General features: G+C 49.5%; 2 protein-coding genes across 2 annotated transcripts; both read right to left on the bottom strand.

Moving 5' to 3' along the window:
* Nucleotides 1-8,629: 8,629 nt before the first annotated feature.
* Nucleotides 8,630-52,755, bottom strand: EIF4B (eukaryotic translation initiation factor 4B). Its single transcript, XM_038752132.1, has 15 exons — nucleotides 52,647-52,755; nucleotides 26,184-26,327; nucleotides 23,633-23,841; nucleotides 23,431-23,547; nucleotides 20,021-20,075; nucleotides 18,731-18,862; nucleotides 14,652-14,771; nucleotides 14,374-14,553; nucleotides 14,042-14,270; nucleotides 11,211-11,302; nucleotides 10,858-11,083; nucleotides 10,706-10,767; nucleotides 9,692-9,800; nucleotides 9,123-9,186; nucleotides 8,630-9,009 (listed from the first exon to the last, which is right to left on the bottom strand). Exons 1-15 carry the CDS (start codon nucleotides 52,657-52,659, stop codon nucleotides 8,935-8,937), a joined length of 1,827 nt encoding a protein of 608 aa, XP_038608060.1. The 5' UTR covers nucleotides 52,660-52,755; the 3' UTR covers nucleotides 8,630-8,934.
* Nucleotides 52,756-73,313: 20,558 nt separating this feature from the next.
* Nucleotides 73,314-101,810, bottom strand: KRT18 (keratin 18). The gene is made up of 7 exons (XM_038752128.1): nucleotides 101,370-101,810; nucleotides 93,203-93,285; nucleotides 90,772-90,928; nucleotides 88,038-88,202; nucleotides 84,522-84,647; nucleotides 81,931-82,154; nucleotides 73,314-73,493 (listed from the first exon to the last, which is right to left on the bottom strand). The coding sequence occupies exons 1-7, from the start codon at nucleotides 101,775-101,777 to the stop codon at nucleotides 73,361-73,363; spliced, it is 1,296 nt and encodes a 431-aa protein (XP_038608056.1). The 5' UTR covers nucleotides 101,778-101,810; the 3' UTR covers nucleotides 73,314-73,360.
* Nucleotides 101,811-104,095: the final 2,285 nt, after the last annotated feature.

The raw sequence follows: 104,095 nt of genomic DNA, 5'->3' as shown, positions 1-104,095 counted from the left end.
TCTTTCCACTGAGCCACGCTGCTTCTCTGATCAGGTTGTCCCACGTGGGGCTCACTGTCTTCATCCCCATTTTACAGATGGGGTAACTGAGGCACAGAGAAGAATAATTATTATGGTACTTGTTTAGGGCTTACTTGGGGAAGCAGCGTGGCTCAGCGGAAAGAGCCCGGGCTTTGGAGTCGGAGGTCATGGGTTCGAATCCGAGTTCCGTCTCCCCCGTTCTCGACTGTGCGGCCGTTCTTGGGTGGGGAACCATCTCTAGCTGTTGCCAACTTGGACTTCCCAAGCGCTTAGTCCAGTGCTCTGCACACAGTAAGCGCTCAATCAATGCGATTGAACGAATGAATACAATTGAATGATTTATTGGGTAGGGAGGGTCTCTGTTGCTGATTTGTCCTTTCCCCAGCGCTTAGCCCAGTGCTGCGCGCACAGTGAGCGCTCCATCAATCAATCAATCAATCGTATTTATTGAGCGCTTACTATGCGCACAGCACTGTACTAAGCGCTTGGGAAGTACAAATTGGCAACATCTAGAGACAGTCCCTACCCAACAGTGGGCTCACAGTCTAAAAGGGGGAGACAGAGAACAAAACCAAACATACTGACAAAATAAAATAAATAGGATAGATATGTACAAGTAAAATAAATAAATGAATAAATAGAGTAATAAATACGTACAAACATATATCCATATATACAGGTGCTGTGGGGAAGGGAAGGAGGTAAGATGGGATTGAATGAATGAATACAATTGAATGATTTATTGGGTAGGGATGGTCTCTGTTGCTGATTTGTACCTTCCCCAGCGCTTAGCCCAGTGCTGTGCGCACAGTGAGCGCTCCATCAATGGGATTGAATGAATGAATGCAGCTGAATGAATGAGTTGTTGGGTAGGAATTTTCTCTCAGTTGCCGAATTTTTTTTTATATGGCATTTATTAAGCGCTTACTATGTGCCAAGCACTGTTCTAAGCGCTGGGGAGGTTACAAGGTGATCAGGTGGTCCCATTGGGGGGGGGGGGGGTCACAGTCTTTATCCCCATTTTACAGATGAGGGAACTGAGGCCCAGAGGAATTGTCCTCTCCCCAGAGCTTAGCCCAGTGCTGTGCGCACAGTGAGCGCTCCATCAGTGGGACTGAATGAATGAATACAGCTGAACGAATGAATGAGTTGTTGGGTCGGAATTCCCCCTCTCCGTTGGCGAACTGCCCTCTCCCCAGCGCTTAGCCCAGTGCTGCGCGCACAGTGAGCGCTCCATCAGCGGGACTGAAGGCAGGAATGAATGAATGAATGAAGAGTGGAGTCGGATGAATGAATGAGTGTCCCCCCTTTCCCCCCCCCCCACCCCCCGTCGTTCGGAGGGGGAAACTTTTCCCGGTCCGGTCCGGTCCGGTCCGGCCCGGCCGCCGCCCCCCCGTGTCCCCTCCCCCGTGTCCCCCGTGTCCCCTCCGTCCCCTCCCCCCCGCCCCAGGACGTTGTGACGCAGCTGTCCCCGCCGTCCCCGCCGTCCGCCTCCTCCCGGCCGCCCTCCGGGCCCTCCCTCCCCCCGGTGTCCCCGCCCCCCCCCCCCCCGCACCTCGGGCAGCGCCCCGGTCCCGCTGGGGGTCCGCGGGGGGCGGTGGCGGTGGCGGCGGCGGCGGCGGCGGCAGCAGCAGCAGCAGGCCGGGGGTCCCCCGGCGCCCCCATCATCCGCCCCCATCCCCAGCAGGCCGCCCCCGCCCCCGCCCCCGCCCCCGAGGGGGGTTATTTGGGGGGGCTCGGAGGGGGATCCCGGAGGGGGATCCCGGGGGGCCCGGGGCTCCTCCCGCTTCCCGCTCCGCGCTCCCTCCAGACCCAAATCCCGCCCCTTCCCGCTCTCCGCACTCCTTCTCTCCCTCCTCCTCCTCCTTCTTCCCTCCCTCCCTCCTTCCCCCTCCTCCTCCCCTTTCCCTTCCCTCTCCCCTCTTCCCCTCCTCCTCCCCTTTCCCTTCCTCCTCCTCTCTCCCCTTCCCTTTCCCCTCCTCCTCCTTCTCCCCTTTCCCCCTTCTCCTCCTTCTCCCCTTCCCCCTTCCCCCTCCTCCTTCTCCCCTTTCCCCCTTCCCCCTCCTCCTTCTCCCCTTTCCCCCTTCCCCCTCCTCCCCTCTCCCCTTCCTCCTCCTCCCCTCTCCCCCTTTCTCCTCTCCCCTCTTTCCCTTCCTCCTCCTCCTTTTCCTCCTCCTCTCCCCCTTCCCTCTCCCCCGTGGGACCACCTGATCACCTTGTAACCTCCCCAGCTCTTAGAACAGTGCTTTACACACAGTAAACGCTTAATAAATGCCATCATCATCATTCCCTCTTCCCCCTCCCTTTTCCCTTCCTCCTCCTCCCTCTTTCCCCTCCTCCTTCTCCTCCCCCTTACCGTTCCTCCTCCTCCTCCTCCCCCTCCCCTCTCCCCTTTCCCTTCCTCCTCCTCTCCCCTCCCCTTCTCCTCCCCCCTTCCCTCCTCCTCCTCCCCTCCTCTTCTACTCCCTTTCCCTTCCTCCTCCTCTCCCCTTCTCCTCCTCCTCCCCTCCTCTTCTACTCCCTTTCCCTTCCTCCTCCTCCTCCCCTTCTCCCCTTCCCCTCTCCTCCTCCTCCTCCTCCTCCTCTCCCTTCCTCCTCCTCTCCCCCTTCCCTCTCCCTCCCCTTCTCCCCTTCCTCCTCCTCTCCCCTTCCCTCTTCCCTCTTCCCCCTCCTCCCCCTCCCCATTCCTCCTTCTCTCCCCTCTTTCCCTCCCTCCCTCCTCCCCTTCCCCTTTCCTTCCCCCTCCTCTCCCATTCATTCATTCAATCGTATTTATTGAGCGCTTACCGTGTGCAGAGCCCTGGACTAAGCCCTTCCTCCCCGCCTTCCTTTCCCACCTCAGGCCCCCACGACCCCCCCCCACCACGCACACATCTGGAACACACACAAGCACAGACACACACACACACACACACACACGGATATCCTGGCACACCCACCCAGGAACACTCTGGCAAACACACACACACACACACACGCACACGGAGTCAGGCCGGCTGACACACAAAACACACACCCTCCAGGGCACACACAGACACACGAGGGATCCACCCAATACAGAGGCCTACTGTGAAGTGCGGGTGTGTACACACACACACACACACACACACACACACAGAGTCTTCCTGACACACCCAGATACCCTGGCAAACATACCCAGGAACACTTTGGCAAACACACACACAGGCCCAGAGCCAGGCTCACTGACACACAGAACATACATTCATTCATTCATTCATTCATTCAATCGTATTTATTGAGCGCTCACTGTGTGCAGAGCACTGGACTAAGCGCTTGGGAAGGACAAGTTGGCAACATACAGAGACGGTCCCCACCCAACAGTGGGCTCACAGTCTAGAAATACATCAAGAGCACACGCAGACCCATACAAGTGATACCGACACTGTGAAGTGCGTGCATACACCCGCCTCCCGCCCACCCACCCATACACACAAACACACACACAAACACACACACATCTATCAGAGAAGCAGCGTGGCTCAGTGGAAAGAGCCCGGGCTTGGGAGTCAGAGGTCGCGGGTTCAAATCCCAGCTCTGCCACATGTCTGCTGGGTGACCTTGGGCAAGTCACTTCACTTCTTTGAGCCTCAGTTCCCTCATCTGGAAAATGGGGCTGAAGACTGTGAGCCCCGCGTGGGACAACCTGATCACCTTGTATCCCCCCCCCAGCGCTTAGAACAGTGCTTAGTGCAAAATAATAACGGTATTTGTTAAGCACCTACTACGTGTCAAGCACTGTTCCAAGTGCTGAGGTAGATACAAGGGGATCAGGTTGTCCCACGGGGGGGGCTCACAGTCTTCAACCCCATTTTACAGATGAAGTAACTGAGGCTCAGAGAAGTGAAAGTGACTCGCCCAAAGTCACACAGCTGACAAGGGGCGGAGCCTGGATTAGAACCCATGACCTCCGACTCCCAAACTTGTGTTCTTTCCACTGAGCCACGTTGCTTCCCATAGCAAGCGCTTAGCAAATACCGTCATCATTATTATTATCCAGTGTTTAGAACAATGCTTGGCACATAGTAAGCGCTTAACAAATACCATCATCATTATTATTATCCAGCGCTTGAGCCCACTGTTGGGTAGGGACCGTCTCTATATGTTGCCAACTTGTACTTCCCAAGCGCTTACTACAGTGCTCTGCACACGGTAAGCGCTCAATAAATACGATTGAATGGATGAATGAATGAACAGTGCTTGGCACATAGTAAGCAGCATGGCTCAGTGGAAAGAGCCCGGGCTTTGGAGTCAGAGGTCGTGGGTTCTAATCCCGGCTCCGCCACTTGTCAGCTGTGTGACTTTGGGCAAGTCACTTCACTTCCCTGTGCCTCAGTTCCCTCATCCGTAAAATGGATGGTAAGCAGCGTGGCTCAGTGGAAAGAGCCCGGGCTTTGGAGTCAGAGGTCATGGGTTCCAATCCCGGCTCTACCACTTGTCAACTGTGTGACTTTGGGCAAGTCACTTCACTTCTCTGGGCCTCAGTGACCTCATCTGTCAAATGGGGATTAAGACTGTAAGCCCCCCGTGGAACAACCTAATCACCTTGTAAACTCCCCAGGGCTTAGAACAGTGCTTTGCACATAGTAAGTGCTTAGTAAATGCCGTTATTAAGCGCTTAACAAATACCATCATCATCATCATCATTATTATTATCCACCCCGGGAATACAAGTGACCCAAAGGGGGGTGGGGGGGCCTGGAAGATTGGGGTACCTGCAGGGAGACTGTGAGCTCATGGTGGGCATCTGTAGGATGCGCTCTCCCAAGCGCTTAGTACAGTGCTCTGCACACAGTAAGCGCTCAATAAATACGATTAATAATAAGAAGCAGCGTGGTTCAGTGGAAAGAGCACGGGCTTTGGAGTCAGAGGTCATGGGTTCAAATCCCCACTCCACCAATTGTCAGCTGCGTGACTTTGGGCAAGTCACTTCACTTCTCTGGGCCTCAGTTACATCATCTGTAAAACGGGGATTAATAATAATAATAATGACATTTATTAAGCGCTTATGTGCAAAGCACTGTTCGAAGCGCCTCATCTGGAAACGCCTCAGTCACCTCATCTGGAAAATGGGGATGAAGATCGGGAGCCCCCCCCATGGGACAACCTGATCACCTGGTAACCTCCCCAGTGCTTAGAACAGTGCTTGGCACATAGTAAGCGCTTAATAAATACCATCATTATCCATCCCCCCCATCTCCCTCTCCATCCCCCCATCTTACCTCCTTCTCTTCCCCAAAGCACCTGTATATATGTATGTTTGCACATATTTATTACTCTATTTATTTATTTTACTTGTACATATCTATTCTATTTATTTTATTTTCTTAGTATGTTTGGTTTTGTTCTCTGTCTCCCCCTTTTAGACTGTGAGCCCACTGTTTGGTAAGGACTGTCTCTATATGTTGACAACTTGGACTTCCCAAGCGCTTAGTACAGTGCTCTGCACACAGTAAGCGCTCAATAAATACAATTGATTGATTATAATTACAAGTTAATCAGGGTGGACACAGTCCCTGTTTGACACAGGACTCAGTCTTAATCCCCCTTACATGTTTTTTGTTTTGTTGCCCGTCTCCCCCTTCTAGACTGTGAGCCCGCTGTCGGGTAGGGACGGTCTCTACATGTTGCCGACTTGGACTTCCCAAGCGCTTAGTCCAGTGCTCTGCACACAGTAAGCGCTCAATAAATACGATTGAATGAATGAATGAATGGAGGCCCAGAGAAATAAAGTGACTTGCCCAAGGTCACGCAGCAGACAAGGACTAGAACCCAGGTCCTTTTGAATCCCAGGTCCGCGCTCTAACCATTAGACCACGCTGCTTCTCTAGCTCCTCCTCGCCCCCCGGAATTAATTCGCATTCCTCTTTAAAGACAATTATGGCTTCCTCCCGCCCCCATCCCCAATCTGAGTTCTCTGCCATCCCCGTTCCCACTTCCTCCACGGAGCCTCCGACATCCCCTTCCCTAAAGCAGGAATGTGAGGGAAGAAGAAATAGGGCTGCGGGGAGACCCATTTCCAGGACTTTCTTTTTACTATAATATGATACCATACACCATAATATTAATCAATATATCATATCAATATCATAATATTATCATAATAATTATAATTAATATCGCTAATAATATAGTTAATAATATAATCGACCAATTAATATAATCAATATCACTATAATTAATTAATAGCATAATCAATATTACCATGATTAATTAATAGTAATATAATCAATATTATATTAATATTATATTAATTAATATTATAATATTATATATTGCGTCATGAATAATGATGGCATTTATTAAGCGCTTACTATGTGCAAAGCATCGTTCTAAGCGTTGGGGAGGTTACAAGGTGATCAGGTTGTCCCACATGGGGCTCACAGTCTTCATCCCCATTTTCCAGATGAGGTCACCGAGGCCCAGAGAAGTGAAGTGACTTGCCCAAAGTCACCCAGCTGACAACTGGTGGAGCCGGCATTTGAACCCATGACCTCTGACTCCAAAGCCCGGGCTCTTTCCACTGAGCCACGCTGCTTCTCGTGTTTTTACTGTTGTTGTTATTATTATGGTATTTGTTAAGGGCTACGTCTCAGGCACCGTAAGCGCCGGGGAGGTTACAAGGTGATCAAGTGGTCCCACGGGGGGCTCACAGTCTTAATCCCCATTTTATAGATGAGGTAACTGAGGCAGAGAAGTGAAACAAACAAACCGGGTTGGACACAGTCCCTCTCCCACACGGCGCTCACCGTCTCCACTCCGTTTTCCAGGTGAGGGAACTGAGGCCCAGAGAAGTGAAGTGGCTAGCCCAAGGCCACCAGGCAAAGTGGTGGGGTAGAATTAGAACCAGCTCCCTCGGACCCCCAGGCCCGGGCTTTATCTGCAACCGTGAGCCTGTTGGGTGATTTCAGCCGGGTCGTAATCTCCCTGGACCTCACTTTCCCCCACAGTATAATGGGGATAAGCCTTGGGCTTCTTGCTGGCCTCCCCCTTCCCTTCCACCCACGGTTCCCCCAGCCCTGAAGGACGTTGAGGTCATCTAATCCAGCCCCCTGCCTCCTATCCATCAATCAGAAAGGTGGCCACCCCCCTCTCTGAGGGGTTACAGACAGCGATTCCACCCCTTGGTTCGGTCAAGGGGTCCCCAATCAGCCGGTAAATCCTCCTCAAATCCCTCTTGCTGCAGTCCAATCCCGACCAGCCTGGTTCTCCGCCTCTCTGCAGGCGTGGAGAACAGGGGTCAGCCCCCTCTGCCAAGCAGCGTGGCTCAGTGGAAAGGGCTTTGGAGTCAGAAGTCATGGGTTCAAGCCCCGGCTCCGCCGATTGTCAGCTGTGTGACTTTGGGCGAGTCACTTCACTCCTCTGTGCCTCAGTTATAATAATGATGGCATTTATTAAGCGCTTACTATGTGCAAAGCACCGGGGAAGTTACAAGGTGATCAGGTTGTCCCACGGGGGCTCACAGTCTTCATCCCCATTTTACAGATGAGGGAACTGAGGCACAGAGAAGCGACTTGCCCGAAGTCACACAGCTGACAGTTGGTGGAGCCGGGATTTGAACCCATGACCTCTGACTCCAAAGCCCACGCTCTTTTCCACTGAGCCACGCCGCTTCCCCATCTATAAAATGGGGATGAAGACTGTGAGCCCCCCGTGGGACCACCTGATCACCTTGTAACCTCCCCGGCGCTTAGAACGGTGCTTTGCACATAGTAAGTGCTTAATAAATGCCATCATTATTATTATTATTATTATCAGCCTGGGAGACCCAAGGTCTGAGTTCTAATTCCAGCCCTGCCCCTTGCCAGCTAGGAGATTTGCCCAAGGCCACGCCGTTTCTGAGCCCGGGCTCATTTGTATAATGGAGATTAAAATATCCGTTCTTCCCACTTAACTCCCTGCGGAACGGGCCCGTGTCACACCCGATTATCACCTCGCCCCCGGCACTTAAATACCGCAATTATTATTCTCTTCCCACCCACCTCCTCCTGCTAGTTCAGCCAAGGTCGCCCGGCTCGGGAGGGGCCTCGGTTTCCTGCGCCGGGTTTTCGGGCGTTACAGGAGGCGCAAAGGCCGCTTGCGTCCTTGCCCTTCTCCGTCCGGAGGAGGTGGAAGGGAGAACCGGGAAACCCAGAGGGAGCAGGCACTTAAAAGGCAAAAATTTTATTTGTGGGGGGGAAAAAATCTCACCATAAACCAGCTCCCAGTGCTCTAAGACATTGCCAAGGACCGTGGCGGGTACAAGTTTTACCAGCTTCGGGGCCGGAGGGAAGCGGGCCCGAGCTGCCGCGTTCCCTGGTCCCCACGTCCGGACGGCTCCGTGGTGACCCCTCTTTCATCCGATTCACTCGATCGGATCAGGTGCGTGTGCGCTCGTGAGGGAGGGACCCCCTCGCTCCCCGCTAGGATCTTCGGGTCCCCCGTGTCCTCGAGAGGTCACGCGGGGCCGGCCTCCGGGCAGGGAGGGGGCCGGCCGGTGAAAAGGCCGAAATCCACCGGCACAAGCCACGGGGAGGGGGGCCGGAGGGGCAGGAAAACCCGCCGCCCCCCGAGACGTCGCCGCCCCCCGAAAGAACCCGACGCCGTCAGCCTCGCCCTCAGGGTGGTGGCTTTATTCAGATTTACCGTTCACGACTCACGTGGGCCGGGGGAGCCGGCCTCCCCCTCTCGCTGGCCGGCGGACCCTGTCCGGCGAGTTCGAGACCTTAAGGGCCGCGGCGGCATGCAACGGGATTTCAAAGGTTTCCTTGAGAAAGAAAGTGGAGAGAGGCTGCCAGGAGACGCTGAGTTTTATTTGCCTTGTCTGGGTGGGTGGGAGCCGCCCGGTGATCCTGGGGAGGGCGGACCGGGAGACGGTGGCGGGGGGGGGGGTCCGCCGTCCGGCCGGCCGCCCCTTTACTCGGCCGCCTCCTCCCCTTCGTCCTCACCGTCCACGGACAGGGCAGCGTATTTGCTGGCCGAGCTGAACTTCTGCAAGAGACGGGGGACGGGTGGGTGGCCGCGGGTGGGCCTCGGTTTTCCCGGTCGGGACGGCCCGTCCCCCTCCGCGTCGCCCAACTCCGGGGGAACCCCGGGATACTCACAGAGGCAGGGTTTCCCTCGGCTTTCTTGGGCTCAGACGCGGGCCTTGAGTCCTTGCCATCTTTCCTGTAACAACGATAATCACGGTTCTCGTTCATCAGTCGTATTTATTGAGCGCTTGCTGTGTGCAGAGCACTGGACTAAGCACTTGGGAAGTACAATCAATCAATCAATCATATTGATTGAGCGCTTACTGTGTGCAGAGCACTGTACTAAGCGCTTGGGAAGTACAAATTGGCATCACATAGAGACAGTCCCTACCCAACAGTGGGTTCACAGTCTAGAAGACACTAAGCACTCACTATGTGCCACTAAGGGGCCGGGGTGGATATAAATTAATCAGGTCGGACCCGGTCCGGGGTCCCACGCTCTTAACCCTCACTTCGCAGATCGGGGAACCGAGGCCCGGAAAAGTGAAGAGACCCGTCCGAGATCACCCAGCGGACAAGTGGCGGGGCCGGGATTAGAACCCGGGTCCTTCCGAGTCGCAGGCCCGCGGCCCCGCTTTCGTGTCGCTATAGATGCCAGGCGGCCCCCGTCGCCCACCCGCCCGGCCCAGAGGGGCACCTACCTGTCGGGATCTTTCCAATGGTCTTTGTTGGGGCCGTCTCCGGGGCCCCGGCCCCCGCTCTGGCCCTTAGCGGTGTTCTTGTCGCTGGCCCCGTCCACCTTGTTCTCATCTGCTGAGGGGGGAGGCCGCGAAGTGGTTGGGGGTGGCCAACCTTAGGTTCACCCTCCCCGGCCCCCCAACCCGCCTGCCGGGATCTAGAAGCCCAGGAGAGCCGAATGGGAATGGGCACCCCGGCCGCCCCCACATCGGGCACTGATACTTCCTGCCCACCGGAAGCCCTCAGTTTCCCCTGCCTGTAGTAATAATAATAACGATGGCATTTATTAAGCGCTTACTATGTGCAAAGCACTGCTCTAAGCGCTGGGGAGGTTACCGGGCGATCAGGCTGTCCCACGCGGGGCTCACAGTCTTCACCCCCATTTTACAGATGAGGGATGTGAAGTGACTTGCCCAAAGTCACCCAGCTGACGATGGGCGGGGCAGGGACTTGAACCCGTGACCTCTGACCCCAAAGCCCGGGCTCTTTCCACTGAGCCCCGCTGCTTCTCCGTATGGGTGGCAGGCTCCAACCCGTGACCCCTTTCTTCGGGAGAGTGGGCCCGCGCCCTCTCCTCCCAAGGCCGAGGGCAGCTCATGGCAGCATGAAGCAGCACGGCCCAGTGGACAGAGCCCGGGCTTTGGAGTCAGAGGTCGTGGGTTCGAATCCCGGCTCCGCCACATGTCTGCTGCGTGACCTTTGGCGAGTCACTTCACTTCTTGGAGTCTCAGTTCCCTCGTCTGTAAAACGGGGGTGATGACTGTGAGCCCCACGCGGGGGACAACCTGATCACCTTGTATCTCCCAGTGCTTTGAACAGTGCCTTGCGCATAGTAAGCGCTTAACAAATGCCATTATTATTATTATTATAATTATTAACTGTTACTCCGGGAAGACCCCCGCCCCGCCCCACCTGAAGTCCTCCTCTCCCTCAGAGGAGGGCCTGGTCTGGGCCCCCCCACCCAACCTCCTACCTACCTTTCCTGGGGGCCGTGGCAGGGGCCTCCTCGGCCGGCGGGGAAGGGGCGGCTTTGCTGCCACTGTGAGAGACGGAGACGGGCCGGTCAGACGAGGCGGCGACGGCTTCAGGAGCGGGGCCGTCCCTCCCCGCCCCCCGACCCCGGACTCACCCGGCCGGCGACGGCGGCTCCGAGTCCGAGCTCTGGGAGCGGGCGGCGGGCGGCGGGTTGGAGGACCGCTTGGCCCAGGCGTTCTCCTTGGGCAGGGGGGCCGGCACCACCTTGAGCGGCGGCGGCTGCTCCGCCCTGGGGGTCTTGGAGGTGGGAGACGGGGAGTCGTCATCCTTGCCGAAAGCCTCGTTGTCCAGGGATTTCTCGCTTTCCCTCCGCCGCGTGGCTACGGGGGGCGGAGCGGGGCTGTGAGGGCCTGGAGAGAGAGGCCGTCTGGACTCCCCGCTCCACCCTCGGATCCCGGCCCCCGCGGCCCCTCTCCGGCCACCCCCCCGGCCCCGGCCCGCACTCACTCCTGCCCGACGGGGCCGTGCTGCCGGTCTGCGAGGATTCGCTTCCCGTCCGTGACCGTTCCTGGTTCTCTTCACTCCGCCAGCTAGGATGTCTGCGGGCGGGAGAGAGCCACGCTACCACCCAGGTCAGCGGGGGCACGTCCTCCACAGTCCTCACCCTTCCTCGGGCAGCGGCCGGCCTGGCCGGGGATGCCCACTTCACCCCACCACCCCCAGGACACGGGCGTGCGTCTCAATGTGGTGTGGGAAGAGAAAGGTACAAGGACGCGAGACCTAGAAAAGGTCCCCAAAGGCCCCCAGCCTGCCTAAGCCCCCCATGGGCAGTGGCTTCTCTCCCAACTCCTTCCTAATAATAATAGTAATAATAATAATTATTATTATTATTAAGCACTTAGTACAGTGCTCTGCATACAGTAAGCGCTCAATAAATACGATTGATTGATTAATAATGTACAACGACACAAGACCTTGAAAGGATCCCCAAAGACCCCCGGCTTGCCTAAGCCCCCCATGGGCAGTGGCTTCTCTCCCAACTCCTTCCTAATAATAATAGTAATAATAATGTACAATGAGGCGAGACCTTGAAAGGGTCCCCAAAGACCCCCGGCTTGCCTAAGGTCCCCATGGGCAGTGGCTTCTCTCCCAACTCCTTCCTAATAATAATAATAATAATGATGATAATAATAATAATAATAATGTACAACGACACGAGACCTTGAAAGGGTCCCCAAAGACCCCCAGCTTCCTAAGCTCCCCCATGGGCAGTGGCTTCTCTCCCAACTCCCTCCTAATAACAATAATAATAATAATAATAATAATAATAATAATAATAATAATAATAATGATGTACAACGACACGAGACCTTGAAAGGGTCCCCAAAGACCCCCCAGCTTGCCTAAGCCCCCCATGGGCAGTGGCTTCTCTCCCAACTCCTTCCTAATAATAATAATAATAACAATAATAATAATAATAACAATAATGTGTAATGACGCAAGACCTTGAAAGGGTCCCCAAAGACCCCCGGCTTGCCTAAGCTCCCCATGGGCAGTGGCTTCTCTCCCAACTCCTTCCTAATAATAATAACAATAATAGTAATAGAAGCAGTGTGGCTCAGTGGAAAGAGCACGGGCTTGGGAGTCAGAGGTCGTGAGTTCTAATCCAGGCTTTGCCACTTATCGGCTGTGTGACCTTGGGCAAGCAACTTCTCTGTGCCTCAGCTCCCTCATCTGTAAAATGAGTTCTTCTAGACGGTGAGCCCACTGTTGGGTAGGGACCGTCTCTATACGTTGCCAACTTGCACTTCCCAAGCACTCAGTACAGTGCTCTGCACACAGTAAGCGCTCAATAAATACGACAATGAATGAATGAATAAAATGGGGATTAAAACGGTGAGCCCCAGGTGGGACAACCTGATCACCTTGTATCCTCCCCAGCGCTTAGAACAGTGCTTTGCACATAGTAAGTGCTTAATAAATGCCATCATTATTATTATTATATGAACAAATCGGATTAGATAGTCTCTGTCCCACGTGGGGCTCACCATCCCAATCCGTACTTTCCAGACGCTGTACTAAGTGCTGGTGGGGGGGATACAAACAAATCGGATTAGATAGTCTCTGTCCCACATGGGGCTCACCATCCCAATCCGTATTTTCCAGATGCTGTACTAAGCGCTGGGGGGGATACAAACAAATTGGATTAGATAGTCTGTCCTACGTGGGGTTCACCATCCCAATCCCTATTTTCCAGACGCTGTACTAAGCGCTGGGGGGGGATACAAACAAAATCGGATTAGATAGTCTCTGTCCCACGTGGGGCTCACCATCCCAATCCCTATTTTCCAGACGCTGTACTAAGCGCTGGGGGGATACAAACAAATCGGATTAGATAGTCTCTGTCCCACGTGGGGCTCACCATCCCAATCCGTATTTTCCAGATGCTGTACTAAGTGCTGGGGGGGGGGGGGGGGGATACAAACAAATCGAATTAGATAGTCTCTGTCCCACGTGGGGTTCACCATCCCAATCCCTATTTTCCAGACGCTGTACTAAGCGCTGGGGGGGTACAAACAAATTGGATTAGATAGTCTCTGTCCCACGTGGGGCTCACCATCCCAATCTGTATTTTCTAGATGCTGTACTAAGCGCTGGGTGGGATACAAACAAATCGGATTAGATAGTCTGTCCCACGTGGGGTTCACCATCCCAATCCGTATTTTCCAGACGCTGTACTAAGCACTGGGGGATACAAACAAATTGGATTAGATAGTCTCTGTCCCTCGTGGGGCTCACCATCCCAATCCGTATTTTTCCAGACGCTGTACTAAGCGCTGGGGGGGGGATACAAACAAATTGGATTAGATAGTCTCTGTCCCATATGGGGCTCACCATCCCAATCCGTATGTTCCAGACGCTGTACTAAGCGCTGAGGGGGCTACAAACAAATCGGATTAGATAGTCTCTGTCCCACCTGGGGCTCACCATCTCAATCCATATTTTCCAGACGCTGTACTAAGCGCTGGGGTGGGGGGGATACAAACAAACCGGATGGGGCTCACCATCCCAATCCGTACGTTCCAGACGCTGTACTAAGCGCTGGGGTGGATACAAACAAATCGGATTAGATAGTCTCTGTCCCACGAGGGGCTCCCCATCCCAGACGCTATTTTCCAGACGAGGGAACCGAGGCCTGGAGAAGTGAAGCGAGCGGCCCGAGGTCACGCGGCAGGCCTTCTGTCGCCCAGGCCCGTGTCCCGCCCACTACACGCTTCCGGGACTGCAGACCCTCCCGCGGGGAGGGGTGGCCGGGACCGCCCCGCGCCCCCGCTGACCTCTCCCGGGGCCGCCTCTCCAGCTTGGGCTCGTCCAGCTGGCGCTGCAGCTTCTCCTGCTCTTTCTGCAGCCTCTCCTCCACCTCGCGCTCGCGGGCGGCCGTGTCCACCGGCTTGGCGCCCCCGAAGATGGAGGCCGCGCGGCTGGACTGCGAGGTGCTGGCCGAGGGGTCCTCGTCCTTGGGGGCGCTCCGGGGCTTCAGGTTCAGCTTGGGCCGCTGCATGGGGCCTGGGGAGGGTGGGGGGGCCGCCCGCCCGGCGCCGTCAGGGCCTCCGCCCCTCCCGGGGGCGTCCCCCCCAGCCCCCCGGCCCCGGCCCCCGCCCGCCCCCACCTCGGTCGTCGCGCCGGAAGTCGTCGCGGGAGGAGGAGTAGTCGTCGCGGGGGCCCCAGGCCCGCTCATCCCGCCGCTCGTAGCGGTCCTCGTAACGGTCTCCGCCCCCCCGGTAGTCGTCGTCCCGCCGGTACCCGCTGCCGAACGCCCTCCGGCCGCTGCCCATCCGGGAATCGAACCCTGCGGGGGAAGGGGGCGGGGAGCCCGAGCGTGGGTCCCCTCGCGTCCGGCCAGGCTGGCCGGGTCGGGCCCCCCCCGCCATCCCCAACCGGCCGTACCTCTGTCGTAGTCGCGCCCGCCCCGGTCATCGTAGCGGTCCCGGCCCCCGTAGCGGTCCATGTCGCGGCGCGGCCCGTCCCGGTACCGGTCCGAGTCGTAGCGGTCTCGATCGCGGTACTCTGCCGGGGAGCCGGACGGAAGGCGGGGCTCAGGGCGCCGTCGCTCCCCTTCGCCCAAGCCTCCCGGCCCGGCCCGGGGGAGGGCCGTGACCCGTGTAATCCCCCCCTCGACGTGCCCATCCCACAAAGGACGCCCCATCACGCGCTACGCAAACTTGGGGGGCCCCGCGGACACAGGTCCTCCTTCTGCTGAACCCAGGGAGAAATCCCCGCTGTCCGGTTTGCGTAGAGCTGGTCAGCTTGCCCAACCCCCTACTCCCCCTTTTAGACTGTGAGCCCGCTGTTGGGTAGGGACCGTCTCTATATGTTGCCAACTTGTACTTCCCAAGCGCTTAGTACAGTGCTCTGCACACAGTAAGCGCTCAATAAACACGATTGATGATGATGATGATGATGAACCCAGCTCCGGGTTGACCAAGGCAACCCAGGCCAGCCTGAAGGTGGTGGGAGCGAGGGCTCCCCCACAATATAATAATAATAATAATGGTATTTGTTAAGCGCTTACTATGTGCCAAGCACTGTTCTAAGTGCTGGGGAGGTTACAAGGTGATCAGGTACTATGTGCCAAGCAGCTCCTCCACAATATAATAATAATAATAATGGTATTTGTTAAGCACTTACTATGTGCCAAGCACTGTTCTAAGCGCTGGGGAGGTTACAAGGTGATCAGGTACTACGTGCCAAGCAGCTCCTCCACAATATAATAATAATAATAATGGCATTTGTTAAGCGCTTACTACGTGCCAAGCACTGTTCTAAGCGCTGGGGAGGTTACAAGGTGATGAGGTACTACATGCCAAACAGCTCCTCCACAATATAATAATAATAATAATGATGGTATTTGTTAAGCGCTTACTATGTGCCAAGCACTGTTCTAAGCGCTGGGGAGGTTACAAGGTGATCAGGTACTATGTGCCAAGCAGCTCCTCCACAATATAATAATAATAATGGTATTTGTTAAGCGCTTACTATGTGCCAAGCACTGTTCTAAGCGCTGGGGAGGTTACAAGGTGATCAGGTACTATGTGCCAAGCAGCTCCTCCACAATATAATAATAATAATAATGGTATTTGTTAAGCACTTACTATGTGCCAAGCACTGTTCTAAGCGCTGGGGAGGTTACAAGGTGATCAGGTACTACGTGCCAAGCAGCTCCTCCACAATATAATAATAATAATAATGGCATTTGTTAAGCGCTTACTACGTGCCAAGCACTGTTCTAAGCGCTGGGGAGGTTACAAGGTGATGAGGTACTACATGCCAAACAGCTCCTCCACAATATAATAATAATAATAATGATGGTATTTGTTAAGCGCTTACTATGTGCCAAGCACTGTTCTAAGCGCTGGGGAGGTTACAAGGTGATCAGGTACTATGTGCCAAGCAGCTCCTCCACAATATAATAATAATAATGGTATTTGTTAAGCGCTTACTATGTGCCAAGCACTGTTCTAAGCGCTGGGGAGGTTACAAGGTGATCAGGTACTACGTGCCAAGCAGCTCCTCCACAATATAATAATAATAATGGTATTTGTTAAGCGCTTACTATGTGCCAAGCACTGTTCTAAGCGCTGGGGAGGTTACAAGATGATCAGGTACTACGTGCCAAGCAGCTCCTCCACAATATAATAATAATAATAATGGTATTTGTTAAGCGCTTACTATGTGCCAAGCACCGTTCTAAGCACTGGGGAGGTTACAAGGTGATCAGGTACTATGTGCCAAGCAGCTCCTCCACAATATAATAATAATGGTATTTGTTAAGCGCTTACTATGTGCCAAGCACTGTTCTAAGCGCTGGGGAGGTTACAAGGTGATCAGGTACTATGTGCCAAGCAGCTCCTCCACAATATAATAATAATAATAATAATAATGGTATTTGTTAAGCGCTTACTATGTGCCAAGCACCGTTCTAAGCGCTGGGGAGGTTACAAGGTGATCAGGTACTACGTGCCAAGCAGCTCCTCCACAATATAATAATAATAATAATATTAATGGCATTTGTTAAGCGCTTACTATGTGCCAAGCACTGTTCTAAGCGCTGGGGAGGTTACAAGGTGATCAGGTACTACGTGCCAAGCAGCTCCTCCACAATATAATAATAATAATGGTATTTGTTAAGCGCTTACTATGTGCCAAGCACTGTTCTAAGCGCTGGGGAGGTTACAAGGTGATCAGGTACTACGTGCCAAGCAGCTCCTCCACAATATAATAATAATAATAATGGTATTTGTTAAGCGCTTACTATGTGCCAAGCACCGTTCTAAGCGCTGGGGAGGTTACAAGGTGATCAGGTACTACGTGCCAAGCAGCTCCTCCACAATATAATAATAATAATGGTATTTGTTAAGCGCTTACTATGTGCCAAGCACTGTTCTAAGCGCTGGGGAGGTTACAAGGTGATCAGGTACTACGTGCCAAGCAGCTCCTCCACAATATAATAATAATAATGGTATTTGTTAAGCGCTTACTATGTGCCAAGCACTGTTCTAAGCGCTGGGGAGGTTACAAGGTGATCAGGTACTACGTGCCAAGCAGCTCCTCCACAATATAATAATAATAATAATAATGGTATTTATTAAGCGCTTACTATGTGCCAAGCACCGTTCTAAGCGCTGGGGAGGTTACAAGGTGATCAGGTACTACGTGCCAAGCAGCTCCTCCACAATATAATAATAATAATGGTATTTGTTAAGCGCTTACTATGTGCCAAGCACCGTTCTAAGCGCTGGGGAGGTTACAAGGTGATCAGGTACTACGTGCCAAGCAGCTCCTCCACAATATAATAATAATAATGGTATTTGTTAAGCGCTTACTATGTGCCAAGCACTGTTCTAAGCGCTGGGGAGGTTACAAGGTGATCAGGTACTACGTGCCAAGCAGCTCCTCCACAATATAATAATAATAATAATAATGGTATTTGTTAAGCGCTTACTATGTGCCAAGCACCGTTCTAAGCGCTGGGGAGGTTACAAGGTGATCAGGTACTATGTGCCTAGCAGCTCCTCCACAATATAATAATAATAATAATGGTATTAGTTAAGCGCTTACTACGTGCCAAGCACTGTTCTAAGCGCTGGGGAGGTTACAAGGTGATCAGGTACTATGTGCCAAGCAGCTCCTCCACGATATAATAATAATAATGATAATGGTATTTGTTAAGTGCTTACTATGTGCAAAGCACTGTTCTAAGCGCTGGGGAGGTTACAAGGTGATCAGGTACTACGTGCCAAGCAGCTCCTCCACAATATAATAATAATAATAATAATAATAATGGTATTTGTTAAGCACTTACTATGTGCCAAGCACTGTTCTAAGCGCCGGGGAGGTTACTAGGTGATCAGGTTGTCCCACGGGGGGCTCACAGTCAATCCCCATTTTACAGACGAGTCACTGAGGCCCAGAGAAGTGAAGTGACTTGCCCAAAGTCACACAACTGACAGTTGGTGGAGCCGGGATTTGAACCCACGACCTCTGACTCCCAAGCCCGGGCTCTTTCCACTGAGCCACGCTGCTATAATATTATATATGTGCCAAGCCCCGTTCTAAGCACTAAGGTAGACACAAGTTGATAACCGAGGCCCAGAGAAGTGAAGTGATTTGCCCGAGGGCACACAGCGGACACGTGGCCAGCCGGGATCGGAACCCAGATAATAATAATAATAATGGCATTTGTTAAGCGCTTACTATGTGCAGAGAACAGTTCTAAGCACTGGGGGGATACAAGGTGATCAAGTTGTCCCACGTGGGGCTCACAGTCTTAATCCCCATTTTACAGATAAGGGAACTGAGGCTCAGAGAAGTTAAGTGACTTGCCCAAGGTCACACAGCAGACATGTGGCAGAGCTGGAATTCGAACCCATGACCTCTGACTCCAAAGCCCGTGCTCTTTCCGATGAGCCACGCTGCTTCATAAGATCCCCCTGAGTCTCGGGCCCGTGATTCCGGGGCGCACTCACTGTCCCCGAAGCTATCATCCCGGCGCGGGGGGTAGTCGTCGAAGCTGTCGGTGGCCGGCCGCGCCCTCCAGTCCGTGTCGGTTTTGTCCGAGTCCCGGTTGCGGTCTCTGCCGAAACAGCGGTCGTCCCTGTCTGGGGAGAAGGAGACCCGGTGCTGGGATGTGCAACTTGGACTTCCCAAGCGCTTAGCACAGTGCTCCGCACACAGTAAGCACTCAATAAATACAACTCAATGAATGGGATCCGGCCCTGCCTTCGGGGGCCACCCAATGACCCTCCCTTCAAAGCCTTATCCAATGCCCTTCTCCTCCAGGAAGCCTTCCCTGACTATCCCCCCCGCCGGCCAACCTTCCTCTTCTCCTGCTCCCTTTGGCGTGGCCTTGATAATAATAATGATGGTATTTATTAAGCGCTTACTACGTGCCAAGCGCTGTTCTAAGCGCTGGGGCAGATCCAAGGTCGTCAGGTTGTCCCACGTGGGGCTTACAGTCCCCACATTTTCCAGATGAGGGAACTGAGGCCCAGAGGAGCCGTCACATGGCAGAGTCGGGACTCATTCAATCGTATTTATTGAGCGCTTACTGTGTGCAGAGCACTGTACTAGGCGCTTGGGAAGGACAAGTCGGCAACGTATAGAGACGGTCCCTACCCAACAGCTCTAGACTGTGAGCCCGTTGTTGGGTAGGGACCGTCTCCACACGCTGCCGACTTGCCCTTCCCAAGCGCCTAGTACGGTGCTCTGCACACAGTAAGCGCTCAATAAGTACGCTTGAATGAATGAATGGGATTAGAACCCACGCCCACTGCTGGGTAGGGACTGTCTCTATGTGTTGCCAACTTATACTTCCCAAGCGCTTAGTACAGTGCTCTGCACACAGTAAGCGCTCAATAAATACGATTGATGATGATGATGATGATGACCTCTGCCTCCCAAGCCCGGGCTCTTTCCACTGAGCCTCACTACTTTCCCTTATTCATCCCCCTTCCCGGCCCCACAGCGGTTATCAATCAATCAATCAATCGTATTTCTTGAGCGCTCACTGTGTGCAGAGCACTGTACTAAGCGCTTGGGAAGTACAAGTTGGCAACATATAGAGACAGTGGGCTCACAGTCTCTGGTTATGTCCATAGCTGTAACACTTATTTATATTAACGTCCGTCTCCCCCTCTAGACTGTCAGCTCATGGCGGGCAAGGAAGGTATCTACTGTACTCTCCCATGCGCTTAGTACAGCGCTCTGCCCACAGTAAGCGCTCAATAAATATGCCCAAATGAATGGAGTCGCCTTACCTTTGTCCTGAGCTTGGTCGGCCACGTCCACACGTATCCGCCTGTTTCCTAGGGACTGAGAGCAGCGCCCCGCGTCAGTGAGCCCCTCTATCAGAGAGTCCCCGAGACCCCCGCCCAGTCCTGCCGCCCTCTCATTTTTTTTTTTAATGGTATTTGTTAAGCACCTACTATGTGCAAAGCACTGTTCTAAGTACTGGGGAGGAGGGGGATACAAGGTAATCAGGTTGTCCCCCGTGGGGCTCACAGTTTCAACCCCCATTTTACAGATGAGGGAACAGGCACAGAGAAGTGACCTGCCCAAAGTCACACAGCCAATAAGCAGCGGAGCCAGAATTCGAACTCATGACCTCGGACTCCCAAGCATTTGGTAAGCACTTACTATGTGCAAAGCACTGTTCTAAGTGCTGGGGACGAGGGGATACAAGGCAGTCAGGTTGTCCCCCGTGGGGCTCACAGCCTCAATCCCCATTTTACAGATGAGGGAACAGGCACAGAGAAGTGACTTGCCCGAAGTCACACAGCCGGTAAGGGGCGGAGCCAGAATTCGAACTCATGACCTCTGACTCCCAAGCATTTAAGCACTTACTACGTGCAAAGCACTGTTCTAAGTGCTGGGGACGAGGGGATACAAGGCAATCAGGTTGTCCCCTGTGGGGCTCACAGCCTCAATCCCCATTTTACAGATGAGGGAACAGGCACCGAGAAGTGACCTGCCCAAAGTCACACAGCCGATAAGGGGCGGAGCCAGAATTCGAACTCATGACCTCGGACTCCCAGGAATTTGTTAAGCACTTACTACCTGCAAAGCACTGTTCTAAGTGCTGGGGCGAGGGGGATACAAGGTGATCAGGTTGTCCCCCATGGGGCTCACAGTCGCGTGGCTCAGTGGAAAGAGCCCAGGCTTTGGAGTCTGAGGTCATGGGTTCGACTCCCGGCTCCGCCACATGTCTGCTGTGTGACCTTGGGCAAGTCACTTAACTTCTCGGAGCCTCAGTTCCCTCATCTGTAAAATGGGAATGATGACTGTGAGCCCCACTTGGCACAACCTGATCACCTTGTATCCCCCCCCAGCGCTTAGAACAGTGCTTTGCACAAAGTAAGCGCTTAACAAATGCTATTATTATTATTAATCCCCATTTTACAGATGAGGTAACAGGCACAGAGAAGTGACTTGCCCAAAGTCACACAGCCGATAAGGGGCGGAGGCAGAATTCGAACTCATGACTTCTGACTCCCAAGCATTTAAGCACTTACTACGTGCAAAGCACTGTTCTAAGTGCTGGGGACGAGGGGATACAAGGCAATCAGGTTGTCCCCCGTGGGGCTCACAGCCTCAATCCCCATTTTACAGATGAGGGAACAGGCACAGAGAAGTGACTTGCCCAAAGTCACACAGCCGATAAGGGGCGGAGCCAGAATTCGAACTCATGACCTCGGACTCCCAGGAATTTGTTAAGCACTTACTATGTGCAAAGCACTGTTCTAAGTGCTGGGGCGAGGGGGATACGAGGTGATCAGGTTGTCCCCCGTGGGGCTCACAGTTGCGTGGCTCAGTGGAAAGAGCCCAGGCTTTGGAGTCCGAGGTCATGGGTTCGACTCCCGGCTCCGCCACATGTCTGCTGTGTGACCTTGGGAAAGTCACTTAACTTCTCGGAGCCGCAGTTCCCTCATCTGTAAAATGGGAATGATGACTGTGAGCCCCACGTGGCACAACCTGATCACCTTGTATCCCCCCCCAGCGCTTAGAACAGTGCTTTGCACATAGTAAGCGCTTAACAAATGCTATTATTATTATTATTATTATTATTATTATTAATCCCCATTTTACAGATGAGGTAACAAGCACAGAGAAGTGACTTGCCCAAAGTCACACTGCCGATAAGGGGCGGAGGCAGAATTCGAACTCATGACTTCTGACTCCCAAGTATTTAAGCACTTACTAGGTGCAAAGCACTGTTCTAAGTGCTGGGGACGAGGGGATAAAAGGCAATCAGGTTGTCCCCCGTGGGGCTCACAGTCTCAATCCCCATTTTACAGATGAGGGAACAGGCACAGAGAAGTGACTTGCCCAAAGTCACACAGCCGATAAGGGGCGGAGCCAGAATTCGAACTCATGGCCTCTGACTCCCAAGCATTTGTTAAGCACTTACTACGTGCAAAGCACTGTTCTAAGTGCTGGGGGTGGGGATACGAGGTAATTAGGTTGTCCCCCGTGGGGCTCACAGTCTCAATCCCCATTTTACATATGAGGTAACAAGCACAGAGAAGTGACTTGCCCAAAGTCACACAGCCGATAAGGGGCGGAGCCAGAATTTGAACTCATGCCCTCTGACTCCCAAGCCGATTAAAATAATAATGATGGCATTTATTAAGCGCTTACTATGTGCAAAGCACCGTTCTAGGCGCTGGGGAGGTTACAAGGTGATCAGGTTGTCCCCCGGGGGGGGGGCTCACAATTGTCATCCCCATTTTCATTCATTCATTCATTCAATCGTATTTATTGAGCGCTTACTGTGTGCAGAGCACTGTACTAAGCACTTGGGGAGTACAAGTCGGCAACATCCAGAGACGGTCCCTACCCAACAGTGGGCTCACAGTCTAGAATCAATCAATCAATCGTATTTATTGAGCGCTTACTGTGTGCAGAGCACTGTACTAAGCGCTTGGGAAGTCTAAGTTGGCAACATATAGAGACAGTCCCTACCCAACAGCGGGCTCACAGTCTAGAATCAATCAATCGTATTTACTGAGCGCTTACTGTGTGCAGAGCACTGTACTAAGCGCTTGGGAAGTACAAGTGGGCAACATATAGAGATGGCACCTACCCAACAGTGAGCTCACAGTCTAGAATCAATCAATCGTATTTACTGAGCGCTTACTGTGTGCAGAGCACTGTACTAAGCTCTTGGGAAGTACAAGTCGGCAACATATAGAGACAGTCCCTACCCAACAGCGGGCTCACAGTCTAGAATCAATCAATCGTATTTACTGAGTGCTTACTGTGTGCAGAGCACTGTACTAAGCGCTTGGGAAGTACAAGTGGGCAACATATAGAGACGGTCCATACCCAACAGTGGGCTCACAGTCTAGAATCAATCAATCAGTATTTATTGAGCGCTTACTATGTGCAGATCACTGTACTAAGCGCTTGGGATGTACAAGTTGGCAACATCTAGAGACGGTCCCTACCCAACAGCGGGCTCACAGTCAGGGAAGGGGGGACGAGGGACCCGAGGCCCAGAGAAGTGACTCGCCCAAAGTCACCCAGCTGACGAGGGGCGGAGCCGGGATCGGAACCCGCGACCTCCGCCTCCAAAGCCCCGGCTCTTTCCACCGAGCCACGCTGCTTCTCGGAAGGGCGGCCCCCCCCGCCCCCCCGCCCCGCCCCGCCGACCGCCCCGAGCACGCACCTCTTCATTGAGGTTCAGGGCGCTGAGCAGAGAGTCCAGGTCCTCGAACTCGGCGTAGCCAAAACCTTTCAACCGCTCCGGGTTGCTGGGCTCCCGCGGCAGGCGCACCGCACTGATCTGTTGGGGGGACACGGAGCCCGTCACCCCCCCGGCCGAGGGGACGGGGAGGGCGGGCGGACGGGCCCGGGCCCGGGGCACTCACGTTCAGGCCCCGGAAGAAATCCTTGATGGACTCCTCGGTCACGTCGTACGGCAGGTTGCCCAGGAAGGCGGTGTAGGGCGGCGAGCGGGGCAGGCGGCTCCGGTCGATGTTGGGCTCGCGGGCGGCCCGCGGGGCCGTGGGCAGGATGGACCGGTCGATCGGGGCCACCCGGTACATGTCGTCCTCGTTGCTGTGCCAGGTGGTGGAGACTGCGGGAAGGGGGGGCCAGTCGGATTCATTCAATAGCAAGCGCTCAATAAATACGATTGATGATGATGATGATGATCGTACTTATTGGGCGCTTACGGCGCGCGGGCCACCGGACTAGGCGCTTGGCAAGTCCAGGTCGGCGACGTCGGTACCCGACGGCGGGCTCACAGGCTGGCATCAATCAATCGTATTTATTTACTGAGCGCTTAAGGTGTGCAGAGCACTGGACTAAGCGCTTGGGAAGTCCAAGTTGGCAACATCTAGAGACGGTCCCCACCCGACAAGGGGACTCACTAGAAAGGGGAGGGGGGGCGGACGACAGAACGAACCGTGTGGACGGGTGGCAGGTCGCCAGAATAAATGATATATAAAATAAATAAATAGAAAATTTCAATAAATAAATCACAAATAAATCATAGATATTTATAAATAAATAAATAGAAAGAAAGCTGGACGCACGTCATGAACGAAATAAATAGAAGAGTAAATATGGACAAGTAAAATCGATACGGTAATACATTTGTACAAACGGGGGCTGTGGGGAGGGGAAGGAGGAGAGGAAAAAGGGGGCTCAGTCTGGGAAGGCCTCCTGGAGGAGGTCCCCAGTGCCCGCTCCTTGCCCAACCAAGAAGGGACAATAATGATGATAATAATAATAATGATGGCATTTATTAAGCGCTTACTATGTGCAAAGCCCTGTTCTAAGCACTGGGGAGGTTACAAGGTGATCAGGATGTCCCACCGGGGGCTCGCAGTCTTCATCCCCATTTTACAGATGAGGTCACCGAGGCACAGAGAAGTGAAGCGACTAGCCCCAAGTCACGCAGCTGACAATTGGCGGGGCCGGGATTTGAACTCATGACCTCTGACTCCAAAGCCCGGGCTCTTTCCACTGAGCCACGCGGTTTCTCTAATAAAAACTGTAAGTACTTAACGAGCACCACCACGTGCCAGGCACTACACTATACTACACGGGCTTTGGAGTCAGAGGTCGTGGGTTCAAATCCCGGCTCCGCCACGTGTCAGCTGGGTGACTTTGGGCAAGTCGCTTCACTTCTCTGGGCCTCAGTTCCCTCCTCTGTAAAATGGGGATGAAGACTTTTGACCTTGTAACCTTCCCAGCGCTTAGAACAGTGCTCTGCACATAGTAAGCACTTAATAATCAATCAATCGCATTTATTGAGCGCTTACTGTGTGCACAGCACTGGACTAAGCACTTGGGACGTCCATGCCGGCAACACATAGAGACGGTCCCTACCCAACAGCGGGCTCACAGTCTAGAAGGGGGAGGCGGAGAACAAAACCAAACACACTAACAAAATAAAATAAATAGAATAGATATGTACAAGTAAAATAAATAGAGTAATAAACACGTACAAACATATATAAATATATACAGTTGCTGTGGGGAAGGGAAGGAGGTAAGATGGGGGGATGGAGAGGGGGACGAGGGGGAGAGGAAGGAAGGGGCTCAGTCTGGGAAGGCCTTATTCTTTTTATTTTATTTTGTTAATATGTTTTATTTTGTTCTCTGTCTCCCCCTTCTAGACTGTGAGCCCGCTGTTGGGTAGGGACCGTCTCTACATGTTGCCGACTTGGACTTCCCAAGCGCTTAGTCCAGTGCTCTGCACACAGTAAGCGCTCAATAAACACGACTGAATGAATGAGGTGAGCTATATGCCCTCATTATTATTACTATTATTATAGAAAGAAACAAGAAGGAAGGAAGGTGGTTATCTGGGAGAGCTTCCGTTGACCCGCTCCCTGCCTCCGAAACGCTCGACCCCTGGCTGAGGCGGTTTCTCCGGACCCCAAGGAACGTCGGTTTCAGCAAGGGAGCGGTTTCATAATAATAATAATAATGATGGCATTTATTAAGCGCTTACTATGTGCAAAGCACTGTTCTAAGCGCTGGGGAGGTGACAAGGTGATCAGGTTGTCCCACAAGGGGCTCCCAGTCTTAATCCCCGTTTTACAGATGAGGGAACTGAGGCCCAGAGAAGTTAAGCGACTTTGCCCAAAGTCACCCAGCTGACAGTTAGCGGAGTCGGGATGTGAACCCGTGACCTCTGACCCCAAAGTCCGGGCTCTTTCCACTGAGCCACGCTGCTTCTCTATTTCGCCATCCAAAAGGCCCCGCCAGCCCTCCCCGAGGGGGCCGATCTCCCCCTTCTAGACTGTAAGCCCACTGTTGGGTAGGGACTGTCTCTCTATGTTGCCAGCTTGGACTTCCCAAGCGCTTAGTCCAGTGCTCTGCACACGGTAAGCGCTCAATAAATACGATTGATTGAGGGCGAGGGGTGGAGGAGGGAGAGGAGGAGGAAGAGGGGAGAGACCTTACCATCTCCTTCCAGGTCATCCGTCTCATCAGCCCAGCTGACGGGCTTGGGGACGAAGGTGGGCCCGCCGCCGCCGCCGCTGCCGCCATCTTCGGCGAGGAAGTCCGTCAGGGTGAGGGTCTTCCCCTTCTTGTTCTTCTTCTTAGCTGCCAACACGGGGACACAAAGAGACGCTCAGCAGGCCTCGCCCGCACGACTGGGCCCCCGCCACAGGGAGGGAAACCAAGGCAGCCCGGCCCCGGGCTCCCATTACCCACCCCGGTGCTCAGGACGGTGCCTGGCGCGTGCTTAACGATTACCGTCATCGTTATTCGTTCCAGACTGGGAGCCCACTGCTGAGTAGGGGCCGTCTCTCTATGTTGCCAACTTGGACTTCCCAAGCGCTTAGTACAGTGCTCTGCACACAGGAAGCGCTCAATGAAGACGACTGAATGAATTATTAATTCCGTGGGCGGGAGAGGAATAGGTGGAAACGGAGCCCACCCACACCTACTAGAGGAGGCCTAAACACAGCCCCCTTGGGCCCATCTCGGGGTGGGAGTGCGTGTTAACGGAACATTAATCACTCCTCAATCAGCACAGGCCATTAATGGCACATCAATCAATCAATCAATCGTATTTATGGAGGTACATCCAACCTGGAAACGCGGTGGATTAAAGGGAAGGCCATCCCACCCGTGGGAAGGGGACGACTCTCCCGGGGACCGGCACCATGCCCTTCCCATCCCGCTCTGTGCCCTCCCGACAGGAGAGGCTAAGCGCTTGCATTCATTCGTTCATTCAATCGTATTTATTGAGCGCTTACTGTGTGCAGAGCACTGGGCTAAGCGCTTGGGAAGTCCAAGTTGGCAACATATAGAGACGGTCCCTACCCAACGGTGGGCTCACAGTCTAGAAGGGGGAGTGGGAGATCTCATATAACCTTAGGGAGGGCTCGTCGCCGTGGCTGAGGGCATTCATTCATTCAATCGTATTTACTGAGTGCTTACTGTGTGCAGAGCACTGGACTAAGCGCTTGGGAAGTCCAAGCTGGCAACATATAGAGACGGTCCCTACCCAACAAAGGGCTCACAGTCTAGAAGGGGGAGGGGGAGATCTCATATAACCTCAGGGTGGGCTCGTCCTGGCTGAGGGTATTCATTCATTCACTCATTCAATCGTATTTATTGAGTGCTTACTGTGTGCAGAGCACTGGACTAAGCGCTTAGAAAGTCCAAGCTGGCAACATATAGAGACGGTCCCTACCCAACAGCGGGCTCACAGTCTAGAAGGGGGAGCGGGAGATCTCATATAACCTCAAGGAGGGCTCGTCGCCATGGCTGAGGGGATTCATTCATTCATTCATTCAATCGTATTTATTGAGCGCTTACTGTGTGCAGAGCACTGGACTAAGCGCTTGGGAAGTCCAAGCTGGCACCATATAGAGACGGTCCCTACCCAACAATGGGCTCCCGGTCTAGAAGGGGGAGTGGGAGATCTCATATAACCTCAAGGAGGGCTCATAGCCGTGGCTGAGGGTATTCATTCATTCAATCGTATTTATTGAGCGCTGACTGTGTGCAGAGCACTGGGCTAAGCGCTTGGGAAGCCCAAGCTGGTAACATATAGAGACGGTCCCTACCCAACAGCGGGCTCACAGTCGACTCCGCTCTCTCATTCACCCCTCACATCCAAGCCGTCACCAAAACCTGCCGGTCTCAGCTCCGCAACATTGCCAAGATCCGCCCTTTCCTCTCCATCCAAACCGCTACCCTGCTCATTCAAGCTCTCATCCTATCCCGTCTGGACTACTGCACTAGCCTTCTCTCTGATCTCCCATCCTCGTGTCTCTCTCCACTTCAATCCATACTTCATGCTGCTGCCCGGATTATCTTTGTCCAGAAACGCTCTGAACATATCACTCCCCTCCTCAAAAACCTCCAGTGGCTACCGATCAATCTGCGCATCAGGCAGAAACTCCTCACCCTGGGCTTCAAGGCTGTCCATCACCTCGCCCCCTCCTACCTCACCTCCCTTCTCTCCTTCTACTGCCCAGCCCGCACCCTCCGCTCCTCCACCACTGATCTCCTCACTGTACCTCGCTCTCGCCTGTCCCGCCATCGATCCCCTGCCCACGTCATCCCCCGGGCCTGGAATGCCCTCCCTCTGCCCATCCGCCAAGCTAGCTCTCTTCCTCCCTTCAAGGCCCTGCTGAGAGCTCACCTCCTCCAGGAGGCCTTCCCAGACTGAGCCCCTTCTTTCCTCTCCCCCTCGTCCCCCTTTCCATCCCCCCGTCTTACCTCCTTCCCTTCCCCACAGCACCTGTATATATGTATATATGGTTGTACATATTTATTACTCTATTTATTTATTTTACTTGTACATTTCTATCCTACTTATTTTATTTTGTTGGTATGTTTGGTTCTGTTCTCTGTCTCCCCCTTTTAGACTGTGAGCCCACTGTTGGGTAGGGACTGTCTCTATGTGATGCCAATTTGTACTTCCCAAGCGCTTGGTACAGTGCTCTGCACATAGTAAGCGCTCAATAAATACGATTGATTGATTGATTGATTGATTGATTGATAGAAGGGGGAGCGGGAGATCTCATATAACCTCAGGGTGGGCTCGTCGCCGTGGCTGAGGGTATTCATTCATTCACTCATTCAATCGTATTTATTGTGCGCTTACTGTGTGCAGAGCACTGGGCTAAGCGCTTGGGAAGTCCAAGCTGGTAACATGTAGAGACGGTCCCTACCCAACAGCGGGCTCACAGTCTAGAAGGGGGAGCGGGAGATCTCATATAACCTCAGGGAGGGCTCGTCGCCGTGGCTGAGGGTATTCATTCATTCACTCATTCAATTGTATTTATTGAGCGCTTACTGTGTGCAGAGCACTGGACTAAGCGCTTAGAAAGTCCAAGCTGGCAACATATAGAGACGGTCCCTACCCAACAGCGGGCTCACAGTCTAGAAGGGGGAGTGGGAGATCTCATCATCATCATCATCAATCGTATTTATTGAGCGCTTACTGTGTGCAGAGCACTGTACTAAGCGCTTGGGAAGTCCAAGCTGGCAACATATAGAGACGGTCCCTACCCAACAACGGGCTCACAATCTAGAAGGGGGACCGGGAGATCTCATATAACCTCAAGGAGGGCCCGTGCCGTGGCTGAGGGTATTCATTCTTTCACTCATTCAATCGTATTTACTGAGCGCTTACTGTGTGCAGAGCACTGGACTAAGCGCTTGGGAAGTCCAAGCTGGCAACAGACAGAGACGGTCCCTACCCAACAGGGGGCTCACAGTCTAGAAGGGGGAGACAGACAACAAAACAAAACAAATTAACAAAATAAATAAAGTAGAATAAATATGTACAAGTAAAATAGAGTAATAAATACGTACAAACATATATACAGGTGCTGTGGGGAAGGGAAGGAGGTAAGGCTGGGGGGGGGGGAGGGGGGGAGGGGGGGAACCTGTACTTCCCAAGCGCTTAGTCCAGTGCTCTGCACACAGTAAGCGCTCAATAAATACGACTGAATGAATGAATGCTTCCTGCCCGCGGACAACTGGCTAGTTGCCGGCTGGCGTTGGGCCGGGCCGCCCTCCCGGACCTCTGGGCATCCGGAAGGGCAGGCGGCGGGACTTTGGCCGGCCGAAGGGTCTGGCTCCCGGCGGCGAGGCTCGAAGTCCGACGGGCCGAGGCTAAATCTAAAGGGAGGACCGTGTCCGGTGGGAGAGGGGAGGTAGGAGACCACCCCTCTCCCTCAAGTACCGACTTTTGACATTTACACCCTCGAGTTTTGCCGACTTGTACTTCCCAAGCGCTTAGTACAGCGCTCTGCACACAGTCAGCGCTCAATAAATACGATTGATTGATGATTATTTACTACAGCGTGGCTCAGTGGAAAGAGCCCGGGCTTTGGAGTCAGAGGTCACAGGTTCACATCCCGGCTCTGCCAATTGTCAGCTGCGTGGCTTTGGGCAAGTCACTTCACTTCTCCGGGCCTCAGTTACCTCATCTGTAAAACGGGCATTAATAATAATAATAATAATGACATTTATTAAGCGCTTCCTATGTGCAAAGCACTGTTCGAAGCGCTGGGGAGGTTACAAGGTGATCAGGTTGTCCCACGGGGGGCTCCCAGTCTTAACCCCCATATTACAGACGAGGGAATGGAGGCCCAGAGAAGTGAAGTGACTTGCCCCAAGTCACACAGCAGACAGTTGGCAGAGTCGGGATTGGAACCCGTGACCTTTCCAATTTCCAATTTCTCCGTCAATTAGCTGTGTGACTGTGGGCACGTCACTTCACTTCTCTCTGCCTCAGTTACCTCATCTGTAAAATGGGGATTAAGACTGTAAGTGGGACAGCCTGATCACCCTGTAAACTCCCCAGCACTTAGAACAGTGCTTTGCACATAGTAAGCGCTTAAGAGCCCGGGCTCTTTCCACTAAGCCACGAAGCTCTTCTATGCAGGATTAAGACTGTGAGCCCTATGTGGGACAACCCAATTACCCTGTATCCCCCCAGTGCTTAGAACAAGGCTTTGCACATAGTAAGCACTTAACAAGTACCATCGTTATTATTATTATTACTACTCTATTTTACTTGTACATATTTATTTTATTCTGTTAATATGTTTTGTTGTCTGTGTCCCCCTTCTAGACTGCGAGCCCGCTGTTGGGGAGGGACCGTCTCTATATGTTGCCAACTTCCCAAGCGCTTAGTCCAGTGCTCTGCACACAGTAAGCGCTCAATAAATACGACTGAATGAATGACTGAATGAATGAGTGGCTACTCTCTGGAAGCCAGAGGTGGGCTACCATGTTGGCTGTCTTCTTGGGGGGGACCCTGGCTCGTGGCCCCGGGGACCTTAGGTCCCCAGTGGGTCCCACAGGACACCCAACACATAAAATACCCGGCTCTCATCATCAATCGTATTTATTGAGCGCTTACTATGTGCAGAGCACTGTACTAAGCACTTGGGAGGTACAAATTGGCAACATATAGAGACAGTCCCTACCCAACAGTGGGCTCACAGTCTAAAAGAGAGCTCTCGGAGAGAACCGGGCTTGTGGCTGCCTCTGGGGAGTCCTCCGGCCTCCGAGGGTTGGAAGCACGAACGGAAGGGGATGGGGAGAGGTGTAGCCGCCCCGGGAATCAGATCGATCCGTTCCAAAGGGCGGCCCTGGGTAATAATCATCATAATAATAATGCTGGTATTTGTTAAGCGCTTACTCTGTGCCAAGCACTGTTCTAAGCGCCGGGGTAGATACCAGGTAATCAGGTTGTCCCACGTGGGGCTCACCGTCTTCATCCCCATTTTCCAGATGAGGGAACTGAGGCCCGGAGAAGTGAAGCGACTGGCCCAAAGTCCCCCAGCTGACAAGTGGCGGAGCCGGGATTTGAACCCACGACCTCTGACTCCAAAGCCCGGGCTCTTTCCAATGAGCCGCGCCGCTGATTAGCGACTTGGAGGAGCAACCGGCCAGGGAAGTGACATCGACCCGGCTCGGGAACCCCCCCCGCTGCCCCAACGACCGGGAGCCCAGAGTGGGACAGGGACTGTGCCCAATCTGATTAAAGTGGATTAATTCAATCGTATTTATTCATTAATTCATTCAATCATCTTTATTGAGCGCTTACTGTGTGCAGAGCACTGTACTAAGTGCTTGGATAGTACAAGTTGGCAACATATGGAGACGGTCCCTACCCAACAGCGGGCTCACAGTCTAGAAAGGGGGGAGACAGAACAAAAAACAAAACATATTAACAAAATAAAATAAATAGAATAAACATGTACAAGTAAAATAAAGAGTAATAAATACGTACAAACATATATACAGGTGCTGTGGGGAGGGGAAGGAGGTAAGGCGGGAGGGATGGAGAGGGGGAGGAGGGGGCTTCTCTTAGTGTGGCTCAGTGGAAAGAGCCCGGGCTTTGGAATCAGAGGTCATGGGTTCAAATCCCGGCTCCGCCAACTGTCAGCTGGGTGACTTTGGGCAAGTCACTTCACTTCTCTCGGCCTCAGTTACCTCATCTGTAAAATGGGGATGAAGACTGTGAGCGGGACAGCCTGATCACCCTGTAAACTCCCCAGCACTTAGAACAGTGCTTTGCACATAGTAAGCGCTTAATAAATGCCATTATTATTATTATTTGTGGATAGAGCACGGGCCCAAGCCTTAGAAGGACCTGGGTTCTAATCCCGGCCCCGCCACATGCCTGCTGTGTGTCCTTGGGCAAGTCGCTTCACTTCTCTGGGCCTCAATTCCCTCATCTGTAAAATGGGGACTAAGAGTGTAAGCCCCATGTGGGACAGGAACTGTATCCAACCTAACTTGTATCTACTCCAGCACTTAAAACAGTGCTTGGCACATAAGCACGTAACAAATACCGTGGCTCAGTGGAAAAGAGCATGGGCTTTCGAGTCAGAGGTCATGGGTTCAAACCCCGGCTCTGCCAACTGTCAGCTGTGTGACTTTGGGCAAGCCACTTGACTTCTCTGGGCCTCAGTTACCTCATCTGGAAAATGGGGATTAAAGACTGTGAGCCCCCCCCGTGGGACAAACTGACCACCTTGTAACCTCCCCAGTGCTTAGAACAGTGCTTTGTACATAGTAAGCGCTTAATACCATCATTATTATTATTAAGTACCATGATTATTATTACTTAACATTACCTCTGCACAGAGTTGGCTGACCAGAAACTGGCGGGGGGCGGGGAGAGGGCAGTGGGGGAGACCTGGCTGCTCAGGGGTGGCTTAGTGACAAGAGCCCGGGCTTGGGAGTCAGAGGACGTGGGTTCTAATCCCGGCTCCGCCACTGGTCTGCTGTGTGACCCTGGGCAAGTCACTTCACTTCTCCGTGCCTCAGCTCCCTTGTCTGTAAAATGGGGATTAAGACTGCGAGCCCCCCGTGGGACAACCTGATTACCTTGTATCTACCTCAGTGCTTAGAACAGTGCTTGGAACATAGTAAGCACTTAGATACTGTCATCATTATTATTATAAATTACAGATAATGATAATAATAATGTTACCTGCTTACTATGTGCCAAGCACTGTTCTAAGCACTGAATATGGGCAGATATGGGCATAAGTGCTATGGTGCTGGAAGGAGTGACTGAGCCACCTACTTCCCCTCCCCACAGCACCTGTATATATGTATATATGTTTGTATGTATTTATTACTCTATTTACTTATACATATTTATTCTATTTATTTTATTTTGTTAACATGTTTTGTTGTCTGTCTCCCCCTTCTAGACGGTGAGCCCGCTGTTGGGTAGGGACCATCTCTAGATGTTGCCAACTTGTACTTCCCAAGTGCTTAGTCCAGTGCTCTGCACACTGTAAGTGCTCAATAAATACGATTGAATGAATGAATGAAAGGAGCGGGGCCTGATTACAGATACTATTACATCACCCAAGACAGCCCCAAAGGCTCAGCTGTGCAGGTTTTGAGGTGTATCTGGTCTGTCGTGAGGGGAGAGGAATGAGAGGAGGAGGAGAAAAGGAGGAGAAAAGGAGGAGAAGAGGAGGAGGAGAAAAGGAGGAGAACAGGAGGAAAACAGGAGGAGGAAAACAGAAAAACAGCAGAAAAACGAGGAGAAAAGGAGGAGAAAAGGAGAACAGGAGGAGGACTAAAGGAGAAGAACAGGAGGAGAACAGGAGGAAAACAGGAGGAGGAAAACAGGAGGAGGAGAAAAGGAGGAGGAGAAGAGAAGGAGGAGAAAAGGAGGAGGAGAAAAGGAGGAGGAGAAAAGGAGGAGGAGAAGAGGAGGAGGAGAAGAGGAGGAGGAGAAGAGGAGGAGAAGGAGAAGACGAGGAGGAGAAGAGGAGGAGAAGAGGAGGAGAAGAGGAGGAGGAGAGGAGAAGAGGAGGAGGAGAGGAGGAGAAGAGGAGGAGAAGAGGAGGAGGAGAGGAGGAGAAGAGGAGGAGAAGAGGAGGAGGAGAGGAGGAGGAGGAGAAAAGGAGGAGGAGAAAAGAAGGAGGAGAAAAGGAGGAGGAGAAAAGGAGGAGGAGAAAAGGAGAACAGGAGGAGAAAAGGAGAAGGAGAAAAGGAGAACAGGAGGAGAAAAGGAGAACAGGAGGAGAAGAGGAGAAAAGGAGGAGAAAAGGAGGAGGAGAAAAGGAGGAGGAGAAGAGGAGGAGAAGAGGAGGAGGAGAAGAGGAGGAGGAGGAGAAAAGGAGGAGGAGGAGTGGTGCACAATGCAAATTGGGTGATCAGCTAGCTGTGGGTCTGGAGAACCCAGACAGCTCTCTCAGGGCAGATGGAGGGGGATCCCAGCCCCAACATCAACTTGTCCTTCCCGCGGGAATCCACCCGGTCTCGTCCTTGAGGAAAGCGGATCCCGGTTCCAAACCGGGCTGCTGCTACGCTCTGCACCACCGCTAAGGCCTGGGCCTATTTGGGAAGCTGCAGGGAGAGGTTGGAAGCCCCCCAAAATGCCAGGAGACGGGGCGCCGGGGATTGTCCAGAAACGCTCTGGGCATATCACTCCCCTCCTCAAAAATCTCCAGTGGCTACCAATCAATCTGCACATCAGGCAGAAACTCCTCACCCTGGGCTTCCAGGCTGTCCATCCATCCATCCCCTGGCCCCCTCCTACCTCACGAGCTCCCTTCTGTCCTTCTCCAGCCCAGCCCGCACCCTCCGCTCCTCTGCGGCTAATCTCCTCCCCGTGCCCCGTGCTCGCCTGTCCCGCCGTCGACCCCCGGTCCACGTCATCCCCCTGGCCTGGAATGCCCTCCCTCTGCCCATCCGCCAAGCTCGCTCTCTTCCTCCCTTCAAGGCCCTATTGAGGGCTCACCTCCTCCAGGAGGCCTTCCCACACTGAGCCCCTTCCTTCCTCCCCCCCCTCCATCTCCCCCATCTTACCTCCTTCCCTTCCCCACAGCCCCTGTATATATGTACATATGTTTGTACATATTTTTTACTCTATTTATTTATTTTATTTGTACATATCTATTCTATTTATTTTATTTTGTTAGTATGTTTGGTTTTGTTCTCTGTCTCCCCCTTTTAAACTGTGAGCCCACTGTTGGGTAGGGACTGTCTCTACATGTTGCCAATTTGTACTTCCCAAGTGCTTAGTCCAGTGCTCTGCACATAGTAAGCGCTCAATAAATACGATTGATGATGATGATGATGATTGCCTGACACCCACCCTGTCTCCAGGGTATCGTGGGGGTGGGTCCCCGAATGTCCCCAAAGAGGAGACCCGGGCTGGGAGTTACTCGACAGGAAAACTTCCGCTCCATTGCCCTTATCATCGGGGCTCCTCTTGGGTGCGAAAGAAGCCAGCGAGGGCAAGGCGCCCTGTTCCCAACTGGCCTCCCTGCTTCTTCGTTTGGAAGACTGAGACCCCCGCACCCTTTCAATCAATCAATCAATCGTATTTATTGAGCACTTACTGTGTGCAGAGCACTGTACTAAGCGCTTGGGAAGTACAAGTTGACAACATACAGAGACAGTCCCTACCCAACAGTGGGCTCACAGTCTAGAAGGGGGAGACAGAGAACAAAACCAAACATACTAACAAAATAAAATAAATAGAATAGAAATGTACAAATAAAATAGAGTAATAAATCTGTACAAACATATATCCATATATACAGGTGCTGTGGGGAAGGGAAGGAGGTAAGATGGGGGGATGGAGGGGGGACGAGGGGTTTAGCACGTTTAGGCCTCTGGTCTGGCCCGACTCGGGGTCACGGTGGGGATCCTGGGGGTGCGGGGTGCCAGGGAAGACCCGGAGGTGGAGACTAGTAAGCTCAATGGGAAAGAGCCCGGGCTTTGGAGTCAGAGGTCATGGGTTCAAATCCCGGCTCTGCCAATTAGCTGTGTGACTTTGGGCAAGTCACTTAACTTCTCTGTGCCTCAGTGACCTCATCTGCAAAATGGGGGTGAAGACTGTGAGCCCCCCGTGGGGCAACCTGATCACCTTGTAACCTCTCCAGCACTCAGAACAGTGCTTTCAATCAATCAATCGTATTTATTGAGCGCTTACTGTGTGCAGAGCACTGGACTAAGCGCTTGGGAAGTACAAGCTGGCAACATATAGAGACAGTCCCTACCCAACAGTGGGCTCACAGTCCAGAAGACTTTGCACATAGTAAGCGCTTAATAAATGCCATTATTATTATTATCATTATTATTCATTCAATCACATTTATTGAGCGCTTACTGTGTGCAGAGCACTGTACTAAGTGCCTGGGAAGTACAAGTTGGCAACATATAGAGACAGTCCCTACCCAACAGCAGGCTCACAGTTTAAAAGGGGGAGACAGAGAACAAAACATATTAACAAAATAAAATAAATAGAATAAATATGTACAAATAAAATAGAGTAATAAATATGTACAAACATATATACAGGTATTACGTATTTATTGAGCGCTTACTGCGTGCAGAGCACTGTACTAAGTGCTTGGAAAGTACAAGTCGGCAACATAGAGAGAAGGTCCCTACCCAACAACAGGCTCAGCGCTCTGCACATAGTAAGCGCTCACCAAATACCACGGACCCATGGTAGAGGGCCCGGGTCGAATCGGCACTGGGGCAGCGATTAATAGTGATGGTATTTGTTAAGCGCTCACTACGTGCCAAGCACTGTTCTAAACACTGGGGGGGATTCAAGGTGATCACGTTGTCCCATGTGGGGCTCACAGTCTTTACCCCCATTTTACAGATAAGGGAACTGAGGCTCGGAGAAGTGAAGTGACTTGCCCAGGGTCACCCAGCTGACAAGTGGCGGAGCCAGGATTAGAACCCACAACCTCTGACTCCCAAGCCCGGGCTCTTTCCACAGAGCCACGCTGCTTCTCAGGAAAAGTCTGTCTTTGTTGCTGAACTGTAGTTTCCAAGCGCTAAGTACAGTGCTCTATGCATAGTAAGCGCTCAGTCCAGTGCTCTGCACACAGTAAGCGTTCAGTACAGTGCTCTGCACATAGTAAGTGCTCACCAAATACCACCAACCGAAGAGGGCTTGGGTTGCACTGGCACCAGGGCAGCCATAATAACAGTGATGGTATTTGTTAAGCACTCACTACATGCCAAGCACTGTTCTAAGCACTGGGGGAGGATACAAGGTGATCACGTTGTCCCACGTGGGGCCCAGTCTTCACCCCCATTTTACAGATAAGGGAACTGAGGCTCGGAGAAGTGAAGTGACTTGCCCAAGGTCACCTGGCTGACAAGGGGCGGAGCCAGGATTAGAACCCACGACCTCTGACTCCCAAGCCCGGGCTCGTTCCACAGAGCCACGCTGCTTCTCGGGAGGCGACTGTCTTTGTTGCTGAACTGTAGCTTCCAAGCGCTTAGTACAGTGCTTTGCACACAGTAAGCGCTCAGTACAGTGCTCTGCACACAGTAAGTGCTCACCAAATACGACGGACCGAAGGAAGAGGGCTTGGGTTGAACTGGCACCGGGGCAGCGATTAATAATAATAGTGATGGTATTTGTTAAGCGCTCACTACGTGCCAAGCACTGTTCAAAGCACTGGGGGGAACACAAGGTGATCAGGTTGTCCCATGTGGGGCTCACAGTCTTTACCCCCATTTTACAGATAAGAGAACTGAGGCTCCAAGTGAAGTGACTTGCCCAGGGTCACCCAGCTGACAAGTGGCAGGGCCAAAATTAGAACCCACGACCCCTGACTCCCAAGCCCGGGCTCTTTCCACAGAGCCACGCTGCTTCTCGGGAGGCGACTGTCTTTGCTGCTGAATTGTAGTTTCCAAGCGCTTAGTACAGTGCTCTACGCATAGTAAGCACTCCATCCAGTGCTCTGCACACAGTAAGTGCTCACCAAATACCACCGACCGAAGAGGGCTTGGGTTGAACTGGCACCGGGGCAGCGATTAATAATAACAATGATGGTATTTGTTAAGCGCTCACTACGTGCCAAGCACTGTTCTAAGCACTGGGGGAGGATACAAGGTGATCACGGTGTCCCAGGTGGGGCTCAGTCTTCACCCCCATTTTACAGATAAGGGAACTGAGGCTCGGAGAAGTGAGGTGTCTTGCCCAAGGTCACCCGGCTGACAAGTGGCGGAGCCAGGATTAGAACCCACGACCTCTGACTCCCAAGCCCGGGCTCTTTCCAGAGCCATGCTGCTTTTCGAGAGGCGGCTACCTTTCTGTAGTTTCCAAGCGCTTAGTACAGTGCTCTGCACACAGTAAGCACTCAGTCCAGTGCTCTGCACACAGGAAGCGTTCAGTACAGTGCTCTGCACATAGCAAGTGCTCACCAAATACCACCGCCCAAAGGAAGAGGGCTTGGGTTGAACTGGCACCGGGGCGGCGATTAATAACAATGATGGTATTTGCTAAGTGCTCACTACGTGCCAAGCACTGTTCTAAGCACTGGGGGAGGATACAAGGTGATCACGCTGTCCCACGTGGGGCTCAGTCTTCAGCCCCATTTTACAGATAAGGGAACTGAGGCTCGGAGAAGTGAAGTGTCTTGCCCAAGGTCATCCAGCTGACAAGTGGTGGAGGCAGGATTAGAACCCACGACTTCTGACTCCCAAGCCCGGGCTCGTTCCACAGAGCCACGCTGCTTCTCGGGAGGCGACTGTCTTTGTTGCTGAACTGTAGTTTCCAAGCACTTAGTACAGTGCTTTGCGCACAGTAAGTGCTCAGTACAGTGCTCTGCACACAGTAAGTGCTCACCAAATACCACCGACCAAAGGAAGAGGGCTTGAGTTGACTGGCACCGGGGCGGCGATTAATAATAACAATGATGGTATTTGTTAAGCGCTCACTACGTGCCAAGCACTGTTCTAAGCACTGCGGGAGGATACAAGGTGCTCACGCTGTCCCACGTGGGGCTCAGTCTTCAGCCCCATTTTACAGATAAGGGAACTGAGGCTCAGAGAAGTGAAGTGTCTTGCCCAAGGTCACCCGGCTGACAAGTGATGGAGGCAGGTTTAGAACCCGCGACTTCTGACTCCCAAGCCCGGGCTCGTTCCACAGAGCCACGCTGCTTTTCGAGAGGCGGCTGCCTTTCTCTGTGGCTGAACTGTAATTTCCAAGCGCTTAGTACAGTACTCTGCACACAGTAAGTGCTCAGTACAGTGCTCTGCACACAGTAAGCGTTCAGTACAGCGCTCTGCACACAGCAAGTGCTCACCAAATACCACCAATCAAAGGAAGAGGGCTTGGGTTGAACTGGCACCGGGGCAGCGATTAATAATAATAGTGATGGTATTTGTTAAGCGCTCACGACGTGCCAAGCACTGTTCTAAGCACTGGGGGAGGATACAAGGTGATCACGTTGTCCCAGGTGGGGCTCAGTCTTCACCCCCATTTTACAGATAAGGGAACTGAGGCTCGGAGAAGTGAAGTGTCTTGCCCAAGGTCATCCGGCTGACAAGTGGTGGAGGCAGGATTAGAACCCACGACTTCTGACTCCCAAGCCCGGGCTCGTTCCACAGAGCCACGCTGCTTCTCGGGAGGCGACTGTCTTTGTTGCTGAACTGTAGTTTCCAAGCGCTTAGTACAGTGCTTTGCGCACAGTAAGTGCTCAGTACAGTGCTCTGCACACAGTAAGTGCTCACCAAATACCACCGACCAAAGGAAGAGGGCTTGAGTTGAACTGGCACCGGGGTGGCGATTAATAATAACAGTGATGGTATTTGTTAAGCGCTCACTACGTGCCAAGCACTGTTCTAAGCACTGGGGGAGGATACAAGGTGATCACGCTGTCCCACGTGGGGCTCAGTCTTCACCCCCATTTTACAGATAAGGGAACTGAGGCTCGGAGAAGTGAAGTGACTTGCCCAAGGTCACCCGGCTGACAAGTGGTGGAGCCAGGATTAGAACCCACGACCTCTGACTCCCAAGCTCGGGCTCTTTCCACAGAGCCACGCTGCTTTTCGAGAGGCGGCTGCCTTTCTCTGTGGCTGAACTGTAATTTCCAAGCGCTTAGTACAGTACTCTGCACACAGTAAGTGCTCAGTACAGTGCTCTGCACACAGTAAGCGTTCAGTACAGCGCTCTGCACACAGCAAGTGCTCACCAAATACCACCAATCAAAGGAAGAGGGCTTGGGTTGAACTGGCACCGGGGCAGCGATTAATAATAATAGTGATGGTATTTGTTAAGCGCTCACGACGTGCCAAGCACTGTTCTAAGCACTGGGGGGATACAAGGTGATCACGTTGTCCCACGTGGGGCTCAGTCTTCACCCCCATTTTACAGATAAGGGAACTGAGGCTCGGAGAAGTGAGGTGTCTTGCCCAAGGTCACCCGGCTGACAAGTGGCGGAGGCAGAATTAGAACCCACGACCTCAGACTCCCAAGCCCGGGCTCGTTCCACAGAGCCACGCTGCTTCTCGGGAGGCGACTGTCTTTGTTGCTGAACTGTAGCTTCCAAGCGCTTAGTACAGTGCTTTGCACACAGTAAGCGCTCAGTACAGTGCTCTGCACACAGTAAGTGCTCACCAAATACCACCGACCGAAGGTAGAGGGCTTGGGTTGAACTGGCACCGGGGCAGCGATTAATAATAATAGTAATGGTATTTGTTAAGCGCTCACTACGTGCCAAGCACTGTTCTAAGCACTGGGGGAGGATACAAGGTGATCACGCTGTCCCACGTGGGGCTCAGTCTTCAGCCCCATTTTACAGATAAGGGAACTGAGGCTCGGAGAAGTGAAGTGACTTGCCCAAGGTCACCCGGCTGACAAGTGGTGGAGCCAGGATTAGAACCCACGACCTCTGACTCCCAAGCTCGGGCTCTTTCCACAGAGCCATGCTGCTTTTCGAGAGGCGGCTGCCTTTCTCTGTGGCTGAACTGTAATTTCCAAGCGCTTAGTACAGTGCTCTGCGCACAGCAAGCGCTCAGCACAGTACTCTGCACACAGTAAGCATTCAGTACAGCACTCTGCACATAGTAAATGCTCACCAAATACCACCGACCAAAGGAAGAGGGCTTGGGTTGAACTGGCACCGGGGCACCAATTAATAATAATAGTGATGGTATTTGTTAAGCGCTCACTACGTGCCAAGCACTGTTCTAATCACTGCGGGAGGATACAAGGTGATCACGTTGTCCCACGTGGGGCTCACAGTCTTCACCCCCATTTTACAGATAAGGGAACTGAGGTTCGGAGAAGTGAGGTGTCTTGCCCAAGGTCACCCGGCTGACAAGTGGTGGAGGCAGGATTAGAACCCACGACCTCTGACTCCCAAGCCCGGGCTCTTTCCACAGAGCCATGCTGCTTTTCGAGAGGCGGCTGCCTTTCTTTGTGGCAGAGCTGTAGTTTCCAAGCGCTTAGTACAGTGCTCTGCACACAGTAAATGCTCACCAAATACCACTGACCAAAGGAAGAGGGCTTGGGTTGAACTGGCACCGGGGCACCAATTAATAATAATAGTGATGGTATTTGTTAAGTGCTCACTACGTGCCAAGCACTGTTCAAAGCACTGGGGGAGGATACAAGGTGATCACGTTGTCCCACGTGGGGCTCACAGTCTTCACCCCCATTTTACAGATAAGGGAACTGAGGCTCGGAGAAGTGAAGTGTCTTGTCCAAGGTCACCCGGCTGACAAGTGGCGGAGCCAGGATTAGAACCCACGACCTCTGACTCTCAAGCCCGGGCTGCTTTTCGAGAGGCGGCTGCCTTTCTTTGTGGCTGAACTGTAATTTCCAAGCGCTCAGCCCAGTGCTCTGCACACAGTAAGCACTCAGTCCAGTGCTCTGCACACAGTAGGCGCTCAATAAATACGATGGAGTCGAATGGACGGATTGATGAGGGCGCCTCCCTCCCCTCCCCCCTGCGGCGCCCGCGTGTCAGCCCCGCACGTGGACGCCCCTCGCCCGGGAGCGCGCGCGCGCGTCCCCGCCGAGCATGCGCGGTGGCGCCGGGCAGCAGCGCGCAGGCGCACGGAGGCCGAAACTATTCCTCCCTATTTATTGAGCGCTCAGCGTGGGCAGAGCCAGCGTTGCCGAGGTGGTGAGTTCGAGTCTCACCTGGGGACGTTACGTTTTTTTCTTTTTAAGCGCTCTGCACACAGTAGGCGCTCCATAAATTCAATCATCCAATCGTATTTACTGAGCGCTTACCGTGTGCAGAGCACTGTACTAAGCGCTTGGGAAGTACAATTTGGCAATAAATACGACAATGAATAAGCGCTTAGTCCAGTGCTCTGCACACCGTAGGCGCTCAATAAATACGATTGAATGAATGAGGGGAGAGGGCTCTTAAGCTCACCCTGGCCCGGGAACGCGCCTAGTTGTTGCACTGCGGTTTGGACGCCTGCCTCCTTGTTTTTTTTGGTGTTATCCGCCTCCCCCTTCTAGACTGGGAGCCTGTTTTGGGGGAGGGATTGTCTCCCTTTATTGCTGAATTGTCCTTCCCAAGCGCTTAGTCCAGTGCTCTGCACACAGTAGGCGCTCCATAAATTCATCCAATCGTATTTACTGAGCGCTTACCATGTGCAGAGCACTGTAGTAAGCGCTTGGGAAGTACAAGTTGGCAATAAATATGAGTGAATGAATAACCGCTTTGTCCAGTGCTCTGCACACGGTAAGCGCTCAATAAATAGGATTGAACGAGTTCACCATGGCCAGGGAACGCGCCTAGTTGTTGCACTGCGGTTTGGACGCCTGTCTCACAGTAAGCGCTCAATAAATACGATTGAATGAATGAATGAATGTCTCCTTGTTTTTTTGGTGGTGTCCGCCTCCCCCTTCTAGACGGGGAGCCCGTTTTGGGAGAGGGATTGTTCCCCTTTATTGCTGAATTGTCCTTCCCAAGCGCTTAGTCCAGTGCTCTGCACACAGTAGGCGCCCAGTGACTGCACAGTCATTCACTCAATCGTATTTACTGAGCGCTTACTGTGTGCAGACCACTGTACTAAGCGCTTGGAAAGTCCAAGATGGCAATAAATACGACTGAATGAATGAGGGGAAAGGACTCTTAAGCTCGCCCTGGCCAGGGAACGCGCCTAGTTGTTGCACTGCGGTTTGGACGCCTGTCTCACAGTAAGCGCTCAATAAATACGATTGAATGAATGAATGTCTCCTTGTTTTTTTGGTGGTGTCCGCCTCCCCCTTCCAGACTGGGAGCCCGTTTTGGGGCAGGGATTCCCCCCCTTTATTGCTGAATTGTCCTTCCCAAGCGCTTAGCCCAGTGCTCTGCACACAGTAGGCGCCCAGTGACGGCACCGTCATTCACTCAATCGTACTTATTGAGCGCTTACTGTGTGCAGCGCACTGGACTAAGCGCCTGGGAAGTCCAAGTTGGCTATAAATACGACTGAATGAATGAGGGGGAAGCACGCGCGTCCCCGCCGAGCATGCGCGGTGGCGCCGGGCAGCAGCGCGCAGGCGCACGGAGGCTGAAACTATTCCTCCCTATTTATTGAGCGCTCAGGGTGTGCAGAGCCAGCGTTGCCGAGGTGGTGAGTTCGAGTCTCACCTGGGGACGTTAGGTTTTGTTTTTCTTTTTAAGCGCTCTGCACACAGTAGGCGCTCCATAAATTCATTCATCCAATCGTATTTATTGAGCGCTTACCGTGTGCAGAGCACTGTACTAAGCGCTTGGGGAGTACAAGTTGGCAATAAATGCGACTGAATGAATACGCGCTTAGTCCAGTGCTCTGCACACCGTAAGCGCTCAATAAATAGGATTGAATGAATGAGGGGAAAGGACTCTTAAGCTCGCCCTGGCCAGGGAACGCGCCTAGTTGTTGCACTGCGGTTTGGACGCCTGTCTCACAGTAAGCGCTCAATAAATACGATTGAATGAATGAATGTCTCCTTGTTTTTTTGTTGGTGTCCGCCTCCCCCTTCCAGACTGGGAGCCCGTTTTGGGGCAGGGATTCCCCCCCTTTATTGCTGAATTGTCCTTCCCAAGCGCTTAGCCCAGTGCTCTGCACACAGTAGGCGCCCAGTGACGGCACCGTCATTCACTCAATCGTACTTATTGAGCGCTTACTGTGTGCAGCGCACTGGACTAAGCGCCTGGGAAGTCCAAGTTGGCTATAAATACGACTGAATGAATGAGGGGGAAGCACGCGCGTCCCCGCCGAGCATGCGCGGTGGCGCCGGGCAGCAGCGCGCAGGCGCACGGAGGCCGAAACTATTCCTCCCTATTTATTGAGCGCTCAGGGTGTGCAGAGCCAGCGTTGCCGAGGTGGTGAGTTCGAGTCTCACCTGGGGACGTTAGGTTTTGTTTTTCTTTTTAAGCGCTCTGCACACAGTAGGCGCTCCATAAATTCACTCATCCAATCGTATTTAGTGAGCGCTTACCGTGTGCAGAGCACTGTACTAAGCGCTTGGGAAGTACAAGTTGGCAGTAAATACGACTGAATGAATAAGCGCTTAGTCCAGTGCTCTGCACACCGTAAGCGCTCAATTAACAGGATTGAATGAATGAGGGGAGAGGGCTCTTAAGCTCACCCTGGCCAGGAAACTCTCCTAGTTGTTGCACTGCGGTTTGGACGCCTGTCTCTTTTTTTTTTTTTTTTGGTGGTGTTCGCCTCCCCCTTCTAGACTGGGAGCCCGTTTTGGGGGAGGGATTGTCTCCCTTTATTGCTGAATTGTCCTTCCTAAGCGCTTAGTCCAGTGCTCTGCACACAGTAGGCGCTCCATAAATTCATCCAATCGTATTTACTGAGCGCTTACCATGTGCAGAGCACTGTAGTAAGCGCTTGGGAAGTACAAGTTGGCAATAAATATGACAATGAATAACCGCTTAGTCCAGTGCTCTGCACACGGTAAGCGCTCAATAAATAGGATTGAATGAGTTCACCATGGCCAGGGAACGCGCCTAGTTGTTGCACTGCGGTTTGGACGCCTGTCTCACAGTAAGCGCTCAATAAATACGATTGAATGAATGAATGAATGTCTCCTTGTTTTTTTGGTGGTGTCCGCCTCCCCCTTCTAGACGGGGACCCCGTTTTGGGGGAGGGATTGTCTCCCTTTATTGCTGAATTGTCCTTCCCAAGCGTTTAGTCCAGTGCTCTGCACACAGTAGGTGCCCAGTGACTGCAGTCATTCATTCAATCGTATTTACTGAGCACTTACTGTGTGCAGAGCACTGGACTAAGCGCTTGGGAAGCCCAAGTTGGCAATAAATACGACTGAGTGAATGAGGGGAAAAGACTCTTAAACTCACCCTGGCCAGAGAACGCGCCTACTTGTTGTACTGCGGTTTGGACGCCTGTCTCACAGTAAGCGCTCAATAAATACGATTGAATGAATGAATGAATGTCTCCTTGTTTTTTTGGTGGTGTCCGCCTCCCCCTTCCAGACTGGGAGCCCGTTTTGGGGGAGGGATTGTCCCCCTTTATTGCTGAATTGTCCTTCCCAAGCGCTTAGTCCAGTGCTCTGCACGTAGTAGGCGCTCAGTGACCGCACAGTCATTCGTTCAATCGTATTGGAGCGCTTACTGTGTGCGCAGCACTGTACTAAGCGCTTAGGAAGTCCAACATAGAGAGACGGTCCCTACCCAACAGCGGGCTCACAGTCCAGAAGGGGAGACAGAGAACAAAACAAAACATATTAACAAAATAAAATAAATAGAATAAATATGTACAAGTAAAATAGAGTAATAAATACATACAAGCATCTACACACAGTACAGTGCTAAGCGCTTAGTACAGTGCTCTGCACATAGTAAGCGCTCAATAAATACGATTGATGATATATACAGGTGCTGTGGGGAGGGGAAGGAGGCGCTCAATCAACACGATTGAATGAATTGTCCTTTCCAAGCGCTTAGTCCAGTGCTCTGCACCCGGGAGGCGCTCAATAAGTGCGACTGAATGAATGAATGGTGCTTTCCAAGCGCTTAGTCCAGTGCTTTGCACGTAGTAAGCGCTTAACACGATTGATTGAATGAGCCGTACCTGCCAAGCGACAGTCAGCGCTCAATCAACACGACTGAATGAACTGTCCTTTCCAAGCGCTTAGTCCAGCGCTCTGCACCCGGGAGGCGCTCAATAAATACGACTGAATGAATGAATGGTGCTTTCCAAGCGCTTAGTCCAGTGCTTTGCACATAGTAAGCGCTTAACACGACTGAATGAACCATACCTTCCAAGCGATTAGTCCAGTGCTCTGCACAGTCGGCGCTCAATCAACACGACTGAATGAATTGTCCTTTCCTAGCGCTTAGCCCAGTGCTCTGCACCCGGTAGGTGCTCAATAAATACGACTGAATGAATGAATGGTGCTTTCCAAGCGCTTAGTCCAGTGTTCTGCACAGTCAGCGCTCAATCAACACGACTGAATGAATTGTCCTTTCCAAGCGCTTAGTCCAGTGCTCTGCAGTCAGCGCTCAATAAATACGACTGAATGAATGAATTGTCCTTTCCAAGCGCTTAGCCCAGTGCTCTGCACACAATCAGCGCTCAGTCAACACGACTGAACTGCACTTTCCAAGCGCTTAGTCCAATGTCCTGCACATAATATGCGCTCAATGCGATTGAATGAATGAACTGCACTTTCCAAGCGCTTAGCCCAGTGCTCTGCACACAATCAGCGCTCAATCAACACGACTGAATGAATGAATTGTCCTTTCCAAGTGCTTAGTCCAGTGTCCTGCACAGTCAGCGCTCAATCAACACGATTGAATGAACTGCACTTTCCAAGCGCTTAGTCCAATGTCCTGCACATAGTTAGCGCTCAGTACGACTGAATGAATGAACTGCACTTTCCAAGCGCTTAGTCCAGTGCTCTGCACACAATCAGCGCTCAATCAACACGACTGAATGAATTGTCCTTTCCAAGCGCTTAGCCCAGTGCTCTGCACACAATCGGCGCTCAGTCAACACGACTGAATGAATGAATTGTCCTTTCCAAGCGCTTAGCCCAGTGCTCTGCACACAATCAGCGCTCAATCAACACGACTGAATGAATGAATTGTCCTTTCCAAGCGCTTAGCCCAGTGCTCTGCACACAATCAGCGCTCAATCAACACGACTGAATGAATGAATTGTCCTTTCCAAGCGCTTAGTCCAGTGTCCTGCACAGTCAGCGCTCAATCAACACGATTGAATGAACTGCACTTTCCAAGCGCTTAGTCCAACGTCCTGCACATAGTAAGCGCTCAGTACGACTGAATGAATGAACTGTACTTTCCAAGCGCTTAGTCCAGTGTCCTGCACATTCAGCGCTCAATCAATACGACTGAGTGAATGAATTGTCCTTCCCAAGCGCTTAGTCCAGTGTTCTGCACCCAGTCATTCATTCATTCACGCTGCTTCCACGCTGAGAAGCAGCGTGGCTCAGTGGAAAAGAGCCCGGGCTTTGGAGCCAGTGGTCATGGGTTCAAATCCCGGCTCTGCCAACCGTCAGCCGTGTGACTTTGGGCAAGTCACTTCACTTCTCTGGGCCTCAGTTCCCTCATCTGTAAAATGGGGATTGACTGTGAGCCCCCCGTGGGACAACCTGATCACCTTGTATCCCCCCGGCGCTTAGAACAGTGCTTTGCACATAGTAAGCACTTAATAAATGCCATTATTACTATTAATTCATTCGTATTTATTGAGCGCTTACTGTGTGCACAGCACTGGACTAAGCGCTTGGGAAGTACAAGCCCTCAATCAAGCGTGTCCCTACCCAACAGCGGGCTCACAGTCTAGAATAAATGAATGGTTCCCCCCACAATCGGTTAGTACAGTACCCTGCACACCGTAGGCGCTCAATTTCTAGACTGTGAGCCCACTGTTGGGTAGGGACCGTCTCTATATGTTGCCAACTTGTACTTCCCAAGAGCTTAGTCCAGTGCTCTGCACACAGTAAGTGCTCAATAAATACGACTGATTGAATGAATGTTGCGAACTTGTACTTCCCAAGTGCTTAGTCCAGTGCTCTGCACACAGTAAGCGCTCAATAAATACGACTGATTGAATGAATGTTGCGAACTTGTACTTCCCAAGTGCTTAGTCCAGTGCTCTGCACACAGTAAGTGCTCAAGACGATTGATTGAATGAATGCTGTCAACTTGTACTTCCCAAGCGCTTAGTATAGGGCTCTGCACACAGTAAGCCCTCAATAAATACGACTGATTGAATGACTGTTGCCAACTTGTACTTCCCAAGCGCTTAGTCCAGTGCTGTGCACACAGTAAGCGCTCAATAAAGACGATTGATTGAATGAATGTTACCAACCTGTACTTCTAAAGTGCTTAGTACAGTGCTCTGCACACAGTAAACGCTGAACAAACACGACTGATTAAATGAATGTTGCCAACCTGTACTTCCCAAGCGCTTAGTACGGTGCTCCGCACACAGTAAGCGCTCAATACGATTGATTGAATGAATGTTGCGAACTTGTACTTCCCAAGCGCTTATTACAGAGCTCTGCACACAGTAAGCGCTCAATACGATTGACTGATTGACTAGTACGGTGCTCCGCACACAGTAAGCCCTCAATAAATACGATTGAATGAATGAATGTTGCCAACCTGTACTTCCCAAGCGCTTAATACAGTGCTCTGCACACAGTAAACGCTCAAACACGACTGATTGAATGTTGCCAACCTGTACTTCCCAAGCGCTTAGTACGGTGCTCCGCACACAGTAAGCGCTCAATAAATACGATTGATTGAATGAATGTTGCCAACTTGCACTTCCCAAGCGCTTAGTCCGGTGCTCTGCACACAGTAAGCGCTCAAACACGATTGATTGATTGATTAGTACGGTGCTCCGCACACAGTAAGCCCTCAATAAATACTATTGAATGAATGAATGTTGCCAACTTGTACTTCCCAAGCGCTTAGTCCGGTGCTCCGCACGCAGTAAGCGCTCAATAAATACGATTGAATGAACGAATGTTGCCAACCTGTACTTCCCAAGCGCTTAGTACAGTGCTCTGCACACAGTAAACGCTCAATAAACACGACTGATTAAGTGAATGTTGCCAACCTGTACTTCCCAAGCGCTTAGTACGGTGCTCTGCATACAGTAAGTGTTCAATAAACACGATTGATTGATTGATTAGTACGGTGCTCCGCACACCGTAAGCCCTCAATAAATACGATTGAATGAATGAATGTTGCCAACCTGTACTTCCCAAGCGCTTAGTACGGTGCTCTGCACGCAGTAAGCGCTCAATAAATACGATTGATTGATTGATTAGTACGGTGATCCGCACACAGTAAGCCCTCAATAAATACGACTGAAGGTTGCCAACTTGTACTTCCCAAGCGCTTAGTACGGTGCTCTGCACGCAGTAAGCGCTCAATACGATTGATTGATTGATTAGTACGGTGCTCCGCACAGAGTAAGCCCTCAATAAATACGATTGATTGAATGAATGTTGCCAACCTGTCCTTCCCAAGCGCTTAGTACGGTGCTCCGCACGCAGTAAGCCCTCAATAAATACTATTGAATGAATGAATGTTGCCAACTTGTACTTCCCAAGCGCTTAGTCCGGTGCTCCGCACGCAGTAAGCGCTCAATAAATACGATTGAATGAACGAATGTTGCCAACCTGTACTTCCCAAGCGCTTAGTACAGTGCTCTGCACACAGTAAACGCTCAATAAACACGACTGATTAAGTGAATGTTGCCAACCTGTACTTCCCAAGCGCTTAGTACGGTGCTCTGCATACAGTAAGTGTTCAATAAACACGATTGATTGATTGATTAGTACGGTGCTCCGCACACCGTAAGCCCTCAATAAATACGATTGAATGAATGAATGTTGCCAACCTGTACTTCCCAAGCGCTTAGTACGGTGCTCTGCACGCAGTAAGCGCTCAATAAATACGATTGATTGATTGATTAGTACGGTGATCCGCACACAGTAAGCCCTCAATAAATACGACTGAAGGTTGCCAACTTGTACTTCCCAAGCGCTTAGTACGGTGCTCTGCACGCAGTAAGCGCTCAATACGATTGATTGATTGATTAGTACGGTGCTCCGCACAGAGTAAGCCCTCAATAAATACGATTGATTGAATGAATGTTGCCAACCTGTCCTTCCCAAGCGCTTAGTACGGTGCTCCGCACGCAGTAAGCCCTCAATAAATACTATTGAATGAATGAATGTTGCCAACTTGTACTTCCCAAGCGCTTAGTCCGGTGCTCCGCACGCAGTAAGCGCTCAATAAATACGATTGAATGAACGAATGTTGCCAACCTGTACTTCCCAAGCGCTTAGTACAGTGCTCTGCACACAGTAAACGCTCAATAAACACGACTGATTAAGTGAATGTTGCCAACCTGTACTTCCCAAGCGCTTAGTACGGTGCTCTGCATACAGTAAGTGTTCAATAAACACGATTGATTGATTGATTAGTACGGTGCTCCGCACACCGTAAGCCCTCAATAAATACGATTGAATGAATGAATGTTGCCAACCTGTACTTCCCAAGCGCTTAGTACGGTGCTCTGCACGCAGTAAGCGCTCAATAAATACGATTGATTGATTGATTGATTAGTACGGTGATCCGCACACAGTAAGCCCTCAATAAATACGACTGAAGGTTGCCAACTTGTACTTCCCAAGCGCTTAGTACGGTGCTCTGCACGCAGTAAGCGCTCAATAAATACGATTGATTGATTGATTAGTACGGTGCTCCGCACACAGTAAGCCCTCCATAAAGACAATTGAATGAATGCATGTTGCCAACCTGTACTTCCCAAGCGCTTAGTACGGTGCTCCGCACACAGTAAGCCCTCAATAAATACGATTGGATGAACGAATGTTGCCAACCTGTACTTCCCAAGCGCTTAGTACAGTGCTCCGCACACAGTAAGCCCTCAATAAATACGATTGAATGAACGAACGTTGCCAACCTGTACTTCCCAAGCGCTTAGTCCAGTGCTCCGCGCACAGTAAGCCCTCAATAAACACGACTGATTAATCAATCAATCAATCGTATTTATTGAGCGCTTACTATGTGCAGAGCCCTGTACTAAGCGCTTGGGAAGTACAAATTGGCAACACATAGAGACAGTCCCTACCCAACAGTGGGCTCACAGTCTAAAATCAATCAATCAATCGTATTTACTGAGCGCTTGTACTGTACTAAGCGCTTGTACTGTACTAAGCTCTTGTGAAGCACAAATTGGCAACATTCGTTCACTGATTAGGTGAATGTTGCCAACCTGTGCTTCCCAAGCGCTTCGTACGTAGTCCGCACACATTAAGCGCTCAATAAATACGACTGAATGAACGAATGTTGCCAACTTGTACTTCCCAAGCGCTTAGTACAGTGCTCCGCACACAGTAAGCCCTCAATAAACACGACTGATTAATCAATCAATCGTATTTATTGAGCGCCTGTACTGTACTAAGCGCTTGTACTGTACTAATCGCTTGGGAAGCACAAATTGGCAACATCCGTTCACTGATTAAGTGAATGTTGCCAACCTGTACTTCCCAAGCGCTTAGTACGTAGTCCGCACACGTTAAGCGCTCAATAAATACGACTGAATGAACGAATGTTGCCAACCTGTACTTCCCAAGCGCTTAGTACGGTGCTCCGCACACAGTAAGCCCTCAATAAACACGACTGATTAATCAATCAATCGTATTTATTGAGCGCTTGTACTGTACTAAGCGCTTGGGAAGCACAAATTGGCAACATCCGTTCACTGATTAAGTGAATGTTGCCAACCTGTACTTCCCAAGCGCTTAGTACGTAGTCCGCACACGTTAAGCGCTCAATAAATACGACTGAATGAACGAATGTTGCCAACCTGTACTTCCCAAGCGCTTAGTACAGTGCTCCGCACACAGTCAGCCCTCAATAAACACGACTGATTAATCAATCAATCAATCGTATTTACTGAGCGCTTGTACTGTACTAAGCGCTTGGGAAGCACAAATTGGCAACACCCGTTCACTGATTAAGTGAATGTTGCCAACCTGTGCTTCCCAAGCGCTTAGTACGTAGTCCGCACACGTTAAGCGCTCAATAAATACGACTGAATGAACGAATGTTGCCAACCTGTACTTCCCAAGCGCTTAGTACGGTGCTCCGCACACAGTAAGCCCTCAATAAACACGACTAAGTGAATGTTACCAACTTGTACTTCCCAAGCGCTTAGTACGTAGTCCGCACACATGAAGCGCTCAATAAATACGATTGATTGAATGAATGAATGAATAAAATAGCATTGAGGGAGCGATCTCGCCTTTCTGACGAGGCCCCCGCGAGCACGCGCACGCACGCGCGCACGCACGCGGCCCCTCAGGCGCGCGCGCGCCGACGCACCACGTCGCGTCAGCGGCCTCGCGCGTCCCCCAGCGCGCATGCGCGGCGCCGCGCGCCTCCTCCTCCCCCCCCACCGACCGCGCGCCAACCGCTCCCCCCCCACACGAGTCCCCCGCGGGAACGCGCACGCGCGCCCCCGTCCAAGCGCCTTAGTCCCCATTCCCCTCGCCCTCCCCCCGACAGGGAAGGAGGCGCGGGGAAACGCCCCCGCCGCCAGGGAACCGAGGCCCCCCGGGGGTCGGCGGGAGAAAGCCGGAAACGGGGTCCGGGCCGCCGCGCTCCGCCGCTCACTCACCTGAGGCCGCCATGTTGGGAGAGGGAGAGAGAGCGCAAAGGACCCGGATGAGGCGGTCACGTGATTATAGCGGGCGCGGCGGGGCGAGGAGGCGCGGCGCGGGGAGGACGGAGGGGGCGGGGGGGCCGCCCGGGCGTGATGACGCAGGACGTCGGCGCAGCCGGGAGGGGCGGGGCTTCCGGGGCGTGGTGACGTAACGCGTCGGGTGGGGCTGCCAGGGCGCGATGGCGCCGCACGTCGGACGGTGTTACGTGCGCGATGACGTCACGCGTCGGGGCCGGAAGGAAGGGCTGAATCTAATCATTCATTCATTCATTCAATCGTATTTATTGAGCGCTTACTGTGCGCAGAGCACTGTACTGAGCGCTTGGGAAGTCCAAGTTGGCAACGTATAGAGACGGTCCCTACCCAACAGCGGGCTCACAGTCTAGAAGGGGGAGACAGAGAACAAAATAAAACATATCAACAAAATAAAATAAATATAATAAATATGTATAAATAGAGTAACACATTTATTCATTCATTCAATCGTATTTATTTAGCGCTTACTGTGTGCAGAGCAGTGGACTAAGCGCTTGGGAAGTACAAGTCGGCAACATCTAGAGAGGGTCCCTACCCAACAGTGGGCTCGCGGTCTAGGAGGGGGAGGCAGAGAACAAAACCAAACATATTAACCAAATAAATAGAATAGATATGTACAAATAAAACAAATAGAGTCATTCATTCAATCGTATTTATTGAGCGCTTACTGTGTGCAGAGCACTGGACTAAGCGCTTGGGAAGTCCAAGTTGGCAACATCTAGAGACGGTCCCTACCCAACAGCGGGCTCACAGTCTAGAAGGGGGAGACAGGCAACAAAACAAAACATATTAACCAAATAGATATGTACAAATAAAACAAATGAATAGAGTCATTCATTCATTCATTCAATCGTATTTATTGAGCGCTTACTGTGCGCAGAGCACTGTACTGAGCGCTTGGGAAGTCCAAGTTGGCAACGTATAGAGACGGTCCCTACCCAACAGCGGGCTCACAGTCTAGGAGGGGGAGACAGAGAACAAAGCCAAACATATTAACAAAATAAATAGAATAGATATGTACAAATAAAACAAATAAATAGTCATTCATTCAATCGTATTTATTGAGCTCTTACTGTGCGCAGAGCACTGTACTAAGTGCTTGGGAAGTACAAGTCGGCAACATCTAGAGACGGTCCCTACCCAACAGCGGGCTCACAGTCTAGAATGGGGAGGCAGAGAACAAAACCAAACATATTAACCAAATAAATAGAATAGATATGTACAAATAAAACAAATAAATAGAGTCATTCATTCATTCATTCAATCGTATTTATTGAGCAATTACTGTGTGCAGAGCACTGGACTAAGAGCTTGGGAAGTCCAAGTTGGCAACATATAGAGACGGTCCCTACCCAACAGCAGGCTCACAGTCTAGAAGGGGGAGACAGAGAACAAAGCCAAACATATTAACAAAATAAATAGAATAGATATGTACAAATAAAACAAATAAATAGTCATTCATTCAATCGTATTTATTGAGCTCTTACTGTGCGCAGAGCACTGTACTAAGTGCTTGGGAAGTACAAGTCGGCAACATCTAGAGATGGTCCCTACCCAACAGCGGGCTCACAGTCTAGAATGGGGAGGCAGAGAACAAAACCAAGCATATTAACAAAATAAATAGAATAGATATGTACAAATAAAACAGAGTCATTCATTCATTCAATCGTATTTATTGGGCAATTAATGTGTGCAGAGCACTGGACTAAGCGCTTGGGAAGTCCAAGTTGGCAACATATAGAGACGGGCCCTACCCGACAGTGGGCTCACAGTCTAGAAGGGGGAGACAGAGAACAAAACAAAACATATTAACAAAGTAAAATAAATAGAATAGATATGTACAAATAAAACAAATAAATAGAATCATTCATTCATTCAGTTGTATTTATTGAGCAATTACTGTGCTCAGAGCACTGGACTAAGCGCTTGGGAAGTCCAAGTTGGCAACATATAGAGACGGTCCCTACCCGACAGTGGGCTCACAATCTAGAAGGGGGAGACAGAGAACAAAACCAAACATATTAACAAAATAAAATAAATAGAATAGATATGTACAAATAAAACAAATAGAGTCATTCATTCATTCAATTGTATTCATTGAGCAATTACTGTGTGCAGAGCACTGGACTAAGTGCTTGGGAAGTCCAAGTTGGCAACATCTAGAGACGGTCCCTACCCAACAGTGGGCTCACAGTCTAGAAGGGAGAGACAGAGAACAAAACCAAACATATTAACAAAATAAGTAGAATAGACATGTACAAGTAAAATAAATAGAGTAATAAATCTGTACAAACATATATACATATATACAGGTGCTGTGGGGAAGGGAAGGAGGTAGCTCAGTGGAAAGAGCCTGGGCTCTGGAGTCAGAGGTCATGGGTTCAAATCCCGGCTCCACCGCTTGTCAACTGTGTGACTTTGGGCAAGTCACTTAACTTTTCTGGGCCTCAGTTCCCTCAACTGTAAAATGGGGATGAAGACTGTGAGCCCCACGTGGGACAACCTGATCACCTTGTAAATTCCCCAGCGCTTAGAACAGTGCTCTGCACATAGTAAGCGCTTAATAAATGCCATTATTATTATTATTATAGGTAAGACGGGGGGATGGAGAGGGGGGGTGAGGGGGAGAGGAAGGAGGGAGCTAGCGCTTTCTGTGTGCAGAGCACTGTACTAAGCGCTTGGGAAGTCCAAGTTGGCAACATCTAGAGACGGTCCCTACCCAACAGCGGGCTCACAGGCTAGAAGGGGGCTTATAACCCCCCAACCTGGACAGAACCCTATCTGAACTCTTTTAGACTGTGAGCCCACTGTTGGGTAGGGACTGTCTCTATGTTTCCAACGTGTACTTCCCAAGCGCTTAGTACAGTACTCTGCACACAGTAAGCGCTCAATAAATACAATTGATTGATTGATTGAACCACCTCAAGAATCATTACACCTTCAGGAATCACATCTTCATTCATTCATTCATTCAATCATATTCATTGAGCGCTTACTGTGTGCACAGCACTGTACTAAGCGCTTGGGAAGTACAAGTTGGCATTCATTCCTTCAATCGTATTTACTGAGCGCTTACTGTGTGCAGTGTCTCCCCCAGCGCTTAGAACGGTAATAGTGAGCGCTTAACAAATACCAACATTATTATTATTATTCATTCGTTCAATCTTATGACGGAGAGCCCCATTTGGGACAGGGACTGTGGCCAACCTAATTACCTTGTAATAATAATAATAACTGTGGAATTGAAGCACTCCCTTGCAGGGACCGTCTCTATATGTTGCCAACTTGTACTTCCCAAGCGCTTAGTACAGTGCTGTACACACAGTAAGCGCTCAGTAAATACGATTGAATGAATGAATGAGTCAGGTCATGGGTTCTAATCCCGGCTCCGCCACTTATCAGCTGTGTGACTTTGGGCAAGTCACTTCACTTCTCTGGGCCTCAGTTACCTCATCTGTCAAATGGGGATGAAGACTGTTAGCCCCCCGTGGGGCAACCTGATCACCTTGTATCCTCCCCAGCGCTTAGAACAGTGCTTGGCACATAGTAAACACTTAACAAATGCCATTATTATTATTATTATTCTCTGTGCCTCAGTTCCCTCATCTGTAAAATGGGGATTCAGACTGTGAGCCCCCCGTGGGACAGCTGGATCACCTTGTATCCTCCCTAGCGCTTAGAACAGTGCTTTGCACATAGTAAGCACCTAAATGCCATTATTATTATGTGGGACAGGGACTGTGACCAACCTAATTACCTTGTAATAATAATATTAATAATGATTGTGGTTTTGTTAAGCACTTACTAGGTACGGTGTGAGAAGCAGCGTGGCTCAGTGGAAAGCGCCCTGGTTTGGAAGTCAGAGGTCATGGGTTCAAATCCCGGCTCCGCCGATTGTCAGCTGGGTGACTTTGGGCAAGTCACTTCACTCCTCTGCGCCTCAGCGACCTCATCTGTAAAATGGGGATGAAGACTGTGAGCCCCACGGAGGACAACCTGATTACCTCGCATTTTGAGAAGCAGTGTGGCTCAGTGGAAAGAGCCCTGGCTTGGGAGTCAGAGGTCATGGGTTCAAATCCCAGCTCCGCCAATTGCCAGCTGGGTGACTTTGGGCAAGTCACTTCACTTCTCTGGGCCTCAGCGACCCCATCTGTAAAATGGGGATGAAGACTGTGAGCCCCACGGAGGACAACCTGATTACCTTGCATTTTGAGAAGCAGTGTGGCTCAGTGGAAAGAGCACAGGCTTTGGAGTCAGAGGTCATGGGTTCAAATCCCGGCTCTGCCAGTTCATTCATTCATTCAATCATATTTATTGAGCGCTTACTGTTTGCAGAGCACTGTACTAAGTGCTTGGGAAGTACAAGTTGGCAACATATAATAATAATAGCATTTATTAAGTGCTTACTATGTGCAAAGCACTGTTCTAAGCGCTGGGGAAGTTACAAGGTGATCAGGTTGTCCCTCGTGGGGCTCAGTCTTAATCCCCATTTTCCAGATGAGGTGACTGAGGCCCAGAGAAGTGAAGTGACTTGCCCAAAGTCACACAGCTGACAGTTGGTGGAGTTGGGATTGGAACCCATAACCTCTGACTCCAAAGCCCGGGCTCTTCCCACTGAGCCACGCTGCTTCTACGGTCCCTACCCAACAGCGGGCTCACGGTCTAATTGTCAGCCGTGTGACTTTGGGCAAGTCACTTCACTTCTCCGGGCCTCAGTGACCTCATCTGGAAAATGGGGCCGAAGACTATGAGCCCCCCGTGGGACAACCTGCTTACCTTGTATTTTGAGCAGCAGTGTGGCTCAGTGGAAACAGCACAGGCTTTGGAGTCAGAGGTCATGGGTTCAAATGCCGGCTCCGCCAATTCATTCATTCAATCGTCTTTATTATTTATTGAGCAATTACTGTGTGCAGAGCACTGGACTGAGCGCTTGGGAAGTACAAGTTGGCAACATTCATTCAATCAATCGTATTCATTGAGCGCTTACTGTGTGCAGAGCACTGGGCTAAGCGCTTGGGAAGTCCAAGCTGGCAACATATAGAGACGGTCCCTACCCAACAGCGGGCTCACGGTCTAATTGTCAGCTGTGTGACTTCGGGCAAGTCGCTTCACTTCTCCGGGCCTCAGTGACCTCACCTGGAAAATGGGGATGATGGCTGTGAGCCCCCCGTGGGACAACCTGATCACCTTGTATCCCCCCTGTGCTTAGCACTTGACAAATACCATGATGATGATGATGATGATGGGGTACCGTAGTAAGGTGTGGGGTGGGTAGAAGGTAATGGTGTCCCTGGGCCATGTGGGGCCCACCCTGCTGCCCCCCGTTTCCCCCGTTCTCCGGGTCCCGGGGCCTTCCCTGGCACTTTCTGATATCGGCCATTAAAAGGTGGATGAAGAAATCATGGCTGCCGGTGGGTCCCCGTCCCCCGGCCATGGGCAAGGCCCGTGACGGGGTTATCCGGCGTGGGTTGGAGTGGGTTGGAGGGGGTTACCTCCTTCCCTTCCCCACAGCACCCGTATATATGTAGATATGTTTGTATATATTGATTACTCTATTTATTTATTTACTTTACTTGTACAAAGCTATTCTATTGATTTTATTTTGTGAGTATGTTTGGTTTGGTTCTCTGTCTCCCCCTTCCAGACTGTGAGCCCGCTGTTGGGTAGGGACCGTCTCTCTAGGCTGCCGCCTTGTACTTCCCAAGTGCTCTGCACACAGTAGGCGCTCAATAAATACGATTGATTGATTGATTGATTGATTGGAGGGGCCGCTGGCCCACGCTAAAATGGCGGCCGGCCGGGCGGCCGGCCCGCCGCCTCATGGACGACGGACGGAGAGAGGGAGGGAGGGACGGGGCGCAGCCACTGGGGGGCGCCAGAACCGCAGCCAAGGGGACTTGGTGAGGGCGGGCGGGGCGGGGCGGGGCGGGGCCGAGGGACGGACGGACGGACGGAGGGCGCAATCAGGGCCCGCGCATGCGCTCTCTCTCTTTCCCGCCTCTCCCCTCCCTCTCCCCCTCCATCCCCTCTCCCCCCTCCCCCTCCCCCTCCCCACCCCTCTCCCTCTCGCCCTCTCCCCTCCCTCTCCCTCTCCCTCCTCCCCTCTCCCCTCTCCCCTCTCCCCTCTCCCCTCTCCCCTCTCTCCCTCTCCCTCTCTCCCTCTCTCCCTCTCCCTCTCCCTCTCCCTCTCCCTCTCCCTCTCTCCCTCTCCCTCTCTCCCTCTCTCCCTCTCCCTCTCCCTCTCCCTCTCCCTCTCTCTCTCTCTCTCTCTCCCCTCCCTCCCCCTCTCCCTCTCTCCCTCTCCCTCTCCCTCCCTCCCTTTCCCTCCCCCTCCCCCTCTCTCGCTCTCCCTCTCCCCCTCTTTCTCCCTCTCCCTCTCTCCCCCCTCTCTCTCTCCCTCTCCCTCCCTCTCCCTCTCCCTCTCTCTCCCTCCCCCTCCCTCCCCCTCTCCCTCCCCCTCCCTCTCCCCCTCCCTCTCCCCCTCTCTCCCTCCCTCTCTCTCCCCCCTCCCTCCCTCTCTCTCCCTCCCTCTCTCCCCCCTCCCCTCCCTCTCCCCCCCTCCCTCCCTCTCTCCCTCTCCCTCCCTCTCCCCCTCTCCCTCTCCCTCCCTCTCCCCCTCTCCCTCCCTCTCCCTCTCTCCCTCTCCCTCCCTCCCTCTCTCCCTCCCTCTCCCTCCCTCTCTCCCTCTCCCTCCCTCTCTCCCTCTCCCTCTCCCCCTCTCTCCCCCTCTCCCTCTCCCTCTCCCTCCCTCTCCCCCTCCCTCTCCCTCTCCCCCTCTCTCCCCCTCTCCCTCTCCCTCTCCCTCCCTCTCCCCCTCCCTCTCCCTCCCTCTCTCTCTCTCTCCCTCTCCCTCCCTCTCCCTCTCTCCCTCTCTCTCCCCCTCCCTCTCCCTCCCCCTCCCTCCCTCCCTCTCCCTCCCTTCCCCTTCCCCTTTCTCCCTCTTTCTTCTTTTTTTTTTTTAAATGACATTTATTAAGCACTTACTATGTGCAGAGCACTGTTGTAAGCGCTGGGGAGGTACAAGGTGATCAGGTTGTCCCACGGGGGGCTCACAGTCTTCATCCCCATTTTACAGATGAGGGAACTGAGGCCCAGAGAAGTGAAGTGACTTGCCCAAAGTCACACAGCTGACAATTGGCGGAGCTGGGATTTGAACCCATGACCTCTGACTCCAAAGCCCAGGCTCTTTCCACTGAGCCACGCTGCTTCTCTTTCTCTCCTTCTCTCCCTCTCCCCCTCCCTCCCTTTCTCCCTCTCTCCCCAAGAGAACGCAGAAGAGAGTGTGAGGCTGGGACTGTTTCTGAGCTGGTTACCTTAAAATAATAATAACTATGATATTTGTTAAGCATTTACTATGTGTCAAGCACTGGGGTAGATAAGGTAAATCGCACCAGACACAGACATGGCCTCACAGTCTCTCTCCTGTTGTCCACAGAGGACTTGACGTGACTGACTCCATTTTGTATATGCTGACAGTAACCTTCCATTTCTGCAGGCTGAAAGAACAAGTCTGTAAAAGATGCCTTCAAGGCCATCAACACCCATCCGAAGAGAATTTACATCCCTATTACCTATCTGTGCAAGGCGTGGGAACGGAGAACAAAGATAATCTGTAACATCCAGCTGGTCCCAATTCCTGAAATTCCCAAATGCCCCATTCCCATGTTGCTGTAACTCAATAAAAGACACAGTGATATTGGGATCGGGGCTGCTTGTCACTCGTCCCTCTCCCGGGAGGTGAACGGGCAGGTAGCCACTTTCCTTCATTGCTGCTCAATCTGAACTCATGTCTCCGAGTCATTTTTCCTATCTGCATCACCACCCTGGGTTCAAGAACCCTGATTTACCCTGATTTAATTTACACTGATTAACCTATTTTGCACCCTACTTGTCGATAACACTCCCCCCCCCAATCAATCAATCGTATTTATTGAGCGTTTACTGTGTGCAGAGCACTGGACTAAGCACTTGGGAAGTACAAGTTGGCAACATACAGAGATGGTCCCTACCCAACAGTGGGCTCACAGTCTAGAAGGGGGAGACAGAGAACAAAACCAAACATACTAACAAAATAAAATAAATAGAAGAGATAGGTACAAGTAAAATAACATGGCCTCACAGTCTCTCTCCCTCTCTCCCCCTAGAACCAGAAACCGGTTTCTGGTTTCTCTCTCCCTCCTTCCCTCTCTTCGGCCCCTAAGAGAGAAAAGGACAGGGGCTGGGGAAGGTTTGTTTTTATTTAGTGGTATTTGTTAAGCGCTTACTACGTGCCAGGCGCCGAACTAAATGCCAGGGTGGATACAAGCTAATCAGGTTGGACACGGTCTCCGTCCCACCTGGGGCTCACCATCTTAAACCCCATTTTACAGAGAAGGTAACTGAGGCACAGAGAAATTAAGCGACTTGCCCAAGGACACACAGCAGACAAGTGGCAGAGCCGGAATTAGAACCCAGGACTTCAAGGCCCAGGCTCTAGCCATTAGGCAATGCTCAGACCTCCTTTTCCTGATATATATATATATATATATATACCTGTATACATGTATATACATATATATGTATATATGTACACATATATATACCTGTATATATGTGTATATATACATATATACAGATATATATGTATATATACATATATATGTATATATACACATATACAGGTATATATATGTATATATATACATATATGTATATATACATATATACAGGTATATATATGTATATATACATATATATGTATATATATACATATACAGGTATGTATATGTATATATATACATATATATGTATATATACATATATATACCTGTATACATGTATATACATATATATGTATATATATATACCTGTATATATGTGTGTATATATGCATATATACAGGTGTATATATATGTATATATACATATATATGTATATATATACATATACATATATATACCTGTATATATGTATATGTTTGTACATATTTATTACTCCATTTATTTATTTTACTTGTACATATCTATTCTATTTATTTTATTTTGTTAGTATGTTTGGTTTTGTTCTCTGCCTCCCCCTTCTAGACTGTGAGCCCACTGTTGGGTAGGGACTGTCTCTAGATGTTGCCAACTTGTACTTCCCAAGTGCTTAGTCCAGTGCTCTGCACACAGTAAGCGCTCAATAAATACGATTGACTGACTGACTGAAGTGACTTGCCTAAAGTCACGCAGCTGACAATTGGCGGAGCCGGAATTTGAACCCAGGCCCTCCGGCTCCCAGGCTGGGGCTCTGTCCAGTAGGCCACTCTGCTTCCCAGTGTAGCCCAGTGCTCAGCCCAGGGCTTGGCACCCCTTTAGCGCTAATCAAGGCCCTTCTGAGAGCTCACCTCCTCCAGGAGGCCTTCCCAGACTGAGCCCCTTCCTTCCTCTCCCCCTCGTCCCCCTCTCCATCCCCCCATCTTACCTCCTTCCCTTCCCCACAGCACCTGGATATATGTATATATGGTTGTACATATTTATTACTCTATTTATTTTACTTGTACATATCTATTCTATTTATTTTATTTTGTTAGTATGTTTGGTTTCGTCTCCCCCTTTTAGACTGTGAGCCCACTGTTGGGTAGGGACCGTCTCTATATGTTGCCAATTTGTACTTCCCAAGCGCTTAGTACAGTGCTCTGCACACAGTAGGCGCTCAATAAATACGATTGATGATGATGATGAACCACCAAACGCCACCCAAGCCAGAGGATGAGCCTGGACTGGGGAAGAGGAGGAGGCAGCTGTTTTCTTGTGATGTAACCTCTCTTTCCCTCCCCTAACCCCCAGGCCCTGAGAAGCTGGAAAACATTTTGCTTGCCTTTAGGGACCAACAACATGCACGTAGGGTGTTCAATTAACCCCCGAGCTGTGGCAGGTAATAATAATAATTGCGATATTTGTTAAGCACTTACTATGTTCCAGGGACTTCTCTAAGTGCCGGGATGGATAAATAATAATGATGACATTTATTAAGCGCAAAGCACCATTCTAAGCGCTGGGGAGGTTACAAGGTGACCAGGTTGTCCCACACGGGGGCTCACAGTCTTTAATCCCCATTTTACAGATGAGGGAACTGAGGCACAGAGAAGTGAAGCGACTTGGCTAAAGTCACACAGATGACAATTGGCGAAGCTGGAATTTGAACCCATGACCCCTGACTCCAAAGCCCGTGCTCTTTCCACTGAGCCACGCTGCTTCTCAAGCAGTATTTGTTAAGCACTTACTATGTGCCAAGGACTCTTCTAAGTGCCGGGATGGATAAATAATAATGATGGCATTTATTAAGCGCTTACTATGTGCAAAGCACCGTTCTAAGCACTGGGGAGGTTACAAGGTGGTCAGGTTGTCCCACGGGGGTCCCACAGTCTTCATCCCCATTTGACAGATGAGGGAACTGAGGCCCAGAGAAGTGAAGCGACTTGCCCAAAGTCACACAGCTGACAAGTGGCGGAGCCGGAATTTGAACCCATGACTTCTGACTCCAAAGCCCGGGCTGTTTCCACTCAGCCACGCTGCTTCTCTAGCAAGTCGAGCACATCTAGCAAATGAGGGAACTGAGGCATAGGGAAGTGAAGTGGCTTGCCCAAGATCACACAGCAGGCAAGTGGCAGAACAGGGATTAGAACCCAGGTCCTTCTGATTGACGTCCCGGGCTCTACCCATTAGGCCACACTGCTTCCCTGGGCTTCAGCCCTCTGCCCTGGCATTGGCTCGCCCTGATCACTGTGGGCAGGGACTATGTCTGTTTATTGTTATATTGTACTCTCCCAAGTACTCAGTACAGTGCCCCGCACACAGTAAGCGCTCAATAAATCCCACGGATTGATTGATTAATTCTGTTGTATTCATTCAATCGTATTTATCAAGCGCTTACTGTGTGCAGAGCACTGTACTAAGTGCTTGGGAAGTACAAGTTGGCAACATATAGAGACGATCCCTACCCAACAGGGGGCTCACAGTCTAGAAGGGGGAGACGGAGAACAAAACAAAACATATTAACAAAATAAAATAAATAGAATAAATATGTACAAATAAAATAGAGTAATAAATACGTACAAACATACGTATGAATGAATGAAGGAACATCTAGAGCAGGTCCCTACCCTACAGTGGGCTCACAGTCTAGAAGGGGGAGACAGAGAACAAAACAAAACATATTAACAAAATAAAATAAATAGAATAAATATGTACAAATAAAATAGAGTAATAAATACATACAAACATACGTATGAATGAATGAATGAACATCTAGAGACGGTCCCTACCCTACAGTGGGCTCACAGTCTAGAAGGGGGAGACAGAGAACAAAACCAAACATATTAAGAAAAGAAAATAAATAGAATAAATAAAATAAAACAAAACAAAGCATATTAAGAAAACAAATAGAACAAATAAAATAAATAAATGGAGTAATAAATATGTACAAACATACGTATGAGTATATGAATGAACATCTAGACATGGTCCCTACCCTACAGTGGGCTCACAGTCTAGAAGGGGGAGACAGAGAACAAAACAAAACATATTAAGAAAAGAAAATAAATAGAATAAATAAAATAAAACAAAACATATTAAGAAAAGAAAATAAATAGAACAAATAAAATAAATAAATGATAGAGTAATAAATATGTACAAACATATGTATGAGTGAATGAATGAACATCTAGAGACGGTCCCTACCCTACAGTGGGCTCACAGTCTAGAAGGGGGAGACAGAGAACAAAACAAAACATATTAACAAAATAAAATAAATAGAATAAATATGTACAAATAAAATAGAGTAATAAATACGTACAAACGTACGTATGAATGAACATCTAGAGACGGTCCCTACCCAACAGTGGGCTCACAGTCTAGAAGGGGGAGACAGAGAACAAAACAAAACATATTAACAAAATAGAATAAATAAAATAAAACAAAACATATTAAGAAAATAAAATAAATAGAACAAATAAAATAAATAAATGGAGTAATTAATATGTACAAACATACGTATGAGTGAATGAATGAACATCTAGAGACGGTCCCTACCCTACAGTGGGCTCACCGTCTAGAAGGGGGAGACAGAGAACAAAACAGAACATATTAAGAAAATAAAATAAATAGAATAAATAAAATAAAACAAAACAAAACATATTAAGAAAAGAAAATAAATAGAACAAATAAAATAAATAAATGGAGTAATAAATATGTACAAACATACGTTTGAGTGAATGAATGAACATCTAGAGACGGTCCCTACCCTACAGTGGGCTCACAGTCTAGAAGGGGGAGACAGAGAACAAAACCAAACATATTAAGAAAAGAAAATAAATAGAATAAATATGTACAAATAAAATAAATAATAGAGTAAGGTGGCGGGAGGACATCCAGGTGGAGATGTCCTGAAGGCAGGAGGAGATCCAGGTGGAGATGTCCTGAAGGCAGGAGGAGATAGGATCCTGGAGGAAGGGAGAGAGAACAGGGGAGGAGATGGAGATTTGGATAGGGATGATAGTTGTAGACATGGGAATGAATGGGTTCACCAAGGGAGTGAGTAGAGGTGGAGAACAGAAGGGGACCAAGAACTGACCCCTGAGGAACCCCTACAGTAAGGGGGTGGGAGGGAGAAGAGGAGCCCCGGTAGGAAACTGGGAATGAATGGCCAGAGAGATAAGAGCAGACAATAAACCCTCAATAAATCCCAGGGATTGACTGATTAATTCTGTTGCATTGTAGTCTCCCAAGCATTTAGTACGGTGCTCTGCACACAATAAGCCCTCAATAAATCCCACGGATGGATTAATGATTAATTCTGCTGTATTCTCCCAAGCATTTAGTACAGTGCTCTGTACACAGCAAGCCCTCAATAAATCCCCCCTGGATTAACTGATTAAATGAAATGCCCTGGTTGTCTTTGCTCGGGTAATGAGGCGGAAACAGAGTGGGCGGGTGTGGTTTCCTGCCTTCCTTGGAAGAGGCCGGGATATCAGAGAAAGATCAAAGGCTCAGCCACCGCCCCCCAACTCCCCCACTCAATCAATCAATCGTATTTATTGAGCCCTTACTGTGTGCAGAGCACTGGACTAAGCGCTTGGGAAGTACAAGTTGGCAACATATAGAGACAGTCCCTACCCAACAGCGGGCTCACAGTCTAAAAGGGGGAGACAGAGAACAAAACCAAACATACTAACAAAATAAAATAAATAGAATAGATATGTACAAGTAAGATAAATAGAGTAATAAATATGTACAAACATATATACATATATACAGGTGCTGTGGGGAAGGGAAGGAGGTAAGATGGGGGGGATGGAGAGGGGGATGAGGGGGAGAGGAAGGACGGGGCTCAGTCTGGGAAGGCCTCCTGGAGGAGGTGAGCTCTCAGTAGGGCCCTTGAAGGGAGGAAGAGAGCTAATTTGGGGTTTTTTTTCATTTTTTTTAAAGCCTTTAATTTTAGACATAATGGAAAAATCTTGGAGTCACATGGAAAACAGACACTCCCATCTTTTCTCTTCCCCCCGGCTCACTCCTGCCCAGATGGCTTCATCCTTTCTCCTGGCCAACTGGCAGTTGCCAACTTGGACTTCCCAAGCGCTTAGTCCAGTGCTCTGCACACAGTAAGCGCTCAATAAATACGATTGAAGGAATAATGAATGAATATCTGAGCGGATTTATTTGTCTGTCTCCGCGTTTCACACATCCGTCTCCATGGATCGCTCTGTCAGTCTGTGGGTGTCTGTCTCGGCTTTTAGGTGACCGTCTCTCATCATCATCATCAATGGTATTTATTGAGCGCTTACTGTGTGCAGAGCACTGGACTAAGCGCTTGGGAAGTACAAATTGGCAACATATAGAGACAGTCCCTACCCAACAGTGGGCTCACAGTCTAAAAGGGGGAGACAAAACCAAACGTACTAACAAAATAAAATAAATATTTTTATTTATCTCTCGCTCAGTGTAACTATCTCTACCTGCCTGTCTGTCTCTGAGAGACTCTCTATATCTATTCAGAGAAGCAGCGTGGCTCAGTGGAAAGAGCCCGGGCTTTGGACCATCTCTCTCTGTTGCCGATTTGCACTTCCCAAGCGCTTAGTACGGTGCTCTGCACAGAGTAAGCGCTCAATAAATACGATTGAATGAATGAATGAATGCGTGCTTGTGTGTATGTGAGAGACACACACACAGAGACACTTAGAGACATGAATAATAATAATAATTTTGGTATTTGTTAAATGCTTACTATGTGCAAAGCACTCTTCTAAGCGCTGGGGAGGATACCAAGTGATCAGGTTGTCCCATGTGGGGCTCACAATCTTAATCCCCATTTTCCAGATGAGATAACTGAGGCCCAGAGAAGTGAAGTGACTTGCCCAAAGTCACACAGCTGACAAGCGGAAGAGCCGGGACTTGAACCCATGACCTCTGACTCCATTCATCCATTCATTCATTCAGTCGTATTTATTGAGCGCTTACTGTGTGCAGAGCACCGTACTAAGCGCTTGGGAAGTACAAGTTGGCAACATATAGAGACGGTCCCTACCCAACAGCGGGCTCACAGTCTAGAAGGGGGAGACAGAGAACAAAACCAAACATATTAACAAAATAAAATAAATAGAATAGATATGTACAAGGAAAATAAATACATAAATAGAGTAATAAATATGTATATACATATATACAGGTGCTGTGGGGACGGGAAGGAGGTAAGACGGGGGGATGGAGACCTACCCAAGCAGAGGCCTGGCCATTCTGTTCTTACCTTGGGCAGTGGCTAGCGAGGGGCAGGCCATCTACTACAACTCAAAAGTCACCCGTACTGGACCACAGCAGCGGCCTGGGAGAGAGTCAAGGCCGGAGACCCAAGTTTATTGCACGGGAAGAAGGCAGGGGTCAATCAATCAATCAATCAATCAATCAATCGTATTTATTGAGCGCTTACTGTGTACAGAGCACTGTACTAAGCACTTGGGAAGTCCAAGTTGGCAACATATAGAGACAGTCCCTACCCAACAGTGGGCTCACAGTCTAAAAGGGGGAGACAGAGAACAAAACCAAACATACTAACAAAATAAAATAAATAGGGGTCAACGACTTCCCTATTTTTTACCAAGGAAACTCTTTGGATCTATTGCCAAGACGGACTGCAGATGGAAGTGGGGGTTCCGGGAGAAATGCATCCGTGGAGTCTCTCTGGGTCGGAGGCGGCTCGACAAAATAAGACGAGACCCCAGCGCTTAGTACGGTGCTTGGCACGGAGTAAGTGCTTGACAGATATTATTATTATTATTTTTAGGAGAGGGAATGGGCCCCCCATATCCATCCCAGCTGGGTTAATGATTGACAGACAGTTGGACCCTGCTCCCGCTGGCAATTTGACCATCCTACCAGCTGGTTTGGGGGGAAGGGGAAGTTAGTTCGGCTGTGCCCCCTTCATTCAGTCATTCATTCATTCATTCAATCGTATTTATTGAGCGCTTACTGTGTGCAGAGCACTGGACTAAGCGCTTGGGAAGGACAAGTTGGCAACATCTGGAGACGGTCCCGTTGGAGAAGCAGCATGGCTCAGAGGAAAGAGGAGACAGAGGTCAGGGGTTCAAATCCCGGCTCCGCCAATTGTCAGCTGTGTGACTTTGGGCAAGTCACCTAACCTCTCTGTGCCTCAATTACCTCATCTGGAAAAGGGGGATTGAGACTGTGAGCCCCCCGTGGGACAACCTGCTCACCTTGTAACCTCCCCAGCGCTTAGAACAGTGCTTTGCACGTAGTAAGCACTTAAAAAATGCCATCATTATTATTATTATCCTTCCCCCCCCAGACTCTGGGACTCCCAGATTCCCCAGAGGTCAACTGGTCCAGCCCTCCGCCTCCGAGCATTAAGTGCTTAATAAATGCCATCATTATTATTATTATCCTTCCCCCCCCCAGACTCTGGGACTCCCAGATTCCCCAGAGGTCAACTGGTCCATCCCCCTGCCTCCGAGCATTAGTCTCCTCACCCTAGGGGCTCAGCCTTTCAAGCGCCCACCAAGCCCGTAGACACTCCAGACGGTCAGTTCGTTGTGGGTGGGGAGTGTGTCTGTTATATTGTACTATTGGACTCTCCCAAGCGCGTAGTGCAGTGGTCTGAACGCGGTAAGCGCTCAGTAAATACGATCTACCGACTGGGGCTCCAGGTAGCCGTCCACCTGTCCTCCCGACCCTTCTCTGCCTTCGGGAAATCAATCAATCAATCAATCAATCGTATTTATTGAGCGCTTACTGTGTGCAGAGCACTGGACTAAGCGCTTGGGAAGTCCAAGTTGGCAACATCTAGAGACGGTCCCTACCCAACAGCGGGCTCACAGTCTAGAAGGGGGAGACAGAGAACACAACCAAACCTACTAACAAAATAAAATAAATAGAATAGATATGTACAAGTAAAATAAATAAATAAAGAAAGAAAGAAAGAAAGAAAGTAATAAATAAAGTAGTAGAGAGGGAAAGAGAATCTGCCCCCTCCAGCCCCCTCTCCGGAGGTGAATCACGGGGCGATAACCTTGAGCCAAACCCTGGGATCCCAGCCAGTTAACAAAGGCCTTTTGTTCAGGGTGGTGCTATCAAGTGTGCCAATCAATCAATCAATCAATCGTATTTATTGAGCGCTTACTGTGTGCAGAGCACTGGACTAAGCGCTTGGGAAGTCCAAGTTGGCAACATATAGGGACGGTCCCTATCATCATCATCAATCGTATTTATTGAGCGCTTACTGTGTGCAGAGCACTGTACTAAGCGCTTGGGAAGTCCAAGTTGGCAACATCTAGAGACAGTCCCTACCCAACAGTGGGCTCACAGTCTAAAAGGGGGAGACAGAGAACAGAACCAAACATACTAACAAAATAAAATAAATAGAATAGATATGTACAAGTAAAATAAATAAATAGAGTAATAAATATGGACAAACATACATACATATATACAGGTGCTGTGGGGAAGGGAAGGAGGTAAGATGGGGGGATGGAGAGTCATCATCACAATCACAATCAGTGCAGAGCACTGTACTAAGTGCTTGGGAAGTCCAAACTAAGCGCTCGGGAAGTCCAAGTTGGCAACATGTAGAGACGGTCCCTACCCAACAGCGGGCTCACAGTCTAAAAGGGGGAGACAGAGAACACAACCAAACCTACTAACAAAATACAATAAATAGAATAGATATGTACAAGTAAAATAAATAAATAAATAAATAAATAGAGTAATAGAGAGGGAAAGAGAATCTGCCCCCTCCCCGGAGGTGGATCACGGGGGCGATAACCTTGAGCCAAACCCTGGGATCCCAGCCAGTTAACAAAAGCCTTTTGTTCAGGGTGGTGCTATCAAGCGTGCCAGTGTCCTGGCAAGCTACCCAGTGCCCAGGCCTCTGAATCTCCTGGTTGGACTGGAAACCTGAAATCCTCTCCCCCTTCCCCCCGCTCCCCCCTTTTTTCTAAAAAAAAAAATAATAACGATGGCATTTATTAAGTGCTTACTATGTGCAAATAATAATAATAATGATAGCATTTGTTAAGCGCTTACTATGTGCAAAGCACCGTTCTAAGCGCTGGGGGGATTACGGGGTGATCAGGTTGTCCCACGAGGGGCTCACAGTCTTCATCCCCATTTTCCAGGTGAGGGAACTGAGGCACAGGGACGTGAAGACTTTTAGACTGTGAGCCCACTGTTGGGTAGGGACTACATATGTTGCCAACTTGTACTTCCCAAGCGCTTAGTACAGTGCTCTGCACACAGTAAGCGCTCAATAAATACGATTGATTGATTGATTGAAGTGACTTGCCCAAAGTCACACAGCTGAAAAGTGGCGGAGCCGGGATTTGAACCTGTGACCTCTGATTCCAAAGCCTGGGCTCTTTCCACTGAGCCACGCTGCTTCTCTATGGTATTTAAGTCCTTACTATATACGATTCATTCAGTCGTATTTATTGAGCGCTTACTGTGTGCAGAGCACTGTACTAAGCGCTTGGGAAGTACAAGTTGGCAACATACAGAGACGGTGCCTACCCAACAGTGGGCTCACAGTCTAGAAGGGCACTGTTCTAAGCGTTGGGGTGGATACAAGGTTATCAGGTTGTCCCACTCGGGGCTCATAGTCTTGATCCCCATTTTACAGATGAGGTCACTGAGGCCCAGGGAAGTGACTTCATCATCATCATCATCAATCGTATTTATTGAGCGCTTACTGTGTGCAGAGCACTGTACTAAGCGCTTGGGAAGTACAATTTGGCAACATATAGAGACAGTCCCTACCCAATAGTGGGCTCAATCAATCAATCAATCGTATTTATTGAGCGCTTACTATGTGCAGAGCACTGTACTAAGCTCACAGTCTAAAAGACTTGCCCAAAGTCACCCAGCTAAGTGGCGGAGTCGGGATTAGAACCCACGACCTTTGACTCCCAAGCCCGGGCTCTTTCCACGAAGCCATGGCGCTCCTCTAAAGTGAAATGACTTTCATTCAGTCGTACTTACTAAGCGCTCAGCGTGTGCGCAGCCCAATCCGGGGGACCTGAGGGCCAGCAGGGAGCAGCGGGGCTCAGTGGAAAGAGCCCGGGCTTTGGAGTCAGAGGTCATGGGTTCAAATCCCGACTCCGCCACACGTCTGCTGTGTGACGTTGGGCAAGTCACTTCTCTGAGCCTCAGTGACCTCATCTGCAAAATGGGGATTAAGACTGTGAGCCCCACGTGGGACAACCTGATCACTTTGTGTGTCCCCCCAACGCTTAGAACAGTGCTTGGCACATAGTAAGCGCTTAACAAATGCCAACATTATTATTATTATTTATTATTATTCTGGGGCGGGGGATCAGAGACCCTCCCCAAGAACTCCGGCCTCAGGGAAACCCCCGGACTATCGCTTTCCAGCACGAAGGTTCCGGGTGTGAAAGACTAAGGTGGGATCACAGGGACCAGGGAAGGCGGTCTGGTCACCCCAACCTCACGGCGCTCAGTCAATACCACTGCTCAAGTGACCAGAGAGGGTGGATTCAAAACCAAAGGAAGCACAGCTTCCCGTGATGCAAAAATCTGCCCCCTTGGGAAGTTTATGCCGGTCGTGGGGTTGAATTTATTCCAAATCAGGTGGCCTGGACCCGGTCGGTGGACCAAAATATTTCAGTGTCTGTGTCTCCCCAACTAGACGGAGCAGGGATCGTATCCACCACCTCAATTATCCTCCCCCAAGCGCTTAGTATAATCAAGCGCTTACTGTGCACAGAGCATTGTACTAAACGCTTGGAAGACTTCCCAAGCGCTTAGTACAGTGCTCCGCACACATTAAGCGCTCAATAAATACGATTGATGATGATGATAGTAACGTGATATTTAAGCGCTTGCTATGTGCCATTCATTCATTCAGTCGTATTTATTGAGCGCTTACTGTGTGCAGAGCACTGTACTAAGCGCTTGGGAAGCACAAGTTGCCAGGCACTGTACTAAGCACTGGGATCAAGGCAAGCAATACAGGATCGGCAGACGCGCTCCCCGCCCACGACGAGCTCACGGTCTAGCGTCCCGGGCTCCGCACGCAGTAAGTGCTCAAGAGATACCACGGATCGAGGGGGTGGAGATTAGCCAGAAGCAGCGTGTCTCAGTGGGAAGAGCCCGGGCTTTGGAGTCAGAGGTCATGGGTTCAAATCCCGGCTCCGTCAACTGTCAGCTGGGTGACTCTGGGCAAGCCACTTAACTTCTCTGTGCCTCAGTTACCTCAGCTCTCATGCCTCCTCATTCTTTCTTCCTTCTATCATCATCATCGTCAATCGTATTTATTGAGCGCTTACTATGTGCAGAGCACTGTACTAAGCGCTTGGGAAGTACAAATTGGCAACATATAGAGACAGTCCCTACCCAACAGTGGGCTCACAGTCTAAAAGGGGGAGACAGAGAACAAAACCAAACATACTAACAAAATAAAATAAAATAGACTTCTAGACTGTGAGCCCACTGTTGGGTAGGGACCGTCTCTAGATGTTGCCAACTTGGACTTCCTAAGCGCTTAGTACAGTGCTCTGCACACAGTAAGCGCTCAATAAATACGATTGATGGATTGATTGAAGCCAACTGTTACAGTATACTCTGAGCCCTTAGCGCAGTGCACAGCACACAGTAAGCGCTCAATAAATATGATTGATTGGTTGACTGCAGTGATATAGAACAAGAATCTGTAAAACGGGGATTAAAATTGTGAGCCCCCCGGGGGGGACAACCTGATCACCTTGTAACCTCCCCAGCGCTTAGAACGGTGCTTTGCACATAGTAAGCGCTTAACAAATACCAACATTATTATTATTCTTATTACCCACTCGGGGTAAAGTACAGGGGATCCCACCCACCTCGGGATTGGGAAGACCTCCCATGGGATTCCACCCTGCTGAGATTGGGAAGGGGGAAGCAAGGAGGGGGAAGCAGAGGCAGGGCGGTGGTGTTTCCCCCCCCGTGTTAAGCAGGTGTGGACACCTGTGGAACTTGTGTGCTCTGCACACAGTAAGTGCTCAATAAATATGATTGATTGATTGATTGGACACGGCGGGGGAAGAGGAAGCACAGGAGGCGCGATTCATCCCATCTGAGCCTTTATTGGCCGCCCCGCGAGGCCGGTGGTGGGGCCTAGCGGCGGATGACCTTGGAGTCGTTGGTTTCAGACACCACCTTGCCGTCCACGATGGTCCGGGTGGTCTTGTGGACGCTCTGCACGATGCCCGGGCTGCCGCTGCTCTTGCTATCCAGGGCGTCGCGGAGGCTGAAGAGGGGGCACAGAGATGGGGGGCACCCTGAGCCTGGGGCATCCTCGGGGCTACCCACACCGGGTAGCCTTGGGGCTACCCCGGCCCACCCCACTGCGGCAATTGGTTCCTGCGTGCCTGCTCCAGTGCAAGATGATAATAATAATAATAATGATGGTATTTGTTAATCAATCAGTCGCATTTATTTATTTATTTATTTTTAAAGTGGCATTTATTAAGCGCTTACTATGTGCCAAGCACTGTTCTAAGCACTGGGAAGGTTACAGGGTGATCAGGTTGTCCCACGGGGGGCTCACAGTCTTCATCCCCATTTTCCAGATGAGGGAACTGAGGCCCGGAGAAGTGAAGTGACTTGCCCAAAGTCCCACAGTGGACCACGGGCGGAGCCGGGATTTGAACCCATGACCTCTGACTCCAAAGCCCGGGCTCTTTTGCACTGAGCCACGCTGCCTCTCTAATTTATTGAGCGCTTAACTGTGTGCAGAGCACTGGACTAAGCGCTTGGGAAGTCCAAGGTGGCAACATAGAGAGACGGTCCCTACCCAACAGTGGGCTCAATCAATCAGTCAATCAATCGTATTTATTGAGTGCTTACTGTGTGCAGAGCACTGTACTAAGCGCTTGGGAAGTCCAAATTGGCATCATAGAGAGACGGTCCCTACCCCACAGCGGGCTCACAGTCTAGAAGGGGGAGACGGAGAACAAAGCAAAACATATTAACATGTCTCCACCACATGTCTGCTGTGTGATCTTGGGCAAGTCACTTAACTTCTCTGAGCCTCAGTTCCCTCATCTGTAAAATGGGGATGAAGACTGTGAGCCCCACATGGGACAACCTCATCACCTTTGTATCCCCCCCAGCGCTTAGAACAGTGCTTTGCACATAGTAAGCGCTTAACAAATACCATCATTGTTATTATTATTATATTAATAAAATAAATAGAATAAATATGTACAAATAAAAGAGTAATAAATACATACATACATATATACAGGTGCTGTGGGGAGGGGAAGGAGGTAAGGCGGCAGGGGAATAATAATGATGCCATTTATTAAGCGCTTACTATGTGCCAAGCACCGGGGGAGATACAAGATTATCAGGTTGTCCCGGGTGGGGTTCACAGTCTTCATCCCCATTTTCCAGATGAGGTCACCGAGGCCCAGAGAAAGTGACTTGCCTGAAGTCACAGCTGACAAGTGGCAGAGGCGGGATTAGAACCCACAACCTCTGTCTCCCAAGCCTGGGCGCTTTCAATCAATCATTCATATTTATTGAGCGCTTACTGTGTGCAGAGCACTGGACTAAGCGCTTGGGAGACGGAGATCGCACAATTCCTCCCTCACACAAGAGAGATTCAGGCGCCCACACACCCTCCCCCTCAGCTCCTAAACCCACACACCCCCTCCTCAAAAACACACACACACCCCCCAGACATTCCGACAGACACAACCACACACAGATGTGACCACACAAATACAAACACCCTCGGTCACAATCACACAAATGCACACCCCCCCCTCCAGCCCACAGCACTCATGTCCTATCTGTCATTTATTTCTATTAATAATAATAATAATGGCATTTATTAAGCGCTTACTATGTGCAAAGTACTGTTCTAAGCGCTGGGGTAGATACAAGGTAATCAAGTTGTCCCACAGGGGGCTCACAGACTTAATCCCCATTTTCCAGATGAGGTCACTGAGGCCCGGAGAAGTGAAGCGACTTGCCCAAAGTCACCCAGCTGACAAGTGGCGGAGCCGGGATTCGAACCCATGACCTCTGACTCCAAAGCCCGGGCTCTTTCCGGGCTATTAATGTCTGTCTTCCCCCTCTAGACTGAAAGTTTGTTGTGGGCAGGGAACGTGCCTGTTATATTGTTGTGTTGTCCTCTCCCAAGTGTTAAGGTCGGTGCTCTGTGCACAGTACCTCTCCAGCGCTTAGAACAGTGCTTTGCACATAGTAAGCGCTTAATAAATGCCGTCATTATTATTATTATTAATAAATACGGTTGAACGATTGCCTATACAACCCCCCAGGCACAATTACACAAATACACAGACGCCCCCCCGCCCACAGACACACATCACAGAAACACCCCTCCAGACACAATCACACAAATACACATATATGTTTATATGTTTATATATATGTATATCATCATCATCATCATCAATCGTATTTATTGAGCGCTTACTATGTGCAGAGCACTGTACTAAGCGCTTGGGTAGTACAAATTGGCAACATATAGAGACGGTCCCTACCCAACAGTGGGCTCACAGTCTAGAAGGGGGAGACGGGGAACAAAACCAAACATACTAACAAAATAAAATAAATAGAATAGATATGTACAAGTAAAATAAATAGAGTAATAAATATGTACAAACATATATCCATCTATACGGGTGCTGTGGGGAAGGGAAGGAGGTAAGATGGGGGGATGGAGAGGGGGATGAGGGGGAGAGGAGGGAAGGGGCTGAGTGTGGGAAGGCCTCCTGGAGGAGGTGAGCTCTCAGTAGGGCCTTGAAGGGAGGAAGAGAGCTAGCTGGGCGGATGGGCAGAGGGAGGGCATTCCTGGCCCGGGGGATGACGTACATATGTATATATGTTTGTACATATTTGTACATATTTATTACTCTGTTTATTTTACTTGTACATATCAATTCTATTTATTTTATTTTGTTAGTATGATTGGTTTTGTTCTCTGTCTCCCCCTTCTAGACTGTGAGCCCACTTTTGGGTAGGGACTGTCTCGATATGTTGCCAACTTGGACTTCCCAAGCGCTTAGTCCAGTGCTCTGCACACAGTAAGCGCTCAATAAATACGATTGATGATGATGATGAAATACACCCTCCCCAGACTCCTAGAAGCCATCAGTCATACCCACACAAAACCTCGGACCCCTACGCACAGCTGCACCAGCCACAACACACACACACAGGACCTACTTCCTCTATTTATTTATTTATTTTACTTGTACATATCTATTCATCATCATCAATCGTATTTATTGAGCGCTTACTATGTGCAGAGCACTGGACTAAGCGCTTGGGAAGTACAAATTGGCAACATCTATTCTATTTATTTTATTTTGTGAGTATGTTTGGTTTTGTTCTCTGTCTCCCCCTTTTAGACTGTGAGCCTGCTGCTGGGTAGGGACCGTCTCTATATGTGGCCAATTGGACTTCCCAAGCGCTTAGTACAGTGCTCTGCACACAGTAAGCGCTCAATAAATACGATTGATGATGATGAGGAGGAAAGCCCACCTCCTCCAGGAGGCCTTCCCAGACTGGACCCCGCTTTTCCTCCGCTCCTCCTCCCTCCCTCTGCTCTACCCCCTTCCCCGCCCCACAAGACTGGTGTATATTTGTACATATTCATTATTCTATTTGATTCCAACTTGTCCTTCCCAAGCGCTTAGTCCAGTGCTCTGCACACAGTGAGCGCTCAATAAATACGATTGATGATGATTAATGATGTGCAGCTATCTCTAATTTTATTTGTTTCGATGCTATCGCTGCCTGTCTACCCGCAAAGCGGCGTGGCTCAGTGGCGAGAGCCGGGGCTTGGGAGTCAGAGGTCGTGGGTTCTAATCCCGGCTCCGCCACTTGTCTGCTGGGTGACCTTGGGCGAGTCACTTCACTTCTCTGGGCCTCAGTTCCCTCATCTGGAAAATGGGGATGAAGACTGTGAGCCCCCCGTGGGACAACCTGATCACCTTGTAGCCCCCCCAGTGCTTAGAACAGTGCTTTGCACAGAGTAAGCGCTTAACAAATACCATCATTAATATTATTATTATTATTATTCTCTGCTGTGTGACCTTGGGCAAGTCACTTAACTTCTCTGAGCCTCAGTTCCCTCATCTGGAAAATGGGGATGAAGACTCTGGGAGCCCCCCGTGGGACCACCTGATCACCTTGTAGCCCCCCCAGAACTTAGAACAGTGCTTTGCACAGAGTAAGCGCTTAACAAATACCATCATTATTATTATTATTGTCTGCTGTGTGACCTTGGGCAAGTCACTTAACTTCTCTGAGCCTCAGTTCCCTCATCTGGAAAATGGGGATGAAGACTCTGAGACCCCGTGGGACCACCTGATCACCTTGTATCCCCCCCAGTGCTTAGAACAGTGCTTTGCACAGAGTAAGCGCTTAACAAATACCATCATTAATATTATTATTATTGTCTGCTGTGTGACCTTGGGCAAGTCACTTAATTTCTCTGAGCCTCAGTTCCCTCATCTGGAAAATGGGGATGAAGACTGTGAGCCCCCCATGGGATCACCTTGTATCCCCCCCAGCGCTTAGAACAGTGCTTTGCACAGAGTAAGTGCTTAACAAATGCCATCATTAATATTATTATTATTGTCTGCTGTGTGACCTTGGGCAAGTCACTTAACTTCTCTGAGCCTCAGTTCCCTCATCTGGAAAATGGGGATGAAGACTGTGAGCCCCCCGTGGGACCACCTGATCATCTTGTAGCCCCCCCAGTGCTTAAAACAGTGCTTTGGACAGAGTAAGCGCTTAACAAATACCATCATTAATATTATTATTATTATTATTATTGTCTGCGGTGTGACCTTGGGCAAGTCACTTAACTTCTCTGAGCCTCAGTTCCCTCATCTGGAAAATGGGGATGAAGACTCTGAGACCCCGTGGGACCACCTGATCACCTTGTATCCCCCCCCCCCAGCGCTTAGAACAGTGCTTTGCACAGAGTAAGCGCTTAACAAATACCATCATTAATATTATTATTATTGTCTGCTGTGAGACCTTGGGCAAGTCACTTAACTTCTCTGAGCCTCAGTTCCCTCATCTGGAAAATGGGGATGAAGACTCTGGGAGCCCCCCGTGGGACCACCTGATCACCTTGTAGCCCCCCCAGTGCTTAGAACAGTGCTTTGCACAGAGTAAGCGCTTAACAAATACCATCATTAATATTATTATTATTGTCTGCTGTGTGACCTTGGGCAAGTCACTTAACTTCTCTGAGCCTCAGTTCCCTCATCTGGAAAATGGGGATGAAGACTGTGAGCCCCCCGTGGGACCACCTGATCACCTTGTATCCCCCCCCCGGCGCTTAGAACAGTGCTTTGCACAGAGTAAGCGCTTAACAAATGCCATCATCATTATTATTACTTGTTTTGTTTGCTGCCTCCCCTTCTAGACTGTGAGCCCATTGTTGGGCAGGGATTGCTTTCCAAGCGCTTAGTCCAGCGCTCCGCACACAGTAAGCGCTCAATAAATACAATTGAATGAATGAATGATTGTCTATCGGTTGCCAAGCTGGACTTTCCAAGCGCTTAGTCCAGCGCTCCGCACACAGTAAGTGCTCAATAAATACAATTGAATGAATGAATGATTGTCTATCGGTTGCCAAGCTGTACTTTCCAAGCGCTTAGTCCAGCGCTCTGCACACAGTAAGCGCTCAATAAATACAATTAAATGACTAAGTGATTGTCTCCATCGGTTGCCAAGCTATACTTTCCAAGCGCTTAGTCCAGCGCTCCGCACCCAGTAAGCGCTCAATAAATACAATTGAATGAATGAATGATTGTCTCTATCGGTTGCCAAGCTGTACTTCCCAAGCGCTTAGTCCAGCGCTTTGGACACAGTAAGTGCTCAATAAATACAACTGAATGAATTAATGATTGTCTATCGGTTGCCAAGGTGTACTTTCCAAGCGCTTAGTCCAGCGCTCCGCACCCAGTAAGCGCTCAATAAATACAATTAAATGACTGAATAAATGATTGTCTCCATCGGTTGCCAAGCTGTACTTTCCAAGCGCTTAGTCCAGCGCTCCGCACCCAGTAAGCGCTCAATAAATACAATTAAATGACTGAATAAATGATTGTCTCCATCAGTTGCCAAGCTGTACTTTCCAAGCGCTTAGTCCAGTGCTCCGCACCCAGTAAGCACTCAATAAATACAATTGAATGAATGAATGATTGTCTCTATCGGTTGCCAAGCTATACTTCCCAAGCGCTTAGTCCAGCGCTTTGGACACAGTAAGTGCTCAATAAATACAACTGAATGAATGATCGTCTCTATCGGTTGCCAAGCGCTTAGTCCAGCGATCAGCACCCAGTAAGTGCTCAATAAATACAATTGAATGAATGAATGATTGTCTATCGATTGCCAAGCTGTACTTTCCAGGCGCTTAGTCCAGCACTCCGCACACAGTAAGCGCTCAATAAATACAATTGAATGAATGAACGATTGTCTCTATCGGTTGCCAAGCTGTACTTTCCAAGAGCTTAGTCCAGCGCTCCGCATCCAGTAAGCGCTCAATAAATACAATTAAATGACTGAATAAATGATTGTCTCCATCGGTTGCCAAGCTGTACTTTCCAAGCGCTTAGTCCAGCGCTCCGCACACAGTAAGTGCTCAATAAATACAACTGAATGAATGATTGTCTCGGTTGCCAAGCTGTACTTTCCAAGCGCTTAGTCCAGCGCTCTGCACCCAGTAAGCTCCCAATAAATACAGTTGAATGAATGAATGATTGTCTCTATCGGTTGCCAAGCGCTTAGTCCAGTGCTCAGCACCCAGTAAGCGCTCAATGAATACAATTGAATGAATGAACGATTGTCTATCGGTTGCCAAGCTGTACTTTCCAAGTGCTTAGTCCAGCGCTCCGCACCGTCAGCAATCAATACAATTGAATGAATGAATGATTGTCTATCGGTTGCCAAGCTGTACTTCCCAAGTGCTTAGTCCAGCGCTCTGCACGCAGTAAGCGCTCAATAAATACAATTAAATGACTGAATAAATGATTGTCTCCATCGGTTGTCAAGCTGTACTTTCCAAGCGCTTAGTCCAGCATTCTGCACACAGTAAGCGCTCAATAAATGCAATTGAATGAATGATTGTCTATCGGTTGCCAAGCTGTACTTTCCAAGCGCTTAGTCCAGCGCTCCGCACCCAGTAAGCGCTCAATAAATACAATTGAATGAATGAATGATTGTCTCCATCGGTTGCCAAGCTGTACTTACCAAGCTCTTAGTCCAGCGCTCCGCACCCAATAAGCGCTCAATAAATACAATTGAATGAATGAATGACTGTCTCTATCAGTTGCCAAGAGCTTAGTCCAGCGCTCAGCACCCAGTAAGCACTCAATAAATACAACTGAATGAATGAATGATTGTCTATCGGCTGCCAAGCTGTACTTTCCAAGCGCTTAGTCCAGCGCTCCGCACACAGTAAGCGCTCAATAAATGCAATTGAATGAATGATTGTCTATGGGTTGCCACGCTGTGCTTCCCAAGCGCTTAGTCCAGCGCTCCGCACACAGTAAGTGCTCAATAAATACAACTGAATGAATCATCATCATCATCATCAATCGTATTTATTGAGTGCTTACTATCATCATCATCATCATCAATCGTATTTATTGAGCGCTTACTATGTGCAGAGCACTGTACTAAGCGCTTGGGAAGTACAAATTGGCAACATATAGAGACAGTCCCTACCCAACAGTGGGCTCACAGTCTAAAAGGGGGAGAGACAATGAATGATTGTCTCGGTTGCCAAGCTGTACTTTCCAAGCGCTTAGTCCAGCACTCTGCACCCAGTAAGCGCTCAATAAATACAATTGAATGAATGAATGACTGTCTCTATCAGTTGCCAAGTGCTTAGTCCAGTGCTCAGCACCCAGTAAGCGCTTGATAAATACAACTGAATGAATGAATGATTGTCTATCGGTTGCCAAGCGCTTAGTCCAGCGCTCAGCACCGAGTAAGCGCTCAATAAATACAATTGAATGAATGAATGATTGTCTATTGGTTGCCAAGCTGTACTTTCCAAGTGCTCAGTCCAGCGCTCTGCACCCAGTAAGCGCTCAATAAATACAATTGAATGAATGAATGATTGTCTATTGGTTGCCAGGATGTACTTTCCAAGCGCTTAGTCCAGTGCTCTGCACATAGTAAGCGCTCAATAAATGCAATTGAATGAATGATCGTCTATGGGTTGCCATGTTGTGCTTCCCAAGCGCTTAGTCCAGCGCTCCGCACACGGTAAGTGCTCAATAAATACAATTGAATGAATGAATGACTGTCTCTATCAGTTGCCAAGCGCTTAGTCCAGCGCTCAGCACCCAGTAAGCGCTCAATAAATACAACTGAATGAATGAATGATTGTCGATCGGTCGCCAAGCTGTACTTCCCAAGCGCTTAGTCCAGCGCTCCGCACACAGTAAGTGCTCAATAAATACAATTGAATGAATGAATGACTGTCTCTATCAGTTGCCAAGCGCTTAGTCCAGCGCTCAGCACCCAGTAAGCGCTCAATAAATACAACTGAATGAATGAATGATTGTCCATCGGTCGCCAAGCTGTACTTTCCAAGCGCTTAGCCCAGCGCTCCGCACACAGTCGGCGCCCAATAAATACGCCAACGAATGAACTGTCCTTTCCCCCACCCCCCGCCACACCTGAAGTCGTCGTTGCCGTCGAGCAACTGGCGATACATGTCGATCTCGGCCTCCAGCTCGCTCTTGACGTCCAGCAGGGTCCCGTAGTCCCGGGCCTGCTGCTGGCACTCGGCCCGGCCCTTGACCAGCTCGGCCTCCAGGTGCAGAAGCAGCCCGTTCTGCTGGTCCAGCTGCAGCCTGTAGCGCATCTCCACCTCCTCCAGGTTGCCCTCCAGGTTGCCCTTCTGCACGGGAGAAGGGGGCAAAGAGGGGGACCGGCCACCCCGGGGCGGACGAAACGGGCGGGCTAATCAATCAATCGTATTGAGCGCTTACTATGTGCAGAGCACTGTACTAAGCGCTTGGGAAGTACAAATTGGCAACACATAGAGACAGTCCCTACCCAACAGTGGGCTCACAGTCTAAAAGGGGGAGACAGAGAACAGAACCAGACATACCAACAAAATAAAATAAATAGGATAGAAATGTACAAGTAAAATAAATACATAAATAGAGTAATAAATCTGTACAACCATATATACATATATACAGGTGCTGTGGGGAAGGGAAGGAGGTAAGATGGGGGGATGGAGAGGGGGACGAGGGGGAGAGGAGGGAAGGGGCTCAGTCTGGGAAGGCCTCCTGGAGGAGGTGGGCTCTCAGCAGGGCCTTGAAGGGAGGAAGAGAGCTAGCTTGGCGGAGGGGCAGAGGGAGGCCATTCCAGGCCCGGGGCGAGCGGCAGGGCCGTGAAACCCGACGGGACGGACTCGGGGCAGAGCAGCAGCATTATAATAATAGCATTGATTGAGCGCTTACTATGTGCAAAGCACTGCTCCAAGCGCTGGGGAGGTTGCAAGGTGCTTAGTACAGCGCTCTGCACACAGTAAGCGCTCAATAGATACGGCTGAATGAATCAGGTTGTCCCGCGGGGGGCTCCCAGTCTTCATCCCCGTTTGACAGATGAGGGAACTGAGGCCCAGAGAAGCGAAGCGACTTGCCCAAAGTCACACAGCTGACCCTTGGCAGCGTGGCCTAGGGGCTTGGGAGTCAGGGGATGTGGGTTCTAATCCCGGCCCCGCCACTTGTCTGCTGTATGTGACCTTAGGCGAGTCGCTTCAGCTGTCTGGGCCTCAGTTCCCTCACCCGTAAAACGGGGATTAAGACCGTGAGCACAACCTGATCACCTTGTAACCTCCCCAGCGCTTAGAACAGTGCTTGGCACATAGTAAGCGCTCAATAAATGCCATTATTATTAATATTATTATTATTCTCTGGGCCTCAGTTACCTCACCTGGAAAAGGGGGATGAAGACCATGAGCCCTGCGTGGGACAACCTGATCACCTTGTAACCTCCCCAGTGCTTAGAACAGTGCTTGGCACATAGTAAGCGCTTAATAAATGCCATTATTATTAATATTATTATTATTCTCTGGGCCTCAGTTACCTCACCTGGAAAATGGGGATGAAGACCATGAGCCCAGCGTGGGACAACCTGATCACCTTGTAACCTCCCCAGTGCTTAGAACAGTGTTTGGCATATAGTAAGCGCTTAATACATGCCACTATTATTATTATTATCATTCTCTGGGCCTCAGTCACCTCACCTGGAAAATGGGGATGAAGACCATGAGCCCCACGTGGGACAACCTGATTACCTCGTAGCTATCCCAGCGCTTAGAACAGTGCTTGGCACATAGTAAGCGCTTAAAAAATGCCATTATTCTTATTATTATTCTCTGGGCCTCAGTTACCTCATCTGGAAAATGGGGATGAAGACCATGAGCCCCGCGTGGGACAACCTGATCACCTTGTACCCTCCCCAGCGCTTAGAACAGTGCTTGGCACATAGTAAGCGCTTAATAAATGCCACTATTATTATTATTCTCTGGGCCTCAGTTCCCTCATCCATAAAACGGGGATTAAGACTGTGAGCACCCCCCGTGGGACAATCTGATCACCTTGTAACCTCCCCAGTGCTTAGAACAGTGCTTGGCACATAGTAAGCGCTTAATAAATGCCACTATTATTATTATTATTCTCTGGGCCTCAGTTCCCTCATCCGTAAAACGGGGATTAAGACTGTGAACCCCTCTGTGGGACAACCTGATCACCTTGTACCCTCCCCAGCGCTAAGAAAAGTGCTCGGCACGTAGTAAGCGCTTAATAAATGCCGTTATTATTATTATTATTCTCCGGGCTTCATCATCATCATCATCAATCGTATTTATTGAGCGCTTACTATGTGCAGAGCACTGTACTAAGCGCTTGGGAAGTACAAATGGGCAACATCTAAAGACAGTTACCTCACCCGGAAAATGGGGACGAAAACCGTGAGCCCCGCGTGGGACGACCTGATCACCCCGTAGCCACCCCAGCGCTGAGCGCATTCATTCATTCAATCGTATTTATTGAGCGCTTACTGTGTGCAGAGCACTGGACCAAGAACATAGTAAGCGCTGAACGGATACCATTATTCAAGGGCTTAGTGCAGTGCTCGGCACACAGTAAGCGCTCAATAAATACGACTGATTGATTGATGATGATGATTATTATTTGAAGGGGTGGGGTGAGGGCGGGGCCCGGGGACGCCGGGGCGGTTATTAAGGTCTCACCAGGTTTCTCAGGGTGTCCAGCTCAATCTCCAGGGACTGGAGTCTCCGGCGCAGTTCGGTGACCTCGGCCCGGGCCTTCTCCGCCTCTTCGGAGCGCGAAGTCATCACGACGGTGCTCTCCTCGATCTGCCGGGGGCCGAGGACGGGGATGGGGGGGACAACACACAGGCGTCCGATCATTCATTCAATCGTATAGTAAATAAGGCACAGAGAAATTAAGCGACTTGCCCAGGGACGCACAGCGGACAAGTGGCTTAGACAGAATTAGAATTCCGGAATTAGGCTGCCAATGTGTACTTCCCAAGCGCTTATTACAGTGCTCTGCACACAGTAAGCGCTCAATAAATATGATTGATATACATATATATGCCTGTATATATGTATATATGTTTGTACGTATTTATTACTCTATTTATTTTACTTGTACATATCGATTCTATTTATTTCATTTTGTTAGTATGATTGGTTTTGTTCTCTGTCTCCCCCTTTTAGACTGGGAGCCCGCTGTTGGGTAGGGACCGTCTCTAGATGTTGCCAACTTGGACTTCCCAAGAGCTTAGTACAGTGCTCTGCACACAGTAAGCGCTCAATAAATATGATTGATATACATATATATGCCTGTATATACGTATATATGTTTGTACGTATTTATTACTCTATTTATTTTACTTGTACATATCGATTCTATTTATTTCATTTTGTTAGTATGATTGGTTTTGTTCTCTGTCTCCCCCTTCCCGACTGTGAGCCCGCTGTTGGGTAGGGACCGTCTCTAGATGTTGCCAACTTGGACTTCCCAAGCGCTTAGTCCAGTGCTCTGCACACAGTAAGCGCTCAATAAATATGATTGAGATATATATATATGCCTGTATGTATGTATATATGTTTGTACGTATTTATTACTCTATTTATTTATTTGTTTTACTTGTACATATCGATTCTATTTATTTCATTTTGTTAGTATGATTGGTTTTGTTCTCTGTCTCCCCCTTTTAGACTGGGAGCCCACTGTTGGGTAGGGACCGTCTCTGTATGTTGCCAACTTGTACTTCCCAAGCACTTAGTACAGTGCTCTGCACACAGTAAGCGCTCAATAAATACGATTGATATATATATATATATATATATATATGCCTGGATATATGTATATATGTTTGTACGTATTTATTACTCTATTTATTTATTTGTTTTACTTGTACATATCTATTCTATTTATTTCATTTTGTTAGTATGATTGGTTTTGTTCTCTGTCTCCCCCTTTTAGACTGTGAGCCCACTGTTGGGTAGGGACCGTCTCTAGATGTTGCCGACTTGTACTTCCCAAGCGCTTAGTACAGTGCTCTGCACACAGTAAGTGCTCAATAAATATGACTGATATATATATATATGCCTGTATATATGTATATATGTTTGTACGTATTTATTACTCTATTTATTTATTTTACTTGTACATATTGATTCTATTTATTTCATTTTGTTAGTATGATTGGTTTTGTTCTCTGTCTCCCCCTTTTAGACTGGGAGCCCACTGTTGGGCAGGGACCGTCTCTAGATGTTGCCAACTTGTACTTCCCAAGCGCTTAGTACAGTGCTCTGCACACAGTAAGCGCTCAATAAATATGATTGATATATATATATATATATATATATATATATGCCTGGATATATGTATATATGTTTGTACGTATTTATTACTCTATTTATTTATTTGTTTTACTTGTACATATCGATTCTATTTATTTCATTTTGTTAGTATGATTGGTTTTGTTCTCTGTCTCCCCCTTTTAGACTGGGAGCCCGCTGTTGGGTAGGGACCGTCTCTAGATGTTGCCAACTTGTACTTCCCAAGCGCTTAGTACAGTGCTCTGCACACAGTAAGCGCTCAATAAATATGATTGATATATATATATATATATATATATATATGCCTGGATATATGTATATATGTTTGTACATATTTATTACTCTATTTATTTATTTATTTTACTTGTACATATCGATTCTATTTATTTCATTTTGTTAGTATGATTGGTTTTGTTCTCTGTCTCCCCCTTTTAGACTGTGAGCCCACTGTTGGGTAGGGACCGTCTCTAGATGTTGCCAACTTGTACTTCCCAAGCGCTTAGTACAGTGCTCTGCACACAGTAAGCGCTCAATAAATATGATTGAGATATATATATATATGCCTGTATATATGTATATATGTTTGTACGTATTTATTACTCTATTTATTTATTTATTTTACTTGTACATATCTATTCTATTTATTTCATTTTGTTAGTATGATTGGTTTTGTTCTCTGTCTCCCCCTTTTAGACTGTGAGCCTGCTGTTGGGTAGGGACTGTCTCGATATGTTGCCAACTTGGACTTCCCAAGCGCTTAGTCCAGTGCTCTGCAAACGGTAAGCGCTCAATAAATATGACTGATGATGATGATAATGATGAATCAGAACCCAGGACTTCAAGGCCCAGGCTCTAACCATTAGGCAATGTTCAGACCTCCTTTTCCTGGTATATATGTATGCCTGTATATATGTTTGTACATATTTCTTACTCTATTTTACTTGTACATATCTATTCTATTTATTTTATTTTGTTAGTATGTTTGGTTTGGTTGTCTGTCTCCCCCCTTCTAGACTGTGAGCCCACTGTTGGGTAGGGACTGTCTCTAGATGTTGCCAACTTGTACTTCCCAAGCGCTTAGTCCAGTGCTCTGCACACAGTAAGCGCTCAATAAATACGATTGATGATGATGATGATGAATAAGAACCCAGGACTTCAAGGCCCAGGCTCTAACCATTAGGCAATGCTCAGACCTCCTTTTCCTGGTATATATGTATGCCTGTATATATGTTTGTACATATTTATTACTCTATTTATTTATTTTACTTGTACATATCTATTCTATTTATTTTATTTTGTTAGTATGTTTGGTTGGTTGTCTGTCTCCCCCACTTCTAGACTGTGAGCCCACTGTTGGGTAGGGACCGTCTCTATATGTTGCCAACTTGGACTTCCCAAGCGCTTAGTACAGTGCTCTGCACACAGTAAGCGCTCAATAAATATGACTGATGATGATGATGATGATGAATTAGAACCCAGGACTTCAAGGCCCGGGCTCTAACCATTAGGCAATGCTCAGACCTCCTTTTCCTGGTGTGTATATATATATGCCTGTATATATGTTTGTACATATTTATTACTCTATTTATTTTACTTGTACATATCTATTCTATTTTATTTTATTTTGTTAGTATGTTTGGTTTGGTTGTCTGTCTCCCCCCCTTCTAGACTGTGAGCCCACTGTTGGGTAGGGACCGTCTCTAGATGTTGCCAACTTGGACTTCCCAAGCGCTCAGTCCAGTGCTCTGCACACAGTAAGCGCTCAATAAAGACGACTGACTGACTGACTGATTTATTGAACGCTCACTGCGTGCGGAGCACTGGACTAGACGCTTGGGAAGTCCAGGTTCCGCGGCCCGGGAAGACGCCCCCCGCAACCGCCCGGGGCCTCACCTGCTGGGACCAATACTTGTCCAGCTCCTTGCGGTTTTCCTCGGCTAGGGCTTCGTACTTGGCCCGGAGGTCGGCCATCACCTGGCCCAGGTCCTGGGGCTTCGGGGCGTCCACCTCCACCGTCAGCCCGGACCCCGCGATTTGTCTCTGCAGGGCCTGCACCTCCTGTGGGGGACGACGAGAATAATATTAATAATAATAATAATAATAATAATGACATTTATGAAGCGCTTACTTCGTGCAAAGCACTGTCCTAAGCTCTCTGCAGGGCCTGCACCTCCTGTGGGGGATGATGATGATAATAATAATGATAATAATAATAATCAATCAATCAATAATAATATTGATGGCATTTATGAAGCGCTTACTATGTGCAAAGCACTGTCCTAAGCTCTCTGCAGGGCCTGCACCTCCTGTGGGGGACGACGAGAATAATAATAATGATGATGATGATGGCATTTATGAAGCGCTTGCTACATGCAAAGCACTGTCCTAAGCTCTCTGCAGGGCCTGCACCTCCTGTGGGGGACGATTATAAATAATAATAATAATAATAATAATAATAATAATTATTATTATTATTATTATTATTATTATTATTATTATAATGATGATGGCATTTATGAAGCGCTTACTACATGCAAAGCACTGTCCTAAGCTCTCTGCAGGGCCTGCACCTCCTGTGGGGGATGACGAGAATAATAATAATAATAATAACAATAATGGCATTTATGAAGCGCTTACTACGTGCAAAGCACTGTCCTAAGTTCTCTGCAGGGCCTGCACCTCCTGTGGGGGACGATGAGAATAATATTAATAATAATAATAATAATAATAATAATAATGATGATGATGATGGCATTTATGAAGCGCTCACTACGTGCAAAGCACTGTCCTAAGCTCTCTGCAGGGCCTGCACCTCCTGTGGGGGACGACGATAATAATAATAATAATAACAATAATAACAATAATAATAATGGCATTTATGAAGCGCTTACTACATGCAAAGCACTGTCCTAAGCTCTCTGCAGGGCCTGCACCTCCTGTGGGGGACGACGAGAATAATAATAATAATGATGATGATGGTGGCATTTATGAAGTGCTTACTACATGCAAAGCACTGTCCTAAGCTCTCTGCAGGGCCTGAACCTCCTGTGGGGGATGATGAGAATAATAATAATAATAATAATAATGATGATGATGGCATTTATGAAGCGCTTACTACGTGCAAAGCACTGTCCTAAGCTCTCTGCAGGGCCTGCACCTCCTGTGGGGGACGACGATAATAATAATAATAATAATGATGATGATGGCATTTATGAAGCGCTTACTACGTGCACAGCACTGTCCTAAGCTCTCTGCAGGGCCTGCACCTCCTGTGGGGGACGACGAGAATAATAATAATAATAATGATAATAATAACAATAATAATAATGGCATTTATGAAGCGCTTACTACATGCAAAGCACTGTCCTAAGCTCTCTGCAGGGCCTGCACCTCCTGTGGGGGACGACGAGAATAATAATAATAATAATAATAATGATGATGGCATTTATGAAGCGCTTACTATGTGCAAAGCACTGTCCTAAGCTCTCTGCAGGGCCTGCACCTCCTGTGGGGGACGACGAGAATAATAATAATAATAATGATAATAATAATAATAATAATAATGGCATTTATGAAGCGCTTACTACGTGCAAAGCACTGTCCTAAGCTCTCTGCAGGGCCTGCACCTCCTGTGGGGGATGACGAGAATAATAACAATAATAATAATAATAATAATAATAATAATAATGGCATTTATGAAGCGCTTACTACGTGCAAAGCACTGTCCTAAGCTCTCTGCAGGGCCTGCACCTCCTGTAGGGGACGATGACAATAATAATAATAATAATAATGATAATGATGGCATTTATGAAGCGCTTACTATGTGCAAAGCACTGTTCTAAGCGCTGGGGAGGCTACAAGGTGATCAGGTTGTCCCATGGAGGGCTCACCATCTTCACCCCCATTTTACAGATGAGGAAACTGAGGCACAGAGAAGTGAAGTGACTTCCCAAGGTCACACAGTAAGCGCTTCAATACCATTATTGTCATTATTATTCATTCATTCGTTTGTATTGATTGAGCGCTTACTGAGCACTGTACTAAGCGCTTGGGAAGTCCAAGCTGGCAACGTATAGAGACGGTCCCGCCCCAACAGTGGGCTCATATTGTTCATTCGTAGTCTGTAATTTCAAAATAAATCCATAATAATAATAATAATGTTGGCATTTGTTAAGTGCTTACTATGTGCAAAGCACTGTTCTAAGCGCTGGGGGGGATACAAAGTGATCAGGTTGTCCCATGTGGGGCTCACCGTCTTCATCCCCATTTTACAGATGAGGTACCTGAGGCTCAGAGAAGTGAAGTGACTTGCCCACGGTCACACAGCAGACGCATGGCGGAGCCGGGATTCGAACGCATGACCTCTGACTCCAAAGCCCAGGCTCTTTCCACTGAGCCACGCTGCTTCTCATGAGCAAAGGACACTCTTCTAGACTGTGAGCCCACTGTTGGGTAGGGACCGTCTCTCTGTGTTGCCAACTTGGGACTTCCCAAGCGCTCAGTACAGTGCTCTGCACACAGTAAGCGCTCAATAAATACGATTGAACGAATAGACGCCCCTCCCGGGGGACGGCGGCTTCTCTGGGGCGGGCGGGGGGACCGCCTCTCCCCCTCGGCGGGCCCTCACCTCCTGGTGATTCTTCTTCATGTAGAGCAGCTCCTGTTTGAGCGTCTCGATCTCGGTCTCCAGCTGCAACCGGTTCACGTTGGTGTCGTCGATGACCTTGCGGAGCCCGTGGATGTCACTCTCCACTGACTGACGCATGGCCAGTTCCGTCTCATACCTGGGGGAGAGACCCCGCCTGAGGCTTGGGGGAGTCCAGGACGCTCCCCGGGAACCCCCAAACAAACCCGCATTCAGTCACTCTAATGACCGATCCCGGCTCTGTCACATTCATTCATTCATTCAATCCTATTTATTGGGCACTTACTGTGTGCAGAGCACTGTATTCATTCATTCATTCAATCGTATTTATTGAGCACTTACTGTGTGCAGAGCATTGTATTCATTCATTCATTCATATTTATTGTGCGCTGTGTGCAGAGCACTGTATTCATTCATTCAATCGTATTTATTGAGTGCTTACTGTGTGCAGAGCACTGTACTCATTCATTCATTCATTCGTATTTATTGGGCGCTTACTGTGTACAGAGCACTGTATTCATTCATTCATTCAATCGTATTTATTGTGTGCTTACTGTGTACAGAGCACTGTATTCATTCATTCAATCATTTATTGAGCGCTTATTGTGTGCAGAGCATTGTATTCACTCATTCATTCAATCTTATTTATTGTGAGCTGTGTGCAGAGCACTGTATTCATTCATTCAATCGTATTTATTGTGCGCTTACTGTGTGCAGAGCATTGTATTCATTCATTCAATCGTATTTATTGAGCGCTTACTGTGTGCAGAGGATTGTACTCATTCATTCATTCATATTTATTGTGCACTTACTGTGTGCAGAGCACTGTATTCATTCATTCATTCAATCGTATTTATTGAGCGTTTACTGTGTGCAGAGCACTGTATTCATTCATTCATTCATATTTATTGAGGCTTACTGTGTGCAGAGCATTGTATTCATTCATTCATTCGTATTTACTGTGTGCTCACTGTGTGCAGAGCACTGTATTCATTCATTCATTCATATTTATTGTGCACTTACTGTGTGCAGAGCATTGTATTCATTCATTCATATTTATTGTGCACTTACTGTGTGCAGAGCATTGTATTCATTCATTCATTCAATCGTATTTGTGAGCTTACTGTGTGCAGAGCATTGTATTCATTCATTCATTCAATCGTATTTATTGAGCGCTTACTGTGTGCAGAGCATTGTATTCATTCATTCATTCAATCGTAGTTATTGAGCGCTTACTGTGTGCAGAGCACTCTATTCATTCATTCATTCATATTTATTGAGCGCTTAACTGTGTGCAGAGCACTGTACTAAGCGCTTGGGAAATACAAGTTGGAAACATCTAGAGATGGTCCCCACCCAACAACTGGCTCAAAGTCTAGAAGGGGCGTGGCTCTGTGGAAAGAGCCCGGGCTTTAGAGTCAGGGGTCATGGGTTCAAATCTAGGCTGTGAGCCCACTGTTGGGTAGGGACCGTCTCTATATGTTGCCAACTTGTACTTCCCAAGCGCTTAGTACAGTGCTCTGCACACAGTAAGCGCTCAATAAATATGATTGATTGAGTCATAAGGTCACGGGTTCTAATCCGGGCTCCGCCGCTCCTCTATTACTACTACTAATACTAATGACATTTATTAAGCGCTTACTATGTGCAAAGCACTGTTCTAAGCGCTGGGGTGATTACGAGGTGATCAGGTTGTCCCACGGGGGGCTCACAGTTTTAATCCCCCGTTTTCCAGATGAGGGAACTGAGGCCCAGAGAAGTGAAGCGACTCGCCCAAAGTCACCCAGCCGACAAGTGGCGGAGCCGGAATTTGAACCCGTGACCTCTACAGATTCACTCATTCAGTCGTATTTATTGAGCGCTTACTGTGTGCAGAGCTCTGTACTACTACTACTACTACTACTACTAATAATAATAATAACGACATTTATTAAGCGCTTACTATGTGCAAAGCACTGTTCTAAGCGCTGGGGTGATTACGAGGTGATCAGGTTGTCCCAAGGGGACTCACACAGTCTTAACCCCCATTTTCCAGAGGAGGGAACTGAGGCCCAGAGAAGTGAAGCGACTCGCCCAAAGTCACCCAGCCGACAAGTGGCGGAGCCGGGATTTGAACCCGTGACCTCTACAGATTCATTCAGTCGTATTTATTGGGCGCTGACTGTGTGCCGAGCTCTGTACTGAGCTCTTGGAAAGTACAATTGAGGAACAAATGGAGACGATCGCTGCCCGCAGTGGGCTCTAGAAGCGGGGTGACGGGCATCCACCCTGCAAAGCCCCGGGCCCCAGATGATAATAATGATGGTGTTTGTTAAGCGCTTACTATGTGCCCCACGCTGTTCTAAGCGCTGGAAGCCCCAGCCCTCTTGGGGCCTCTCGCCCATCCCTCCCCAACACCCCCTCCGAGCCTCACTTGACTCTGAAATCATCGGCGGCCAGTCGGGCGTTGTCTATGCCGAGGACAAGGTTGGCGTTCTCCACGGACCTGGCGAAGATCTGCAATGGAGAGGAAAAGGGGCGTCCAGACAGTAAGCTCTCCAAGAGCAGGTACTGAAACAATAATCTGGTACTCACCAGGCGCTTACTACGTGCACAGCAGGGCACTAAGTGCTTGGGAGGGTTGTAGTAACAATAACTGTGGTATTTGCTAAGCGCTTACTGTGTTCCGGGCGCTGTACTAAGTGCTTGGGAGGGTTGTAATAATAATAATAATAATAATAATAATTGCGGTATTTGCTAAGTGTTTACTGCATTCCATGCGCCGTACTAAGTGCTTGGGAGGGTTGTAATAATAATTGTGGTACTTGCTAAGTGCTTACTGTGTCCCAGGCACTGTACTAAGTGCTTGGGAGGGTTGTAATAATAATTGTGGTATTTGCTAAGTGCCTACTGTGTCCCAGGCACTGTACTAAGTGCTTGGGAGGGTTGTAATAATAATAGTAATTGTGGTATTTGCTAAGTGTTTACTGTGTTTCATGCACCGTACTAAGTGCTTGGGAGGGTTGTAATAATAATAGTAATTGTGGTATTTGCTAAGTGTTTACTGTGTTTCATGCACTGTACTAAGTGCTTGGGAGGGTTGTAATAATAATTGTGGTATTTGCTAAGTGCTTATTGCGTCCCATGCACTGTACTAAATGCTTGGGAAGGTTGTAATAATAATAATTGTGGTGTTTACTAAGTGCTTACTGTGTCCAAGGCACTGTACTAAGTGCTTGGGAGGGTTGTAATAATAATAGGAATTGTGGTATTTGCTAAGTGTTTACTGTGTTTCATGCACTGTACTAAGTGCTTGGGAGGGTTGTAATAATAATAGTAATTGTGGTATTTGCTAAGTGCTTACTGTGTCCCAGGCACTGTACTAAGTGCTTGGGAGGGTTGTAATAATAATTGTGGTATTTGCTAAGTGCTTACTGTGTCCCAGGCACTGTACTAAGTGCTTGGGAGGGTTGTAATAATAATAATAATTTGGTATTTGCTAAGTGCTTACTGTGTTCCAGGCACTGTACTAAGTGCTTGGGAGGGCTGTAATAATAATAATAATAATAATAAATGGTGGTATTTGCTAAGTGCTTACTGTGTTCCATGCGCCGTACTAAGTGCTTGGGAGGGTTGTAATAATAATAATTGTGGTACTTCCTAAGTGCTTACTGTGTCCCAGGCACTGTACTAAATGCTTGGGAGGGTTATAATAATAATAGTAATTGCGGTATTTGCTAAGGTGTTTACCGTGTTCCAGGCACTGTACTAAGTGCTTGGGAGGGCTGTAATAATAATTGTGGTATTTGCTAAGTGCTTACTGTGTCCCAAGCACTGTACTAAGTGCTTGGGAGGGTTGTAATAATAATAATAATTATAATAATAATTGTGGTATTTGCTAAGTGTTTACTGTGTTCCAGGCACTGTTCTACTAAGAGCTTGGGAGGGTTATAGTAATAATAATAATAATAATAATAATAATAATTGTGGTGTTTGCTAAGTGTTTACTGTGTTCCAGGCACTGTTGTACTAAGAGCTTGGGAGGGTTGTAATACTACTACTACTAATTATAATTGTGGTATTTGCTAAGCGCTTACTAAATCCAGGCACTGTACTAAGCGTTGGGGTGGATACAAGCAAAACAGGTTGGACACCATCCCTTTCCCACATGAGGCTTACAGTCTCAATCCCCATTTTGCAGATGAGGGAACTGAGGCACAGAGAAGTGAAGTGACTTGCCCAAAGTCACCCAGCAGACGAGTGGCAGAGCCATACTCTCCCAAGTGCTTAGTATAGTGCTCTGTACATAGGAGGCACTCAATAAGTAACCTTGAAGGGTTGAGCACTGGACTAAGTGCTTGGGAGGGTTGTTATACTACTACTACTAATTGTGGTATTTGCTAAGCGCTTACTAAATCCAGGCACTGTACTAAGCGTCGGGGTGGATACGGGCAAAACAGGTTGGACACCGTCCCTGTCCCACATGAGGCTTACGGTCTTAATCCCCATTTTGCAGATGAGGGAACTGAGGCACAGAGAAGTGAAGTGACTCGGCCAAGGTCACGCAGCAGACAAGTGGCAGAGCCGTACTCTCCCCGAGTGCTTAGTACAGTGCTCTGCACATAGGAGGCACTCAATAAGTAACCCTGAAGGATTGATTCAATACAATAGAGTAGGTAGGCATGATCCCTGCCCTCCAGGAGTTTACAATTTAGAGCGAGATGGATGGTAAAAATCAGATGGGTCTTTACATCAGGTCATGGGTTCTAATCCCGGCTCCGCCTCTTGTCTGCTCTGTGACTTGGGGCAAGTCACTTCACTTCTCCGTGCCTCAGTTGCCTCTTCTGTAAAATGGGGATTGAGACAGTGAGCCCCACATGGGGTGGGGATTGTATCCAACCTGATTTGCTTGTATCCACGCCAGCGCTTAGTACAGTGGCCTGGCACTTAGTAAGTGCTTAACAAATACCATCATCATATGTTGCCAACTTGTACTTCCCAAGCGCTTAGTACAGTGCTCTGCACACAGTAAGCGCTCAATAAATACGATTGATTGATTGATTAACAAATACCATTATTATTATTATTATTATTATTACTATTATTACGCCAGTGCTAAGTACAGTGCCCGGCACTTAGTAAGTGCTTAACAAACACCATCATCATCAGGGTTGTGGGACTGAGGAAGGGGTGCCTATCAAAGTGCCTAAGGGTACAACGTTTAGAACAGTGCTCAGTGCTTAGAACAGTGCTTGGCACATAGTAAGCGCTTAACAAATACCATCATTATTATTATTATTATTATTACGCCAGCGCTAAGTACAGTGCCTGGCACATAGTAAGTACTTAACAAATACCATCATCATCAGGGTTGTGGGACTGAGGAAGGGGTGACTATCAAAGTGCCTAAGGGTACAATGCTTAGGACAGTGCTTGGTACATAGTAAGTGCTTAACAAATACCATTATTATTATTATTATTACACCAGCGCAAAGTACAGTGCCTGGCACATAGTAAGTGCTTAACAAATACCATCATCATCAGGGTTGTGGGACTGGGGAAGGGGTGAATATCAAAGTGCCTAAGGGTACAACGCTTAGAACAGTGCTCAACGCTTAGAACAGTGCTTGGCACATAGTAAGCGCTTAACGAATACCATTATTATTATTATTATTATTATTATTATTATTATTACAGATACAAGTACATAGGCAACCCAGATGGGTTTAGATAGATAGATCTCTTTTTTAAAAATAAAAAGAACAAAAAAAAAAAATGGGACTTGTTAAGTGCTTCCTATGTGCCAGGCACTGTTCTAAGCGCTGGAATTGGTATAAGCTAGTTCCTGAGGTTGTCCCACATGGGGCTCACAGTTTTAATCCCCATTTTACAGATGAGGTGACTGAGGCCCAGAGAAGTGAAGTGACTTGCCCAAAGTCACACAGCAGACAAGGGGCGGAGTCGGGATTAGAACCCATGACCTCTGACTCCCAAACCCGGGCTCTTTCCACTGAGCCACGCTGCTTGTGAGCCCCACGTGGGACCACCTGATTATCTTGCTACCTCAGCGCTTAGAACAGCGCTTAGCACATAGTAAGCACTTAAGAGAAGCAGCTTGGCTCAGTGGAAAGAGCCCGGGCTTGGGAGTCAGAGGTCATGGGTTCTAATCCTGGCTCCGCCACTTATCGGCTGTGTGGCTTTGGGCAAGTCACTTCACTTCTCTGTGCCTCCATTCCCTCATCTGTAAAATGGGGATTAATACTGTGAGCCCCCCGTGGGACAATCTGATCACCTTGTATCCCCCCAGCGCTTAGAACAGTGCTGTGCACATAGTAAGCGCTTAACAAATACCATCATCATTATCATCATTAACCAATACCATCATTATTATCATTAAGTGGAAAAAGCCCGGGCTTTGGAGTCAGAGGTCATGGGTTCAAATCCCGGCTCTGCCACATGCCTGCTGTGTGACCTTGGGCAAGTCACTTAACTTCTCCGAGCCTCAGTTACCTCATCTGTAAAATGGGAATTAAGACTGTGAGCCCTACGTAGGACAACTTGATCACCTTGTATCCCCCCAGCGCTTAGAACAGTGCTTTGCACATAGTAAGCGCTTAACAAATGCCATCATTATTATTATTATTAAGTGCTCAAAGCAGTGTGGCTCAGTAGGAAAGAGCCCGGGCTTTGGAATCAGAGGTCATGGGTTCAAATCCCAGCTCCGCCAATTGTCAGCCGGGTGACTTTGGGCAAGTCACTTCACTTCCCTGGGCCTCAGTTCCCTCATCCGTAAAATGGGGATTAAAGACTGTGAGCCCCCCGTGGGACAACCTGATCACCTTGTAACCTCCCCAGCGCTTAGAACAGTGCCTTGCACATAGTAAGTGCAATAAATAAATGCTTAATAAATAATGCTTAATAAATAAATAGTGCAATAATGCTTAATAAATAAATAAATAAATAAATGCTTAATAAATGCCATCCAAAAGAAAAAAAAAATTCTAGAGATATCCTGAAGGTGGAAGGAACAGGATCTGGTGACCGCCTATTTATGATCAGTTATAAATTGACTCCCAATTGCCCTGTATAAACACCCCACCTCTAACAGTGCTCTGGACTTCATGGCAATGATTATCAGCATTGTTTATTGCTCCTTAAGGGTGGAAAACAGGTCTCTCCCCTATTTCACTTTCCCCAGGCGTTTAGCACGACTGCTCTACCACCAAAGATTCATTCATTAATTCCTTCAATCATATTTATTGAGCGCTTACGGTGTGCAGAGCACTGTACTAAGCGCTTGGGAAGTACAAATTGGCAACATATAGAGACAGTCCCTACCCAACAGTGGGCTCACAGTCTAAAAGGAGGAGACAGAGAACAAAACCAAACATACTAACAAAATAAAATAAATAGAATAGATATGTACATAATTCATTCAATCGTATTTATTGAGCGCTTACGGTGTGCAGGGCACTGTACTAAGCGCTTGGGAAGTACAAGCTGGCAACATATAGAGACGATACTGCTATTATGCTAGATGCAGTATGGCATAGTAGATAGAGCCCAGAAGGTCATGGGTTCTAATTCCAGCTCTGCCTCTTGCCTGCTGTGAGACCTTGGGCAAGTCACTTCACTGGGCCTCATTTACCTCCTCTGCAAAATGGGGGTTGAGTCTGTGAGCCCCACATGGGACAGGGACTGTGTCCAACCCGATTTCCTTGGGTTCAAATCGTGGCTCCGCCAATTGTCAGCTGTGTGACTCTGGGCAAGTCACTTCACTTCTCTGGGCCTCAGTTACTTCATCTGGAAAATGGGGATGAAGACTGTGAGCCCCCCCCCCGTGGGACAACCTGATCACCCTGTATCCTACCCAGCACTTAAAATAGTGCTTTGCCTATAGTAAGCGCTTAACAAATGCCATCATTATTATCATTGTGCCTATCTGTTGCTCCATTGTACTTTCCAAACGCTTAGTATAGTGCTCCACACACAGTAAGCGCTCCATAAATAGGATTGAATGAATGAATGAAGTGCTAGTTACAGTGCTGTGCCCATAGTTGATTGTCACCTGTCTACTTGTTTTTGTTTTGTTGTCTGTCTCCCCACTTCTAGACTGTGAGCCTGTTGTTGGGTAGGGACCGTCTCTATCTGTTGCCAATTTGGACTTACCAAGCGCTTAGTCCAGTGCCCTGCACACAGTAAGCACTCAATAAATACAATGGAATGAAGGAATATTAGTAATTATGCTATTTTTCCCCCTTTTAGACTGTGAGCCCACTGTTGGGTAGGGACTGTCTCTATATGTTGCCAACTTGTACTTCCCAAGCGCTTAGTACAGTGCTCTGCACACAATAAGTGCTCAATAAATATGATTGATTGATTACTATGTGCCAAGCACTGTTCTAAGCGCCGGGGTAGATACAAGGCCAGCAGGTTGTCCCACATGAGGCTCCCAGTCTTAGAGAAGCAGCGTGGCTCAGTGGAAAGAGCCCGGGCTTTGGGGTCAGAGGTCATGGGTTCGAATCCCCGCCCTGCCAATTGTCAGCTGTGTGACTTTGGGCAAGTCACTTCCCTTCTCTGGGCCTCAGTTCCCTCATCTGTAAAATGGGAATTAAGACTGTGAGCCCCACATGGGCCAACCCGATCACCTTGTAACCTCCCCGGGGTTTAGAACAGTGCTTTGCGCTTAGTAAATGCCATTATTATTAATCCCCATTTTCCAGATGAGGGAACTGAGGCCCAGAGGACTTGCCCAAAGTCACCCAGCTGACAAATGGCGGGGCCGGAATTAGAAACCAAGGCTTATGACTTCCAAGCCCGGGCTCTTCGGCTTCTCTGCTGCCTAGTAACCCCAGTGTGCTCTCCCAAGCGTTCAGTACAGTACTCTGCACACAGCAAGCGGCCAATAAATACTGTTGACTGATTGGGTGTGGGAGGGGGTGGGGGCTCCTGCTTTCAGTCATCTCCCTCCTCCCCTCTGGCACTTGAGGGGCAAACATACCTTCCCCCCTCCCCCTCCCCCTTTTTTATTTATTTATTCTTCTTTTTAACAGCCCTGGGTGACTCCGTCCATCCGTTTAACCCTCAGGAGCCCGAGGGCCCCGGGGTGGGTCGGGGGCCGGGAGGAGGGAATTTGGGGAGGGGGGTCTCCGGCCTGATGGTTGAAGTTTGGGTGGAGGGTGCGGTTTTCATGGGTCTGGGCCTGGCGGGGCGGGGGCAGGGGCAGGGGTCGGCTCCGGGGCTTGGGGGGGCCTTCTTGCCCCTTTCCCGTCCCGTGGCGCTTCGCCCGGGCCGGGCTCGGACCCCACGGCCCTGGGGGCCCGGGCGACACCAGGCTCGGGCAGGTGGCTCTACCGCACCCCTGGAGCAGGGGGGGCGGGGAGAGGACAGAGAGAGGGGGAGGAAGGGGAGAAAAAGAGGGAAGGGGGGAGGAAGGGACGGAAAAAGAGAGAGGGGAGGAAGGGGAGAAAAAGAGGGGGGGGAGGAAGGGGAGAAAAAGAGGGGGGGAGGAAGGGGAGAAAAAGAGAGGGGGGGAGGAAGGGGAGAAAAAGGGAGAGGGGAGGAAGGGGAGAAAAAGAGAGGGGGGAGGAAGGGGAGAAAAAGAGAAGGAGGAGGAAGGGCAGAAAAAGAGAGGGAAGGAGGAAAGGGAGAAAAAGAGAGGGGGGAGGAAGGGGAGAAAAAGAGAGGGGGGAGGAAGGGGAGAAAAAGAGAGGGGGGAGGAAGGGGAGAAAAAGAGGGGGGGAGGAAGGGGAGAAAAAGAGGGGGGGAGGAAGGGGAGAAAAAAGGGAGGGAGGAAGGGGGAGAAAGAAGAGGGGGGAGAAAGAAGAGGGGGAGAAAGAAGAGGGGGGAGAAAGAAGAGGGGGGAGAAAGAAGGGGGGGAGAAAGAAGGGGGGAGAAAGAAGAGGGGGAGAAAGAAGAGGGGGAGAAAGAAGTGGGGGAGAAAGAAGGGGGGGAGAAAGAAGTGGGGGAGAAAGAAGGGGGGAGAAAGAAGGGGGGGAGAAAGAAGGGGGGAGAAAGAAGGGGGGGAAGGGGAGAAAGGAGAAGGGAGAAGGGGGGAAAGGAGAGAGGGGGAAGGGGGAGAAAGGAGAGAGGGGGAAGGGGGAGAAAGGAGAAGGGGAAGGGGGAGAAAGGAGAAGGGGAAGGGGGAGAAAGGAGAAGGGGAAGGGGGAGAAAGGAGAAGGGGAAGGGGGAGAAAGGAGAAGGGGAAGGGGAGAAAGGAGAAGGGGAAGGGGAGAAAAGAGAAGGGGAAGGGGAGAAAGGAGAAGGGGAAAGAGGGGGAAAGGAGAAGGGGAAAGAGGGGGAAAGGAGAAGGGGAAAGAGGGGGAAAGGAGAAGGGGAAAGAGGGGGAAAGGAGAGGGGGAAAGAGGGGGAAAGGAGAAGGGGAAAGAGGGGGAAAGGAGAAGGGGAAAGAGGGGGAAAGGAGAAGGGGAAAGAGGGGGAAAGGAGAAGGGGAAAGAGGGGGAAAGGAGAAGGGGAAAGAGGGGGAAAGGAGAAGGGGAAAGAGGAGAAAAGAGAGGGGGAAGGGGGGAGAGGGAGGAAGGAGAGGGGAGAAAGGGTGTGGGGTTAGGGTCCCGTCCCGCCCCGTCCCGTCCCTTGGTCACCTGGTCCCGGAGGTCCTGCACGGTGTTGAAGAAGGGGGTCCAGTCGTGGGTTTGGGGGGCCCTGCTGTCCAGGAGCTGGCGGATCTGGGCCTCCAGCCGGCCGTTGTCGGCCTCCAGGCCCCGCACCTGGTCCAGGTAGCTGGCCAGCCGCACGTTGAGCCCCTGCATCGTCTCCTTGTCCTTGTCCGGGCCCAGGCCCCAGGCCCCCCGGGCCCCCCGGGCCCCCCCACCCCAGGACACCAGGCTGCCCGAGCCCCCGGCGCCGCCGTAGATGCTGGCCGCGCTGCCCCCCCGCGGGGGCCCCCCGGGGCTCAGCCCCGAGCTCAGCCCCCCCGAGCTCACCCTCGAGGTCACCCTCGAGGTCACCGACGAGCGGTAGCTGCGGGCTGCGGGGGACACGTTCATCATCAGGCCGGGGAAGAGGAGGGCGAGCTCGGAGGGAGCCGGGCGAGTGGGCCACTTTATAGGCCTCCGGGGCCAGGAGGGCGGGCCCAGGTGGGCAGGGAGCCGGGGGGAGTGGGCCAGCTCCTCCCCTGGCTCCCACGCCCCCCCCGCTCCTCACCTGCCCCAGCCCGGAGAACGGGGAATCAATCAATCAATCGTACTTATTGAGCGCTTACTGTGTGCAGAGCACTGGACTAAGCGCTTGGGAAGTCCAAGTTGGCAACATATAGAGACAGTCCCTACCCAACAGTGGGCTCACAGTGTGGAAGGGGGAGACAGAGAACAAAACCAAACATACTAACAACATAAAATAAATAGAATAGATCTGTACAAGTAAAATAAATAAATAGAGTAATAAACATGTACAAATATATATACATATATACAGGTGCTGTGGGGAAGGGAAGGAGCTAAGATGGGGGGGATTGAGAGGGGGACCTCATCTGGAAAATGGGGATTGACTGTGAGCCCTCCGTGGGACAACCTGACCCCTCTGTAGGCGCTTACTATGAAGCAGCGTGGCCGCCGGCTCCACCAATTGTCAGCCGTGTGACTTTGGGCGAGTCACTTCACTTCTCTGGGCCTCAGTGACCTCATCTGTAAAATGGGGATTGACTGTGAGCCCTCCGTGGGACAACCTGATCCCTCTGTAGGCGCTTACTATGAAGCAGCGAGGCCGCCGGCTCTACCAATTGTCAGCCGTGTGACTTTGGGTAAGTCACTTCAATCAATCAATCAATCAATCGTATTTATTGAGCGCTTACTGTGTGCAGAGCACTGGACTAAGCGCTTGGGAAGTACAAGTTGGCAACCTATAGAGACGGTCCCTACCCAACAGTGGGATCACGGTCTAGAAGGGGGAAACAGAGAACAAAACCAAACATACTAACAAAATAAAATAAATAGAATAGATCTGTACAAGTAAAATAAATAAATGAATGAATAGAACAATAAATATGTACAAACATATATACATATATACAGGTGATGTGGGGAAGGGAAGGAGGTAAGATGGGGGGGATGGAGAGGGGAACCTCATCTAGAAAATGGAGATTGACTGTGAGCCCTCCGTGGGAAAACCTGATCCCTCTGTAGGCGCTTACTATGAAGCAGCGTGGCCGCCGGCTCTACCAATTGTCAGCCGTGTGACTTTGGGCGAGTCACTTCACTTCTCTGGGCCTCAGTTACCTCATCTGTAAAATGGGGGTTGACTGTGAGCCCCTCCGTGGGACAACCTGATCCTTCTGTAGGCGCTTACTATGAAGCAGCGTGGCCGCCGGCTCCACCAATTGTCAGCCGTGTGACTTTGGTTAAGTCACTTCAATCAATCAATCAATCAATCAATCGTATTTATTGAGCGCTTACTGTGTGCAGAGCACTGGACTAAGCGCTTGGAAAGTCCAAGTTGGCAACATCTAGAGACGGTCCCTACCCAACAGTGGGCTCACAGTCTAGAAGGGGGAGACAGAGAACAAAACCAAACATACTAACAAAATAAAATAAATAGAATAGATATGTACAAGTAAAATAAATAAATAAATAAATAGAGGAATAAATATGTACAAACATATATACATATATACAGGTGCTGTGGGGAAGGGAAGGAGGTAAGATGGGTGGGTTGGAGAGGGGGACCTCATCTGGAAAATGGGGATTGACTGTGAGCCCTCCGTGGGACAACCTGATCCCTCTGTAGACGCTTACTATGAAGCAGCGTGGCCGCCGGCTCTACCAGTTGTCAGCCGTGTGACTTTGGGCGAGTCACTTCACTTCTCTGGGCCTCAATTACCTCATCTGTAAAATGGGGATTGACTGTGAGCCCTCCGTGGGACAACCTGATCCCTCTGTAGGCGCTTACTATGTACTCAGTTACCTCATCTGTAAAATGGGGATTGACTGTGAGCCCTCCGTGGGACAACCTGATCCCTCTGTAGGCGCTTACTATGAAGCAGCGAGGCCGCCGGCTCTACCAATTGTCAGCCGTGTGACTTTGGGTAAGTCACTTCAATCAATCAATCAATCAATCAATCGTATTTATTGAGCGCTTACTGTGTGCAGAGCACTGGACTAAGCGCTTGGAAAGTACAAGTTGGCAACATATAGAGACGGTCCCTACCCAACAGTGGGCTCACAGTCTAGAAGGGGGAGACAGAGAACAAAACCAAACATACTAACAAAATAAAATAAATAGAAGAGATATGTACAAGTAAAATAAATAAATAAATAAATAGAGGAATAAATATGTACAAACATATATACATATATACAGGTGCTGTGGGGAA

This window comes from Tachyglossus aculeatus, chromosome 10 (assembly GCF_015852505.1).
Source record: "Tachyglossus aculeatus isolate mTacAcu1 chromosome 10, mTacAcu1.pri, whole genome shotgun sequence".
In the NCBI taxonomy this organism is placed as follows: Eukaryota; Metazoa; Chordata; class Mammalia; order Monotremata; family Tachyglossidae; genus Tachyglossus; species Tachyglossus aculeatus.
This window is presented reverse-complemented; position numbering and strand designations above follow the sequence as displayed.

Bases quoted from the DNA above. Each gene is read 5' to 3' on its own strand.
- KRT18 (XM_038752128.1), bottom strand. From the start codon at position 101,777: ATGATGAACGTGTCCCCCGCAGCCCGCAGCTACCGCTCGTCGGTGACC. The intron at 84,648-88,037 runs GTGAGGCCCCGG...GGCCCCCGGCAG, and splicing joins ACAAGTATTGGTCCCAGCAG to ATCGAGGAGAGCACCGTCGT. The intron at 82,155-84,521 runs GTGAGACCTTAA...TCTCCCGTGCAG, and splicing joins TGGACACCCTGAGAAACCTG to AAGGGCAACCTGGAGGGCAA.
- EIF4B (XM_038752132.1), bottom strand. The intron at 14,271-14,373 runs GTGGGGGCGGGC...CACCCTCCCCAG, and splicing joins CTTCCGGCGCGACGACCGAG to GCCCCATGCAGCGGCCCAAG. The intron at 9,801-10,705 runs GTAGGTAGGAGG...CCCCCTCAGCAG, and splicing joins TGCCACGGCCCCCAGGAAAG to ATGAGAACAAGGTGGACGGG.